Source organism: Eschrichtius robustus, chromosome 3 (assembly GCF_028021215.1).
Source record: "Eschrichtius robustus isolate mEscRob2 chromosome 3, mEscRob2.pri, whole genome shotgun sequence".
Lineage (NCBI taxonomy): Eukaryota > Metazoa > Chordata > Mammalia > Artiodactyla > Eschrichtiidae > Eschrichtius > Eschrichtius robustus.
Genome location: NC_090826.1, coordinates 172459688 through 172603866, shown reverse-complemented (window position 1 = coordinate 172603866; position 144179 = coordinate 172459688). Strand labels below are relative to the sequence as shown.

The window sequence follows — 144179 nt, the reverse complement described above, 5'->3', positions numbered from 1 at the left end:
CGTAAATTTTTTCTGATGCTCTGTCAGATGCTAAGTGAACACGCATATTGTGTAAAAAACCTGGAAAGGTAGTGTTTCAACTTGAGAGATATCAGCCCATAAAATCTTAAACCTCCTTCTTTTTTTCTAATAAATTTATTTTATTTTATTCATTTATTTTTGGCTGCGTTGGGTCTTCGTTGTTGCACGCAGGCTTTTCTCTGGTTGCGGTGAGCGGGGGTTACTCTTCGTTGCGGTGCACAGGCTTCTCATTGTGGTGGCTTCTCTTGTTGTGGATCATGGGCTCTAGACGTGCAGGCTTCAGTAGTTGTGTGGCACGCGGGCTTAGTTGCTCCGTGGCATGTGGGATCTTCCCAGACCAGGGCTCGAACCTGTGTCTCCTCCATTGGCAGGCGGATTCTTAACCACTGCACCACCAGGGAAACCCTTAAACCTCCTTTTGGTTGCATTCAGGTGTGGAAAAAATGTTTTCATAGTTTGCTCCAGCACCTACAATATGCCTTTAAAATAAGCCCAAGATGGCAACAGGTACAAACATCTACAGCTTACTTTGCAATGCATCCAAAAAAGAAAATGAAGGTACAGTAAAATGTTAAATGTAAAATTTAGGTGGTAAATATATGATTTTTTTCACTACACAATTCTTTAAGCTTATCTGTATGTTTGAATACATTCAAATTGTTTTTGTATTGAAAGGTTGGTAAATAAATTCAATAATATATCATTAATTTCTTTCTCTCCTAGGAGACAAAAATCAATGTTGGGAAAAAGCTAAAATCTTTGGCACCTGACCTGTTTTTCCCACTGTTTGGGTTCCCTATAGAAACTGTAATAGTTCAGCCTTAAAGTAATAAGTTCAGGCAACTCAAGATACTCTACATTTCATGGTAATAAACTATTTGAGTAGGCCATTTGAAATCATACGTAAGACTTCATGATATCAGTGGTATCCTGAAGAAAAATTTTTCTATCATTCCATATTTCCAAATCTCATAGAGGACACCTTTCCCTCCAGAGCCCACATATGTTTATATGGGAAAGGTTGTTTTTGAGGGGGTGGGGGTGTCTGCTGGGAAGAGAATTAAAAAACTAAGGTGGTTTTGTGCTACTCTTTGACAACATTTAAATGCATTTTCCATTGGTCATTCATGCAATAAAATCGAATTTTACAAAATTTATCATTATACATTTTTGTTGGGGGAGCTGCTTGGGTGAAGGTGCTATGGTCACAGACTCACTTGATCCAGCAAATGAATCACAGTCACTATTCATACTGGAGTCTGATAACGATGCTTATGATATTATTCTTAGTGTTAGTATTTATATGCCCTTTTTTTTTTTAACTACTCCTTAGCATCCAAAGATCTCTTTTAAGTCATTCATCTCTTTTTATAAACTGTGGATAAAATACGTCATCATTGTTATAATTATCGTTAGCTAACATTTATTGAGAGAATAAGCATGCCAGGCACCATTCTTGGCTCCTTAGATGTTTTACTTCATTTATCCTTTGTAACAACCATGGGATTGGTATTATTGTTCATTATTTTCAGTTGAGGAAATTGAGGCACAGAAAGATGAAGTAGCTTGCCAGAATTATTTACTAAATATTAGAAAATTTTCAAACTGGAGTCCCTATCTGAGTTTTCTGAGAATGTCAAAAATAATAACAATGAGAAATTTGTGGGGAAAGTCAGGGCTTATGCTCCTTGCCTTAACTGCAGCCTCACCTCCTCTGCCACCTTTTTGCCCCATTGTGGGGTGGCCCGCTCTGCAGTTTCCTTTCCTCCTGGCCCCAGGGAGCTGCTTCTCTGGGCTTGGTTCCCTCACTTCCTGATGACTCCATTTTGATACTTGGCTGACTGCTCCAGGGAGGGATCAAGGTTCATCCCGGTACGCTATCTTAAACCCTGGAACTCCACCATTAATTAATCTAGTTGCATTCTGCTGATATCATATGTTCATGCAGAAGTGGATCCAAACATCCTAAGGAGAATTTGTAAGTTGTATAAATATGTCAACCAAATAACATACCTGAACATGTAAGGAGGGGGGATGAGTTTGGGTTTGAAACTATCCAAAGAATGGATATGTTTTCATTTCTTTCATACAGTAACACAGCTGAAAGCAATCTTCCTTTACTGTGAAAGAAGGCAGGAAAGAGTCAGGAGAGTACTACACTATTAAACTCCAAGGAGGGTAAGAATGAAAAGTACCTGAATTCTGCAGAGTTAGATTCACAGCTCTTTGCTGTAACACTCAGGATCCCCTGAGCCCTGATCCTGAGCGCATACTCAACAGTGACCAGAACAAACAATATTTTAATAATCAAGTAGTGTATCATGAAGAATGTAGGTTAGACATAAGGAAGAACAATCTGACATGGAGAATATTTGACCATGACGCTAAAATCCCTAATAAATTTAGATCAAATTTCAGCCAATTGGATTAAGAAGAAAAAAATCCAACCAGGACATATATGTGGCATTATGAGAGCTATAAAGCCTATTAATGATGGGCTGAATTCTTTATTGGCCTGATTAAATTTACCACACAGTTTGCTATCAACATGGGTGTCATTAGGTACTAAAGATAATCTATAATCTCATTTCATGGAGATGTTGAAAAATATAACTGCCTTCTTGTCTCAAAGAAAGAGGCTAACTCTTTCTAAAGAGAAAAGGGGACTTCCCTGGCAGTGCAGTGGTTAGGACCCCGCGCTGCCAATGCAGGGGGCACCAGTTCAATCCCTGGTCGGGGAACTAAGATCCCACATGCTGCGTGGCCAAAAAGATAAAGAAAATTAAAAAGTAAAGAGAAAAGAATAAACAAGCTCATGCATTCAAGAATTTTTCTAGTTCTTCTAATCAGTAACTAAGCATATAGAGATGTAAAAATCATATAAATCATATAAATTTCAGGTTAAGGGAAGCATATATATTGAACATTTTTTCTCCTGTAGTATAACAATTAAAAAATTCAACACACATTTATTGCTATGGGTCTGGTGTTGTAAATAAGCACTTCCATGTCCTCTATCTTATTTAACATTGTTATTAAACAGTCATTTTCATTTTCCTTGTAAAAAAGGAATTCTAATCCCTCTGTAGCCTGAGGGAAACTACTAAACCTTTATTCTTCAATTTTATTTAAAATTGAGATGATAATATTTAGCTCCCTAGGTACTATGAAAACTAATTAATTAGAGTTGGCAAAAGATCTTGAAGACCAAAAAATATGAAAATCCTAAACCTAATATTATTATGTTTTTATTCTTCACAGTGCCTTCAGTATTAGTTTCCTTTTTTTACTCCATTCTGCATCAGTAAATAACATTTAACTTGAAACAATTTGACATGAGCTAAAACCTACCAGCTGTTATCAAGATCTCTTGGCTAAAGATGGTATTTATGCAAATGTTTGTAGTACATACCAAAACATATGTGCTTGTTCACTAAAGATAGGAAAGTTTGAGTGAAAATAATATGATGAAATTCTTTTAACTGGCTCCCATGCGATTTCGGAATGGAATATGATGCTTTGTTTTTCATATTACTGGTGATATGAGATAATCTGAAGCAGCTTCAATGGTAAGTAAACAAATGTAAAGTACAGTCACCTGCCTTTTGACTTTGCTAGTGGACATCACTTTCTTTTAAGGTAGTCCCATATCACTGAATATGTTTTGGAAATACTCAGAATAGTATTCTTCTTAGCCTTCTGAAGCTTATTTCACAATAATTAAGCAGCAATTTTATATTCTTAACCCAAAAGCCAAGCTCTTGGAAAGACTACCATTGAATTATGGTACTTATTAAAATTCTCTGAAAATAAACCTTATAATATTAAGGTTTTCAAATATGACATATTTTATATGGAATTCATTTGAATCAAACCACTGTTTGATTCCTAACACCTGTAGCAATGAAAGGACCTCAGGAATCCTGAAACAAAAAGGAATGAGTTTGCAAGTAAATAGAATGGGCAAATCTGTGAATTCTTAGTGTGCTTTTTTAAGGCACTATTATGTGTTATATTTTAAAAGGAAAAAAAGAAAAAACTCGTTTAATTTCAAGGTCAATGATAATCTCAGTCTCTCCTCTTCCCTTTCTTTTCTATTTCCAGCCCAAATACCTATGAATTGTGAGGTGATTCTGAAAACGAATTATCTTCCAATCTAGGGCAACATATTTGCCTTAATTTCTTCCATATTCTGAAATGTAAAGAATTAAATGGAAAATATTTCATAATCAATAAATGATTGATTAACTCCCTGTCTTATCAGACTCGAAGCAATTCTATCACCACTGTTAATACAACACAATATTTTATGTATAAATTTTTATAAACTGTCCAATGTGCAATATAAAACTAACACAGCAGACAAAATCTGTGAGGAGTTTGCAATCTATCTTAAAGTTATATGGAAAATAAATACTCTTCAAATTCAAATAGGTTGATGCATTGTAGCACAAGATCAAAATTAGGGCAAAAGAGATAGGTTTATGGGACCTTGGACAATTGATTCAGCCATCTTAAATTATGTGTGTAATGATATCATGTAAATGATAGTATATTAGGAATCAAAAATGAGAACAGAAGTGAAATCATTTTAAACTTCTATACAAATGACAGATATTGTAATTATATAAATTAATATGAACACAGAGAAAAACATACGTGTTGAACTACTCCATGTTTTGAAAGGATGGGATATAGGGAAACGATACAACTCTGTTTCAGGTGGACAAGTTTTCACAGGGTGACATTACAATGCTTTAGACCTAGTAAATTACATGCTTAATGTACATGCTTAGGAATATCCCATGCTTTCAAGGCAAGGTCTCCAGAATGAGAATAGAAGGACCAACCACAGAGGAAACTGGGGATCTTGGAAATGAGGGAAGTCCTGTTTATGAATGAGAGGTGGCGGTTTGTTACCCAAGTGTTTGCTGCCTCATCGCTCCAATTTCTGGGGCCACCCTTGCCTATGACTTTAAAACAAACACATTTGGACAATGATATTTAGTCAATTAAGATGTGGAAGAGAATATAGTCAAACTCATAAGAGCAGAGAGTAAGTTGGTGGTTACGAGGGGATAAAGGGAGGGAGAAATAGGGAGGTGATGGTCAAAGGGTATGAAGTTTCAGTTACACAATAAAGGGGTTCTGGAGATGTACTATACAGCATACAGCCTATATAGCTAACAATGCTGCATCCTATATTTAAAATCTGCTAAGGGGGTAAATCTTATGTTAAGTGTTCTTGCAACACACACTACCCCACACCACACACACGAATCATAAAGGGCAGGAGGAAACTTTGGGAGATGATGAATACGTCTGTGGCCTTGATGGTGGTGATGGATTCTTGTGTTTAACCTTCAAGTTTAGACATTGAATATATATAATGTTTTATATGTCAATCATAACTCTATAAAATGGCTTTTTTTAAAGAAATGTATACTTGCGTTGGGTTGTCTGGAATGATGATCACTTAATATAATCTGATTATTATATCTGAGTGGTGAGACATTTTTTAGCAATAATTATTTTTACCTTTGTAACTAGGTTAGGCATGTATTTTTTTTTGAAAAAATCCTTATTCTGCAAAACAATTTGGGAAAATAAGTACATGGTAAAAGAAAGCTTCACTAGTAATAAAATGAGTAAAAACTTTTAAAATGAACTGTCATTCTACACTTATATAATTAAAAATAGTAAAATCTGATAATATTATTAAATGTTAAGGAAGGTTCAATGAGACAGGTATCTTCATACACTGCCAGTAAGAGTGTACTTTGATTTGACTTATCTGAAAAGCAAGTGGGCAATATGAATTTCTAAAAGGGCACAGCCTTTGACCCAACAGTATGACTTCTGGTATCCTATCCTAAAGGAAAAAAAAAAATCAGAGATACATACAAAGATACAAAGACATATTATTCATAACAGCAAAATTTTGGAAACAACTAAAAATTCAACAATAAGGAAATGACTAATGAATAATCGTATATCCATTAAAAATCATATTTAGGAGACTAATGACCTAAAAAAATGATTACTCAATGTGAAATGAAGAAAAGCAGAACTCGATTCTTATACACGATAAGGTTTCAGTTTTACAAACCATGTATGGGGGGAGGGGACTCACATAGGGAAAAGACCATTGGAGTAAACATACTACAATGCTACTAGTGTTTATGTTTCTAGTTTGTAGGATTGTACATAATTATTATTTTCATCTTCATACCTTTCTGTATTTTCAAGATTTTCTGCAACTAGAATGGGTTAAAAATCTCTCTGCTTTATCATTTAGGAAAGAAACACCCTTTCTCAAAATTTATTCTAAGAAATAATATTCAATTTGGGGGGAAAATTATACACAAAGGAATTTATCACAGAATTATTCATAATCTTAAAAACTGAAAAAAAACTGTAATGCCCATTAATAGAAAGGATAACTAACTTCTGCAACATCTCTCCAAAGAGTGTACCACATTAATTTATACCAATGACTAGGATGATTATGTAAAAACAAGGAGAACGCTTAAATGAAAAAACAAAGTCATCAAATGGTATGCAAAGTTTCGTTTAAATTGTTGAATAAAAACATTTATATGTGCACATAAAACACTGAAAGAAAACTTGCAAACTCTCATAGCTGTTATGCTATATCTGGGTTCCCCAGTGAGTGAACATTTTATTTACCTTTCTTTTCAAGCTTTTGTGTATTATGCCTATTTCCTCCTTTATGATAAAACCGATTTATAACACAAACCATAATGTCTGAATCAGAGAAGAACAACTAGTACAGTCATTCATTCCAATTCTATTTATTCTTCTTTCTTAATTTCTAACCATTTGTATGAACTTGAATCTTAAGCATATTAAGCATTAGTATTTGTCAGTGAAGCTTTATGGGCTTTAATACTGAGTTTATAAGGTATTGAGTTAATGTGACTCATTTACTTCACATTTCAGGATGTATACATGAAGAGCATCCTTCTAATGTTTACTTGTCCTTTTGGGTCAAGGATGCAGGTACTCCACATGTCTGTGATGTTTGCCTTTTGTAGGCATCCTCAGAATCAGAGACCACTTTTTTTTTTAATGCCATTTATTAAGTAAACTAAAAATGAGAGGTGGGGTGGGAAGAAAAGCAGGAGTTGAGGACACAAGTTGAGTCTAGGATGACTCTCAGTTTCCTTTTTGACAGTTTAAAAAAACAAACAATTCCTTCTCTACTTTGTATCGCCTGAGAACCACTATGGTTTTGTAAAGTCTGTAACAGTAATGACATCTAATCACCCACGAGTACATTTGTTTTGAGCCTATAAATATTATGTTAGTAATACTAAACTATCTCCATTGGCTTATTTGTAAAAAGAAAAATATATATTTATATTCTTATAAAGTTAACAAGGAGGGCAGAGAAAAGGGAATGGGAAGCAGTGTGTAATCACAGTTTCTCTGGACAGAAAAAACAGACTGGGGTCTTACTCAAGCTAGCTGGTCAAGCAGTATCTGAGGAAGAATCACAGGAGACAGAGATGATGGAATGCCACTTTTAAGGATGACACACATTGGGTTATATAGGATCAGATAAATGTGCTTTAAAAATCTCAGTCTTTTATAACAACACCTCATATATGTTAACATGATGAGACACAGCTTCAATATTTTATGAGATCGTTTTCTACTACTGATAGGTTTCATTTAAGTTATTAAACCACCAGCCTTCACAATAAAGGTAAATATATGTACTAACCATTTTTCTCTGCTATGAAATTCAGGCTCTATAGAATAAGTAAGGTGACTTCTTTTTGGAAAGATTTTGTCTGACACTAAGTTTTATTTCTTCACTTAAGATAATAAAATTGTTTTGATATTGTTTCATCGGTGGAGGGTGGGAGGTTAGGTTGAGAAAGAAAATAAAAGTAAAGAGCGAACACATATTATGGGAATTTTCCTCAGTGAAGTGAACAAAGGCTCCATGGGGTGGGTGAGTTTCCCTAGCATATGGTCTTTGGACTATGCCCTTTCTTTGCCAGTATTGATACATATTCTCCATTTCACTTTACCCAGTGTCAAAAGGTGGGGAAAGGAGATAGTGACAAATTGAAAAAGAAATATACATACATATGTAATCTCATTGGATGAAATATATAAATAGTTGGAAACGTCATTTTAATTACTACCTTGTGAATACAAAAGTATTTGACTCCACACTAATGATCTTGATTCTGGCACTGAACCATAACTAATGCCAAAAATTTGCAGAATTTCAAAGAAGAATATCACCTATAATATCAATGTGTCCTAACATCAAGGTCATTCTCTAATGATGAGGATTTTACTCACTTACATAATTTATGTGTAAATGAAGAATACGGATACTTTATGTTTCTGAAAGAAAAAAAAAAAAAAAAAACTTCTGCCAATTCCAAGTTTCTGATCCCAGGTAGTGCTCTTATTAATATAATTCCAAATGATATCACATTTCCCAAAAAATCTCTTGAGAGGGACTTGAGAGCTGCACCACTGTCTCTAAGAATTACCAATTACTGTCTTTCACACTTCCTCCTGAGCTGGATAAAAAGTATCCATCTCAAATTTATCAGCAAATACAGGATAGTTCTGGGGCCGAGAGTAAAAGAAGCTTTTCCTTAAATTGGCAGCCCTAGGAAGACTGGCCTTTCCTAAAGGTTGGAAGATTGAGACCCCATTACCATGGCCTTTGTCAGTTTGAAGACTTTATCTGAAGAAGCAGTCCATCTTCTGTCCTCTTTACCTTGGGTTACAGGGTCAGTTAACTGTTTTCAATCCAGGGAAAATATGTGTCTTTCAAACTGGTGTCAAGATACCCAAATGGGATAATGGGAGAGTGTTCAGTGGCGTCTCCTAGACTATACACACTGCAGAGCTTCATCTGCCTTCTCAGCGCAGATGGACGATCTTGAGACGAGGCTTGTGAATTTCACAAGCTGGCCTCATCTGCTTCTGCCTTCATTCCGTCTGGTGTTTTAGGATCCACTGCAAAGCTGTCACAGCCCTAACTGACAATAACACCAAGTGCAAGGGGGAAAAGCCCATTTGTTAAATTACTAGGATAAAGGAAGTGTAGTAAGTTCGATGTGCTGAGATGCCTCTTATAGGGTAGGTACACACGGCCTCACTTGTTAATTTCTGCTACCATATCCCAGAATGAAAAATGTGTTTATCCCTATTATGAAGATGAGAAAACTGAAGCTCAGAGAGGTTGACTATCTTACTCCAGGTCACAAAGCCTCTGAGTGGCAGAGACAGGATTAAAACCTGGGTTAATTTTTTACCAGGACCCCTGCTTTTTTTTTTTTTTTTTTTTTTTTAAACCACCTCCCTAAGAAGGAGTGATATCCCAGCATGTGAAATTGTGTGTTCTCCCTGGGAGGTCAGAGAATAAAGAAATCATTGAACCCCAGAATTCAAAAGCTCCAACAGGGTCATTACTGTGAAGAACGGAGGAAGTTATATCCTGCAATGGATAGTTCTGCGCACATTGTGGTTTTCTAATGGAAGGCACACAGGCAGAGCAGAGGTGAGATACAGGCGCTGGGGGTGGGAAAAATGATCAGGCCCAAAGGAAGCAGAAGGTAAGTAATACAGTCATTCAGTGGTGGGAGAGCAGCCTAGAACGTACTATACACAGGTCAGTGCAGACCAGCTCAGCTCCAAACTGTGTTTTCAGTCCTTTTGGAAGCAACCGGTTTCAGGCTGCAGGTAGTAATGGCCAAGTTTTCACCTTCACATTTACACCCAGCTCTTCCCCCAGAAGATCATTCTCTGAGCTGAAAGAAATAGGAGTCAGGAGCCGTGCAGTGGTGCATGCCTGCTCAGCTTATTAAAACATGGGAAGAAGGCAATATTTCACCCCCCAGAAATAAAAAAAGATAGACAAGTGAGAGCAGCTAATCCATCAGAAGAAATTAGCAAGCAGAGTATGTAGCTGTTTGAAATGATGAACGAGGCTGAAATAGCTACACAGGCTAACATCCAGTGGGATAATTACTCCAAGCTCTCAGGCTAAAATCTGTCTTGGAGGAACTGGGAGGCTTTGATGACTCAATTTCAATGGGCATGCTTATGAAATACGTAGTAAAAGCTATTAAAATTGAAATTGTTCTTGGTAAGTATTCTCTGACCAGGCTGCTGACCCTGTCAGGAGGCTTTTAATAAGGTACACACTATTTTTGTTCTCAAAAGTGGCACGTACTTTAGCTGCCCACAGACTCAGCTTTAACGCTATAGTCACTTGCCCTGTGATTTTTCCATAGACGTGTGCTGCGTTTACTGGTATCCTTGTTATGTAAAATGGTGAGTTTCCAAATCAGTGTAGACATTGTTCGTTTTTGCTATAAGAGAAGCTGCTTTCCTTGATTCTGTCAACCAGTTTTCCAGCTTCAGAGACAAGGATTTGTTGACAGGACTGATCGTAATTGATGTCCATGGAGCAAATGTCTTCAAATACATACTTGCTGATCTAAAACAGCCTTGTTTTCCCACTGGTGCTGATTATGTTCAGCCATGACCATCATGACGTTATTCCTGTGGAATACACCCAAGTATAATCTAAAATAATCCCCACATTTTAAAATGATTTAAAACTAAGTAGATCCTCCTCTACATACCTGGGCATACTTGTTTTAAGAAAATCCTCAAAGGTAGGAAAGAAGCTAGAGGATGCTAGGGCCATACTACTCCAAGTGTGGTCTCCAGAGCAACAACATAGGCATCTGGGACCTTTTTAGAGATGCAGTGTCTCAGGCTTCCCCTCAGACCTACAGAATTAGAATCTGCATTTTAACAGTATCCCCCAGGTAATATCCGTACACAGTAAAGTTTGAAAAGCCCTGTTCTCGTACACAACTGGTTTTAGATTTCTATCATCATTCACCAATTAAGCAACTTTGCACTCAGCCAAATCTTTCTCAAAACGTATTTGGAGGGAAAACAGCTACAAAGAATCAGAGGAAATCCACTCAAACTCCCTCTATTTATAAAACCACGCCTTCATTCAAAAGTACTGAGAGTCAAAGCAACTCAAAGATTTGAGGAAATCTAACAGTATAAATAGATGCTAAAGGAAACATGTAATTCAGGGAATAGAAGAGAACATTTACAAATTTCCAATTAGCATCTTCAGAGAGAGCTGAGGCAATGCCGCGAATTATGAAAGAACAAGCTTCTTTGAGAAAGGACCACTGAAAGAAAATGAATGAGCTCCTGTGAATTAAAAATGTGATGACTGAAATCAAAATATAATTAGAAAACTGAAGGTTGAGGTTAAAAAAAAGTCCAGAATGTAGAGCATAGAGAACAAAGGAGGGAAAAATTCTTTCATTCACTCATGCACGGAACAAGTAGTTATCATGCAACTGCTTGGAGTCAAGCAAGGGCTGGGGATGTTGCCGTGAACACAACAAAATATCTGTGCTCTCGGAGCTGATGAGGTGAAAATGATGTAAATAAAAGTTAAGAGCTATGGAACTTCCCTGGTGGTGCAATGGTTGGGACTTCGCCTTCCAATGCAGGGGGTGCAGGTTCCATCCCTGGACAGGGAGCTGGGATCCCACATGCCTCGTGGCCAAAAAAAAACAAAAAACAAAACATAAAACAGAGGCAATATTGTAACAAATTCAATAAAGACTTAAAAAAAAAAGTTAAGAGCTGTGGAAAAGCAACCATGGAAGTCTGCGACTCATTTGAAAGGAGGTTCAAAAAAGAAAACAGAAATTAGGACAGATAGAAAAAACTAAATAACAAATGAATAAGTAAGTAAAATTTTCCAGGAGTTGAAGAAAACATGATTTTCACATTGAAAAAGTCCATCAAATACCTAACGGGGGATAACTATATATATGTATGTACATATATATTGTTTTATATACATATATTTGCACATACATATGAAATTTCATAATACCCGCCAAAAAGTGGATTATCTACAAAGAAACAAGAATTGAATTAGCAACAGAGTTTTTATTAGCAATATTGTATTTAGATAGAAAACATTGGAAAAATACTTCAAATTCTAAGGAGAAGGCTTTTCAGTCTAGAATTCTATTCTCAGCCAAAGTTGACCAAAGGTAAGGACCACCTGAGAGACCTGAAATAGATTTCGCAGGCATACTTCTATAAAATAAACTTGGGCAATATAAAAGTCAGGGTAAACTGGGAGAGGTTGAGAGGTGGGGGTGGGAAAGTGAGGTGAAGGATCATGCAGGAGCAGGATTTCCTTCACCTTCGTTCATAAAAAGTCAAACAATACTATCCAAACCTGACACAATAAAAAAAAAAAGGAGTTTATTATTTAAAGTAGAAAGAGTAACCAATAGAAGTACCAAAAAGTATAGTCTAAAATCAGAAGAGAGGAAAGATGAAAATTACGGAATTATATTTCTTATCTGTCAGGATGGGGCATCAGAAGATGCTCTTGCCAGTTGTTAAATCAAGAATCAAGACCAGAGGGCTTCCCTGGTGGCGCAGTGGTTGAGAGTCTGCCTGCCAATGCAGGGGACGCGGGTTCGAGCCCTGGTCTGGGAGGATCCCGCGTGCCGCGGAGCGGCTGGGCCCGTGAGCCACAATTACTGAGCCTGCGCGTCTGGAGCCCGTGCTCCGCAACGAGAGAGGCCGCGACGGTGAGAGGCCCGCGCACCGCGATGAAGAGTGGACCCCGCTTGCCACAACTAGAGAAAGCCCTCGCACAGAAACGAAGACCCAACACAGCCATAAATAAATAAATAAATAAATAAAAATTAAAAAAAAAAAAAAAAAAAAGAATCAAGACCAGATACTATAAAACTCTTAGAGGAAAACATTGGCAGAATACTCTTTGACATAAATTGCAGCAGTATCTTTTTCAATGTCTCCCAGAGCAATGGAAATAAAAACAAAAATAAACAAATGGGACCTAATTAAACTCAAACCTTTTGCACAACAGAGGAAACCACAAACAAAACAAAAAGACAACCCACAGAATGGGAGAAAATATTCACAAACAATGCAACTGACAGGGATTAGTCTCCAAAATTTACAAACAGCTCATGTGGCTCAATGTCCAAAAAACAAACAACCCAATCAAATAATGGGCAGAAGACTTAAATAGACATTTCTCCCAAGAAGACATACAGATGGCCAAGAGACACATGAAAAAATGCTCAACATTGTTAATTATTAGAGAAATGCAAATCAAAACTACAATGAGGTATCACCTCACACCAGTCAGATTGGCAATCATCAAAAAATCTACAAACAATAAATGCTGGAGAGGGTGTGGAGAAAAGGGAACCCTCTGGCACTGTTGGTGGGAATGTAAATTGATACAGCCACTATGGAGAACAGTATGGAGGTTCCTTAAAAAACTGAAAATAGAGCTACCATATGATCCAGCAACCCCACTCCTGGTCATATATGTGGAGAAAACCATGGTTCAAAAGAATACATACACTCCAATGTTCTTTGCATCACTGTTTACAATAGCCAAGACATGAAAGCAACCTAAAGTCCATCGAAAGATGAATGGATAAAGGAGATGTGATACATATATACAATGGAATATTACTCAGCCATGAAAAAGAATGAAATAATGCCATTTGCAACAACATGGATGGACCTGGAGATTATCATACTAAGTGAAGTAAGTCAGACATGGAAAGACAGATATACGATATCACTCATATGTGAAATCTAAGAAAACAATGATACAAATGAACTAATTTACAAAACAGAAACAGACTCACAGACTTAGAGAATGAATTTATGGTTAGCGTGGGGAAGGGTAGGGGAGAGGAATAGATTGGGAGTTTGGGATTGACATGTACCCACTGCTATATTTAAAATAGGTAACCAACAAGGACCTACTGCAAAAAATAAAAAATAAAATAAAATAAAAAGAATCAAGGCTCATACAGTTAAAAGCCTTTGAAGAATCAGGGTGGGGTGAGGCAAGGCAATTTATACTCCAACGATGATTATATTTACAGCTGAAGATGATGGGGTATCCTGTCAAAGACCATCTCCCAATCCTCTCCTTCCTCCTCACACCCCATTCACTGGCCCCATCCTCTTTCCGGAGTCTCTGTTTCCCCTCACTCTTCTCCTACAGTGACATTTCAGCCCCCATTTCACTAATTTCTTTATTTGTTCTTTCTTCTATTATCTAGCCTGCAGTTTATATTCTGAACAATAAGCCCACTGAGGACACAGACTTCTCCCTCATCAGTGTACCCAGAAGACGGCGTCTTTTTACTCTAAAGGTAAAGACAAAAGCATTAGATTTAGAACCCGGGATTGCTGCATATAAAGGAAGCTTGCTGTTGCTATCCAAGAAATGTCCATTCTTCTGAGTAGTGAGAGGTGGACTTGAGTCAGGTCGTGCACAACAGGAAGCTGCTCTTTTCCAATTAAGAGAGAGTTATATACAAAAAAGAAGTCTGTTGATGGACACTTAGGTTGTTTCCATGTCTTGGCTATTGTGAATAGAGCTGCTATGAACGTTGGGGTCTAATTTTTTCTTGTCCATGGTCAATCTACTCCCATTCCCCTCAACATATTTTCAAACCTTCAACACCACTCTCAAACTCTCTTTTCAACTCCTGCCTCCTTCCAAGCTTCAAGGGATAACTATGCCTCCTATTTTATACATAAAATTAAGGCATTATCTCTCAACTGCTACTCCCTGTTTACTGGTTTCTTTCCACCCACGCTCATTCCTAACTTCCTCTCTTTCAGTTTTCGAGAAAAGATGATCTCCCCCTATTCAAACCCAATCTGTGCCCTTAATTCCTCCTTCTACCAACACCGTGATTTTTCTCTCTCAGTCACCTCCTCTCTTACTCTCTCTTGCATCTTCCTCTCCTCTTCCTCCCTCTCTTCTAGCTTATTGTCCTCAAGTTGTAAGCATAGTCAAGCTTCCCCCAGACAAAAAAGAAAGAACTGACCTTTACCTCAGAGCTCTCTATCTTCAGTCCAACCTTCCTTTCACATCAAAATTCCTCTCCAGTGTAGTTTTAATTTCACATTCTCAATGCATATCAACCAACTGCCTGTAAGACTTCCATCCCCAGGTTGCACTTGCTAAAATGCCAGTCACCTTCTTATTCTCAAAACCAAGTTGCCGTCTTATTATATTTCTCTACGGCGTTTGATACCTACTTCTATTTCCTCAGCATCCAAACTCTTCATTCTGTCGGCTGTCCTCCCATCTCTGGCCATTTCTTCCTCATACTCACCATCTCCTCTTCCTTCTCCTACCTTTAAATACTGGCGTTCCTACATGTACCCCAAGGCGTAACTGACTTGTTATATTTTATCCTGAGCAATCAGAATTACCCACTTGTCATGGTTTCAGTAACTATTTGTACTCAAATGACTAACAGATTCACACTTTTAGACGTGACTCTCTTTAGGGTCCAGATCATTTATTCAAGCCCCCTTTTGGATATTTCATCTAGCTACCACTCAAGCACCTAAAACTCATTATGTCCAATATGGGCCTAATCCTTCCCCAGAACTGCGCCTTCTCCTGTGTTCCCAATTTTCATGGTACCACCATCCAAAAGACACCAAAGTTAGAACTTTGCTTTCTCGCCAAAGAGTTGATTATAAAGGGCCAGTGATATACACTTCCTAAATATTTCTGGGCTCAAATTCTTATTTGTTCTTCCTACTAGTTCAGGCAATTATTGTGTCTGATGAGGATTACTACAACCTCCTGCTTTTAGTCTTTTTTTTTTTTTTAACATTTTTTTAAATATTTATTTATTTATTTAGGCTGCACAGGGTCTTAGTTGCAGCACACGGGATCTTCATTGCGGCATGTTTTAGTTTCTTTATGTAGGATCTTTAGTTGTGGCACTTGGGCTTAGTTGCTCCGCGGCATGTGGGATCTTCCCAGATCAGGGATTGAACCCGTGTCCCCTGCATTGGCAGGTGGATTCTTAACCACTGCGCCACCAGGGAAATCCCCTGCCTTTAGTCTTGATTTCTCAAATTCAACTTCCACACAGACATCAGAGTCCAATATTCATTAATTGGACTAGGTGAGAATGGCAGCAATATATAATTCCATACTATATGGCAGGGGTCAACCGCTTGTTTTTTTGTACAGTCCATGAGCTGGGAACGAATTTTATATTTTTACATGGTTAAAAAAGAAGAAAAGCCTTTCATGACACATGAATATTACATGAAATTCAAATTCAGTATGCCAAAATAAAGTTTTATTGGAACACAGCCATGCTCATTCATTTATGTATTTTCTGTGATTGCTTTCAAGCTAAAAAAGAAGAGTTGATTAGTTGTGATAGAGACTATCTGGCCAGATCATCTGAAAATTCAGATATCTGAAAATATGTACTATCTGGCCCTTTACAGAAAAAGCTTACTGACACCTGCAATATAGTATTTTTAAAAATTTTGTCATATAATGCCAAAAAAATTGGGTGGAAAATGGTTTAGAGGTGCTTATATTTTATAGACTCCAAAAAGCCTATTTAAATTTATGTATCTTCAAGTAATACTTTTGGTTTAATAGACATTATACATAAAAATAACTCCTCTGGTGAGTCCAATAAATATTTGTTGAGTACCTACGCATCAAGCATTTTTCTAGGCACTGGGCATACAAAGGTGATAAATATAGGCCAGTGGGTTAGAAAAATAGAAAATTTTCATAAAATTAATCAGAGCCTTGAAAAGGTTTACAAAGGGTAATAAGTTATAAAAGACAGAAGAGGGACCATCAGCCAAGCAGGGATGTTCAGGAAGGTGTTCCTGGTAGAAAGGACCATTCAGCTAGAACTGAAAACAGCATGTTCTTACCCTCTTCTGTTGATAAAAGTAATCCATCTGTTACATTCATTTTTATTATATTCTAAGTGATAAGAATTGTTCAAGTATTTTTTCAAGTGACAAATAGTTTAAATTGTCTATTAATACTATGTTGCAACCAGATGAATCTAAAAGCTTTCATTCCCACACAACTGCTTGCATACCAGTATCTTCACCAGGTTAATGACCACTGCCATTTGAGCCTACGATCATAATGAACATGGAAAATAACATAAATCTGATGGATGGCGCCTAGTGCAAATATTTTATACTTGTTAGCTGGGTATGTATGTCAGATAATTGTACATTTACTACTCTGGGATCTCAATTAATACATTCAAGATGATTGGATATTCGTGAAAATAAAAAAATGCAAACACCGTTAACATTACCTGAAAGTGTACTTCATTACCTGGAGAATGTAGGAGACATTTCTCTCATTAGTGTCTTCTACTAAATTAGGCTTTTATGTTGTTAGAGTATTTGTGGCTTAGTCAAAGCTCATAAAATAGACAATAGCCAAAAATGGAGAGGAATGATTTATTGGCAAAGAGCCAAGTCTCGAAGTCTTTTTTTTTTTTACAGTCAAGTAGACTGAAACTACTAAGACACATCTTTTCATATTTCTTTCAGGAAAAAAAGGAGAGAAGAGATTTTTTTTAAGTCAGGGACCTTTTAAAAAAGAATAGATGTAAATTTAAAGACCTTCAGCATTTTATACTGGCCACTAAAGTTTCATTTGTACTGACCCAAGTACCAGCTGGAGATACAGAAGTAACTTGATTTTTAAAAGTCATTTTTCAGGTGTTCCTCCTGTTATATTTGCCAGCTCTACCATCTAGATAAGGAAATAATTTAAGATGGGCTGAATTACTGACTTGAGGGCGTATTAGCAAACAAGATCAGAACTGGGAGTTAGTTTTCATAACTCATCCAAGATACTGTGCTATTATCGCCCTATATCCCTAGTGGACAACAGCTGCACGTGTATCTGAGCCTATGAGTATTTTTGTAGGTTTCGTTGACTTCCACCAGCCCTACCAGCCTCAAACACTGAAGTGCTGCCTTTGCAACATGGATGTGTTCTACAAATAGGCGGAGTAACTCCCCTCGAAATCAAAATAATTTGAGTTTGGAATAGATAAAAAGGTTGAGGAGGAGTGAGTGATCGAGAATGAGAGTGAATAATATAGGGAACAAACTAGTGGTTACCGGTGGGGAGAGGGAAGGGGGGAGGGGCAAGATAGGCGCGGGGCGAGGGGAGAAAAGAAAGGGTTATTATGGGATTATATGAAATCATGTGTGTGAAACTTTTGAAAAGTGTAAAGCACTATAGAATTTAAAGAACTTTTTATTCCATATAAAAAAGAATGACTGTGAAAGCCTGAGAGATCATTTACACTCGGTAAACATTTGTTTTATAACTTCTACTACAGTTTTGGAGGATTTGTCTAAAGCCAAAATATTTAATGGATCTTAGGATTGCAAAGCCCTTTTTCTTAGGGCTTTCTTTATTTTTACAGACCAGTTTATTTAAATTTTATTACAAAATTATACTCATTTTAAATATAATATAATTTAAATATAATGAGGTGCAAAAGTATATTGTCATTCAAAAACACATTTTTAAAACAACTTCATGTCTTAGAAATAATATTAAGTAGCATATGCCTTTGGAATAATAGTAGCTAGCATATGTATCATTTAGCAAAGAATTTCATAGAATGAGATAACATTTGTAACAAAATATTTTTAATTAAAGAATTTAGACAATATTGGCCTCAACTCATGTGATTTAAGTTGCAAACTAGATTTTTAATTTTAAAATGTCTAAGATCTTGGAAGTATCCAGTGGAAGTATCATTCTTTGAATCAAAAATGTTTATTCAGTGCCTATTATATATAAAATACTATGCTAGGTAACTGAATATATAGAAGTGTCCTCAAACTACTTATTATCCAGTGTTGGAGACCACAATTCAAATAAGATATATCAGGCCAAATATAACAATAAACTAGGCTTTTCTCTGGTGGAATAACAGAGCTTATTGCATGAGATTTGTTTAATTTTATGTTGTCTTACAATTAATTTCTTATGCAGTCCATTATCAAATATATTTACAATCTAAAAAATACCTGTTCGCTTCATATAAGAATTTGCTAAGTTGATATTTTATGATACTATGATTTTGAAGGTTTAACAAAATATAAAAGCCAAGAAAGTACCTTTGTAAATAAAATTCTGTTACTTCAGCTGATGTAACTCCTATGTGTTTTTTTGTGCTTTAGTGACGAAATGACTTTCTGATGACATCAATAGCAGAAGTCTTCACAACATATAAATCAACTATATTTCAATAAAAATTTAAAAAAATCAGAAGTCTTTTCCAATACCTCCTATGACTTTTTCTATCTATTCCTTTAGCCTGCCTTTCCTTTCTTCATAGCAGCTTTGGCATTCAAAATCTTTCCTGCCTTCTCCTTTTTTCACATAATGAAAGTTTACTCAGTTCTTTGGAACCTACCGGCAGAAATACTATAGCCCTTCTCCTTCTACGTATGTAAATAAAAGATTGCCTGAGTCAACCACCTGCGTACACAATCCAAAATCTTAAAATTTTAGGACTTAGATACTCAGTGGATGCTTCACTGATACCTTATAGTCAAAGTCTACAAGAATAAACATTATTTGTAATTTTTGTTAATGTTCAGTCATAATTTGGCTTAATAAAATCCCCAAGTAAGAAAGTTTTCCAAAGAGAACTCTGTCAGAAATTCCAATTTAGTTTGCTGGCAAAGTAATGTTTAGAATGTCTGTATCAATAATATAGGAAAATGATGTTCGCTTTTTTCTCTTAGCTAATAAAAATGTTATATTTTCAGTTTAAATGAATTTTCCTTTCTACTTATGGATTTTTTTTCAGACTTTTAGGGACCAAATTTAACGTTCCTGCCATTAACCTGTTTCATAACAAATTGTTTCCTAGGTCAGCATTATTTCTTGGTACAAATAAGAGAGTGCCATTAAATGAATCCTGTGTTCAGACTTCAAAGCGATCAAACTTGTCCATAGCTGATCTTACAGTAGTAGGTGATAATGGACACCATTCAATGGACTTTTAATTTCCCTATATTTTAAGAAGTTATAAGGAATAAAACATGGAAGGTAAAGAAGTATAATATTCCAGAATTTAGAAAAACATGTATTATTAAGTGTGAAATATTCAATTATAAGAAAGAGTAGAATTAAATTTTCTACTGAATTTGCTAACTATAAATTGTTTCGTTCAACACTTTAATATAAATTTCTGAAGCTTTTTAGAGTAAGATATTTCTTTGCCTTTATTTTTTAAACCTATATATATCAGAGGAATTTAGCAACATTTAAGGCAACAATTCTATGATAAAACATAATTTCAGATCTTTTTTGAAGAAGTTGTAATGAAAAATCCAGTTGATCATCAGATAAGCTCCACTAAAAGACTATTAGATATAACAAGATAATTCAGAAAGTTGACTAGTTGCAAAATAAATATCAAAATCAGTAACATTTCCAGAGAAGAGCACTAATCAGAAAAACAATGGAAAAATTATTCTTCCATTCACGTTAACAACAAATATATATAAAAGAGTCAGAAATGAATCCAACAAGCAAGATACAAGCTTTTGTGAAGAAAAGCACAAAAATTTCCTATGGGATATGAAAGAAGATTAGAAAATAATTGACTTATTTCTAGCTAGTGAGATCTAATAGTATTTCTTGAATTAATTTGTGGGTTGATACAATTTCTATAAACTTCAACAGGATTTTATTTTGCGTCTTTACAAAATGATTTTACGTTTACCACGAGGAAGAATGAGCTAGCAAAACCTCTGTGTGTGCATGCTCGTGTGTGCACGTGTGTGTGTGTGTGTGTGTGTGTGTATAGAGATAGAGAATGATGGGGGGAGAATTGATCTTTATGTATACAAGATTATGTCTTATAAAGCTAAAGCAATTAACAAAATATACTACTTGGATGTTATAGAGGCTGAACAATGAATGCATTAGAAAACCCCCTATCTATCTACCTTATGTAAGAATTTAATATATAATAAAGATGGTATTTCAAATTAGGAAATGGCAAACTACTCAGTAAATTGTACTAGCACAATTGAAGGAGGTTATCATTACCCTCATTTTACAAATGAGGAAACTGAAGCACAGAGAAGTTAGGTAAGTTGCTTAAAGTCACACAGCTAGCATACAATAGGTTTAGGACTCAAACTCAGGCAAATTTACTCGGGAGCCCAAGCTTTTACTATTACACCATCTCTTCCTAATACTTGATTTTTCCAACAACCTTATTTTACGAATAAGAAAACTGAACAACAGAGAAGTAAAGTAACCTCCTAAGATGACGTATCTGAAGTATTCCAGAAACAGTTCTGGAATTTGAATTCAGGCCATCAGGGTAGTTATTTAATTTTTCAAAATATCTTGTACTTATTAGGACTTCCCTGGCGGTCCAGTGGTTAAGACTCCACGCTTCCACTGCAGGGGGTGCGGGATCTATCCCCGGTAAGGAGCTAAGATCCCACATGCTGCGCAACACGGCCAAAATAAATAAACAAATAAAATATTAAAAAACATGTATATATTTTGTACTTACTAAATCGGAATTTATAAAAATCTAGGTCTTCTAAAGTGGTCAGATCATTTTTCTAAAATACAATTACTGACATACAATTTTAGTAATACCACTAAAATACAATTCACCAATTACTATAAGCTCTCAGATATAGTGTTATTTCTAGTGTCGGTTAAGAAACTGTGAGAAAGAGGAGATGTCTCACATCAACTATGGCCTTCCAAATTTAATAGAGACACAGATCAAGAATTATTTTTATATTGCATAAACTTCTCCAAAATAGGCCCAGTTCAGATTTCACCTTCTCTGAGGATTCTGGGGGGACTTCATCTCACTCTCATCCCAAACTTACGACAAAACTAAATTGTTCCCTCCTCGTTGTGCTGTTTCCCTTCCCCTCCCACCTCTAGTTGAGCACAGACCACACACTGCATTATAGTTATCTGTAAAAATGCTTGTTGTGCCAAGATGTCAATAGGAAAGCAAGAACTATTTGTATTCTCACTGCATGCTACGGTGTCTGGCACATAATAGAAGCTCAGTAAATATTCTGCCTTGTCCTGAATCTGCTCATCTGTACTTACAGAGCATCCTTCTATATGGTACAAAACTGAAGGCTCTTGGGAAACAGACAAGAACTTTTAATCCATGATCTCTGAAGCACTAAGGGAGCAAGTAAAATGCCAGAAATAAGATTTTTAAAATCTGGCTTCAAATCTTGACTCTGCAGCTTTTTGACTATTGACCTGTGAGTTTTTATCTTTCTATAAAATGGGAATTATAATATTTACCTCCCAGGGTTTTTGTGAGCAATAAACGAGAGAAATTTAGTAGAAGGGCCAATTATACCGTCTACTATGTACTACCAGTCAACAATATTTATCCCATTAACATTAATATAGCCATTTTTAAGTTATTGCAACGTCACCTCTTCTGCCAGCCATTTTATATATCATCTAATCCTCATGACAGTGCTTTCATTCAGCAATGATATCTTCACTTTACAGGTAAGGAAAGATTCAGAGAGGTTAAATGGGTTGCCCGTGATCACACAGCTAGGAAGTAGGAAAGCTAGAATACCAACTCAGAAGTTGCTGATTACATTTCCTGCTCTGAGCCACTATAATTTTTTTTTTTTTAATAAAGCAATATCTTAAAGAATTGCAGATCACTCTACACTAAGAAAGCTGTTTTCTAAAACATAGACACTAAATAGATAAAGATTTGGGGGAAAACAATTTAAAAAAATACAGACTTCCTAGATGACTTAAGTTTCACAAAACATTCTGGAGCTGAAGTAGTAGAGTCAGGATTTAGAGAATGCTAGGTGACTTCCAATCTCCCTCTCTATTCCAAATTTTGATTTTAATCTACAAACTACCGAATATTTTTACTTGAATGTCTCAGAGACTTTTTAAAGTCAAAGATCCAAAATTAAATTAATCCATTCTTTTCTTTCTACCACGACTTTTGTACTATTTTCCTCCTTACTAAAAAATTTCTTTCTCTGTGTTACTATATCTGTTGACTACAACTCCATCCCCCTTTTTTTTTTTTTTTAATTTTATTTATTTATTTTTGGCTGTGTTGGGTCTTCGTTTCTGCGCGAGGGCCCTTCCTAGTTGCAGCAAGCGGGGGCCGCTCTTCATCGCGGTGCGCGGCCCTCTCACCGTTGCGGCCTCTCTTGTTGCGGCGCACAGGCTCCAGACGCGCAGGCTCAGTAGTTGTGGCTCACGGGCCTAGTTGCTCCGCGGCATGTGGGATCTTCCCAGACCAGGGCTCGAACCCGTGTCCCCTGCACTGGCAGGCAGACTCTCAACCACTGCGCCACCAGGGAAGCCCCCCATCCCCTCTTAATTGCCCATCTCAGAAATCTGGAAATCCTTCTTGAACCTCTTTCTTTCATAACTACCTTCTCAAATCCCTCCATTTCTTCTGCTTCCCATCTTTACCACCATTTCACCATGAACATACCTGGCAAAATTCTTGCCAAGACTAATGCGCGTATTGAGCATGTTAAGCACGCTAAGAGCTGAGACAGCTTCCCGAAACGTGTGAAGGAAAATGATCAGAAAAAGAAGGAGGCCAAAGAGAAAGGTACTTGGGTTCAGCTGAAGCTCCAGCCTGCTGCACCCAGAGAAGCACACTTCGTGAGAACCAATGCAAAGGAGCCTGAACTGTTGGATGGAGCCCATTCCCTATGAATTCGTAGCATGATGGGTGTAAAGAAAATAAAAGACCGGGACTGTTAAAAAAAAAAAAAAAAAAAAAAAAGGAAAGAAAAAAAAAGCGCAAGTCATCTACTTGACTTGTATTAAAATTATGTTTACAGGGACTTCCCTAGTGGTCTAGTGGTTAAGACTCTGCACTTCCAATGCAGGGGGTGCAGGTTCCATCCCTGGTCAGGGAACTAAAATCCCACATCCCACATGCCACGTGGTGCGGCCGATAAATTAAAAAAAATTATGTTTACTGTCCATTTCCAAATAAAGAAGATTGTGAATGCACTGATGGCAGAAAGTTTGTCTTCCTCAAATTCTACCCTATGCTTTGCAGTAGCTAGCCTAGTGCTTGGCTCCTAATGAAAAAAAAAAAATTCTATTTGTCTGTGTATGTACGTATGCATCTATCTGTCTATACATCTATCTACCTACTTAACTACATACCTATCTTTATCGGTAGATTGTACACAAAACGAATATCTAACCAATTTAAAGAGAATGAATCCTTCAACTATGGGTAAAGTGTTCTGTTTCTCATGATCTAGTTTTAGTTAATATATAGCTCACATCAAATAAATATCCCAACCTTCTACCTAAATGCTGGTTAATTTTTAATACTGAATAACTTTTTAAGTTCAAATAGAATGTTCTGGAAAAACACGCTCCTTTCATTTCAGTCCATTCTCTATTTAAACATAGCATTTACTTCTAAAACACTACAGAATTTTGGTAGGACCACATGGGAAAAAAATTCCATAATGTAACTGTTTTTGCTTTCTCCAAAGGGTTAAATATCTTGAATTCAAATTCTCAGCCGGAAGTTAATTGTGTTTAAAGCTAAGTACATATGTTTATGTCTATCTAACAGAAAGATTTTGAGGACCATATCCCAGGCACGTTGCTAGGTCCTAAGGATAAGCAAAGATTTATGAAGCAAGATCCCTGATCATGAGAAGCCCACAGTGTACAAAGGCTGATGATATTCACAGTCAATGAGAGAGCATGTGAGAATATCTAGTTCAGTGTTTGCTGCATACAAGGTGCTCAATTAATGTGTTAAAAGAAATAATCAGACTATGATACAGTAATGACTATCTTACTGGTTTATACAAAAATTACATTCAGCATCCTCCTTGTAGCTGAAATTATTTTCCAGAACATAGAATTCCAAGAGATTAACCAAAGATGTTTTGATTTCAAAAAATAATATCTCTTTGTCTACATGCATCTGATACGTATATCAATTTTAATAAACCGTAACACATTTAGGGGAAAAAAAAACTATTAATGCCATATTAAATAAAAGGCAGCTGATTGATAGAAGCAAATTCACAACCCAAGTAACTGCAATTATTTTAGCTATTTCATTTTTGTCCTAATGCTAACATGTCCCTGAATTGTTTTCAATGGTTTTAAAGCAGCGAGGTGATTGTTTTGCCACAGATTCAGGAAATCATGGTTTATCGGCCAAGCCACTGACCTTCCAAGATCCTGAGCTCAAATCCCATTAGCACAAGTTGTTTTAATGTGAACTTGATGCAGCAACTCAGAACCTGAGAGAGGGGATCTGAAAGGCACCTCTCTAAAAAACAATTGATTTGCTTCATTTCATTGAAATGGCTAATGCTTTGATGGTTCATATTTACAATGGCTTGTCCTGCTCTTCAATAGAGTTGATATGTTGGAGTCTTTAACACCATAAACTTGATCAGAACTTCCTCAGTAATAAACAGACTGGATGGAAGGGAAGTGCCCCTCCTCACCGGGCGTCTGGAACCTATTTGCTTACCAATTTGTAGCTAAAGACATTGAGAATGGTGTTCTTCATGCTCAACTACTCCAGGTAGTTGAAAAGAGTTCTGGGAAACTCAATATGCAAACTGGTTTGGGAGCCTGAAAGATTTCAAAGGGAAGAACATTTGACCTTCCTTAGGAAGAGCATGTTGCTCAGTTACATTCACTTTTTTAAAATAATTAATTAATTAATTAATTTGTTTTTGGCTCTGTTGGGTCTTCGTTGCGGTGCGCGGCCTTCTCACTGCAGTGGCTTCTTTTGTTGTGGAGCACGGGCTCTAGGAGGGTGGGCTTCAGTAGTTGCGGCAGGCAGGCTCAGTAGTTGTGGCACACGGGCTTAGTTGCTCCGCGGCATGTGGGATCTTCCCGGACCAGGGCTCGAACCCGTGTCCCCTGCATTGGCAGGCGGACTCCCAACCACTGTGCCACCAGGGAAGCCCACATTCACTTTTAAGTATGGAATTTTGGTAGCATTCATAAAACCCACGAAGAAAATCTATTTCCCTTGTAAGTCGCTTCCTAAACAACTCAGAAAACTAACAAGCTGGGATTCTAGTTTGTACATTTTTTTCTAAATGCCAAAGATGTGTCAAACTTCACAGCGACTTACGTTGAATCCCATGATTGTTAAAGACAAGAGACACACACCTCTTCTCCACATTAGGGCACAGAGAAAGCTGAGACTGAAACTTAGCAGCCACTAAAGGGCCTGAGTGTGTTGCTTTGTTTTTTCTTTTCAATTCCACTCTTTTGGAGGTGTCAGGGTCAGTGGAATTTCTTTTCTTTACTTTCGAACAGCAAGTCCAATTTAATTGTGATTGCGTTAAAATCAAGCCATTCAATCAGCACAAAATGCAGGTTTAACCTGCCCTCCCACCTTTTTCTTTTTTTAATATCAGAAGGTTTTCTTTGAATCTCTCCCAGGTTACTTGCTTATCAGTTTGCGAAGTGATTTTGCCATAGCAATACTTGGGTAGGTGTGATGAGGTCAGGGTTAACTTAACAGTCACCAACAAAAATTCCTACCCAAACCCTAAAAGATAAAAGAATTCTGTTGGGGTCATACCTCAGTACCCAGAGATAGGAAATTTACCCTCTGCAGGTCTGTAGAAAATCCTTGACAACTAATCCTATCCCAACCTCTCCACACTCCTGCCAACAAGAAGAATTATATGAATTCCTTATGGAAAATCTCAGGCCAAAAATTAAAACATCTTTTTATGCCTCATAGTTGATTCCTACTCAACTTCTCACCTGCATTTCAACAAAATCCCTCCATGACTCTCAGCACCACTTTTAGTGTATTTCTCTGGCATTTAACCTACTTCTTTTCATGTTGAAGAATAACTGACTCATAAGTTCTTCATAAAAATGATGGTGAGGGACCTCCCTGGCGGTCCAGTGGTTAAGACTGCACGCTTCCACTACAGGGCGCACGGGTTTGATCTCTGGTCAGGGATCCAACTAAGATCCTGCATGCCCCGTGGCCAAGAAAGAAAAAAAAAATGATGGCGATCATAGAAATACCATGATTAATGGTAAAAGTCATTTGTGCAGGAGACAAAAGACAAGATAAAATAATTTTATGTCAGGATTTCTTTACTTTTAATTTAAATAAAAATAAGCAGCTAGAGATTGTTTAAATCATTTGGAAAACAAATTCAAACTTGTAAGATGGATCAGAAAGCTATTGTATGAAGCTGTTCATTACCGAGGGAAATGAAGAGTTACCAAAGAAGAGCTGGATCTATTAAAAAGCAAGATCACAGTTTCAATAAAATTAAACCATGAAATTAGAAATTCATTTTATTATTTCAATGTATATTATGTATGCATACATGCGTGTATGTATATATTTGAGAATAGCATGTGCTGCTTTCCTATGTATCTGATATCTAAACGGTCCAGCAATTTATAGAAGCAAAAAATTAAAAATCTCCTTATTTTTAAATATTTTAATATGTATTGTTATATGTATTGAAGAAAATGTGAAAATAATTTTCCCCTCAGTTTTCTTCTTTGGGAGCTTAGTTGCCAATTAAATGAGAGAATATATAAATAAACAAAAAATTAAAAGTATAATTAATTAAAGCTAAAGTATCTATAGTGATTAAGTAATCCAAGTATTTCAGATTATGTAGTTAAGATAAATAATATCAATAAGGATGAAAAATTAATCTGAGGTCTCCAACTATTTACATATTTGTATGTATATGTGTATTTATCTACTTTGTCTCTCTCAACTTGATAAGTAATAGCCTGGCAGAAAAAATCATGGAAATTCTTTTTCATTTCAACAATGATTCCTCATCTCAGCAAAAATACTCAAGAAAATTCTAAATCCATTCCTATTTCGCTGGCTTGCTAGCTCACACTTCAGAAGTTACTTATTTCTCTTGAGTCTGTCTCAACTAAAAAATTAGGCTAAAATCCGTCCTTCTCCAGAGATAACTTGTATAAAATGCTCAAATTAAAAGTTACCTATCAAGTACAAAAGAATGCCAGTTCTCTTATTTCTTTGAAGAAGAGTCCATATGAAACACAATCTGCAGAGTTGTGAATGAAAGGTGGAAATTAAAAGGGAGTAGTAATAGATAGCTGTGACATCCCAAAGCCTATGAAATCCAATCAGAAAAGGGAAGGGTTAAAATAGGAGAACTCCCCAAAGCTTAGATGACTTTGGAAACACAGATCAAAAACAAAGACAGATAGCATAATTAACTCCATTACTGCTCAGTCAAATGAAAACAGTCATGACATCCTTACTTATTTATGACACCAGCAAATAGCTCAATTCCACCCCTGGATATTGCTGTAAGACAGCACTGGTTCCACAGCAGGTGAAACAGAAACAAGCTGCTAAAATTTATGTCACTAGGTCATGTTATAGATATAAGATTTATGCAGAAGTCCCATAAAAAATAAGTAGCTTTTATACCTTCTTATAACAATTCTTGTTCTCGAGCAAACCAAAGTCTATACACAGAAAGCTGTAATTTTCTCAAGTGTGTTTAGAATTGTGAAAAGCCTATTTACTTAAGTATATATTTTGCCTCAGGTATTGGAATTTACCAACAACAATAATAAAATCTTTGCATGATCAAGCCATCTATTAACATTTATGAAATGTTTTCATTTCTGAGTTGTCTTCCTTAGCAAATTGGAAAATTAAGCAATGTGGTACATAATCTCCACTGTACAGAAGGTTCAGAAGGAGGAAGAATAAAGGGAATATTCAGGTCACTCACAACATTTCTTCCTGAGATGTTGTCTGATTCCTCTCCACCTCTGTTCTTACCTTTCTGACCAAATCTTACTTTCCTGATCCCTTTGGTATTCCTACTGCCTAGGGCAGTACATGGCATGTAGTAGGTATTTGTCTGCAAAGAATTTCACTGTGCATATATATTCTACTCAGACTCTCTTGTATATCTTTGTATCTATCTTCAACGTCTAGGACAAGTACCTTATTTACAATTGATGTATAATATTTAGTTGGTTGACCCATTTCCTGAGTTAGATAAATAGTTTTACAATGGTCTTAAATCTTTTCTTCACTGCTGGTGGGAATATGAATGGTTACAACCATTTGGATGGCAATCTGTTTTTTACACTTTTGGTCAAGAATATTCAATGACAAGCTGCAGAACACAGTTTGTAAGAACAAAGAAAAGTAGAATGGGTAAATAGTGGTATATTCATAGGAGGCAGTATTGTAGACTAGTGAAAAAGTATCAACTATCCCTATACAGGTTACCAAGGAGACTCTCCCAAATAGGATGTAGAGGGGGAAAAAAAAAAAAAAACAAAACTAAATTGTACATCATTTATATAAAGTTTTAAAGCATGAAAGCAATACTGTCTATTTTATTATACACTACACATTGAAATTATGTTTTTAAATGCATGGAAATGAGAAACATTACATTCAGTGGAGTGGTTGCCTTGGGGTAAGAAAAGGATATTGCAGTCAAGAAGAGTACACAGGAACACGGAACACTGGGGAAGCCAAATGTATTGGTAATGTTTTACTTTTTAAGCTGGATGTTGAGAACGTGAGATTTTTTAATTGTTATCATTCTCTTCACCTTTCTGTAAATCTGAAATAGTTTTTAAAGGAATAAGAAAATAACATTAACAAGGTAGTAGTTAATCTACCGTGGGATAAATATCCTAATTAGATTCTTTTTCTCTTTTCCATCTCAAAATTGTTAAGGAAAACAGTGCCCTGAATAGAAATGATACGTTGACATGAGGGGCACCATCTAAATCAAGCATGGCAAAGGGACACGAACCCCAGAGCCCACAAGAATAGATATGCAACTTTAAAAAGCAAAGGAAACATACTCTCTTTAGCCACTCAGTAAAATATGATGACACAGTGGCCAGGAAGCCATCAAACACCTCCTTCTGCCAGCAATCTCAAAAGGCTGCTCAAATTCTTTCTATAAATTGGGCGAACACCTAAGTTATCTTCCAAGTAACATAGTTTTAAAAGCAAACACGGGCACTATTAAAAACTATACTGGAACAAAAAATGTAAACCAGGACTGTCCCACCGAACCAGACTGACTATAGACTACAATTGCTGGATGCGCCACTGCAGTAACAGGTTTATCGAATTTAGTGGATTTTATGGAGGCAAATATGAATACAGAAGTGTACATGTTGCGCTCCATTTGAAATACTATTTTTAGATGAACTGGGAAATCAAAGAACTGGAAAATAAACTGACAAAACTCAGGTAGACATAGGAGAGGAGTGAAATCCTCTTCTTTTATAGTGGTCTATCTGGAGATTTTGTCTAAAATCGACATTTGTGACTGTCAGATGTAGGCATTTAACTCAGTCATAGTGGCAATTTAAAAAGTCTTAAGTGGTTCTCTCTGGGAAGTGGAATAGCAGTTGGAGGAGGAGTGATTATGTCAATATCCTTCCATGTGGTTGGAGACATTCTTTACCATAAGCATGGATTCTTTTTATAATTAAAATATGTTAAAAATTTATCAAAATGATAATAGACAGTACTCACAAGTGCACAGGGTAAATAATGGTAATACCTCATATTTTTATTGAGCGTTTATTATGTGCCATGTACTTTGTTAAATGATGAACATGAGTTATCTCATTTAATCTCTTCACAACAATCCCATAAGTTATTATGCCCACACTCTAGATAAGAAAACTGAGATATTGGGTGGGTGTCACAACTTGTCGAAAGTCAGACACAGTTCACATGTGCGGGACCTGAAACTTGTACCCAGGCAATCTAACTCCAAAGCTGCCCCCTCAAGTCATTCTTCTCTTCTGTCTCCTATTTGAACATGATGCTCCAGGGAGTATACATTGGTACAAGTTTTCATATAGTATTTTGACAACATGTATCAAAACTTTTAGTGTGCATACTCTTTGACTCAGAAATTCTGTTCCTATATATTTATGCTAAGAAATAATGGTAAATACGCCCCAAGGGATATTTTAAAGGAAGTCCATCCTTGCAATGCATATGAAAGCAAAAAAAAAAAAAATCAATATTCATCAATAGAGGATTGATTTTCTTAAATTATGATATATTCATACAATATAATACATTCAGTCTATACTTATTTACATGGAAGATTAACACTGTTATATTGAAAAGGCAAGTTGCAAAACAATATGCATATATGATCTTGTTTTTGTCAAAAATAAAAATGCATAAGCAGAGCCATAGGATACAGTTTGGAAGGCCATACTCTACAATACCGCTTCCCAGGAGAGGTCATTTCTAATAGCTTGACGTAAGTAGTACCCTCCCTGTTGATTTGCCATCATGATTCTCTGCTCTCAGCCGTCATAAAAATAATATACATTCATTTACTTTCTTGCCTATTTTTTGTATCTTTCACCAATTTTATGCTAACTAAGGGCAGGAACCACATCTGTAATAGTTATCCTTATTTACCAAGGCCCAAGTGGTACCGAATATGTGCTTCAGAAATACTTGTTGAACTAATGCCAATCAAATTTGTTTCCAGGTGATTTTACTTTCAACTTTCTACCTTAATCCATTGTTTCAGCTTTTACAAAGAGAAGGGTGGGTATTGCTGGTATAATTATGGAGGAAAAAAAACCCAGTAAAGCTATTTTTATTATGGTAAAGCCAATCAATCAATCAATCTAGCAATGCAGAGGCAGTGCTGATGAAATTAAAAACCACACTAGATTTGCATCCACAAGACTTGAGTCTGCAGCCTGCCTTCCAGCTCAGGCACTTACTAGCTGGGTCATCAGTCTCTTAAACTTCACCCATCTTCTCTTCTTTCCTTCTTACTCTCATTGAAAAAATTTATTCCCATATTTATTTGCAGAGCAAAGAACTGGGCTACCTGCCTCAAGGAGGCTACAGAATCTTCCAGCCCTCAGGGCCGCATGTGGACCAGGAAGAACCCAGGAGCAGAGACTACAGAGGAAGGGCGGCTGAGGATTTGGTTTGGGGGTTTTTTGGTTTGTTTTGATTTTGGAGTGCCATCAGGAGGTGGAGGCCATAACTTAAAGGGCTGCAAAGCCTGCTTTCTCTCTCATTCTTCTCAAAGAGAATAGGCTGACCTAGCCCCAGCCTCACACTGTCAAAGGTATAGTCACTCCATAAATATTTGTTACAAAAAAGAATGAATGAACATGTAGAACATTCTTTTTCATTGGTCTTGCTGTGGCAGTAAAAGCCCTAAAAATCGTAACTGGAAAAATGTAAGATTTGATAAATATTGAGTTTAGGGAAGAAAAAAATGTATGTATAAATTAACTTGTTTTCAGTGTAAGACCTTGTATGTAAGGTTCCAACACAATGAATTTTTACAGTGAAGCTATAAACTCTAAAATGGGGGTTATGAATGTGGACACTATAATTTATAATACTTGCATAGCTTTCAATTATTCAGGTGCTCAAAGCCCAACAAATTGAATAATGAACAGGGGTAATGAATTGAACGCTGAGAAGATGGTAACAGAAAACACTGGGTAGTCACCACGGAGAAATTCACATACAGAAGTAGCCCTGAAAGAAACACACTTGTTTTGAAGGACACATTTTCTTTTCTTTCAAGCCAAACATTTACGGAACAGTAATGCAAGTAGGAATTGCTTTCAAGAAATACCTGTTAAAGGCAGAAAGCTGCTACAATAGTATATTTTAGATGACCAAACAGAGAATTAGAATCGTAAATTGGCCTGTAACATTCTCGGAGAGCGCAGTTCTCTATTCCATTATCTTTAACCACATGGAGAAGGGGGAGATGGGTTCATATAAATTATTAAGCACCATTGCTTTAGATTTAGGCTGGGAAATGTGTTGATATTCCACCGATCCTAAAGCACGGGGTTCTTCACAGTATTTCATACAACACTGCAGATCAGAAATTTAAATAATGAGATGGCTTCTGAACTCGCTGTTCAGACCCGGGTTGGATGATGCACGCTCGTGTCTGCCAGTGAAGGTTCTGGAGGAAGGATGCCTACTTAGCCTGGTACCCACATCTCTGCTGTCAGTGATACTGCAGACCCAGACAGGCACAACATGCAGTTGGCCAAAATCGTTGAAAGGTTCGAATTAAATGCAATTAACTAAAGTCAATAAAAATTAATGATCCGCGCGCCTCTAACCTCCACCACCATCATACACACTACTCAGTCTGCACACCCATCATTTTCCACATAAAGGGTATTTATCAAAGCAACTTAAAAATCATTTGTCTTCTAGACTATTGTAAGCCACGAGGTAATACTGTATAGTGATTAGCGTATTGTCCGTGAGGTCAATGCATCTGGCTTCAGATCTCAGCTTTACTGTTTTCTAGATGTATTTTAGGCAAACTATTTAACCTTCTAATATTCAGTTTCTTTATCTGTATAATGGAGATAATAACAGTACCTCCCTCTTCAGATTATTGGGAGTATTATATAAGATAATATATGCAAAACTTTCAGTATAGTCATAGTTAGCACTCAGTAAGCATCAATATTAGCTATTCTTACTGGCTAAAGCTGCATTGGCAAAGGCTGTTTCGATGTATCTGAAACACTGGGACCTGGCACCCATAAGCACGAGTTGTGCCATTCACAAGAACCATTTAAATGATCATCTGGGGCTCGAGGCTTTCAGGGGCAGCTATTGCTATTATACCCTTAGAAACGGTTTTCCAGCATCAACATGGAAAAGTTCACATGGAAAATGAGTGCCTATTTACCTCTGACAATTATTTTGATGGGTAGACCAAAGGGACTCATCAGTTTGATATGAATTATAAAATATGTGTAACATTTGTTAAGCTGTTGTACCTGTATAATTTGAGTTTGATTGTTCTGATCCTAAAATATTGTTCTATCCAGTGGAAATCACGATAATTATCCCAAATCTGCGCTGGAACTACAAGATCGACAGTGCAGAACTCTAAAACCAGTTATTTTACTGGGAGAATTTCATAGAAAATTTTCAGTGATATTTCACCACTCAAAAAATAATTTAAAACTATTGAGGTACTTCAGGACTTCTCTCAGATGCAAATGTAAACCTACTAGAACATCTGGACTATTTTGCCTTTTGTTTTTAGTCACTCCCTAATCAAGGAAAGTGGAAATTTGTAGGAACCTTAAAGATCATCTAATCTGACCACTTTATACTAGAAATGAGGCAATAAGGATGAAGAGAGGAAGCTATGTTTCAAAGAGCCAAGATTCAAATGGAATTTTTTCGTGGGCCATAAACATATTTTCAGTGATGTTGGTGGCTGCTGAAACGCCCAGGAAACTTTATACATGGACATTATAGAACACAAAATATAAATTGCTATTTATCACTTTTACTTTATAATCCCAATAGTAAATTAATGGCTCTCTAAATATTAATACAAACACGTGGTCTTTAGTTTCTTTAAGATAAAGCATAGGACACCTACTCCGTAGAATTCTCTTTATGCACAGCATTTACACGCATACATCAAGGATTTCATTTTTTTTTTTTACCTACCTAAGAATTTCATTTTTCCTCTTGCTATTTATATTTCTTAAGTCTCCAATTCAATTGTAAGATATTAGGTGCAGAAACCTCTTTCCCCTTTTTTAATCACCTATAACATGTGGGGCATGTTCATGATAGGTTCCCATGATTCACCGCCGATGAATGAGTTCTAAAGGGAAGCATTTAAACTATTAAAGCTGATGGACTATGAACTCTGAACTCTTAGAAACCTTGGGAAAAAATTTTTTGTTTAAGGGTGACCTGAACAACCAAAGGACAATAATTCACACTATGACCTTGGATGAGTCAATTAACCTCTTTGGTCCTGGGTTTCTTCACCTGTAAAGCAAAGGGGTTGGCCAGAATGATGTCTGAAGAGCCTTCCAGATCTCCACATTCTACGATGCTGTGTTACTTCATTACCTTGGTCTTTCTGTACAGTGTTAGGTTATAGCCGTCACCCCTTCTAATAGCCATTCAATCTTACTTCTAAAAGCCAGGTCCCGCCGGTGTCGCTGGTAGCGGAGGCTGCATTGCTTGTTTCTAACGCGCAGTGGAGAATTCAGTGGTGGGGAACAGATGAGGATCGATGTCGCTGTTGTGGCCACAGCTGGGACGCAATCTCAACCTTTGTGCAGAGGGGCCCTTTGCTTTGGGGTTGGGAGTATTCGAGAAGGCAGGAAGGAAAACGACCACTGGCAGGACAATCCCAGCAGGACAGCTTCATGTTTGGGGATGTCTTTGGTCAGCATATCACTCCCCTCCAGTGAGCATTTGGTCTGGAAAAAACAAAAAAAACAAAAAAAAAGTGTATCTGTTGATCTGATAGCATTGGGAGGCTTCCTTCCTGTTCAGCAAAGTACAGAAATGGGTCCTGTGAAATCACAGACAAGTAGACTATCTCCCCTTTGCCCCCCATCCTTAGCTTTTCACTCCAACTGAGATACACGGCCAGTATCAGCAGTCTTTGCTCTACCCTCTGGAGACCTTCAGAGAGTAAAAGAGACTTAAAAAGAAAAACTCCCCCCCCCCCAAATCATAAAACTGGCATGAATAGAACATCTCCACAGCAGGAAAGCAAAAAGGAGGGAAGAAAGTTGGTTTAGGTGAGAGTAATATGAATATTCAACTCAAATAAATCTTATTAGGTGAGGATATAGCAAAAGAAACAGCCAGAGGCAAGAATAACAGAGAGACCCTACAGCTGTATTAAAGAAGGAAAATCTGCCCACTTTTTCAGTTGAAGGTAAGTTCATTGACAAAGTAGGGTTACAGGGACTTCCCTGGCGATCCAGTGGTTAAGATTCCATGCTCCCAATACAGGGGGCATGGGTTCGATCCCTGGTTGGGAAATTAAGATCCTGCATGCTGCATGGCCAAAAAAAAAAAAAGAAAGAAAAAAAAAAGGCCTAGTTAAAAAAAAAAATATATATATATATATATATATATATGTGTATATATATATATATATGTACATGTATATAAAATAGAATAAAAAATAAAAAACAGCATTTAAAAAAAAATGTAGGGTTACAAAGAGCAGTCGTCTCCTTTGACAAAGCTAATGACTCATCTAAAAGCCTGGAGAAAGAATACAAGTAGAAAATTACCAAAAATTACAATCTCTTCCTCACCACCATAACCCCCTTTATCGTGTCATTTCCTAAACTGCCCAAAACTTCCCCATTAAGACATTAGTAATGCTGACCAATAAGCTGTAAGAATAAGCAAGCCCTGTCAGACAGGCCTCCTGGCTCGTCTGTCTTAGCGTTTGCTACTCCCCTGCCCCCAGCCTTTTTTCCTGGGTATTCCCATGACTCTGTCTTTCCCAGCCTCAATGTCATCAACTCAGAAAAGCTTTCCCTGGCCACACAATTAAAGTAGCCTTTGCGCCCCACCATCTATCGCCCAGTTACTTTCTATTTCCTCATCTGCTTTTTTTCTCCAATAAAATTTATCAAAAATTTGAAATTAAAAAAAAAAAGAATAAGCAATCCCTTAGAAAAGTATGCCTATTTGAGAGAAAAGGATAAAAAAATCTCTTAGTGATGGCAATTTCAAAATTGAACAATTCCAAATTATTCCACCTGTTTCTTCCGAAGACCACCAATTTTGCTTGGAAAGGTTTCTTTTTGTGTGTGTTTTTTAATTTAATAATAGGTTAGAAATCTTGTTGCTCATATCCTAAACATTTTCTACCCCATTATCTTCATGATTTTTCATTCACTTTCTCATTCTCACAATAAAAACTTGAGGAGACAAAAATAATAATTAACATAGGATTCCTATCTTTAGATTTATCAAGTCCATATCTGACTCAGATAGCAGAAGGTTAGAATACTGGCTCTTCTTATAAGCCAGTTATGGGCAAGCAAACTCTTCAAGCTTCAGTTCCTTCATCTGTAAATTAAAAATACGAACAGATTTCTAATAGAGTGTTGTACATAAAATACCTGGAAGAGTCCTTGGAACATAGTGGGAGCTCAGTCAATAACAAGAATTATCTTTACCATCATTATTTTCTTGTGTGTTGTTAGCTACCTTCCAATTATGTACAGAGAGCTCTACTTCAATGAAGTTTCAAGCACAAGGCAATAGATTATATTACATACATAATAAATCATAGTGCTTTTCTTATCAATTTCAAATCTGCAAAATCATAGGAACAGGAGGTGTCATACTCAGCCAAAACTATTCAAGTAGTATGTCACCAACAGGAACACTAAAGGCAAATTGTCAGTGACGGTGATAATTGTTACCATTTATTGAGCTCTTACTATATATAAGGCCCATGATAAGGAATTTATATGGATTGTTTCCTTTCATCCTTTATAAAACCTTATAAATCCTCTTATGGAATTGGTATTTTTATCCCCATTTTCCAGATGAAGAACAGGGATGTTGTAGGGAGTTGCTTGGAAAGAATGCATTACTTGTCCAAATTTACGCAGCTAGTAGGCAAATAAACCAAGACATGAAACCAGGTCCCTCTTATGACAAAGTTTTATGCTTTTACACAGTATCGAGGGTCTAGTATTCTTCTGAAGAATTATAGCATTTTAGAAATTTAAAGGAGGAAGAAATTTGGGGGTTTTTAGCACAAGACCATCTTTTGAGAAAAAGCGTTCTCCCTTCTTAGTAAAATCCCTGTGTATGGAGCCTAAGACATATATACTTCAAAGTTCCCCAGAGTGATTTTGATGATTTTTTTGAAAACCATTGCCTATCCCAAATCCATCATTTATAGTTCTAACATAAATAAATTTGTTTACATTCTTTCTTGGTCAGTTTTTATTTTATGCCAGTACTTCCTTATAAACTACTGAATCCCAAACATTAATTATGAGATAAGTGAAGTTCTAAATCATAGTTTTAAAAAAGTTTCTTGAAATGTATTTAGATTTAAAATTAATAACCATTTAAAATTAATAATCATTAATACTTTGGTGCCTAGACATTTTGATATATTTCTGAAATCCTGGGACTATGTTGTAAATACAGTTTTGCAATTTACCTTTTTTTCACTTAAGAACATACTGTGAACGTCTTTACATGGCTATAAACATATTCCCAAGACTGTTGTATTAGTGGCTGTAGCATATTCCATTGTATGGATGTATTATAATTTATTTAATCAATACCAATATTCACATTAAAAAGTAGCTGCGATTTTATTTGGGACTCTAAACCATATATACAAATCAAATCAATCATCAGACTTTAACAGAAAAACTGTCATATTAAATTTAATAAACATCTTCAATTTATAGATGTCATACTGAAAACTAAAAGTATAGACCTAGGAGGACCTTCAAGATGGCGGAGGATTAAGACGTGGAGATCACCTTCCTCCACACAGATACATCAGAAATACATCTACATGTGGAACAACTCCTGCAGAACACGTACTGAACGCTGGCAGAAGACCTCAGACTTCCCAAAAGGCAAGAAACTCCCCACATACTTGGGTAGGGAAAAGAAAAAAGAAAACACAGAGACAAAAGAATAGGGATGGGACCCACACCAGTGGGAGGGAGCTGTGAAGGAGGAAAGGTTTCCACACACTAGGGAGCCCCTTCGCGGGCGGAGACTGCGGGTGGCGGAGGGGGGAAGCTTCAGAGCCACGGAGGAGAGCGCAGCCACAGGGGTGCGGAGGGCAAAGCGGAGAGATTCCCGCATGGAGGATCAGTGCCGACCAGCACTCACCAGCCCTAGAGGCTTGTCTGCTCACCCGCCGGGGCGGGCGGGGGCTGGGAGCTGAGGCTCCGGCTTCGGAGGTCGGATCCCAGGGAGAGGACTGGGGTTGGCTGCGTGAACACAGCCTGAAGGGGCTAGTGTGCCATGGCTAGCCGGGAGGGACTCTGGGAAAAAGTGTGGAACTGCCTAAGAGTCAAGAGACCAGTGTTTCGGGGTGCACGAGGAGAGGGGATTCAGAGCACTGCCGAAATGAGCTTCAGAGTCGGGCGCGAGCCGCGGCTATCAGCGCGGACCCCAGAGACGGGCATGAAACGCTAACGCTGCTGCTGCTGCGGCCACCAAGAAGCCTGTGTGCAATCACAGGTCACTATCCACACCTCCCCTCCTGGGAGCCTGTGCAGCACACCACTGTCAGGGTCCCGTGATCCAGGGACAACTTCCCCGGGAGAACACACGGCGCGCCTCAGGCTGGTGCAACGTCACTCCGGCCTCTGCAGCTGCAGGCTTGCCCTGCATTCCGTACCCTCCCTGCCCCCGGCCTGAGTGAGCCAGAGCCCCCTAATCAGAGCTCCTTTAACCCTGTCCTGTCTGGGCAAAGAACAGACACCCTCAGGCGACCTACACGCAGAGGCGGGGCCAAATCGAAAGCTGAACCCCAGGAGCTGGGCGAACAAAGAAGAGAAAGGGAAATCTCTCCCAGCAGCCTCAGGAGCAGCAGATTAAATCTCCACAGTCAACTTGATGTGCCCTGCATCTGTGGAATACCTGAATAGACAATGAACATCCCAAAATTGAGGCGGTGGACTTTGGGAGCAACTGTAGACTTGGGGTTTGCTGTATGCAAATGACTAGTTTCTGATTTTTATGTTTATCTTAGTATAGTTTTTAGCGCTTGTTATCATTGGTGGATTTGTTTATTGGTTTGGTTGCTGTCTTCTTTTATTTATTTTTTTAATTTTATTTATTTTTTCTTTCTTTTTTTTTCTCCCTTTTCTTCTGAGCCATGTGGCTGACAGGGTCTTGGTGCTCCGGCTGGGTGTCAGGCCTGAGCCTCTGAGGTGGAAGAGCCGAGTTCAGAACATTGGACCACCAGAGACCTCCTGGTCCCACATAATCAACTGACGAGAGCTCTCCCAGAGATCTCCATCTCAACGCTAAGACCCAGCTCCACTCAATGACCAGCAAGTTCCAGTGCTGGACACCCCATGCAAAACAGCTAGCAAGACAAGAACACAACCCCACGCATTAGCAGAGAGGCTGCCTAAAATCATAATAAGTTCACAGACACCCCGAAACACACCACCGGACGTGGTTCTGCCCACAAGAAAAACAAGATCCAGCCTCATCCACCAGAACACAGGCACCAGTCCCCTCCACCAGGAAGCCTACACAACCCACTGAACCAACCTTACTGACTGGGGGCAGACAACAAAAACAAAGGGAACTACGAATATGCAGCCTGCGAAAAGGAGAACCCAAACACAGTAAGCTAAGCAAAATGAGAAGACACAGAAACACACAGCAGATGAAGTAGCAAAGTAAAAACCCACCAGACCTAACAAATGAAGAGGAAATACTCAGTCTACCTGAAAAGGAATTCAGAGTAATGATAGTAAAGATGATCCAAAATCTTGGAAATAGAATGGAGAAAATACAAGAAACGTTTAACAAGGACCTAGAACAACTAAAGAGCAAACAAATAATGATGAACAGCACAATAAATGAAATTAACAATTCTCTAGAAGGAATCAATAGCAGAATAACTGAGGCAGAAGAACGGATAAGTGACCTGGAAGATAAAATAGTGGAAATAACTACCACAGAGCAGAATAAAGAAAAAAGAATGAAGAGAATTGAGGACAGTCTCAGAGAGCTCTGGGACAACATTAAATGCACTAACATTCTAATTATAGGGGTTCCAGAAGAAGAAGAGAAAAAGAAAGGGATTGAGAAAATATTTGAAGAGATTATAGTTTAGAAAGGAAATAATCAATCAAGTTCAGGAAGCACAGACAGTCCCATACAGGATAAATCCAAGGAGAAACATGCCAAGACACATATTAATTAAACTATCAAAAATTAAATACAAAGAAAAAATATTAAAGCAGGAAGGGAAAAGCAACAAATAATATACAAGGGAATCCCCATAAGGTTAACAGCTGATCTTTCACAAAAAACTCTGCAAGACAGAAGGGAGTGGCAGGACATATTAAAAGTGATGAAAGGGAAAAACCTACAACCAAGATTACTCTAACCAGCAAGGATCTCATTCAGAATCGATGGAGAAATTAAAAACTTTACAGACAAGGAAAAGCTAAGAGAATTCAGCACCAACAAACCAGCTCTACAACAAATGCTAAAGGAACTTCTCTAGGTAGGAAACACAAGAGAAGGAAAAGACCTACAAAAACAAACCCAAAACAATTAAGAAAATGGTCATAGGAACATACGTATCAATAATAACCATAAATGTAAATGGATTAAATGCTCCCACCAAAAGACATAGACTGGCTAAATGGATACAAAAACACGACCCGTATATATGCTGTCTACAAGAGACCCACTTCAGACCCAGGGACACATACAGACTGAAAGTGAGGGGATGGGAAAAGATATTCCATGCAAATGGAAATCAAAAGAAAGCTGGGGTAGCAATTCTCATATCAGACAAAATAGATTTTAAAATAAAAACGATTAGAAGAGACAAAGAAGGACACTACATAATGATCAAGGGATCAATCCAAGAAGAAGACATAACAATTATACATATATATGCACCCAACATAGGAGCACCTTGATACATAAGGCAAATGCTAAGAGCCATAAAAGGGGAACTCGACAGTAACACAATCATAGTAGGGGACTTTAACACCCCACTTTCACCAATGGACAGATCATCCAAATTGAAAATAAGTAAGGAAACACAAGCTTTAAATGACACATTAAACAAGATGGACTTAATTGATATTTATAGGACATTCCATCCAAAAACAACAGAATACACTTTCTTCTCAAGTGCTCATGGAACATACTCCAGGATAGATCACATTTTGGGTCACAAATCAAGCCTTGGTAAATTTAAGAAAATTGAAATCGTATCAAGTATCTTTTCTGACCACAACACTATGAGACTAGATATCAATTACAGGAAAAAACTGTAAGAAATACAAACACATGGAGGCTAAACAATACACTACTAAATAAGCAAGAGATCACTGAAGAAATCAAAGAGGAAATAAAAAAATTACCTAGAGACAAATGACAATGAAAACACATTGACCCAAAACCTATGGGATGCAACAAAAGCAGTTATCAGAGGGAAGTTTATAGCAATACCATCCTACCTCAAGAAACAAGAAAAATCTCAAATAAACAACCTAAACTTACACCTAAAGCACTTAGAGATCGAAGAACAAAAGAACCCCAAAGTTAGCAGAAGGAAAGAAATCATAAAGCTCAGATCAGAAATAAATGAAAAAGAAATGAAGAAACTGATAGCAAAGATCAATAAAACTAAAAGATGGTTCTTTGAGAAGATAAAATTGATGAACCATTAGCCAGATTCATCAAGAAAAAAAGGGAGAAGACTCAAATCAACAGAATTAGAAATGAAAAAGGAGAAGTAACAATTGACACTGCAGAAATACAAAGGACCATGAGAGATTACTACAAGCAACTATATGCCAATAAAATGGACAACCTAGAAGAAATGGACAAATTCTTAGAAAAGCACAACCTTCCAAGACTGAACCAGGAAGAAATAGGAAATATGAACAGACCAATCACAAGCACTGAAATTGAAACTGTGATTAAAAATCTTCCAACAAACAAAAGCCCAGGACTAGACGGCTTCACAGGTGAATTCTATCAAACATTTAGAGAAGAGCTAACACCTATCCTTCTCGAACTCTTTCAAAATATAGCAGAGGGAGGAACACTCCCAAACTCATTCAATGAGGCTACCATCACTCTGATACCAAAACCAGACAAAGGTGTCACAAGGAAAGAAAACTACAGGTCAATATCACTGATGAACATAGATGCAAAAATCCTCAACAAAATACTAGCAAACAGAATCCAACAGCACATTAAAAGGATCATACAGCATGATCAAGTGGGGTTTATCCCAGGAATGCAAGGATTCTCCAACATACGCAAATCAATTAATGTGATACACCATATTAACAAATTGAAGGATAAAAACCATATGATCATCTCAATAGATGCAGAAAAAGCTTTTGACAAAATTCAACACCCATTTATGATAAAAACCTGCCAGAAAGTAGGCATAGAGGGAACCAACCTCAACATAATAAAGACCATATATGACAAACCCACAGCCAACATCGTTCGCAATGGTGAAAAATTGAAACCATTTCCTCTAAGATTAGGAACAAGACAAGGTTGCCCACTCTCGCTACTGTTATTCAACATAGTTTTGGAAGTTTTAGTCACAGCAATCACAGAAGAAAAAGAAATTAAAGGAATCCAAATCGGAAAAGAAGAAGTAAAACTCACTGTTTGCAGATGACATGATACTATACATAGAGAATCCTAAAGATGCTACCAGAAAACTACTAGAGCTAATCAATGAATCTGGTAGAGGAGCAGGATACAAAATTAATGCACAGAAATCTCTTGCATTCCTATACACTAATGATGAAAAATCTGAAAGAGAAATTAAAGAAACAGTCCCATTTACCATTGCAACAAAAAGAATAAAATACCTAGGAATAAACCTACCTAAAGAGACAGAAGACCTGTATGCAGAAAACTATAAGACACTGCTGAAAGAAATTAAAGATGATAAAAAGCGATGGGGAGATATACCATGTTCTTGGATCGGAAGAATCAACATTGTGAAAATGATGATACTACCCAAAGTACTCTACAGATTCAATGCAATCCTTATCAAACTACCACTGGCATTTTTCACAGAACTAGAACAAAAAATTTCACAATTTGTATGGGAACACAAAAGACCCTGAATAGCCAAAGCAATCTTGAGGAAGAAAAACAGAGCTGGAGGAATCAGGCTCCCTGACTTCAGACTATAGTACAAAGCTAGAGTAATCAAGACAGTATGGTACTGGCACAAAAACAGAGACATAGATCAATGGAACAGGATAGAAAGCCCAGAGATAAACCCATGCACATATGGTCACCTTATCTTTAATAAGGGTGGCAAGAATATACAATGGAGAAAAGACAGCCTCTTCAATAAGTGGTGCTGGGAAAACTGGACAGCTACATGTTAAAGAATGAAATTAGAACACTCCCTAACACCATACACAAAAATAAACTCAAAATGGATTAAAGACCTAAATGTAAGGCCAGACACTATAAAAGTCTTAGACGAAAACATAGGCAGAACACTCTGTGACGTAAATCACAGCAAGATCCTTTTTGACCCACCTCCTACAGAAATGGAAATAAAAACAAAAATAAACAAATGGGACCTAATGAAACTTAAAAGCTTTTGCACACTAAGGAAACCATAAACAGGACGAAAAGACAACCCTCAGAATGGGAGAAAATATTTGCAAACAAAGCAACTGACAAAGGATTAATCTCCAAAATTTACAAGCAGCTCATGCAGCTCAATATCAAGAAAACAAACAACCCAATCCAAAAATGGGCAGAAGACCTAAATAGACATTTCTCCAAAGAAGATATACAGATTGTCAGCAAACACATGAAAGGATGCTCAACATCACTAATCATTAGAGAAATCCAAATCAAAACTACAATGAGGTATCATCTCACACCAGTCATAATGGGCATCATCAAAAAATCTACAAGCAATAAATGCTGGAGAGGGTGTGGAGAAAAGGGAACCCTCTTGCACTGTTGGTGGGAATGTAAATTGATACAGCCACTATGGAGAACAGTTTGGAGGTTCCTTAAAAAACTAAAAATAGAACTACCATACGACCCAGCAATCCCAGTACTGGGCATATACCCCGAGAAAACCATAATTCGAAAAGAGTCATGTACCACAATGTTCATTGCAGCACTATTTACAATAGCCAGGACATGGAAGCAACCTAAGTGTCCATCGACAGATGAACGGATAAAGAAGATGTGGCACATAGATGCAATGGAATATTACTCAGCCAAAGAAAGAAACAAAATTGAGTTATCTGTAGTGAAGTGGATGGACCTAGAGTCTATCATACAGAATGAAGTAAGTCAGAAAGAGAAAAACAAATATCGTATGCTAACACATATATATGGAATCTAAAAAAAAAGTGGTTCTGAAGAACCTAGGGGCAGGACAGGAATAAAGACACAGACGTAGACAATGGACTTGAGGACACGGGGAGGGGGAAGGGTAAGCTGGGACGAAGTGAGAGAGTGGCATGGACATATATACACTACCAAATGTAAAATAGATAGCTAGTGGGAAGCAGCCGCATAGCACAAAGAGATCAGCTCGGTGCTTTGTGACCACCTAGAGGGGTGGGATAGGGAGGGTGGGAGGGAGGGAGACGCAAGAGGGAGGAGATATGGGGATATATGTTTACGTATAGCTGATTCACTTTGTTATACAGCAGAAACTAACACAACATTGTAAAGCAATTATACTCCAATAAAGATGTTAAATAAATAAATAAATAAATAAATAAAAATAAAAATACAGACCTAATGATTAAATACACATTTGGCTTGTATCTTAGCAGTGCCCAAGTCCCTGGCTGAGAATGTTTGTTGACAAAAGAAGTTTATTGATACAGTTGCACTAATGGCACTCATGTTGCTCTGGAAAAAACAAATCAACCTGGCTTTGTCTCAGAGGGAGGCGCTGCAGGCACTATGAGGAAATCAGGTCTATTTTTTTACGTCTGGACTTGTACAAAAACATGTTTTCCAAAGCTGATTTATAGCTTGTAGGCAAGTAGATTTGGATTGAAAGAGAGATGCTGGTCTGTTGAAGCAACTTGATCCAAGCCAAGAGAAAGCTGGAGAAAAGTCTCCCTGCTCTGAGAAAGAAACCCATGACCGACAAAGCCAGCCTGATCAGGAGTATCTGTGTTTTTAGTAAGCCTCTTCTTCAAGCCTGACTAAATCACAAGGGCACCCTAACAATTCTCCAGAGAGAAAACCAGAAGCAAGAGGCCAAAACAACTCAACAAAAAGCTCTCAGGAGTTTACAGAGATGAGATTTAGAGCCCCGGCACTGACAACACACCAGACACTTATTGAGGACTCGCTGTGGGTCAGGCACTGTATTCCTTGCTTTGCACACATCTAATTCATTCAGTTCTCACAACAACCCCAAGAGGTAGGGATTAATATTATCCCCATTTTTCAGAGGAAGAAACTGAAGTTGAAAGCTGTTAGGTCACGTGCCTTCGGTATCTTAGGTGTAAGAGGTCCCTGGAAGCCTGGAGCCTGAATTGATGCATGTAATGTCTACTATCCTAACTCTCTAGATCATGAGCCATTCTCCAAGGTAACGCTTCCATTTCCCTGCCCCTTGGTCCCTGGACTGAATTACCATGTACTTCATGTTCACCCTTTCCTGGAGACGTGGTGAATGTTGTTCAAAACTGCCTATATGTGTTGAACCCATACTTTATGCATATTTGTTCTATCATATCTCAGTACTGTTTCAACTTTTTCCTCCAGGGAAATTTTTGCTCTTTATTTGAACGAAACATTAACAATAAAATTGTGATGGAAAATCGTGTCCTGAGTGTGCATTGATTCATTCATTTAGGAGATATTTATTGCAGTATAATGTAGTGGTCGAAAGTGCAGGCTCTACACCAGACTGCTCGTGTCTTAATATCAGTGTGACCATTCTCTAGCTGGGTGATCTTAGGTATATAACCTCTTTGTGCCTTGGTATCCATCTTCAACATAGGGGTAATAAGATAATGATAGTCTACATTTCATGGAATTATGAGGATTAAAAATTAATATATATAGAATGTTTAGAACAGTGTCTGGCAAGAATAAATGCTTAACAAATGTTAGCTGTTGTCATAGTCAGTTTGGGCTACTATAACAAAATACCATAGACAGAGTGGCTTAAACAACAAACATTTATTTCTCACAGTTCTGGAGGCTGCGGAGTCCAAGGTCAAGGGCAGATTTGGTGTTTGGTAAGTGCTTTCTTCCTGGTTTGCAGACTTCTTGCTATACCCTCACATGGTGAGGAGAGGGCTTTGTTCTCTTCCTCTTCTTATAAGCGCACTAATCCCATCACGAGCTTCCCACCTTCATGACCTCATCAAAAGCTAATTATCTCCCAAAGGCCCCACCTCCAAATTCCATCAATTGGGGATTAGAGCTTCAATATATGAATTTGGGGGAAGACAAGCATTCAGTCCATAGCAACTGTGGATGTGATTATGATTATTTATTGGGTGTCTTAGCTCTGTGCCAAAGATTGTGCTAAAAGCTTGGGTTGCAGAAATGGATGCCAGTGGATGGCTAGCTTGCACAGTTTTTTACGTAACTATCTCACGTAAAAGAAAAATGTGTAGTTGGTAAGTAGAAAGGGCTCCATTGCCTCTAGGTCCCTGTTTCAAAATGCTTTCCCATGGAGAAGAGATAGAACTCATCTTTAGCAGTTTGTTGAAAGGCTGTAGGAAATCAGCTTCAGTTCTTTGTGACTAAGTCCACCCAAGGCCATAGAACCTTAGGTGACATCTTCCTAAACTGATGCATCCGTAACTTCCATTGAACTAGTGAGACTTCCTCAGTTGCAATATAAAATATGTAATAATTAACAGCTTAGATATGTCAAGCACTTTTCAAGTCCTTTTAAAATTATTAATTCATTAATTTTCAGAATAACTCCATGAATTAAGTGCTATTATTATTCCATTTTAAAGATGAAGAAACAGGCACAGAATGGTGAGTACCTAGGGACATACAGCTTGTAGGTAGCAGAGCCCAGTTTGGCTCCAGCATCTTTGCTCTTAAATGCTGTATCATAGTGCCTTTTTATACTTAAAGAAGACTGCCTACGTCTCTGATAATTCAATGGTTATTCATATAAACTATGATTGATGAGGATATACAAAGAGCTCTGGATAGCATAGTTCAGCAATTCGGTGTCACATTCATGAGCATTTCTTCAATAAGAAATAACAGTTCCTGGATCTCTGTCTCACCAAGGACTAGAAACTTCATGGCACCAAACAGCTGCACCTCCAGTCTAATTACTCAAATACCTCAGCTCACTGGGTTTACACAGAACAAGCAACTTGCCGATTTACTGGTCTTTTCACACATCAGTGAATCGTTTGGTGTTATGAAAACATAACATGATTCAAATGCATTGATAGAGCTTGTTTGGGGAGGCACAGATAGCTTCTATTTGGTGGGTAAAATATGTATAGGTAGTCTAAGTCTCAATTTGACATTTCAGCAAGCATTACATTTATAGAAGGAAGTCTAAGCAAGCAGAGGTCTTTCTAAACAGAGTAACTTAGAGGGGTGGCAGGTAGATTTCCATTTGATGTAGCATCCTATACACAGGTGAGCAAATTAAGGTTGTAGTCCTTTTGTCAATAGGGTGAAATTGTTTTCTTTCTTTTTTCATAACTCTTTCAATTATACCCTCTATAGACTCACTTTTAGAAGTTATCAATGAGAACCATGCCCCAAGTACTCCTGAGGTAGATGGGAATTTTCCCAGAAGCCAGAGAAACTTCCTTGGTCTTTTCCCCAAACATTCATGTTTCCATTACCCCATACAGCCTGCCTTTTGGTAGCATCCAAACACACAAGGGGGAATTCTATGAATGCCTCAAATCAAATGCCTAATTTGGGTCATTCAGTCAATTGTCTACAAATTTTTTTTTGTTTATTCTTTTTTAGGGATGGATCTATGCTTCAATTCTCTACTGCATTCTTAAGTTATGCACAGAACATGAACAAAAATTCAGTGGAGTTTTACTTTCAAACTTTAAGTCTCTAGTTGCCTCAGGGTAGGTTAGTTCTTCACTTGAGTTCATCCTTGTCTTCTGTGTTGAGACTGCATGAGGATAAATGCAAATGATGCATAGGCAGAATGGTGATCATCAAGGTTTGAAATGAGAATAGAGGATCCAGGATGGAATGTATTCACTTTATCCATTCACCCTCAATTCATCCTCGTAAAAACTGGTATAAATGCCTTTCAACAATCTGGAACTTCAGCAGGGGGAAGGTCTATCAAGTTGCTGGGGAGAATTGGTCTTCTGCCATCTACAGAGCTTATGTACTTCGGGCGAGCTAAGATTTCTCCTCCTAGTCATTCTCTTACTCATCAGAGCTCCATTTTAGGGGACTTTGTGATCAGTTACCTATTGAAACCACTCTCAGTTCATATCCATGAAAACAGATAATTAGCATGTAGCGATACTTGCTCTATATTTTCTATAGCAGGAGAATATACATCTTGATGAACTCTGTCCAATAGAAATAAAATGGGAGCCACATATGTAACTTAAAATTTTCCGATAGCCATGTTGAAAAGAACAAAGAGAAGCAGGTGAAATTCATTTTAATATCATATTTTATTTAACCCACATATCCCAAGTATTAACATTTCAATACGTAATCAATATACCAATTATTAATGAGATTTTTTGTCTTTGGTACTAAGTCTCCATCCTGATTAGCCACACTTCAAGTGCCCAATAAACACATGTAGCCAGTGGCTACCTTACTGGGCAGTGAAGCTCTAGATCATCAAAAAGAGGTGGCAAATCATTAAGCAAAGTTAAAATAAAGTGCCTCCAGACCATTTTATTTGACTCAAAATTGTTAGTTTCTACCGAGACACCGTAATTATATACGATTGTATACAATTAGCTTAAAGATAAAGGCTCTATGTAAACAGGAATGTATTCTCAGCTGATAGAATCAAACTGTAATAAATTTCTTTTCACAAGATCAAAGGTCAAGGATATTTCTATAGTTCACAGATGTTCTCAAAATTTTGTACTATAATTAACAAAATGCTCCATAAAAAGTTAAAAGTGAGTAACGTGGATTAAGCTTATTTGTTGCTGACTACAGATCTTAATGACCAAAATTATTGCCATCTACATAGCTTGATTACATAGAAGTTTCATTAATGTAAAAAGAGATATACATTTGACAAAATAACAGGTAGCCTCTTCTATATGATTCATCTTAATTTGATTAATCATTTGTGTTTATGTTTTTTCCCTTATTTTCTCTAACAACCAAAATCCCAAAAAACAAGTCCACATTTACCTAAACCCGCAATAAAAGCAGTAATCTGTTGATATGGAATGAGAGGGGGACCATTCTGTCAAACCACCAAAGAGAAAATTTCTACATCTACAGACAGAAGAAAATCACAATTAAAATTCTAAACAACCTCACATTATACTTTGCATTGAATAGTATTCATTATATCCTTTTATCTTTTTATGCTGAAGGGAGCAGATGCAGGTCCATTGACAACTACATCAAAAGTGAAGATATTGGCAGTTTCTCCTCAAGTTAAAGATACAAGTATTATAATGACCCAGCAGTGCTACTCTTGGATATTTAGTCAATAGTAATAAAAACGTGCTCAAAAAATTATTTTAAAATGTTCATGGCTTACTTAATAATAGTAAACAGCTAGAAACAACCCAAACATCCATCAACAGGTCAATGGATAAACAGTCGTGATGTACTCACACAATGGAGTGTGAACACGGCCATAAGGAGGAACAGGCTAGTGATAGGAGCAAAATCTTGAATACTGTGTAGCTCAAAAATAATGTGACAAGCAAAAGAAGTATGTCCCCCATATAATTACATCTACATGATGCTCTAAAACAAGCAAAACTAAGTTATGGTGACAGAGTTCAAAACAGTTGGGCAGCTGAATAGAAAGAGGCATGAGGAAGTGAGTGATAATTGAATTGTTCCATAGCTTGACTGAGGTGGTGGTCATATTGCTGTATACTTTTGTCAAATGTCATTGGACTGAGCACTTAAAACCTATGCATATATAAATAATAAAATAAATTTGAAATTAAATAAAAAACTTTAAAAATGAATAAAAGGACAATGGTCGCTTTTATTCAGACTTTACTTACACCATGTTCTTGCGTGATAGCTTTCGGTCTCTTCAACCTATTTTACAGATATTTTAACTCCCCCTTCTCCCTCCCAATTCGCACTAAGAATGAACAATGAAGAGTCTCCTGATGACCGTTTTCACTGAAGAAAGAGCTAATATTAAGTGAAAATATGGATGGGGATTTGCAGTCTACTCACACTTCTCCATCATTTCTACAATAGTTGTATTATTTTTTGGCAGATATTCAATGGTGACAAGTGATTTTTCGAAATGTAAACAATTCGTATATAAGATTCAGCACATTAAGCAGATTTCATGGTCTCTTTATTCATCTTGAACTTGATAATTTCTGGAAATTTTGAATCAAGGGGTTTCTGGTTACTTTCCAATGACGTTTAACAGTTAGACTTAAAAATACAGAAAAAAGCATTATAAGTTTTATCCAAAATGATTATGGCCATCATTTGAATAAAATACAGATTTTGCAAGCTGTAAAGCATATCATTACTACATATGGGACTAAGTAAGGTTTGGTTCACAAACTACAGAGCTCTAACCAAGTCATTAAATCTATCGAAAAGGGCCTCATTTGAGAAGCAATAAAATTTTTAATCATTTTATTATTAAAAAAGTGTTTAATATGTAGCTAATTAAATGCCAAAGGCAGGTTATCTGAGTTTAACCTTCAAAAAGAAAATGATGTATCAAAGTCTGCCGTTGGCATCATGGGATAGAAATGTCATCCTCATAATCATTGCGTGACAACTAGCTGGTGGCCTTTTCTAGAGCTATAGTTAAATTACCTGATTAAATTAATAGCCATTTAGATGTTTTAGGAACTGCACAGACCTATACTAAATGAAAATTAGGTCCATTACATTTTCTGAGTGGGCTAGATAGACCCTAAAATAAAACACGTATGCCATTGCCCACATTACTTAGATTAAACAATTAAAAGCTCTTTCTAAAAAGCGACTAATTCCCTGTAAAGTACAGACAACTGGATTTCCACTAATGACCAGAGGTAAGTTTTTTTTTTTTTTTTTCTGCTTATTTTTCCCTATCCTCAAATTCTGTTTGTTTATTTTAAAATAAAATATTAAAATTTGAACACACCTAAATATGTAGATAGCTATTTGTAAGTATATTTCTGTAAGACAATGAACAGTGATTATGTGTAAGTAAAACCTATATTAAAAAGTAAAATTAAAAAATCATCCTAATTGGGAATTCACCAAACCATTATTGAAGCATTCTAGGTAACAGCTTTTAAACTATTCAGTCTCGAATGTTTGGAAAGAATACAAAAATAATTCATGCCTTTTTTCCTTACTATGTTGATTCTTTCATATGAAATCCAGATCATCATGTAATTAAATATGTCAGAAAATGCAAACAGCATATTTATTAACTTAATTAAGAAGCAAACTACTATTCTCTCCATATACCTCCAGTTGCAAATGAATACAGATTGCACGTGTAAGTTTTAAGGACAAAAGGTATGGTCACTGCTATATGCCTAGTACCTAGAATAGCATCTAACACATAATAGGTATTCCATAAATATTTGTTGGATTGAAGGCAAGGCTGAAATGTTTTCTCAGTTTCAATTAATAATATTTATTTAAAAGTCATATTGACATATCAAATTCCCTTGATTTGACAGCATCTTATAAAACTAAATATTCAGCAAGGAAGTTTTAGTCCAGTGCCATTTGATAGGTAACTAATAAAAAATGAACTGCATCAGTGTGGGGACTTTATTTATAATTAAGATTTTGCCTAACTTCATTTCATTTCATACTTATCAAGGATACAATGTTGTATCCTATTCAGGGACTTTAAGGGGTTCAAAATAGATACAAACTCTTAACAAAATTTCTTAGAATCCTTCTTGTGGCTATAAAGCTTAGATCTACTATAACATCTGGTACTATTTACAGATAAATTTCACCTGTGACATGTTCATGATGTTTTAAACATAAAGCAGAAAGAACCATGGCAGCATTGATAAGACTGTGTAAACAAATCACTCTCTGGGAATCAACAGTGCTTACATCATAACTTGGTTGCATGTGAGTAGGTCTTTATTTGTTGAATCCTCATTTATTGGGAGGCTTATGGTGTGCCTGCATTGCATTAGACACTTTGTAGAAATACAAAGAGTAATAAAACAGCCGATGTTTTAACTCTTGTGTAAATGAATAACCAACACTGAATATGAAAGAGTAATCAAAAATGTGCATGAGCCAAATTAGAAAAGTGGAAAAGTACAATCGCCATAGTGAGAGAGAAGTCATGAACTGTCTCGTGGATGGTGAAGGCAAGCTGGGAAAGAAGTTAAAAAAAAGAGTGTTCAGGATTGTTACATGACAAAATGAAGATGGAAACTTGTACATGAGGATGTCAAATCCAAAAAAAATCCTAAAAACCATGTGTGAGAAACTAGATTTAATTGAATACAGATCCTTCTTAGAAAATGTCAGAATCTGATATAATGGATTGCATTTTTTAGGTTGTTTTATTGGTATGTCAAAAAAAATCTCTAAGTACTTTGTGATTTTTTTCAAAGTTACCATGGAAAAAATTCCTACAGAGGAACATCATAGGATAGTTCCGTAATAGAGGAGATAGAGGAATGTTGTTATATTTACAGGAAAGCACAGAAATAAAAATTTAAGACTTTCATGGACCATGGGCTTTAGAATGTATTCTGTAGATAGCATGCTATGTCGCACTGACCCAAAGCCTAATTGTCCTGGTAAGGGAGTTGTGAGGAGAACACCCAAATTCAGCTCATGGTAAGGGAGGAAAGAGTGGGAAGAAATAACCAGGTAATCATAACAGAGATGGATCTAAGACAGAACATATTGGAAAATCAACCTTGACAAACAATTTTAAATTATATTTCCAGCCTATGCCTGTCTTAAGTTTTAGTTGTTTTGCCTGTCAAGAGGCTGGCTATTTGACAAACAGTGACATTGACAGGAAATTCCTTTATACATTCATAGAAGCCTGTCTCAACCTAGATCCATCTTGGATGTCACTAGAGCTAATTGAGAATAGTATTCAAGCTGTACAATGGATTATGTACATCTCCAGGGAGATCCTGGAGTTCATTCAAAAGGGCTAGAAAAATATTTAGTCTATTCACCCCACATACACACTGCTTCTTTTTTATGTAAGATCTAGTATTGAAGTACTGTAGGTAATGGTAATAACCATGATTTCCTACCCACCTGCTGTGCTCTGTACTTACTAGGATTTTTCAACCTTCACACTATGGATACTTGGGCCAGGTAATTCTTTGTCGTGGGGCCTGTCTTGTGCTTTATAGGGTGCCCAGCAATATCCTTGGCCTCTGAACACTAGATACCAGTAATACCTCTTCTCTAGTTGTGATAACCAAAAATGTCGCTAGACTTTGCCAAATGTCCCCTGGGGTGGGAGAGAGGAAAGAGGGCACAAAATCATCTCCTATTGAAAACCACTATTATAAATGACCATTTACTTGTTGCCTATTTCCTTTTATAACAATCCTGCATGGTAGGAATTATTATGCCTATTTTAAAAATGAGAAAACTAAGATTTATAGGAGGATTTAAACCTGGGTCTTTTAACCACAATCTTTATTCTGCACACCATGCTGTATTATCTCCACCTTTAAAGATTTTTTACTCTGAATTTTCTAAAAGATTTAACATTAACCCCAGAAACATCCTTGTGATACACGTCTAGAATTGACTGTCCTTAACATACTCAATCACATTGAGTATGTGGTTCAGGGTTTTCTTTTAGGGTTGCTTTGTCTTATCTGCAAAGCCTACTTCTAATCTACTGTTCTATCTTGTTACAGCCTCACGGTCATTTTTGGATGGCAAGCAAGGAAATCAAAACCTTTGGGTGACTTTGATTGTTTGCTGATTTTCAGAAATGTTTTGTATGTGTTTTATGGGGAAAAGAGAAGGAACTCTTAAATAAATCTCTGTAGTTCATAAAAATATTGTTTGATGTTCATACCGAACAGTAAAACTTTCTCCCTCATCTTATCATTGTGACTCTGCATATTTGTGAATCTGTCAAAAGATTTAGGGATTCCTAGTGGTTTTACAAGTTGAATTGATTAGGGCAATGATGAAGGAATTGCGTTATCTCTTTTTCCTGCTACCAACTTCCATAATTACTCCATATCGTGCTCTAAGTTGCTTTGAAAAGTTCTGCCTAATGGAAGAGTTTCCTCCCTCAGTTCAACAAAAGCAACTGTTTGGTGTTACATCATATATTTTTTTACCTGATTACCCAGCACAGAAGTCGAGGTTGAAAAATGTCTGCTGAATGAATAATAAATAACGAACTAATGTCAGATCCATAAATAATCGGCAGATTCTTGAATTCGGCTACACATAAAAGATGTTTTATGGCTATTAGCTGCAGTGAGTCACCTGCAGAACTGGAAGAGAATATTAGAGATGATCATTTCTTTAATTTCTAAAACTCACTCCTCCCCTCTCCTCCACCACTACCAATTTATGTGGTGGGAAGTCAGGGAAAAGGTAGTGTCGGTTCTTTTTAAAGGAAGAATTAGGTACTTGCGAAGTTTGGGCTTTCACACTTAAAACATTCATTAATATGGAGGAAAAAAATGTAGAGTATGAAGAAAGAAGAAACTATTATCTTTTCCAGTTCTTCTGAAATAATAGTCTAAAGTTTTCCTTTGAATGTTATAGTATGGCTCTTTAGACTGTAGAAATCACCCATATCTATGATAATTCAATTTTTTTTAAAAAAAGAGCTGTGTATACAGATTATCAGACAAAATAGAACAAGGCAAGCAAAATCTTCACTTTACAATTGATTGTATTGATCAAGAATTTCGAATCTTTCTATAATTTTGAAATGTTAGCATGAGTGTTATTATTTGATTTACTGGCATTCTCATCCTTCCTTACACAAGTGTATTATGATTTTTAAGAATTACAGAATGCCACATTTTGAAGCTAAAAGTGACCTAATGTTATCTGTTCCAATCCACATTCCCCTCTTAAAACAAACAAAAAAACCAAAAAAACAGCTGAAGAAAAAAAAAACAATGAAACTTAAGAAATTACCTTATACCAGACCATGCCTTCCTTTTTCAATTAAGTAAAAATGTAATTGAAATTTTTAAGTTTTAATTTGAAATTGTGAAATAGGTCATTATTTTGACACTTTAAGCTCCAGGGAGCATTCCCAGCATTATCAGAACTTATAGTAAAGAGTCTTTCTCTAAATCTGTTGTTCAGATGACATGGGTTGAGATTTCTGCCAGTTTTAAGCAGGAGGCCTTGTGTTAGCTTCTTAACCGTTCTTTGCCTCAGTCTCCTCTCATAGGAAATAAGCGCTTCAGCTTTGATCTCTGAAGTTCCTGCTAGCATTTCTTCTCTGACTATAGCTCTTATTGGATTTTCCTTCTACAAAAAGCAGACTTCTTTTCTTAGCCTTAAGAGGGGTGAGGGTTAAAACCATTTTCAGTATTTACTTTGGAAGTGTTCCATCCACTGAGCTGCCATTTGATTAATCAAAATTTCTAGGAATATCTCTCTTTAAAGTAATTTTTGAAGTGGAGAGTTAGAATCCGTAATGGACACCAGGAATGAGCAAGTTTCATAACCTCAAAGGGTCAGGTCATGACAACCTAAAAGGATCATGACACACATACTAGTAGTAAATTTCCCAGTAAAATGCCACAAACAGCAAACACTTACTGGGAACCTACTCTGTGCTCAAATCTCATTTCCCTTTACTTAATCTCTGCAGTGATCTCATCTACATCTGGACTTTAAATTACCATGTGTATCCTTAATTCATCACACAACATCTTCCTTCTGAGCCCTGGACCCATGTATATTGGAAATAATTTCCACATGTTTGTCCCACAGGCACCTCAAATACATTAAGTGCAAACAGTCCTTTCTATCCACCTTCTAATCTCTTCCAACACTTCTCACCCATGTGAATAGGGCTACTACGCCCTTCGTTTTCTAATGCAATAAATGTGAGGGACCCTGAGGGCAAATAAGAAAAATGCGATTAGTAAAGAGGAGGTGAACTCTGAAGATGGAGAAACAGAAGGCGGGAAGACAGGCAAAAGATTGTTATGATTGACCAACCAGACATGGTAGGATAAAAAGGTTTGGAATGAGAAATAGGCATGACCACTTCATAAATGAATGAATGAATGGCTGTGTGCATGTAATTTGTGTGTGTGTGGTTTATTAAGAAAAATAATAAGACAAAGAAGAGTTGCTGAAGGGAACCACATTGATGCACTAACTCTTAAGTCATCTAAAAGGCATGTTATCATTAGTTCTTACTTCTTTGTTGACAAGTTCATAGAAAGGGCAGGCTCACTTTTATTGAAAGTGTGAGGAGAAGGCAAAATCTGAAAATTGCAACCATTTTCAAACTAACTGTGGCTTGGCTCAATGTGTTTTGAAGCAAGGCATGACAATGAAACATCCTTCATTCAGTGGGGACTTTCACTCTGAGTTCTTCCTTGGAGAAGGTGAGCAACGTCTTCCTCACTTATGGAGTTCGTGATAACTTTATCAAAAGGCTTGGCACATTGTACTCAGTCCTTTTTCCTGTCTCAAAAGTGTGCTATGTCCAAAAATGTGATGTCAGCAGGCTGATCATTTTCTAGAGAATCCAATATATTTTCACGCCAGTTGATCTTTAGACACGAACTTTAAGTTGCATTTTGTACTGTTATCAAACATTACCACTTAGATTTTTAATTTACAAAGATATATTAAAGCTTGTCCAGCAAAAGTGAGCAGCTCATTTGTGCCCTTGTGGATGGGGAAAAGCAGGGCATCAAATATGTGTCTGTCACTCCCACACTCATGATTCTCCAAATGATGAGTAGAGAGAAACCCATCTCTTTCACACATTGAGGGTTGCTAGTTTTATGTTCCTTACTTGATTATAATCTCCAGGAAAGCAAAGGCTGTGCCTCACTCATAATCGATGAGCTAAAGTTAGAGCAAAACCAATACGTTCCTGCTCCAAGAAGTTTATCATAGAATACATGGAGGAACATAGGTATAAATGAACCATAATGCAAGTATTATGTCAGTGGGTCTCAAACTTGGCCATGCGTGAGAATCACCTGGAAGGTGTGTTAATCCACATATTACTGGACCCCACCACCAGAGTCATTAATACAGTAGATGTTAGGTTGTAATAGGGAAGAACTTTTGTATTCTGTTAAGCTAACTTTTGTATTCAAGTTAAGCACTAAAGGGATGTTTCCTATAAGCTTAAATTATACATAATGGCCCACCTCCGGGAACCCTGCCTCCCAGGTAACGAGTGTTAAGTTAAAATACCTTGTTTAGCTCACAGGAAACATCCTGCCCAGGCCCACCGTGAATGGCTGCAGGAAAAAACGAAATTAACACATCTCCGGAATCTGGCTAAAACAAGGACTGCATCCCCCTCCCCTTTTAGTATAAAAGAAGCCTGAATTCTAACGAGGGGAGGATGGCTCTTTGGGACACTAGTCCACCATCTTCTCAGTCTGCTGGTTTTCCAAATAAAGTCACTATGCCTTACCCCAACAACTCTTCTCTTGATTTTTTGGCCTGTCATGTGGTGAGCACTACGAGCTTGGACTTGGTAACAGGGTGATGCTAAGCCTTTGTATTTTTAATGAGTGATGCTGATTCTGCTGGTCTGGGGACCACACTTTGAGAAGACTAAAATATGGTGTCAGTGGTGATCATATAATCATTATTATATGATCCCAAATAATCATAAGATGGCGGGGCTGACTTAAAATTTTAGACTTGAAAGGGAATTCTGAGATCTTCCAATTTAATCTCCCAAATATTATGTAACACGAGTGAATAGTGGTGGGTCCATATTCCTGACCCAACTTTTCTCCACCTTCTTTTCTGCTTCCCAAATGAGGTTTCCCAGATCTAGTAAAATCCCCGAAAGCCATCCTGTATTTGTGCCTCCCATATAAAATAGCTGTGGAAATCAATAACAGTTCCGTGTGTATAGCAATCTCAGAGGTTGCTTATGGGTTTTATTCCACCAGTAGAAATAACAGAAAAAATACACATGCATTAGATTGATTTTGGTCCCTTTGCTCTACTTTTAGAGGAAAAAAATGAATATGAAAATATGTGTTACTTCTGTGATTTTTCTCCCAGGAATTTCCCTTTTTATTTCTCAGGCAAAGTTGGCTGCCATCTGAATAGGAATATAAGGCTCCCTGGTCCTTTTCACCCACCATTATGCAGAGTCAGTTTTCCACCATTTAGAATTTAGTGCATCTTTGGTGAAGCCTGACAGGTACATGGAGGGTTGGTGGAGAGAGGTTGGAGGAAGGTAAGAGGGCTAAGAAAGCAGCCATATAATTTATAATCTTCATGACCATAAAAGCACAGCAAGCAGGTAAGGTCGAGCACACTGTCACGGGGGCACTAGCCAGGCCTCCACAAGCTACAGGGTCTTATTTCATTGTCCTGTGACCTGTATCACAGTGCACAAAAGTCCCACTCTAGGGCCATAGCTAATCTACTCTGACAGAATAGGAAAACAACTGCATAAGTCTGCAGCTTCCCTTTCCCATAACCAGGAGGCCAAATGCAAGCGACAGAACTACTTTCCTTTGGAGAACCATCGTGACAAGTTAGAGCATCCAGAACTTATGATCAGGCTTTGACTCTGTGCTTTCATAGCTGTTACTGCAATGCTGCCTAGATGGTAAGTGCGTGGGTCTGGAGTTCACATTTTGGTTCTGCCATTTGTGAGCTGGATAACCTTAGCTTCTACTTCAATAAGTTGCATCTTCCTTAACTATAAGATGGTGATCAGAATAAAGCCAAACACCGAGGGTTGTTAAGAGAAATGAAAAAACTAATCCATGTAAGATGCAGAGTACAGGACACGTCCCATAGGAAGCATTTTTTTTTTTTAACTTTGGGTTTATTTATTTATTTATTTATTTATGGCTGTGTTGGGTCTTCGTTTCTGTGCGAGGGCTTTTTCTAGTTGCGGCAAGCGGGGGCCGCTCTTCATCGCGGTGCGCGGCCCTCTCACCGTTGCGGCCTCTCTTGTTGCGGCGTGCAGGCTCAGCAATTGTGGCTCACGGGCCTAGTTGCTCCGCGGCATGTGGGATCCTCCCAGACCAGGGCTCGAACCTGTGTCCCCTGCATCGGCAGGCAGATTCTCAACCACTGCGCCACCAGGGAAGCCCCCATAGGAAGCATTTTTTATTATGACAGATACCTCATCAGTCTATGTGTGATATGTCAGGCTAATTTATTTAGAGCTGCTTATACATTTCTTGGCTCTTTGTCTTTATCTATTAAAGAGACTGTCCTCAATTTCTACAGGCTAGGCTGATCAACTAGGCAAGTCACAACAATGAAAAACTCACACCTTGACCACATCGTGACAATTACCTGAATAACCAAGGAAACAGTTACAAATGTGCTCTGCAAAGGAGAGCTTCACAAAATGTTAAGCCTGCATGGTTTTCTTATAATCAGTTCTTTTTTTTTTATTATTATTTTAGTATAGTTGATTTACAATGTTGTGCTAATTTCTGCTGTACAGCAAAGTGACTCAATTATACACATATATACATCCTTATTTTATATTCTTTTCCATTATGGTTTATCCCAGGAGATTGGATATAGTTCCCTGTGCTCTACAGTAGGACCTTGTTTTTTATCCATTCTAAATGTAATAGCTTGCATCTACTAACCCCAAACTCCCCCAAACCCCAAACTCTTTTTTTTTTTAAATTAATTAATTAATTTTATTTATTTTTGGCTGTGTTGGGTCTTCGTTTCTGTGCGAAGGCTTTCTCTAGTTGCGGCAAGCGGGGGCCGCTCTTCATCGCGGTGCGCGGGCCTCTCACTGTCGCGGCCTCTCTTTGTTGCGGAGCACAGGCTCCAGACGCACAGGCTCAGTAGTTGTGGCTCACGGGCCCAGTTGCTCCGCGGCATGTGGGATCTTCCCAGACCCGGGCTCGAACCCGTGTCCCCTGCATCGGCAGGCAGATTCTCAACCGCTGCGCCACCAGGGAAGCCCCAAACCCCAAACTCTTATAATCAGTTCTTATCCTTCCCTTGACACAGTTCACCTCAGAATAATGTAATAATCACAATAAAGATACAACTAAAGCAAAGTAATTAATTTCATGTGCTGTTTTGCAATCGATGAAACATGACAACGCCTCCAGCAGGTCACAAATAATATCTTACAATAAGAAGCTCCACTAACGTTAAAGAAATGCTGTACGTGGACTCTGAAAACTGAACTCCTTCAGATTAGCCTCTGTATCAATGAGTCCTTTTGTTAGTGGACAAGGAAATAAAGGAGGTAGCAGTCAGCATGCAAGCTTTACTGTTTAGATTTGAAAAGAAGATGATCCATGGGGATGTTTCTGATCTACAGTGAAACATAATATTCTGCTCAGGAGTTAACATTAGTATCACCATATTGGCGGAGGTGCGGCAGGGGGACAGAGGAGACGCTGCATATGTTTTGCTTGTTTCCTCTCTCATCAACTGGAAACATGACAGTGTTAGTAGCAAGTGTTCTACCCGGTGTACAAAAACCGAGCACTTAGGCATTTTTGAGTGATAATTCAATAGGATTAAATTACACTCATGTGACAGCTCAACTTCACTAATGAGGTACATTTCAGTAAACTGTTGACAGAACTGTCTGGAGGGTTTCTTTAATTTGCCAACACGTAACAACATGGAAAAAGCATTAGTCAACTAGATGAAGATGAATAAGCAGTGAGGTCTAGGGGTATTTTACATTAATACCTGACAACCTGAAAGGGTTTTTTTCACCTGTTGTATTTAGCCCACGGCAGGCACAGAATCACTGGTACCTGTTAGTGTGATTGACTTACCAAAGCAATGAAGGGAATTACCTAGAAGAAGGCTGAGTGGAAACTGTGCCAGAGAAATTTCTTTTCCTTCCAGTTAACAGGAAGCATGTTCCTTGCAAAGTGGGGCGTGGTTGCCCTAAAGTTGAAAGAATGTTTCAAAGCTTTTCAGATGGCTACACCAACATGTTCATTTTCAAATTCTTTGAGTTTGTCCTTACAGATGAAAAAATCTGTCTGTATAGATTTCTAGCCAGATGTTGATTGGGGATAGTGTAACGTGCTCAACTAAATAATCTATTCCAAGCCAAGAAAAGAAAGAAAATGTAGGAAACATGGAAGAACAGTAAATAGGAGACAAGGAAATATGCTTATGAAGGCATCAAATGCTTATTGAAAAGATGCTCTAGCTAAGATTATACTAGCCAATAAGAAGGCCATGAAATCATTTGCATCCTTTGAAAAATGTCCCCAAACTACTGTTCTTCTAGTGTCTGGCAAGTAGTATGTTTTGAAGAGAAAAAGCCGACTCTAAGTGGATAAACATGGCAACCATTAGGGGGCGCTACAGATTCCAAAATAGATATTTATGTACCAAAGTCTACTTGTTTCACTAGACTCACATAGAACACAAACTTATGGTTACCAAAGGGGAAAGGGTGGGGGGGATAAATTAGGAATTTGGGATTAAAATATACACACTACTGTACATAAAATTGATAACCGACAAGGACCTACTTACTATATAGCACAGGGAACCATACTGAATATCTTGTAATAACCTATAATGGAAAAGAATCTAAAAAAGAATAGATATATAGGTATATGTATAACTGAATCACTTTGCTGTACACCTGAAACTAACACAACATTGTAAATCAACTATATTTCAATGAAAATTTAAAAAACAAAATATAATATAGTAAAAAAATAGTTATTCTCCATACCTAATCATCCTAAAAATGTTAATGTATTGATATATTCTCAAGGGAAGGTGTGCCACAAAGAAGAGGCAGAAGCAAAGATGGAAATACTTTCTTACTACATCTGTTGGCCAGAAATTACTCGAAACCACTGAGTATTTTAGAAGAATTAGGAGAAAAAAAGAATCAGTGACACCTTTAACTCTTGAGTATCAAACACATTAGAGAGGATTGTCGGTTTAACTAACCCAAACTATCAGCTAATCCATAAACCACATCTGTTTAGCTCTGAGAGAATAAAGTTTATAGGGTTTCTTTGCAGCAAGTTACCTTTCTCATTTCATCTTGATATGGCGATTATTCCAGTGGTTTTGCATATCCAGAACACACGGTGATTTGTCGGAGGCCCTTGGGAGACAGGCTAGGAGGGAGATGATGGAAAAATCTAAAAGACAAGAAACCGACTTTTCATAGTTTCAGCTGTGTCAGCTAAAAGTATACTACCTGAGTGGTAACAAAGGTGAGAAAACCATTCAGCAGTATTGTCAATACACACACATACATATAAATGTCAAGCTGGATCTTGGAGCAAGACAGAAGTTCTGCCAATAGAAAAGCTCTAGTAGGTCTGAAAATACTGATGAAGGGTAATGCTGAACAGAATGGAAAGTATTACAAAAGGGCCAGCTAATTCCAGAAATGACTCCTTTTGCTGGCCTCAGACACTATCTCTGACTCTCTGAACATTATTTCCAGTCTCAATGATAATCATAATAACAATAATTGCTAAAATTTTCCCCATGTTCTGTTATTCACAAAAACTTCCATCGCCTCATTTGCTCCTGTGAGGTAGGTAGGGTCAGTATTTTTATAAAACTTGACAGACGAAGAAGCTGACTTCAGCAACTGCCCACTCAGGCTGCAAAAGCAGCCAAATAAGACACAAACTCAGGTCCTCTGACTTCAAATCCAAGTACTTCATTTTCACTGTGCTGAAATGTCATGGAATGTCTAGAGGCAAACTTGCAGATTTTGAGCAGGGCTCGTACATTCCAAGTGGAAATTAAATATCTTGGCAGGTTTTTGATCAGAGTGATCCTCATAGAGAATTCGAGAGGAAGGATTCCATCTTTCCACAGTCAGGCTAGGCATCTGGAAGACCAGCAACTTGATTCTATCTTTCCTTTACTTTTCTCTAACTATATAAAAAACACGGACCTGGCAGTTTCCAAAGTAGTGAAGGCCAAGCCTTCTTTCTGAGTTCTTTTTTTTTTCTTACTCTATTACTTTTTTATTAGTGGAAGCAATAGAACACAAATATGAGGAACAGTATTTGTAGATTTTTCCAAATATCTCTGTTACATAAATTTCTAGAAGTAGAATCACTGGGTTCAAAAATATGCACGTGTAATATTTGATTTATATAGCTAAACTGCTTTCCATTGAATTCTACTTTTTTTTAGTTGAAGTATAGTTGATTTCCAATATTGTGTTAGTTTCGGGGTACAGCAAAGTGATTCGGTTCTATACACACACACACACACATATGTATACACATATACAAACACACCCATATATATATATTCTTTTTTCTATTCTTTTCCATTATAGATTATTACAAGGTATTGAATATAGTTCCTTTGCTATACAGTAAATCCTTGTTGTTAATCTATTTTATATATGTTAGTATGTATCTGTTAACCCCGTACTTGAGTCCTTTCACATTACAGAACAATATAAAATTAATAATAAAAGCGAACTAGCAACAGAGAAGGAAAATAAGACATCGTGCCTATAAAATATTTTAGTATAAGGTCTCAGCTGAAAACACTTATCTGCACAGTAATGCTTTTCTCAGCCAACAGTGTGCATATAGTAGTTGCTAAAGCTTGGACCATATCTACTTATAAGACAGTTCTAAACAATGTTAGGTCAAAAGAATTGTCTGGCTGTATTCTGACCAAGTAAAAATTGTCAAGTAATAGCTTGATGTAAACAGTTTTAAATTAAAAATTAACAATCAAATTTTGTCTGGGATTGACTTAGCTATCTAGTCGATTATTTTGTAAAGTTTAAACAATATTCATAGCCCACGATAGTTAAGATTTTTTGACTGCTTACTGTGAGCCAGAAACCGTGCATTTACAAGCATTATGTAATTTCATACTGCTACAGTTATATGAATGTCGGTGCTGTTATTAGCCACGTAGAGAAGAATGCAAAAAACAGACTTAGAGCCTAGGTAACTTGCCCACATTATACAGCTAGTAATCAGTCGAGCTACCACTTGAATCCAGGTCTGTGTTATTTCAGAGTCTAAACCCTTTACTATGTCCACTTGACTCTACCTTGGCCAGATACTCTCAATTAACTTCCCAATGTTCTGCTATATTCCTAATTCTGGTTATCAAACCCAGAGAGAGCTTACTTTAGAAAGATGGAATGAAGTTAAATCAACTGAGTGCAAAATAGAACACACTTTAATAGGAAAGCCTGCTTTCTGTAATGGGGTAGTTTGGCGCCAAGCTGAGTAACCAGTGCATGGCCAGGAATAGTATCAGAAATGATTCTTTTCAAATAAGAAATTAATCTTCCAGATATACTTGAATTCAAATATAAAAATGTATTACAAAGATTTTAAAATTGTGTGTAATAGGAAAAGACACAACATTTAGATGGAACCAGAAGAATAAATAAATTATGACAAATACATACAATAGAGTACTGTGCAACCTTAAAAGAAATTAAATAGATTAATGTGTGCTAATACAGATCAGTCACCAAGACATACTGTTACATGAAAAATCAAGGCTCTGACTAGTATGACCAGTAAGTTACCAAACAGATCTTAAAAGATAGACATACAAATTCATGCAAAATAGAGTATCACTGGAGAGATCTACAAGATCCTGGTATTGTCTCTGGAGAGGGTTAACTGTGATTCAGAGAAAAGAGAAAGTCTACTTTTTACTACATAATTATTTGTATTGTTCTATCTTTTATCATGTACATAAATTACTTAAAAGTATTCTAACATTAATAAATAATAATAGGTGTGCAATCTATGTTTGTGGATCTGAACGATGATTGGAACACATGGGTCATGCCAACCTAGAAGCATTGGACTTGGAAACAGACAAAAAAAAATTTTAATTTGGCTCTGCCACCAACTAGCAGGGCAGGGTTTGTGTAAGGGACTTAAATCTTTTAGCTACAATTTCATGTATGGGAAATTGGTATAACAGTATCTCATAGATTCTCAAGGATGAGATGAGATAATATACAGTAAAGCATTCTCTGAAGTGTAAAAATGCAAGGAATTATTATTGTTTGTTGTTGCTGAAGCAGGCTCTGGTTCAGATTAGGAAGCCATGTCTTCAGAAAGGGAGGACTTACCACGTATAGCCTGACTTGCCACGCCAAGCAGATCAACCAAATATCTGCCAAATACCCACTTCACTTTGTACCATATTCCCATTCTTTTGCAACTAGATGTGAAAATATTTATGATTTCTCCTTTAGAAAGGGGAAAATGTTTGTTTGCAGAAATGGTGGTTTCTTTGGGGTAGAAGGTAAACGTGAGAGGGACCTCGGCAAGATGGAGAGAAACAATCTTGTTCCTTTAAAGAAGAAAGTGAAGAGGAGAGAGGAATGGATAAAGGCTGAGACCAGCGAAAGATAGGGCGCTCAGCAATGTGACCTCACCAGACCGCTTGTCATTAGAATCACAGAATGGCGGACATGAGTAGCGTTTAGAAGAAGCTACTTAAAAAGCTGAGGACAACACACACAGGGTCTCTCAAGACAATAGAGACAGGGAGAATGAGAGTGAGGTTAAGAGAGAGATGCACAGGAAGTAAAAACCCAGGACCTCTCCGAAATATAAGGAAGAATCTTGGACTGTCACAGACATGGATTGGGATCCAGGTTTACCCTAGAAGTCCGAGGGGCAGGGGCCCCAGCTGACCGCAGGGTAACGTACTGTTTCCCCAAATACATGCTTGGCCAGCAGTACGCCCGAGTATTAGACTGAGTTTACAGAATGCAACTCCTGGACAGCCAGCCCAGCGGATTGATTGTCCACAATCAGCAGGAACATTCCTGGGTGAAGCGCAAATTGCTTTCCCCGGTGCTTGACCCTTCCAAAGCATAATGATAATTGCTGCTGTGTGGCAAGCTGGGCTTATGCACAACACAGGGGTTAGTGCCCTCCCCTCAGGAAGGCTACCAAGGAGTAGGGACTACACACATCACATCTGATTGTGACAAATGCCTAGTTTACCTGCTAATCAGTGCACAGTAGTAGGTATTTTGTAATCTCACCAAAGCAGAAAACCCCACACATCTCAGCTCAAAACAATCAAATCAAATCTACTGCTTTTATATATTTCTGGTAAGAAATGAAACACATTCAGTCTTAATCACATGAGCAGTCAATCAAATATCAAATTGAAAACAATGAACTACAAAGAGCCACCTCGAAGTCACTTTGCATTGATAAATTAGTAATGTATGATTAAATTATTCATATCTTTTTTTCTTCCTTCGGACTATAATGATATACTGTACACAGCACCGATCATTTACTTGGGCTGAGTCCATTCATTTAATTATGCTGCTAAACTTGGTAGGCCAATTGGTCATCATGAGAGTTTCCAGGCAAGCTTATCACAAATATATAGAACATGTTCCTCATTGTCCCCAGTGGCTAAGTGCTAAAATGCTATTTAGTGCTCAGAAGGTTAATGTCCTGCTTATGTAAATTGTCCAGTTTAACATTCAGCAGCGGTATCATAAATTCTGGCTCCAGGATTTCATTAAACGTGTGTTCAAACTAGTTGACCTTAAAGGTTAACAAGCACAAGTTAAACAGGACAATTATTTAACTCACTTCTTATCAAGAGACTGGAGTGTACTAGCCATTTAACAGCTCCGCAGACTTCACAATTAGACTTCTTAGAAGGTCTCTGATAAAACGGCAGGTCGTGAATTTTCATAAGGATGTCAGATAATAACTATTTATCTGCACTTGTTTTTCCTTTCTTATAAACTTGAACTTTGATCTTAACATTCAATTAGACATGAGTCCACAGAGAAGGACTAGGTAACTCAGGTTGCTAGGGTTCACCTTCACTTGGGTCTGCACGGGGATTTAAAACATCATTCATGCATCGTCATTCGTGAAAATTAACATGAAAGTCAGGGACTCACCATTAAGTGTGCAGAGCTCAAATGAAGCATGGGGCCCAACACTGAGTTACGACATCTCTTTTACTGGTTTGGGACGTTAGACTAAACATTGGATTCTTTTCTTAAAAGACCCCCAAATGCCTATTAACCTCCTGGAAAAAAAAAAATGCATTCTCCTTTGCTTTTATATTATGATGCGTTTTAATATAACAGAAAGTTAGATGATTCAAGACATCCTTTTCCTCGCCAGTCTGGTTTCTTCTCCTGCTCTCCTTGGGCATTTTTTGTGAAACGGGAGCGAATCTCTGGAAGTGATCGGCTAAGGCCGTGTTACCTACGCTGGGGGAAGCCTGGAGCGAAGCCCGTGGGCTGACGTTTGCACGTGCTTCTCTCTGCGGGAGGATCAGGCAGTGGCTTCGGGGATGCATTAAATTGGTGACCACACACCAGCAATCTCAACAGTTGGTGGCCACTGTCCACCAGGAAAAGGTACAGAAACCTTCTTTCCTTGCAGGTTGAACTGTTTAGACTGCAGGCTCTTTGGAAAATAAAGCAGCACATAAGAGCAAATAGGACTTCATTAATAAATCATGAACTGAATTTCTGTTAGGAGCTGAAATGAAGCAAAATGGGTCCAGTTTGCCTGTAGGTACATTGGGGGTGTGATAAGTAATTTTTAAAATTTGGTAATGTGCGTTAAAGGTAATTAAATGTAACGATAGAAAAGGGAGAGATGGATAGATACATGGATAGATGGATAAATAGGTGTTAAATATATCTATGCTTGGCCCAGTTCCTCTTTCTGCCTTCCTCATTCCCCCAGAGGTTACTTATTTTTAGGAGCTGTTAAAAAAAATAATAATATAAGGAAGAAATATTTTCTAGCATGAAAAGATGTGACAGTGTTTTATACCCTCCTGTGTTGCTCTTCATCCAAACTTCATCTTTTGAATATTGGCTTCAAATCCTGCCTGAAAGGGGACATAAATAAAGTGAAATGGCTAATGGACTAAAAACACTTATGATCAGCTTTTCATAACTAACATTATTGATAGCTTCTACCGCGCAGGCACCTGCACACAGTGCAATATCCATTTCTAAAGTAAGATTTAGAGCCCTATTTGCAATAGAAAGGCTAGCACATGCAAATAAAGAATTCGAGAGTGAGGCCGGCAATGGCCTCCCCCAAGAGAGGGAGGAAAGACCTCTTTCCATAGCAGAACTGACCACAGGGGACACAGAACACTTTTTCAGATTTCAGACATGGCTGTGCATTTCACAGCGTCCTGGGAGGGTCTTCAGGGCCAGAAAATTGTTAAGTCCTTAATTTGGAAACAACCACTTCTTTCTACTCAATGGCTTAGTATTTGCACTTGGTCAGGCAAATGAATTTGCATTTCTGTATATTGAAACAATAACAAAATCGTTTTGCAGGAAATGTAGCACAATACAAATAAGGAAGCAGGCAAGACGGGAATATTTTCATGGAGTCTGGTGCTTTCCATGTCCATTTTAAGGTGATTTTCCTGTTGTTGTTGTTTTTTTTTTCCTGTAAAGATTTCTATTTTAGCAGACAGTTGAAGAAAAGCCTTTGTGATGACTAGAAATTTATTTTGTGTTCAAAAATTTTCTTATCAATAACCCTCTCTTTAAAAATATTTTAGCTGTAGTAACAATAAGAAGATGTTAGCAAAACAGAAAGCCTTTTATCTGCTTCTTGTTATTGAGATAGCGTTTGGAAGGCATAATTCTCTTCTCTTTTAGTTCTTACTATTCCCATCTCAGCAAAAAAATTTTTTTTTTCCTTCAAACTCTGGACTTTATTATTCTAAAAAAATTAAGTTCGGATTACATAGGAAACTGGAAATTATGGTTTTATTAAATTAAATTAATTCAAAAGAGCATTGGATTTGTGGGACTTGTATAGTTACTCATAGCTACAGCTTCTATTACGGTAGGATCCCCTCCTTCAATTATATTGAAAATATGAAAATATGAATCCCAGTATACAGTCCCCCTTGGAACTGTGCATTAATGTTAGAGATTGTCACCTCTGTACTCTAAAGAATAGTGATAGTTCCCAAGTTATATAGCAATCAACAGCAAAACATTTCTCCCTCCCTTCAGAATCTCATGGTACTGCAAAGTATTACTGAGAGAGAAAAATGTTTTATACGGGAAGTTGCAACAAAGATTTCACACATAACAGTATCAGTGTTTAGCTGTGAGTCCCTATTTTTGTCCTTTCTTTTGTCCGAATTTGAGTGTAACAGAGAACAAAGAAAGACATGAAAAGGAGGATGCAAAATGACTGCAAACTCTTCATAAGTGGCAAACTCATTGCTCAGAGACAAGCTGAGGCCTCATTGCTGATGACAGACACAGCCCAGATGCCCGGATGCAAGCAATGCTACCTGGGAGGGAGCTGGGAACGATGAGACAAGTGTGTCGCTGCTCCCCCCATCCCCCCACCCCACCCACTCCCACCTCCAGAGCAAAGAAAGGGCCAGCAGTCCAAATCACAAATCCAGCCTGCTGCAGGCGAACACCGACCCAGACAGTGTCCACTATGTGAGAGACAGCTCAAAGGGATGCTCAAGTCTTGTGACAGCTAGGGTTGTGACATATCAAGAATGAGTGGCAGCTGGGTGAAGACAAGTGGAAGACACCCTAGCATAAGAGAGGGAAGGAGGTTGCCATGAGTTGAATTGTCTCCCCCAGAAAGATATGCTGAAGTCCTCATCTTTGGTCCCTGTAATATGAGCTTATTTGGCAGATGCAATCAAGTTAAGATGAGGTTGTACTGTATCAGAGTGCATCCTAAATCTAATAACTGGTGTCCTTATAGAGAGAGAGAGATTCAGAGACAGAGAGAGAATGCCATATAATGATGCAGGCAGAGACTGGAGTGATGTATATTCAAGTCAGGGAACTCCAAGGATAGTGGGCAACCACCACAAGCTAGGAGAGGGGCATGGAACAGCTGTCTCCCTCAGAGTAGACAGAAGGAACCAACCCTGCTAAAACCTTGATTTCAAATTTCTAGTCTCCAGTATGATGAAAGAATAAATTTCTGCTATTTTAAGCCAACTGGTATGTGGTACTTTGTGGCAGCCCTAGGAAACTAATACAGAGGTGAATAGGAACTTTACCTACTTCCTTCTTCCCATTTTCTCCTAGCAGTTCCTGAACCAGAATCTGTTCTGGTATCTTTCATACTCTCCTGAACAGACTCTCAGACTGACTGGCACTGATTACACTAAATGCAGAGAATCACCATGCAGAAGTCTTGAGGTCCTATCTCAAATTGGACCTGCCTCTTGGTCAATGATGTCAGTAGCCAGTAAGTGCGTCTTGATTATGCTCTAGTTCCTCAGAATTGATTTTGAACTTCTATTAACTCCTCCTTACATCCTCAAATTAAAAAAAAAAAAAAAAAAGGTCCTCGGCTCTCTTCTTCCATATTTTCCTCTAAAAACCATCATGGCTTGGGCCTAGCTCCCTTTCACCTTCTAAAAGTTTACCAAGTATCACACTTACATGGTCATGCGCTTTATGGCAGGCAGGAACAGGCAAACGTAACTGCTAGGTTGCATTTAGAGCTTAGGTTTGGGGCTTAAACTCCTTTGATGGAGGGAGAATAATTCTGGCAGCCTCTGAAAGCCTATCCTCAGATACTATGTCATGGTCTTCCTGCAGTGTTGATGCCTAAGAGCTTTTCAGACAAGACTGCCTGGCAGTAGTTCTCAGTTTAAGGTTAGATAATCATAACGATGTCAAGTTTGGCCACATGTACAATCGCCACCATCTGTAACATAACATCCACAACTCACAACCGTGACTCCAAAAAAGAAAGGTTTGGAGTTATGAATGGCAGACCATTTTGTATCAGGTTTCCAATGCTCATGACCTGTCCAGGGTTGGATTAATATGACACAAATGCCAGGACTAATTTTCACCCTCAGTATATAATTATTCAAAATGAGTTACTAATGACACAGCACGTATATGTGTGTATGTGTGTGTGTATATCTTCTTGACACCATTACAATTACTCATATACTCTATACAAAGCTCCCATAAGATCTTCCCCAAAAGAACTCTTTAAAAATTTAAAAAAAGTTTTTTTACACAATTTTAAAAGTTACTTTCCATGTACAGTTATTACAAAATATTGGCTATATTCCCCATGTTGTACAATACATCCTGCAGCCTATCTTACACCCAGTAGTTTATACTTCCCCCTCCACTGCCCCCCCCAACTGGTAACCACTAGTTTGTTCTTTATATCTGTGAGTCTGCTTCTTTTTTGTTTTATTCACTAGTTTGTTGTATTTTTTAGATTCCATATATAAGTGATATCATACAGTATTTGTCTTTCTCTGTCTGACTTACTTCAGTTAGTATAATGCCCTCTAAGTCCATCCATGTTGCTGTAAATGGCAAAATGTTGTGCTTTTTTATGGCTGAGTAATATTCCAGTGTGTGTGTGTGTGTGTGTGTGTGTGTGTGTGTGTGTGTGTGTGTGTACCACATCTTCTTTATCCATTCATCTAATAATGGACACTTAGGTTGCTACCATATCTTGGCAATTGTAAATAATGCTGCTATGAACATTGGGGTGCATATATCTTTTTGAATTAGTGTTTTTTTCCAAAAGAACATGTATTCAACAATTTAAGGGAAAAAAACCCACCTTGTTGTATAATTTCCCCTTCACTAACTTTCCTGACCCTACTTCCAAAAGTCAACTATAGTTAACACCCAAGGCATATCATGGGATTTATGAAACCATCAAAACCTTCACAACTAACAGGAGAGATTTCATTTACTTAAATTTATGTCTATAGTTGTGAAAATGAAACATAATTTTAAAGGACTCCTTCTGCTGTGGAAGTTTTCCTCTGTTATAACTTCCGTGTAAAATTGAATACTCTTTGCCATTAACAGGGGTGCCAAAGGGATTCATTAAAGCACTAGCCTGTTATTCCAGGGGCTTCTAACTAGCTGAAGGGAGAGAGAGAAACAATGAACCATGAGCATCCCTTTTGCTTTGCCTGCATGTCTCTTTCCCCTTTCCTCTTATATGTCTCCTTCTTATACCTCAAGGATTAAACACCTAGTAGACAAACGGACATTAAGTAAGGGCAGACATGAAACCATTTCAAGGATCTGATGTGGAAGAATGAGTATGAATTTGGAAGGCAGGGAATCCTAGTGCATCACTTACTAAGCTGTGACCTTTGGCAAGGAAGTTCACTCATTCACTCAACAAATACATAATGACCACCCACTCTGAGCTGGCCACTTGAGTTACAACAATAAACAAGGCAGATATGGGCCCTTCACTCAAAAATATTTCATTCTATTTAACTGTCTTCTCCAAAGCTCAGCTTCCTCCTCTGTTAATTTGGCATAATTATAACATCAAATTCATGCGGAAAGTGTGAGGGAAGGAATGAGATACAATACATGTGAAGGAATTGTGAAGCCCAGTAAAATTAGCTATTATTTCCACTGGATAGGAAATACCTTAAGAGTAAAAACGGTTTGCTATTTGCCTTTAGCATGCCCTGCACCTTGCACAATGCTCGGCGTTTAGTAGATACTCAGTGAAAATTTATTGTATGATTACGAACACCAGTAGAGATCAGATTAGTCACTTCCTCATCTGCTCTTCACAATTGGTACAGCACTTTGAACAATACACGATGTGAGAGCATGTTATGTTCATCTTGGTATTCTTCGCGCCCTTCTTTACCTGACACAATCGCTGGAGCATAGATGGTGCTTGGAATTTATTTGAGTAAAATGTCTGTCAGTTAATAATGATTTCAAAAAGAAAACTGAAGCGGGGAAGGATCAGCACTCAGCCGTGTCTGCTCCATGCCCTGCAGAACCGGTGTCCATCACAGCCCTCTCTCACCGGCCAGCTGCCAATACTGAGGATTTCATGATCAGCTCCACCCAGGTTTGGAAACGACCCTGAATATGCTTGTTAGTGTATAAGAGACTGGGTGGATGTTGGACAAGGTTTCCCTGTGGAAGGGACTCAAAATAACGTTTAGGTCATGAGAGGGTAGAGTTGTAGGAGAGGGACTATATCCTTCAGCGAAAATAACATACACGAGGGACTGAAAATGGGAGATAAGATGGAAATTTTGTGAAACAAAGAAATCCACCATGCCTGAAGCATAAGTCAGGAGGAGAGTGGTCCAAGATGAGGGGTGGGCAGGGGCTAGGGCTGGGCTGGCAACCTCCGCACTATTGACATTTGGGGCCAGAAAATTCTTTGATGTGGAGTTCTGTCCTGTGCCTTGTGGATGGCTGGCAGCACAATCACCATATGCCAACAATACGCCCCAGTGGGATGCCCAAAAATGTCTCCAGATACTGCCAAAGGCCCCTTGGGGGAAATACTTCTGAGATTGAGAACCACTAGGCTGCTAGGCCATTGCAGGGTCTTGCAGGTCACATAAAGAAGTATAGGAGATCACTGTGACCTGACTTGCAGTTTGAAGAAATCATTTCCTGCTGAATCCATGCAGGGAGACCAACTGGGAGGCCATGGCGAGAAGTCCATTGGAGGGAAAATGGAGGTTTTGACCAAGATAGTGGCAGTAGGATGGACAGAACTTGGTAGAGTCAAGAGATATTAGGAAGTAGAATGCGAGTGGTATTCATAATCTTGCCAGGCATCTTTTTTCTGACCTTTTTCACTGTTCTATTTGACCCTACTCAAGGCCTGGGGAAGAACCAGCAGAGCAGGTCTTCTTGTTAATACCCATCTGATTTCAACTGGTTACATCTTTTTTTCTGATTCAGGAGAACTCTTTGCTTATTACGTATTGCTTATCAATATAATTTCTAACTCTTTACTTTTTTTTAAAAAATTATTTTAATTAATTAATTAATTAATTAATTAATTAATTAATTTATGGCTGTGTTGGGTCTCCGTTTCTGTGCGAGGGCTTTCTCCAGTTGCGGCAAGCGGGGACCACTTTTCATCGCGGTGCGTGGGCCTCTCATTATCACGGCCTCTCTTATTGCGGAGCACAGGCTCCAGACACGCAGGCTCAGTAGCTGTGGCTCACGGGCCCAGTTGCTCCACGGCATGTGGGATCTTCCCAGACCAGGGCTCGAACCCGTGTCCCCTGCATTGGCAGGCGGACTCTCAACCACTGTGCCACCAGGGAAGCCCAAACTCTTTACTTTTTATGAAGGTTGACATTGGAACTGTCTGTGAAGGACATTGTTTGCATTTCCTTTGGAAGAGAAGCTCAGGCCACACAGGCCCATTTTGATTATCTACCTGTTTTTCCTGGAGGCAGGAAATTACTAGAAGCTTGTCAAAGCAGTTCCCATCCTTCCACTGATCCCCATTTTACAAGGAAACTCAGGGAGGAATCCCAAGTATAAAGGACAAAAAAAATAGCATTGATGAGTCTACCACAATCCGAGCACTTGCTGAAGTCAGCAAAATGGTCTTCTGGTTTATCTCACAGAAAAATCAACAGTAGTCAGAATATATTTATTACTCTACTTAGTGGATTTCAGGAACCATCTCATCATGACCCCCCTCGCACAGTATAAGGCCTTTTCCCTTAGTAAAAGGAGGAACCAAAGGTCATAGCTTCCCTGCAACTTCTGTCCACTAATTAGAGAGATCCTTTACTAGGTGAGGCTGAACATAATTGGACCATTACCTAATCCCATTACAAAATAAAAAATATACGATTTCATTTTTGTTGGTTTTCCTGTGAGTGAGACACAGATCATCAATGGATAGTCAAAGTGTAACAAGAATATTACTGATGGGTTTTCTAAATGTGAGATTCCAGCTCCAGGGATTCTATTAATATTCCTCACATTAAAGAACCTGAATGGACAGGCAGCCATTTGGGCCCTACTTCTGATCCAAAGCCATTCTAAATATCTAGTTTTACCATTGTGAGCTGTATTCAATGGCAAGCTCAGGAAATAATATTGACACTGAGAGGAAAACTCTCTTCTTCAGTAAAGACACCAAGGTTTCCTTAAAGCCAACAATATTCCAGGAGCAATTTATTAAAAATCTTCCCCAAAAGATCTGTGGGTAAATATACATAGAGGCAAAGCCATGGTACGCACTTCAACCTAGAGCCGTATGCACACATCTGGATTAGGACCTCGAAATCTGGTCTCAGGTCACTGGAGGACCTCTAGCTTCATGGAGACACCTTCTCTGGAGGTGAAGCTAGCTACAAATTCTATTTCAAACCTCCACATTCTCCACCCATTTCTCTTGTCTCCTGTGCAAAGACAAGGTCCTAGTGCGCTGAGTTTGATGCTGTTGTTGTTGCCAAATGTTGTCCAGTTTCCATCTTAAGAAAATTAATTTCATGTTTTCTACTTTCATATGAATGAGTCCATTGGAAATGACAAAATGAAAAAAGCTTGAAAGAAAATTAGAAAAGCAAGTAGGCAATGTGCTCTAGCTTACCTTGAAAGTGCTTGTGGTAATAATGGTCATTTTTCATTTGTTGTGATAGTGGCTAAAATTAGGCTTCATCAAACACATGACTATCCCCAATTTTTTTTAAAAGGAAAGTTCTGTGTATTTAATACCACAACAACTCCCCAAGGTAGTGGAGTCCAAAATGCTGGAAAGTTAATATTTCAATAGAGCCTGAACAGGACAACCTCATTTTCCATGGAGAGGCAACGTGATGCCGAAGAAAGAACACAGAGCTGGGAGTCAGGCCAGTGAGTGTTGGACAGTTCCTCCTCCTGTGTGGCCTTGGGCATATCGGTCTCAACCCACCTGCTCTCATACATCTAAGGCCTTATCAGGCATTAAAATTCTATGATTAAAGAAAAAGGGGCACATATCCAGAGAAAACTATAATTCAAAAAGATTCATGCCATGTTCATAGCAGCACTATTCACAATAGCCAAGACATGGAAACACCCTAAATGTCCACCGACAGATGAATGGATAAAGAAGATGTGGTATGTATATACAATGGAATATTACTCAGCCATAAAAATGATGAAATAATGCCATCTGCAGCAACATGGATGCAACTAGAGATTATCATACCAAGTGAAGTAAGTCAGAAAGAGAAAGACAAATACCATATGATATCACTTGTATGTGGAATCTAAAATATGACACAAATGAACCTATCTATGAAACAGAAACAGAATCATGGACATAGAGAACAGATTCGTGGTTGCCAAGGGGGAGGGGGTTGGGGGAGGGATGGAGTGGGAGGTTGGGGTTAGCAGATGTAAGCTTTTATATACAGAATGGATAAACAAGGTCCTACTGTATAGCACAGAGAACTACATTCAATATCCTATGATAAACCATAATGGAAAAGAATACAAAAAAAAGAATGTATATATATGTATAACTGAATCACACTGCTGTACAGCACTAATTAACACAACATTGTAAATCAACTATACTTCAATAAAAAAAAAAACAGAAAAAAAATAAAAAGAATCCACAAGATCACATGCTTTCTTTTAATCCTCCATGACTTCATATGACCATGAGATGCAACAGAAAAACAAATTTCCTTGCTAAGAAAGAGGAGGTTGTCTTTTGGCGATTCATCCCTAATCTCTTTCTCAACTTGAGAGCTCACTCTCCAGATTCACTGCATATTGGGATCCTTTACTGCCCAGGTCCAGGATCATTCTGAAAATAGAAATGTTTTTCTCACACAGCTGGGCAGCAAGTGTTCAGAACAAGAGTGAAAGGCTAGACAAATCTCTCCATTGTCTAAATGTCAAGATTCTTGTTATCACCCATCTGTGAATCAGAGATTCAGAAAACAGAATCCCTGCTTTCTAAGACAAAGAAGCCTGAGGTCTGAGTGGTGCATTGTGCCACATGCGGAGCCCATGTTTTGAACCCAGCAAGTGTAACCAATACCCCTAAATTCAATAAGAAATAAACACTGAAAAACTGTAGGGTAACAGCATCAGTCCTCTGTGCTTAGCATCCCTTCCAGGCACTGAGAGGAAAGCATATTCAGTGCTGGTGGTAGTTAGTGCAGTGAAACAGCAGAGAATCTGGTGACAAAAATCCTTATGGCATAATATTTAGTGGAAAAGTTGTATATACAACTCTGATCCAAATCATATTTAAACATAAATGTAATTTTTTTTCTTTGTATGCATCTTTTCCAAAATTCTTACAGTAAAATTTGATTAATTTTGTTGTAAAAAATACAACCAATTCCACTTTGAAACCATAGAAATATTTAGCAAATCTATGTGAGTTGAGAAGTCACCCCAGTTTTAACTTGTATTTTTCTCAAAATTTTATCCACGTATTGATGACTTTGGCTTGTTATGCCAAAAATTTACATGCTTTTTGCTAAGCACAGGAGAGGTGGATATTATATTACAGTATTCAAATGCTCTCTTATTCTTTTGTGTGTGTGACCCTGCAGGGCAAGTTGGAAGATTAGGAGTAGCAACCATAAAATTCCTACCATCAATCTCATAGCACTTGGCATTATATGAATATTTGCCTGCAGTGCTTTATTGTGCAATAACAAAAATGGGGGGTGGTGGCTTTAAAATAGCTAGTTTACAAACATTATATCTTTACAGATAAAGCTGAATATGGTCATCTTTCCTGAATCAGTGGGGTGGTGCTAATGAAATTACAATTAGAGGATCAATAAAAATAGACAGAACTTAACTACAAAAGACTAGGCACTGTACAATTCTATTTATATGAAACTGTAGAAAAGGCAAAACTAGAGTGTCAGAAAGGAGCTCAATTGTTGTTAGGGGGCTGGTGGTAGATTGAAGGGGTCTAATACAAAGGGACACGAGAGCACTTTAGGGTGAGGAGATGATGCCGTATCTTAATTATTGTGGTGACGTGATTCTGTACAAGCACTCGTCAAACTACACTTTTAAAATTGGTCAATTTTAGTGCATGTACATAATACCTTAATAGGCATAAAAGAGGAGGAAATGGGCAAGATTTGCCTAGACCTATTCATTTGAGGCAACACCTAAAGTTCTAGAAAGGGGACAAATTGCAGCATTTACCATACATGGTAAGAGTTCCATCAAAGATCCACAAGAGGATCTTTAGCTGACATTTTCCTTGTTTATTTCTTGACTGGTTGATGGGATTTTTGTTCACTCAGTCCCATAAGAATATAATCTCCATAAGAAGAAATGTCCTAGTTTGTCTTGTTCTTAGCTGTATCTTAAGCACCTACGATAGTGTCTAGCATATAAATATTTTTTGACTGAATAAAATAAACAAATACATAAGAAAATTTCAGATCCCAGTAGGTGCTATGAGGATGCCTTATAGTAAGGAAGGTTCCCAATTAAATTTGCCTGAACGAAATATTTTCTGTATGGTGAGTCCGGATAATAATTTTGAGACATTAAGTTTTTCTCTCTAGACTCCTCCCTTCTTTTTAGTTGCAAGCAGATAACCAGGCCTTTGTAATTTATTGAACCTGAGACTTGTAGGGTGATAAACAAGCTGTTTGAAATCTGTTACTCTTCAAGTCTTTGTAAAATCATGAATTCAGTCTAAGAGATTATATATCCCAGGGCTGTTGGGAAGGGAGGGAACACCTTTAAGTAACAAAGGAGAGAAGGGAAAAATCCTGTGGACTGGGAACGGGGAGTTACTCCAGCAACAAAGGAATGCCATGACTGTGAAAAAGGGTCACCTTCAAGCCAGCGGACCACTTTTCCCAGGTGAGATCACCCCTTGCCTAGATTGCTACAGGATTTCATAGTTGCTCAGCGAGCCCACAGACAGATACCAAAGAAAGACTCTGAGCTGTATCTGAATTTTGCTCCTTTCACTGGCTGACAATCAGATGAACTCCATCATTACTGCATTTCCCTTTTTCCCCCAATTCACCATCTGAAACCTCTGGATCATCCATTTTCACCCAGACACTTGTCCTGTGCTGCTTGGAAAATCTCCTATCCGATCCACCCCCTCTCCTCTCAAACCCTTCTACTCCGCCCTACATCAACCAAAACCTGTCATCAGCAAATTCCCTACATCTTCAACCTCTTCCCTCAGGATTCCTTTCATATCCTGTTCAACTGAAACTTGACTGACCTTAGAAATCTCTCATAGGGAGGCTGCTTTTTTTTTTTTTCCTGTTGCACATGAAGTAGCCAAAGTATTCTTCCTGTTCCTCTTTGCCAATCTTGCTTCTCCTTTTTTTTTTTTTTTTAATTATTAGCACTTTTAATTATTATTTATTTATTTATTTTTTGGGCTGTGTTGGGTCTTCGTTTCTGTGCGAGGGCTTTCTCTAGTTGCGGCAAGTGGGGGCCACTCTTCATCGCGATGCACGGGCCTCTCACTATCGCGGCCTCTCTTGTTGCGGAGCACAGGTTCCAGACGCGCAGGCTCAGCAGTTGTGGCTCACGGGCCCAGTTGCTCCGCGGCATGTGGGATCTTCCCAGACCAGGGCTCGAACCCGTGTCCCCTGCATTGGCAGGCAGATTCTCAACCACTGCGCCACCAGGGAGGCCCCTTGCTTCTCCTTTTTTAAAACCACATCTTCCTGAAACGTCTGCTCCCACTCAACTTGTTTTTTCATCCTCCAATCTCAGCACCTTATTCATTATGGATTTTAGCACCTGTTATCACCCTTGGTGACCTCAGCAGCCACGTAGACTCACGGCTCTCACCTTCACTGTGTATCAGAATGAACTGGAATGCTTGTTGAAAATACCAGGGCTGATGTCCTATCCCCAGAGATTTGGATTTAGTTATTCTGGAATAGGACTTATCTCTCAGTAGGAAGTGGATCTCCCACCTCCGTCCACTCCTATCTGCCCCACGGAAGGAGGCAATAGTGCACCAGTCTTCCTGCCCAGTGGTGTCCAAAGAACAGGGAGCTGATTTTCTTCCCACTGCCTGATGGAAGTAGGCAGGGCTTTGATGCTTGCCAAGCGGTGTCAGAGTCTGAGTGAGGAACTGCCTTTCGTCTTCCACTCTGCCAAGTGGTGCTCTGGTTCCCTCACCAGGATAGTGTCAGCAGAGCCCAGCAGACAGCTGCACCTCCACCCCCATCTGGCAGCAAAGAGGCAGAACAAGGCATAATGAGGTGGGAGGAGGTGGAGCGTAGTGTCAGTAGGGCCCCGCAGCCACAAAGCTCATGTCAGATCTCCACTCCTCCCTTCCCTGGTATCAGCAGTGCCCAAGAGAGAGGTGAGCTGACACCTGCATTTGGAAACTACTAAGCAACATGAATGAGTTCTACTTTTCTTGGTTGTTACTATATTTTTTTAAATACAATCACTTGTTATAGTAACAACCAGGAAAATTTGCACCTTAAATGCGACAAGACAATCAACAGACTCTGAGACCATGATGAATCAGATGTTAAAACTATGACAAAGATTTTAAAAAGAGTCATCTTAAAATGCCTCAACAGTAACTATGAATTTCTTGAAACAAATGAAAAACTAGAAAATCTCAGGAAACAACTGTAAGTTATTTTTTAAAAGGACAGAATGGTATTTATAAAACTGGAAAATACAATTGCCAAAATAAAAACCTGGCTGGATAGGTTCAATAGTAGAGTGGATATGATGGAAGATATGACAGAAGAAGAAGAAAGACTGTATTAATATCAGATAAAGTGGACTTCAGAGCAAAGAAAATCACTAGAGGCAAACAGACATTATGTAATGATAAGAGGATTAATCCACCAGGAAGACATTAACAATCCTGCATGTGTACATACCAAGTAACAGAGACTCAAAATACGTAATAACTGATAGAGCTGAAATCTTGATTCTGGGCATTTCACATGATCTTTTTGAGCCACAATGTCCTCATCTGTAAAATGGGGCTCTTAAACACCTGTTACGTTGCCTGGTACATAACAAGTGCTCAGTAAACAGAGCACTGGAAATCTTAGCCTCCCATGGCCATGTGAGAAACCTGACCAAATGGTCCAGGCCACCTGACCTGTTTTACTCAAAGGAAGCCTCTCTTCTCACCACAAAGCAGCTCAGGATTCAGGCTGCAGCTCACCAGAAAACTCAGGGCTGCTCGAGCCGAGGGCTGCATGGGGCTCCGCAAAGCTGGGTTTCAAGCTCCTGGCACAGCCAAGCAAAGAGAGCGCTCTTTATAAGCCAAAGGAGATATGGGTGCCCAGGTGGCTGCTGGCTTTGGTGGCAAAGCCTCTGGTCATGTCAGTGTAGACTTCAAAGACTGTCACGTCTGCCAAATAGGACCAGTAGGGGAGCCTCAGTCTGCGAATAGGAAGGATGACAGACCACTAGTGCTGACCAGACTCAGGACAGGTGCCCTACCCTGTGTCCTCTGGGAGTAAGCAGGTCTTAGTAAGCGCTGGGGAATCCCAGGGAAGAGGAGGTGTGGCGGGGGGAGGGGTGTGAGGACCGTGGTTTGTATTTGGCTGAGCCTCCCTGAACCTCAGCATTGGCTCTCCTCTGTGGAAGGGTCACCATCCCTCCCTCTCAGCCTGAATGAGTTGATGAAAATGTTCCCCTGTGCGGTGTTCCCACCGTGACCACTCACAAACTTCTAAGATAGATGAGATCAGAGTGGAGATTTCTACTTTGAAAACACCCTATGAATACAATCTTATCTGCACCTATCTTGACCTCACAATAGTATTTAACAAAGATGATGCTTGCCTCCTTTTTGAAACACTTCTCTCTCTTGCTTTCTTAATTTCCTAATTCTTTCTACTTTCTGGCTATCCATTTTCATGCATTGTCTACTCAGCTCTAAATATTGGAGTTCCTGCCACCTGGACTGTAGCCTCCTTTTTCTCTTCTGCCTGGAAAACCTGCTCCAGGTTTTAATACCTGGGTGTTAAAACCCACCAAAATGATGTCATATGCTATCAAATTTTATACCTTGTATCTCTACCCCCTGGCTTCTCTCTTGAGATCCAACTACTTATTCAACATCTTGATTTAGATGTTAAGATCTTAAACCTAATAAGTCAAAGTAGAAACAATAGATTTTTCCCACTAAGCTGTTCTTTCCAGCCTTCCCCATATCAGCAAATGGCACCATGATCCACCTAGCCATTAAATCAAAAATCTAGGCATAATTTCTAATTCTTTTTCTCTCACCTCCAATATCCAAACCATTAACAACTCTTTCCATGTCTAACATATACCCTTAATATGTCAATTTTTATTTATCTCCACCGCAGTCTGAGCCACCATGATCTCTCACATAGAATTTTACAGTAGCCTCCTAACTGGTCTGTGCATTGACACTCTGACCCACATGTTCTCCTACAGAACTAAAAGGGTCTTTGAGAAATGAGTTCTGATCCTGTTATTACTCTGTTTAAAATAGTACCATGGCTCCCCATTTCTCTTGGCACAAAGTTGAATGTCCTTGCCATGACCTACAAGGACATATTTAACCTGGCCCTTCTTAACCCTCTTATCTCAGCAGGTCCTACACCTCCCCTGCTTACTATGCTTTATTCATGCTGGCTTTTGTTCTTCAAAGGAACCTGTCTTCTCCTGAAAAATTTCCTCCCAGATTGTCACATGGCCATCTCAGTCGCACCATTCATATCTCAGCTCAAATGTCATTCTTTGGAGTTTCTCTGACCTCTATCTAAGGTACCCCACTCCAGCCATCACCCTATTCCAAATCATTCTCTATTACATAACCCTGTTTTATTACCTTTCTAACACTATTATCTGCAGCTATTCATTTTATTTTTATTTACTTATTTATTGTTGTCTCACTCACATAGAATGTAAGCCTCAATAAGAACAAGGACCTTGTCTGTTTTGTTAGGAATCCCTAGTGCCTAAAACAGTACCTGGCACATAGTAAGGGCTCATTAAATATTCGATGAATGAATGAGTAAATGAATGAATGGATGGCATGTCTAGGAAGGCTGGACCCTGGGACCTTACCACTGGACAAATAATCTCTTGCCTTGGATGATGAAGACATTCAATTTCAGAAGGATGAAATAAGAAGGCCGAGCTCTTAAGGCCTCTTCCATCTGTATAGCTGGTCTATTAAGGACACACAGATTGGGTTCAACTGTCACCATGGGAAGGAAGTGGCAGTTCCTTGTATACAATTCGGGATGCACTTTATACTAGTAGAAATGAGAATCTGAAAGTCTGGAAGGATCGAAGTAGCCCACTTTTCTCTTTTGGTTGCTTGATCATTCAAAAATCCAGGGCAAATCTTGCCATGGCTGATGAATACTGCCTAAGAGACGGTTAACTCCCATAGGGAGGTGAGTGTTTAATGGAAAGGCATTATGCAAGGTGGAATATGTCTTCTTGATGCATGATAGTACCCGTGTCACTAATGAAGGCTCTGAGACCAGGAGTCCAAGAGTAATTTGTTCAAATGAAATAAAGCCTGTTAGTCTTGCCAGTATTCTCCTGCTTCGTTGCTTAACACCAACCGGATGATGTAATCTGTCCCTTTCTTGTTTACAGGGATGTTTCTAAAGAGGCAGTCAAACATTGCCTCAGTCTGGTTAGGAATAATGAGGCCACTGCCTGGGTCTTAATTATATCACCGAGACAAGTCCAGTGCTAGAGGAGAGTAAAGATAAAGAGGAAAGCTATCCTCTTTTTAGGGATGTTCTGAAGGATTCAGAAACATGTGTCCTTAAAATAAAGATGAGGAGATTCAGAAACAGCCATATGAACAGGAGTCTGAAATGCTGGGGTTTTGATGGTAGTTCCACTTTTCCTTTAGAGAGCAAAGTTACCTGGTTGGAGAGGGAATGGAGTTCTAGTTAGCTGCTCCTTAACGGACTTCAAAAGCCTTAAGGTGACTCACATGAAAGATCATTCCTAGGAATTTCTAGTCAATCTCCAGAGGAGACACAGAGCCATACACTCATTGGCATCTAAATTCTGCGAGTCCTCTTTTCCTACGAAGGAAGTTTCTCTACTTTGCTGTGTTCAGAGCCTTTCTACACAGGAGAATTTATGTTCATCTTTATATTCTTTCCACTCTGTTACTACTTTAAAAAAACACAGAGTTCAGAGCCAAACATTATCACCGTCATCATCAACATCATCATCACCATCATCATTATTCTTGTTACTATTAATTTTAGATTACTGCTATTAAATAACTTAGGAAAAGTTTGCATATCAGTCTTGAATCTTAGATTTTGAACGAAGGGGGGATGGTTTGGGAAAACAATGTCTACCTGGAAATGTATTCTATAATGGCATAGAAATGTAAGCTGAAAAGATTTTTAGAGTTTATGTAGTCCAGCTCTCTTATTTTTAATATGAGGAAACGGAAACACCTTTATCTTTTTGAAGGTAAAGCAACTTGACCAAGGTCATGTAGTGTATCCAGTGCAATGTTTTTTGTATGTAAAGAACAGAAAACCCGACTTATTATGAACTGACCTAAACAATGATCCAATTTATCTTACTAAAAGGAAGGACATGTATAGGGCAGGAGTATTAGTTTTCTAGGGCTGGTGTAGCAAAATACCACAGACTGGGTGGCTTAAATAACATATGCTTATCTTCTCATAGTTCTAGAGGCTTCAAGGTGCCAGCAGGGGTGGTTTCTCCTGAGGCTTCTCTCTTTGGCTTATAAGTGGCCACCTTTTCTGTGTATATGCATCATTGGTATCTTTTCCTCTTCTTTTAATGACACCAGTCCTATTGGATTGAGGCCCACCCATAGGCCCTGATTTAACTTCAGTTATCTCTTTGAAGACTCTATCTCCAAATATAATCACATTGGCAGTTAGAGTTTCAACTTATGAACTTTGGGGACACAATTCAGTCCCTAACAGTGAATGCAGTTGGGTCTGGTGTTTTCTGTTTGGGGTGGTTATTAATTATTTATTCCATTTATTTAAGAGATACAGGCCTATTCAGATTGTCTATCTTTTCTTGTGTGAATCTGGGGAAAATGTATCTTTTAAGAAATTGGTCCATTTAATCTAGGTTATCAAATTTGTGGGCATAGAGTTGTTCATAGTACTCCTTTATTATACTTTTTACATCCATAGGATCTGTAGTGATGTCCTCTCTTTTGTTTCTAATATTTGTAATTTTTGAACTTCTTGAAGTTCTTTTATTCTTAGCCTGGCTAGAGGCTTATCCATTTTATTGATCTTTTCAAAGAAGCAGCTTTTGGTTTCATCGATTTTCTCTATTGAGATCCTCCTTTCAATTTTATTGATTTCTGCTCTAATGCTTATTATTTCTTTTCTTCTGCTTACTTTGATTTAATTTGCTTTTCTCCTTCTAGTTTCCTAAAGTAGAAACTTAGATTATTGATTTTAGATCTTTCTTCTTTATACATATATCAGTATATATATATATATATAATCAGTATATATATATAGAAATCAGTATATATATACATATATATATAGAATCAGTATATAAATAAGTATATATATATATGTGTGTGTGTGTGTTTTTATTTCCTGACTTTCTATTTTGTTCAGTTGATCTACTTGTCTACTTGATGGCCATACTATACCGTTTTAATAACTGTAGGCTTATAATGTCTTGAAATTATGTAGTGCTAACTCTTCAACTTTGTCCTTCTTTTTCATTTGTTTTTTAGCTATTCTGGGTTTTTTGAATTTTCATATGAATTTTAGAATCGGATTTTCAATTTCTACAAAAAATGTCTGTTGGAATTTTGATTGGGATTTCATTGAATCTATAGATCAATTTGGGAAGAATTGATAATAATGTTGCATCTTCTGATCCATGAACATGGTAGATCTCTCCATTTATTTGGATCTTCTTTAATTTTGGCTCAGCAATGCTTTGTAGTCTTCAGCATATAGGCCTTTCACATCTTTTACCCCTAAGTATTTTGTGGTTTTTGATGCTATTGTAAATAGCTCAAGCCCCTCTCCTGTAAGTCAACCCATTGCATGTGCAAATGTTATCTAGCTCTTTTTTAGTCACTCTGTGGTGGGGCTCGGAGAATTGTCTAAAAAATTGCTGATACTCTTGCTACTGCTATTGCTTTGAATAATAAATAAACTGTCCTTCCTCTCTTACCCAGAAGTCTTGTGTCTTCTACCAGCATTCATGAAATTTTGGAAGGCTTCTTGTTACCTTGCAAATAAGATAAAATCTCATACCTTTAAGTTTTTGACAGACACTCTAACCAATACCCTGTGAGTTGTGAGATTTTGCCAGTCTGGCTGGTGGGAATAGGCACTATTCCCATTCCCAGGGGTGCATAAGTAGCTGTTGACTCTAATTCTTTTGGGTAGTTCTTGGGTAGTTTCTCACATGTATGTGTTGATCAGTACTGACCTAAATCCCTGAGGGAGCCTCTTCACAGATCTCCTGAGTTGTCTTCTCTCTGGTACTCTATCCTGCTAACTCTAGTTGCCTTGGTCTTCCCTGACTCTCAGCTGTATCTTTCCAACTTGAAAAGTCTTCCAGGCTCAGCTTCGATCCCCTCTCTCTGTGCCCAGGTCTGGAAACTTTCTCCAAGCAGTATGCTGAGGAGATCATGGGATCACCTAGTTTGTTTCCCATCTCTCATTGGTCATTATCCTTCATTATCTAATGTCTGGTTCTTGAAAACTGTTGCTCTATTTATTTTGTCTATTTTTTGTTTCAGGTGGGAGGATAAATTTGCTCCCTGTTACTCCACCTTGACCAGATGTGAAAGTCATATGAATTCCTTACGTAGTCATCTCAAACTCGATTTTCTGTCTTATTCACATTCTATTTACCTTTATATTTTGGTCATTTTCTTAGATACACAGTTTTTGGTTTTTATATAATTAGTTCTATTGTTCTCTTTTTCAGAATTACTTCCATCGATTTTAAACTTGGAAAGTTGTTCCTACAATCCAATAAATCAGACATTCACTTCTTTTTTTTTTTCCTTACATTTATTTCATATTCAATTCTGGAATTAGTTTTAGGGTAAGATGTGAGCCTCTAATTTCTTTTCTCACTAAACAGTTAACTTTACTAAAATAAGTTTTGCAGAATTTTTCTCTTCTCTCTTTTCCTCGTGATAGTTCCTGCATAATATTTTAAGTTTTTACATATTCTAGAATTTGTTTCATTATCACTTATTTTTTCTTTTGATCTGTACATTTTAATTATTGTAGCTTTATGTATAGTATATTCTAATATCTGAACAGGCAAGCTTTGTCTCAGGACTCCTCTTTTAAAAAAATATTATCATTTACTTATTTTGAACCTTAGAATTATTTTATTAAGACTTTGCTCTTTTCTTTTCTCCTCCCCAAACTTTCCAATGGCACTTTTGTTGGAATAAATAAATAGCTTTAGAAAATTTGATCTGTCTTTCGGGAATATAGTACATCATTTCCTTTTTTTTTTTTTCTTATTTTAAGTTTTCCTTTACATCTCTTGTTAAAGTGACAAATCAATTAAATATTTATGATTTCTTTTCCTGTGAGTCCACATTTGATGACAATCACTTCTTTTGGGGAATGTGTCCCACTAGTGTTTAGAGACCTAGCACTGCTCTTCTCATAACTCTCTATCGTGATCCCTCTTTCTTGTGCCTTCCCACATAGCAACCCTGATGATATTCCCTATGATCCTGAGATATCTTCTTTCTCTTTACACTCTCCTTTTATAGATTCCTTTCTCTGTAGAGAACCCAAGAATTATTACTTAACCCAGAATATCTTTCCAGAGCATGCAGACCTTGCAGACCCAGCACCCCCCTGCTCTGGATACACTGTGCAATTACCTCTTCCTCTTATCTGTTCCATGTCCAGTAGTTCAAAGCTCTTCAGTGCACTCACATCAGCCAAGCTGCAACAAATCATCCAGAAGAAATTATTTTATCTGTTATCATCCTATAAATATTTGCATTTTAACAAGCAACTCTACTCTGAATACCCCCACCCTTCTAAAAATGACTAAACCTTAACGGAACGGTTTAACGGTGCTGCAGGCTGGTAGGGACAGTATTTGGGTACTGATAATATTTCCATCACAACACTGATCTTTGTATCAGTTAAGGCCAATCAGGAGATGGAAACCACTTAGTAATTTGATTCGGAAAGTTTAATATACAGAATTGTTAACTTTAACAGAGTATTGGAATAACAAGGGATTGGCTAGTAAGACGTGAAGAGAACTCTAAAGAAGATAGTAATAGCAGATAAAAGGAGCAGAGAGAGAACAGCGCCCAAAGAAGTGTGCCCCCTCCCCCTTTAGAAATTTTGGGTATTAAAGAAAAACAAGAAATGCTCTTCCAGGAAAATGCTAAGCTTAGGGAAAGCCTTTAGAATACGCCTGGCCGATGGAACACGATATAAGAGTTTGCTACATTATCTGTTTGACTCATTAACTTTGTGAATGGTTGTATTCTGTCATTCATTCATTCATTCATTCATTTCTTCCAAAAATATGTTTGGGTTCCTACCACGGTCCAGGCTCCGTTGCTGGCCTCGGGGGTAGGGTAGTGAATGATATATGGTCCTTATTTTCCAGGAGCCGACAAGTTAGGGAAAGGAAATAGGGGCAGCTTGTGGGAGCAGCTTCGAGGGAAAGCGGGGCTGGGAAAGCTGGTGGCAAAGGCTGACCTCAGGGAGAAGCTGGCCCCGGGAGGGAGGCAGGAGCAGCTCGCGCAGTGCAAAGCTGCTGTTTTCCCGGTCTACACCGCGCGGTCGGGCGCCTTGAGCGGGCGGGGCGGAGCTAGGTGGGAGGGAGGGGTGGGGGCCGGAACCCTTCACACCCGCGACCCAAGGGAAGAAAGCGAGATTCTATTCGGTTTGCAATTGGAAGCCACTCAGGGGTTAATCAGAGGGAGATTATCGGATCAAAGTTTTAAGAAAGATCTGGAGTTGCTGGCGGTGATCAGAGGAGAGGGGAGGACATTCTCATATTCTAACTATCGACCCCTCACGCGGTTGTCCTCGCTTCCTCCCTTCTAGTGCGTTTAGTAGGCATGTTCGGGACGTTAGTCCAACACCATAAACCAACATGAAATAAGGCAGCAGATACGGAAACAGCCGTGGGGAGGAAATGAAAGTGGACCGGGTCGGGTTGGAGTCAGAGTGGGGCGGCGGACCAGGACAAGGGCGAGCTGGCAGAGGAGTCGGCTGAGAACGTATATTCACTGATTTTTATTATTATTATTATTGTTTTTTACTGGAGCAGATAGCACGTAAAGACAACCAATCAGTCCTCTTTCCGATCCATATTCTGAGCCTCCAGCACGAGAACTCCCGGCTAAACGGCACCGCCCCGGAACCTTGTATCACTGGAACTAGATGCCGAAATCCCTTGTGTTACCGCCGGACGCAACGCTCACGGGACGCTTCCGGTTAGGAATCATGGCCGCGGCCGTTCGAGAGTCACGTGTGAGTGCGGGGAAAAAGCTGAAAAATTCACTAAAGAAGAAGGGGAAGATGAAAATGGTATCCCCGGCTGCAGCATCGGAGCTGGAAGATAAGGACAAAGATGCTTCCGATAGTGAAGGTAACGTACTAGGGCTGAGTTTGGCTGCTCAGAGGAAAGGCCGGCCTGAGTTTGCGGGAAGCAGGGGATGCGAATGCATTTGCCGCTAGCCGCCCGAATTTCGTCTCCTCAGCACGGCGAAGGGGCGACTTTGGCTCCTTGAGAAGGCTTGGGAAAGTGGTGTTCAGGGAAGGGTCCCTGTTGCGTGTTAAAGCTTCCATGTTCTTTTATTGGACATTTTTATCGTCACTGTAATTAATTAAAACAGATGAAACTGCTGCTGCTTATAGCAGCAAAAAGAAGCTTACAGTAGCGAGGGACGAAAGGAAGGGGGATATTTGAAATTACAAGAATGAGTTAGTTCTCATATGGAGCAAAGAGCAAAAGGCCGAAAGAGGAAGACGGATGGTATACTTGAATATTCTTGTGCGGTAGGTGCGTGCATCTGTTGGGGAGTTAGAGATGAGATAGTAAAAGAAGAGTGGGTGGTTGAAGTAGAATAAATAAAAGTAGCAGTTGATAACTCTCTCTCTCAGAGACGTTTGCTATTGAAAGGAAGGAAATATATTTTAAGGCTTTCAACCATGATGTGTCCATGCTCCTACTCTACCATCGTTCTTGGCACTAGCTTCTTAGGTTAAAGGGGTCGCAGACGACCCCTGACTTACTACTGCCCAGTGATTGATCCTTTGTACTACCTAGAACTTTGTAACAGCCAGACCTATTCTTTTATAATGTACCTCAGATCATGTCAGTTATCTGCTCAAGATGATCCAGTGGCTACCCATCTCAGAATAACATCCTTAGCCTGTGTATGATCTAGTTCAGGCATCTCTCTCATCATCTGCCACTCTGCTCTGCCCCTTACTAGCCACATTGATATCCTGTGGTTTGTTTTACATGTTAAACATAACTCTCACACCCTGGGTTCTGCACTTGCTGGTTTCACTGCCTAGAATACTTCTCAGATGCTTGCATGGCTCTCTCTCGCTCACTCCTTCAGTCTCTGATTCAATGCCTTGTCTGCGAGACTTGTCCCTGACCGCCCTATCTAATGTACACCACGACTCTTCTCCGTGTCTCCCTGCCTTCACTTTTTGACTTATTACCCTGCTTTATTTTTCTCAGCATTTCTCAAACCCTCTGACATATTGTATTTGCTGTGTGTCTCTCCCAGCTGGAATGTAAGTTCCATAAGAGGAGAGACTGCTCTGTCCCCAGTGCCTAAGACAGTGCCTGCTGTGTTGTGGATCCTTCGCAGATATTTAAGTAAATGAGTGAATAAACCTCGACTTCCAGGACTAAGAAGAAGAAACTGTCATATACTACTGCAGTCCCTAGGTAATTGGAATCCTTATCTCCTGCCAAAGGAGTTAAGGAAAACAGACTATTCGTTGAGCAGGGATTGGAACACCTCCCAATATTTTTTGAACTCAATAGACTAGTTCCTGTGAGGTTGTCAGAGAAAGAAATACTACTACATTTGGAGCAGAATATCAGTATTGCTTACAGATTTAGGTGGAAAGTAGATTTCTCTATTCAAGTACTGGATAATTTCAAGTTAGAGCTGTCCTGACTTCTCAGTGCATTATTGTAAATATGATTAGGGTCTAGGGTTCTCTTGCTATTATAGTTCAATTACATTTTGGGTTAAGAAGGCTTTTGGCTAATATAGAGACCTTATTATTCAATTCAGTTCAATGAACAATTGTGTTCTTCTGTATTCTGGTCACCCTCTGGGTGTTGAGGATACAAAGGATGAGTAAATTCCTGCCCTAGAATTACAGTCTCAGGGAAGATAGATATTAAACACAAGACTGTAATACAATGTATTGAGTATTATTAAGAGGTCGTTATAAAGGTTATAGTTACCATGATCCTGGTCCAGTTAAAAATGGTAAAGATGGAGACAGAGAAATCCATATCCTATAGAACCCAGCCTAGGCATTGCTTCCTTCTGTCTTATACATATTACTCATAATATACTGTATTAGCTTCCTTCTATCTTATACATATTACTCATAATATACTGTATTATTATTTTATTTTAACGTGTCTCTCTCCTTTTGGATATAAGTTCAAGTGCTGGAACGATGTCTTACATATCTTTATTTTCATAGGGCCTTCCTTACACATTTTGGTACTAAGTACGTTTTCCTGCTGAATAAATATTGATAAGTAAGGTGTCATTTCATCGAAGCCTTAGTTTTCTAAGTCTGGGGGTGGAGAGGACAGTTTTCTCAGACATAGGAAAAGCACATACAGTGGCATGCAGCTTCTTAAAACGCATGGCTGGTTAGGTTGAGATGAATTGTTGGCTATGGCTCTAGCTCTTCAGAGGAGTCACTGAGACTAGGAACAGAGGATAAAGCCAGATTGTAAAGGACCTTGTTTGCCATATGAAGGAAATAGGATTCTCTATTTGTAGGCAGTATGGAGCGCTTGAGACCTTTTAAGCAAGAGGGTGACACATCTTTATAAACATCACTGCTAACTGTATGGTGACTGCCATAGAGAGCCAGAACAATCAGGCAATTGCAAAACTCTTTTAGGGATTGTACTAGGAAAGTACAGGGAAGACAGAGAGAAGGTCCCCACTTGAAATGTGTTTCAGAAGGAAAGCATTCAATTTTCCAGATAACCAACTTCCAACTAAACTTGTAGCACCATAAATTTTGGGTGTACTATACTGTTAGAGGAATTAGGTTAATAATAACAATAATATTAGCTTAGGTACTGTTCTAAGCTCCCTACGTATCACTTTAATTCTGACAACAACCCTGTGAGACAGGGTTATTATCCTCATTTTACTTATAAGATACTGAGACACAGAGAGGTTTTATCTTGCTCTGCCAATGCATAAGCTGATAAACAAGTTGGTAAATGACACAACCAATATTGAAGTTTGCTCTAGAGCCTTTACTCTGACCCCTGACTCCCCTGATATGATTGAGGAACCAGGAGGATAGAGATGATCAAAAAAAAAAAAAAAAAGCTCCCCGGAAAGTAAAAGAGCAGGGGCATAGAATCCTAAGAAAGATTGGGTATGAGGAAACCTTGGTGTTGAGACAGATTTTTCTTCCACTCAAGAAGGTTCCATCACTAAGGGGTGTTATTGTGGTCAGATTTCTGTAGCATTCCTTCCGCTGTTTACAACTGTGTAGTCTTCGTTCCTTCCTCACTTCTTCCAACCTTCCTTCTTTTCTCCTAATATCCATGTATTATCTCTAGAAATGAATGATCACTTTTACTCAGTTGTATGAGGCACCTTTGTTTGTACTGCTTATTTACTATGACCTGCCTCAGTTTCCTGATCCCTAAAATGGAGGTGATAAGTGTCTCCTCAGGATTGTTGCAAAGATTCAGTGAGCTCATATATGTAAAGCATTTAATGTTTGGCACAAGGCACCTACTCATAAATACTTGGATTAATGATCATGACATTTTTTCTGATCTAACAAAACTGCTAGTCCCATCTCTTGACCACCCAATAAGCCTTCCAGCCCTTGATAACCGTGATGTTTATAAGCTGGAGCTGTCTCCAGAAAGAAGGTTAGAATTTCCTCTGGTAACCCTGCAAGGTAGCTGATGGCGTTTCTGTTTTACAGATGAGGAGACAGAGGCTTGGAGATGCTGTTTCCATTATGCCTCCCAGTGGAAAAGTGTTCAGTCCATAGTTGCAGGATGTTGTCTCTTAATTCTGTCCTTCTTACTCCATAATCTAATCATTTAGTCATGTATTTGTGGTAAAATTCAGGATTAATAATAGTGATTTTGACAACTATGGGTTGTCTATGCTTAGTTGTTCCATAGATACCTCACACTTAATATTTGCAAGGCTGAATTCATAATTTCATTTTCCCAAATACAGAATCCAGTGAATAAGGAGGATGGACTGTATCATTGTGAACTGGTGATAGTCTGCATACCCAGCTTCCACAATCTGACGGCTGCTTACTCCTCAAGGCTCACACCTTGTCGCCACCCCCCCTCCCCCGGCTCGCTAGTGTCACAGTTTCTGAACTCCTTGTTCCGTGAACACATTTGCTCTCCTCCCTCCTAGCCATGCTTATGCTATCCTACTAGCTGCTCTTTTTTCTTCACTTTCTCGTAACCAGCTTCTCTGTGTCCTTTAGATTTCTACTTAGTTGTCTCCCTCTGCTGTTTCTTTCAGGATTTAGAATGTGTCTCTTCAATAGACATAAATAATAAAGGGCCTTTTATTTAATAAATTCAGTAATGTAGGTCGTTTGGATGGGACATTTTCCTTTGGTTTAACTCAGAATTTGCTATTTAATATAAGAAATTGATTTTTTTCCTCTTGTGAAATCAGATATTTCTGGAAAAAGTGACCCATGGAAACAGCTTTTCTAGTTCAGATATTTGTGTACATGTGGCCTTGGCAGAACTATTAAGTTATCAAAAATTTACAGAGAATGGATTCTGAGAGATTATAAAGGCAGACGATTGAAGCTGACTTCAGACACATGAGGAATCAGCAAATTATAGGCTTATTATTAAAGTGTACCAGCTCATTTTATCAGGAAATTGAATTAGAGACTTATCTTTGAATTTTAATTGGTTCATAAAAATTGATAGGGATGTGCCTTATATCAACATTTGAAAACAACTTCCTTTAGCAAGATGCTACTTAAATTCCATAGGAAACACACAGGTATAACCCATGTGTTGTTTTAACTTTATTTTTTATCTTCTGGCTTTAACTTCTTTCGACACATTGTATAAGAAAGGTAGAAAATTGTGCTTTTATGAGTGTAAAACTCTTAAGTATTATTTGTCAGACTTTGCAGAAGTTTCCTAGTTCTGTGGGGAGAGACCTTGAAAGCTTTGGTTACAGCTGTGTCTCAGAACTTGGCATAAATCCTGAAACATGGTGTAGTACTCAATATCCATTTATTATAAATTGGAAACCTCTCTTAATGTGATTTTTACACTCTTTTCTGATGTACCAGGTATTTTTAACTGAAGTTAAAAATTAACAGAAGTTGTATGTAATATAAGCTTGAATGACAGCAAAATGATTCAGGGTGAAGTTTTGGTAAATTGTAATACTCTTCAGTAGGGTTTGAAATTTGGTCATAGTAAAATTGCAGACGATCGCGAATCAGAGGTATGTGAAAGGTAAAATGCTATAGTCAGCGTTCGAGTAACACATAAATGTCAAGCATTATAAAGGAGAGGATGCCACCCCTAAGTGAGTTAACCTGGAACTACTCAAATTTATTGAATTGATACCTTGTTGGAGGTTTAGATACAATGTATACTTGGCTCTTAAGTTTGTAGTCTAAATAAAAAACACAGGCACACCCAGCCTTCCCAGTCAGTAAATCAACTCAGGTGAAAAAAATGAGAACACTGGTGATGATATCAAGTATTATAAAGAGGAGTATGATAACCTCTACCTCTGAGTTATCATTGACCTACTCAGATTTATGGAATTTATGCACTGTTGGAGGTTTAGACACAATACCTACTTGCTTTTTTTTTAATTTTTTTTTTTTTAAACTTTGGGTTTATTTATTTATTTGTTTATTTACGGCTGTGTTGGGTCTTCGTCTCTGTGCGAGGGCTTTCTCTAGTTGCGGCAAGTGGGGGCCACTCTTCATCGCGGTGCGCAGGCCTCTCACACGGCCTCTCCTGTTGCGGAGCACAGGCTCTAGACGCGCGGGCTCAGTAGTTGTGGCTCACGGGCCTAGTTGCTCCGCGGCATGTGGGATCTTCCCAGACCAGGGCTCGAACCCGTGTCCCCTGCATCAGCAGGCAGATTCTCAACCACTGCGCCACTAGGGAAGCCCCCCTACTTGCTTCTTAAACTAATAGTCTTTATTAAAAAAAAAAAAAAAAAAAAAAAAAAAAAAGCTCTGTAGTCAGTGAATCAACCCAAATGAAAAAAGCCTTGGTCCAGTGCCATGAAGTGATTGACCCCTCCCTCATAGAATGTGTCCATATGCCTATAAACTAGTAGGGAGGAATGGTAATTTCATTTTTTTCTGAATTGTCTGGTTACATACTTGAAAAATGGCCATATACTTCTAACACAAGACTTGATAACAATCAGTTTAGAAGGTCCTAGGAGCTATCCCTTTATTTATTTATTTATTTTTTTGCTATTTAAATTTATATATTTATTTATTTTATATATATTTTTTTATTTTTTGGCTGTGTTGGGTCTTCGTTCCTGTGCGAGGGCTTTCTCTAGTTGCGGCAAGCGGGGGCCACTCTTCATCGCGGTGCGCGGGCCTCTCACTATCGCGGCCTCTCTTGTTGCGGAGCACAGGCTCCAGACGCGCAGGCTCAGTAGTTGTGGCTCACGGGCCTAGTCGCTCCGCGGCATGTGGGATCCCCCCAGACCAGGGCTCGAACCCATGTCCCCTGCATTGGCAGGCAAACTCTCAACCACTGCGCCACCGGGGAATCCCGCCTTCATTTTTGATAAACTACAAAACAGTATTCAAGATGTAATAACCTAGCAGATAAATGGGCTTTTCATCAAACTGTAGCTTATAGCCTCCTTCATCATTTAAGTTACTTAAATAGCAAAGGAACATGCCTAAGAAATGAAGTATATCATAGTCCTACTTGAGTGGTTTAGCAATTTATAGGACAGACTCAGGAAACAGACTACTTCCAGGCTCTGTCTGCTCTGGCTTGCCCAGATAGCACACAGTAATCACATCCAATAGTTTGTCCTGTGGTAGAACTTTCATTTTATTTTTGGTTATTTTTATGGAAACCTGGGGTAACTTCATTTTTTTTTTTTTAAGGGGTAAATGCTTTTTAAAAAAGTTTTCAAGTATCAATTTTGAATATTCTAAATTAAGTACTAATTGGCAGGAAAGATCACGTGACATGATCGGAACAGATGATTTACACCTGGAGTGGGGGGCAGTGGTTTTGTAGAGCTCTGCATAACTAGGGGCGAAATGAGAATGGGTGCGAGCAATGGCTCTTCTGTTAACTGTGGCCTAGAGAGAAATTCCTTTTTAATTCAAGCTTTATTAAGCTATTTTGTGAATACTTTCTGCATTAGTTCAGTATACATTAGTCTGAGCTGAATCTTTGATTCAAAGCTTTGTAGTGCCTTAGAAATCAACAGCCCTATCATCCTACCTTATTAACTTTGTGACTTTGGACATTTTTTTTTTAATTTAGGGAAGGCTCTTTTATTTATTTATTTTTATATTTGTTTTTGGCTGTGTTGGGTCTTCGCTTCTGTGCGAGGGCTTCCTCCAGTCGCGGCAAGCGGGGGCCACTCTTCATCGCGGTGCGCGGGCCTTTTCACTATCGCGGCCTCTCTCGTTGCGGAGCACAGGCTCCAGACGCGCAGGCTCAGTAGTTGTGGCTCACGGGCCTAGTTGCTCCACGGCACGTGGGATCCTCCCAGACCAGGGCTCGAACCCGTGTCCCCTGCATTAGCAGGCAGATTCTCAACCACTGCGCCACCAGGGAAGCCCTGGACATTTTTTTAAACTTTTCTAAGCTTGAGAACCGTTCCCTTTGGAAATAGAATAATAATAGCAACTCAAAGAGTATTGTGAGGATTAAATGATAACGCATAAAAAGTGTTTTAAATAGCACCTAGCCCTAAACACCTGTTTTAGAGTGCTCGGAAAGCTGTAGGATGGAGACATCGACCACTTCGGAAATAGAGTCAGAGGTGGCTTCTCACCATGAACGCCTGGTGCAGGGGTTATAGGCGATAGCCAAGACTGGGGGTAGAATTACAGTGGAAGGACAATTTATTCCCCCTTCCCCCCCTGTTTTTTGGCATCCTTTTGAAAGCTTTTGGGATTCCCCCCTGCTCTGGCTCCCAGGTTCTTAGTATCTTTGTCTGTCTTCTGGTTACTATCATCTGTTTAGTGCCTGCTATGTGCCAGGGCTGTGCTAAGTGCTTTTCCTGTGTTATTTAATCATCATAACAACCCACTGAGGTAGGTACTGTTTTTATTCCCGTTTTACAGAGACACAGGGATTAGGTAACCTGCCCAAGATTACGCTGGTAGGAAGTAACGGAAACAGGACATAGCGCCATGTCTGCCTAATTTTATAATCTGAGCTCTTAACCCCTGTGCTGTAACTGATCATCTAAAGCTTCCCATTCAGCACCTCACATGTCCTGTAGATTCCAGCCACCAGCGTTATTTCTTCTTTGTTCCTCTCTTCTCCACAGCCACATTGTTTGTGTCGTGTGTGTTGTGTAATTGACATGTAAACATTTACTATGGGCTAGGCACTCTTTAAGAACTTTGTATATATTAACTCATTTAATTATCACAAAACCCGATGAAGTAGATACTATTTTATTGCCATTTGTACAGACAAGGAAATTAAGGTTGAGAACATAAAAACCTTCAGAAAAGTCACATAGATTTGTGTCTGGAGTTAAGATTGAATCAGGCAGCCTGAGTTCTGTGTCTTTACTCTTTAACCACCATTGCTAGCTGATCTCAGTCAAATTTTTATGAGAGTTCTATTTGATTTAGAGTAAATTCTAACGGTGTGAAGTAATATCAAGGTTAACCAATAGCCTTAATGCTTCCAGATGATATTTGTATTTTAAAAGAACCTTCTTAATCCAATAGAGAAACTTTTTTAGAAGTAAGAATTTGAGGTAGGTGGTAAGAGAAAAAAGCACTAGCAGTTTGGCCACTTAGTGGAAGTACACACCTATAGTGCAGAACTTGGGGCTTGATGTATATTTTATTTCTTGGATGGTAAATCAGACCAGCTTATTTATGTAAACCAGCCAGCTTTTCATACCCAGTTCTTACCGTCCAATCCCCAAATCTCCAGTTTCAGCCAGTGTGAACTTCTTGTTATTTTATAAATATCTTACCTTCTTCAACATTCCCATGCTTTTGGACATGCTGGTTTCTTCTGCCTGGAATGTCAATAATAATGATGATTACAATAATAGTTTTAATTTTAATACAGAGCATTGACTCAAATCTAGGATGTTTTTGGTTCTAGATTCAGTGATCTTGCCCCCTGCCTCTTTCAGTTGCCCTCATTGTAGAAACTTATTTCTTTGGCCTTTTTCCTTCTCTTGTCATTCAAACTCTTGCTTTACTTTTAAGAAACAACTTGAAATCATCTTTGTAAAAGATACCCCTAAACAATCACCCTTTTCTTCGTTGTTTTTCTTTTAGAAGAACACTTACAAATTTTACAGATTGTAAAACCAAATTTTACAATTGGTTTTAACTGATTTACATATCCTACTAAACATTTGGCTTCTTCAAGGAGAATTTGATTTTTCATTTTCCCCTTCCTTCGTCTTCATCCACAATTACTTGGTAAATATTGAAGGACTGCGAGTCTTCTTTAAAAACTTTATCCCAAAAAAAAAAAAAAAAAACAAAAACTTTATCCCAGTTCCAAAGGCTAAGGTAAATAGCTCACTTTTCTGCCAGCAGCTAACCATATATCTGGGATCAGGGACAGATGGCAAGTTTGAAAGGCTGGTGGAAGTTTGGGGAAAAGGCAGCAAGAGATGGAGAAATGCCTGTGTCTACCTCATTATCTCAGAGGTCTAACCCTGCCCTGTCCAATATGATAGCCACTAGTCACTTTAAATTTAAAGTAACTAAAATTAAATAAAGTTAAAAATTCAGTGACTCAGCTGTACTAGCCACATTTGAAGTACTCAGTAGGCTCTTGTGGCTGGTGACTAGTGGGCAGCTCTGATAATAGAACATGTCCACGAATGCAGAAAGTTCTGTTGGAACCTCGAGTTATTACTTCCAGTAAGCATTCTCTGTAGCCCTTCCTTAATTTCCAGATTTTTAAAATAGAATGCAGAATTAGAGTTAATGTTTAAAATAACACACATGACTGAAAAGGAATTTTTGCTTATCTACATCCACTTAACTTCTTCTAGATATCAGTTCATGGTCAATTCAAAGAATCTCGTCCTCATAGGCTATAGTAAGTTTTTAAGGACCAGTTCTATTTTCTGATTTGCATAGTGATTATCTTTGGTATCCTAGAAGTAAATCCTGTTTTTTAGTATGCTGGAAGACCGCATTACATTGGCATTTTAAATTTATATAAAATATCATCATTTCCATTGGCAGTGAATGCGTGACTAAAAACTTCTGAGATAGAGCTTCTTAAAAAAAATAATAAAATAAAAACTATGACTTCAGTAAATTATTCTGGGTTTTTTTTTTTTTTTTTTAATTGGTGGGGTAAGTGCAGGTTGTATGAAATGGTGTTATAAAACGTCATGGATTTATTGTGTCCATAACATGCATGTTGTGGTAGTCAGGCTGGGTAAGAAACACACCAAAGAAAAATAGCCAGGGTTTAGAAATGGAGAATTGGAGTGGCTTACACAACCATAAAGACTTTGGCTACATTTACAGTGTAGGTGAAACTGTGAAATTCGCTGCAATTTGTGTGTGAATTCATCAGGACAAAACACTAGATGTCAGTGTTGTAGTTTTGACATTTTACCAGGAGCTAGTAAAGACTTCTGCTTTTAATCACTCAGAGATTCTTCATTGACACAAACTTTTAAGCTGTTGTGCCTCTTTACATTTGGATAAATGCTTACTTAGAAGAAGTAATTTTCAAAGAATTATTTATTTTGTTATTAGTACCTGTCTAGTGCTGCTGACTGAGGAATAAACATATGCAATATTAACATGTTTTTCAGCTAACTACAATCTCCAAACTTTGTTTCTCAACCTACTTTCCAGGGAACACTGATCCTAGGAGATGCTTCTGGGGGAAAAATAATGTGACTCTGGAATCTGGTATATAGCAGAAACTCAGATTTTCATTGAATGATAGTGCTTTCAGCTTTTGTTTGGCAAAATTTAGATACTTTTTCTTATATTGCAGGCAGTAAGATTTCTTATATCACCTTAGATTTGCATGTCAAATCCTAGTCATGTTCTCAGATTTCTTAAACTTGCCCAGCGTACAGGATACAGAGGAGGCTTCAAATTAAATACATGGCAAATTAATTTCTCTTTAAAAAAATTCTTTCTCTTTATTAAGAAATATGCAGCACATTAGGGCAGTAGAATTATTAGTGATTCTTGCTTCTTTATCGTTTCCTTTAATATTTTTTGATACCATTAACATACTTTATGTTTTAAGATCATGCTTTTTAAAAATGTAAAGTATTATTTTGCTCTCTGTGTTCAACTCTAGTTTATGTATTGTTCTGTTAATTTTTTGAAGATACTTCATTTTTTATTCCTATGCTTGAGGCTCATTTTTATATGTGTATAAAATGTTTTGTTTTATATATTTTTATTTGCTTTTTTCTAATATGTTACAAGTTTAGTTTCAATATGTTAAATGTTTAGTTTTCCATCCTTTTATTTCATGAATTCTCAACAATTAAAAAATAAAGGTATTATGCAAAAGTAATACCAAAAAGCAAATATAATGACGACTAGCTAAAAGTCAGGTCTTTTCAGCAGTCCTCTTAATTCATGGCTTAAAGTCAAGAGTTTAGGGAGGATCACTCAGAATTGAAGAGCTGACTACACATTCAGTTCCTTTCACTTTGATCGTAGCCATAAGCTGATATAAAACTACTTTTGAAATATTTCCTAATAGTTCCATAGGTTTCTGAAGAACAAAGCAGAAGCTTTTCAGAAGGCTCTGGATCATATAGTTACCCACACACCGTGCAGGCGCTTGTGTTCTTGTTGTTAAAGTACAGTGAGCTTCAGAATTTGAGATAGGCTGCAAAACTTAAAAGTACCCGGAGCTTCTTGGCAAGTTGATTTTCGAGTAAGGTCACCAACTGGATTGTTGTTTAGGCCACTCCTCTGATCCCAGCCATTTGAATCTTACATGATGACATAGTTTGCTGGTAACCTGCATATGCTTGTTTTGGTGGTTCTGCATGAGAAAATTCAACAGTATACGAATTTGTATCCTCAACCCAGAACTTAATATTTTCACTCAGTCACCCAGCAGTGCAGTCAAACCCTGGGCACATATCACTTCATTAGATTATTTTTAAAAAATGTTGAAACACCCCCAATTGATTAATGTCATATGCAGATTCTATAAAAGGAAGTTGGTTTTTAGATTTTTCTGCACACAAATTCAGAATTTTAAACATCTGGGCCAAAGCCCTCAGAGAACTTAATCTGACTTCTCTGTGCCATGGGAGCACTATACCATTTTCTTGACAGATTAAAGTTTTTGTTGTTATTTGTTTTTAAAGTAACCTTCATTAGTCTCTACAAGTAGTTTAATGACACAAAGCCTGGGGATTTGAACACACTCTGCACTGGCACCATGTCAGCGTCTGTCACCACCTTGATGACAAGACGTAGTAGGGCTGTTGGATTTTTTTCTATTCCCTGGGTCCTGGGTGCTGAAGCCACTGTGGGCTCCCCGTCGATATGGCTGGGCCAGGTCTTTGGGGGAGGATGGCAGTAGGATGGAGGGTCCTGCCATTCTCTGCTATTACTGCAGCTGTGGGACTCGGAAGAGTCTCCTCTTGCAAGAATGGAGACTGATGGAGAACCGTTAGCCTTAGGAAGGGCCCCCGGGTCTTACCATGGCCTTGCCAAGGTCTGCCTCTGGTTTTAAAGTTTAATTTGTTTCTACTCTTAGGTTCTGTAGGAAGCTGTGGATCGGAAAAGGATCACTTTTCCTCTGGTGAAGAAGCAATAGAAGCTGACAATGAGGATGAAGCTGAGCCCTGTGGCGATGGCAGTGAAGATGCCATAGAAGCTAATGTTGGAACTAACGTGGGCTGGGCAGATGCCATGGCTAAAATCCTTAGCAAGAAGACTCCTAAAAGTAAACCCACCATTCTGGTCAAAAACAAAGAGCTGGAGAAGGAAAAAGAGAAGTTGAAGCAAGAGAGACTAGAGAAAAGAAAACAGGTGTGTCCTACCAGTTGTTCTGTAGATTAGCTTGTCTAGTCTACTTCTTATCTGCACCAGATTGTTCCCTGCAGTGTTTGTCCAGTTAACATTACAGTTTGTAACTTGCGTTTTATGTGAGGGTGCATAACCAAGGTTGTGTTCAGAGGTCTAGTCTGAATCATTCTGTTGAGCAAGCTCACTTGTTGTTCATCTAAGCAAAGCGATAGAAATGTAAACGCCAAGGAAATGTATCCTTTTAAAATCAAGCAGTTATACATGTGACAGTGACTCCTGGGTTTGAATATCTTATTCAACTTAGCCGTCCAGATACTAACTTTATTAATTCTGAACTAATAGAATCATGTTAGTTACTTTTTGCTCAGAATCTGTTTTATGGTATAAATCTTTGATGATGTCATTGTCAGGGGTTGGTTGCAGTTCTGAAAACAAACTATTTCACTGTTGGATAAACTTGAATTCCTGGTACCTTTTGTTAAACCACTGGTGGAAGAAGTTAGACTAGTGCCGCCTACTAATGAAAGGGAAAGGCCAAAAGTTGGACTTAAGTTTGCTGTTGTGTATTACAGAGATAGAGAAACAATAATAAGCTTTTATATCCCCTGATGAGGTATTTCTATGTCTAAAAATATTTGGTTACTGAAATAGGTATTATTTTTTAATGAGAGAAAAATAACTTTCTACAATCGTACTGACAATATAAAAGTACTCATTTCCAAGAGTTATGTTATAGGTAAAAATGAAAGAAAAATAGATTTCAATGGCATTTATTTCCTTTTAAGTTCACCATCCCCTTATCTTGTTTCAAGATGAATGTTTTCTTTGTTCCTAATACTGGCTGGCTCTGTAAGAGGCTGTATAAAGATGGAGCTTTTCAAGTGCTGCTCTTAGAAACCACGTGCTCTTTTATTAATTCGATATTCTCATTGTACTTTATTTAAGATCAGTTTTATCTCTAAATCTTACTGGTAGCTTTTCAACTGAAAATTTGAATCTTTGTTTTTTATCTGGCAAAAGCTAGAAGAGGCTTTAATCCTTAATTACCTGTGGTCCTAGTGTTCCAGTGAGAGGACAGCCTTTTGAAGCCAACAGAAACGAGTCTGTAACTCTGCTCTAGGCCAGAGCTTTGAGTGCTAGAGACGGTACTGTCCACATAATGCATGAAAGCACGCGTGTGGATACCAGAAACACAACACAGCAGCCACAAGCACTCTGAGTGTATATTTCTGGGTAGAGTCTATGTAAATTATCATCGTTTTTTAATGTTATATATTACTGGTTTCCAGAATATTGGCTACTTATTTCTAATCATAAATATAAAAGTACACATTTCAAAGTTAAAAAATATTTTGGGATCCTGCATGCCTGTTATCCCCTGGGTACAGTAGAAAATTAAGAATCAACTGTTTTAAAAGTAAGATTTTTTTATTTCTGGCATAGTCTGATAATGAATTTCATGATAGTTAAATTACATGATTTGGGGAAGATTCTACTCCTTTAAAAAGGAATCAGAGTAATCTTGATAGCAAGAGCAAAGATTTGGTTTTAACCGTGATCAGATGTTTTTATTAATACAAAATGAGAGATTAAATGAATGGAGAAAAGGAAAAGATAAAAGGAGACTTTTTTCCACTGGTTCTTACTGGTTTTGATGTTCATCAGCTTCTTGGTGATTAATTCATCATATTCAGTATATTTGATACTGGTGATAGGTTGGCCCGAGGAGGGGACCTGGAGAAGCCGTGTATCAAATCAGGTACCTGAGACCAGGATACCCCCGGAAAACGGTTTTGAATTAGATTATGTTGTCTTTGGGATTTCCTTATCTCCTGATCCCTTTCTATTTCTGCATTATAGCAAAGAATCAATTTGCTGTAGTTTGTGACCGATGTGCCATATATGGCAAGGATATTGGTCAGATGTGCCATAAGAGAAAAGAAAAATAGTCACTGTATAAACAGGGTATATCTGGATATGACGCTCTTCTTTTCAAAGCTGATACAAATTCTTAATAATTCTGACTGCTGAGGAAGTCAGTTTCTAAAAATAAAGAGAAACGGTATTTAAACTTGTGGTTACGGAAGAGGGTGGTTTGGAGCCCTGCTGATGCTCCCCTCTGAGGATCTGGTGATAGCAGGCGGGAACGCGGCTCCTCTCCCCCCGCCTCGTCCTGCCTGGCGCTTCGCGCTGGCGGCTCTCCAGGCCCCTGCTGTCGGAGAGCCTGCCGTCAGCGCACTTGGTGCCTCTCACGTGACACTCGGAGTGCTAACCACAGGCTCCCTGAGCCGGACCCCTGAAAGTGTGGGCTTTTGAAAGTCCCCGTGACAAACTAAGCCAGAATGATTTATTACCTTTGTCCTTTCACAGAGTATCATATCAAAGTATGCTGCACTTTCAAAAATGCCTAATATTCTTTCACATAACAATATTTATAACACAGCTTGATAAGAAGCGGGAATGGGAAATGATGTGCAGAGTAAAGCCAGATGTTGTCAAAGACAAAGAAACAGAGAGAAATCTTCAGAGAATCGCAACGAGGTAAGACAGTGTTCTTGCCCTTTAAAAAATAAGTACTCTAAAGCTGTGTAGTGATCCATTTCTGACTAGGTTTGATTCTTAAGGTCTGCCTTCTCAGAGCCGAGTGATTTATATCTCAGCCTGCCTATTTAATACTGGATTCAACCACAGATTTTGGAGGTCTCATGAGGCAAGAATATAACGTGCTAAGTGGATATTTGGTATGAACCTGTTTCATATCATCTTGTATTTTATAGTCACAAGAACGGTATAATCAGACCTCTTACTGCATTTCTCTTAGGATGCTTGTCTTAAATTATGGCGCTAGATGATTATTTTTATTATTTTGCACTATATGACGTAACAAATTACACATGATAGCAGCTTCGTGCTGTCCTTTCACTCAGCATTTTGTTTATCATTGGCACCAAACATTCCTTTGTTGCCCTCTGTGTTCAAAGATAAATAGAATCTGGTGGCTGCTGCGTGGCCTTTGCCCGCTTATGTATGGGCGTTCTAGTCTCCTTGTAAATAAAGGTGCGTCTCATGTGTTGGGAACATGCGACGGGAGACTGTAGCGGAGTTGCGGCAGGCTCCACGGTGGAGGTAACAGTTGGCTTGCTACTTAGAGAATATAGCAGTTACATTTAGTGGAATTCCCTTAAATGTCCTGTTTGCCTACAACAATCCGTCTGGCTGTTGTACAGTAAGACAGTGAGGCTGGATGGGTCAGAGAGTGAGCGGTAGAGCCAGACTACTGACCTGTGCCAGCACACTGACTGACTAGCTGGGTGTCCCTGGGCATTTACTTACTTTCTCTCTGTCTCAGTTTATTTTTCCTTAGAAAAAGGAGAGAATATTATACCTACCCTATAGGATTTCTCTGAGAATTAAATAATTAATACCCATGCAGAGCTTAGAAGAGTGCAGGATTAGTGCCAGAGAATAAGTGCCTCCTTAAATTTTATACCCTGGGCATCTCACTCTCCTCACTTTGGTCCCAGCCCTGCTGTGAAGGGTATGGAATTTTACCCTCCTCATAAACAAATAAGCCAGCTTGGTAAAGTTTCTTCGATGCTGGCAGGAGACAAGAGGCTTGTGGGCCAGAGACAAAGGACTTTGTTACTCACGGCAAAAGCAGTAGCCAGAGCTTCACATTCCCACTGGTTCCCTGTGTCCCACGGGGCCAGCGCAGGTGCCCTAGATGCATGCCTGTGCCTGTGGTGGGTTGTGTTACAGGAGAGGAACTCTGTACCTGGGAATCTATTGCTTTTATGGTAAGTGGTAACAAGCCTGCTCTTTGTCCGGGGGGAGACATTACCTCATCTTTCAAGGTTGCGTACTGCAAACACAACCCTGAGAAATGGCCTGGGTAAAGAGCAGTCGGGGCCTTGCGTTCTCGAAGAACCCAGCAAGAACGTGCAGGGATGCTCAGGGCCTGTGGCGGATTGCCTCTGCCAGTGATGATTAGAGCAGGAAGATTAATAGGTTATAGAATTTTAGAGCTGGAAGGGATGTTAATGGTCTAAATCAATGCTGTCCAGTAGAAATATGTGATCCACGTGTGTAATTTAAAATTTTCTTATAGCCACATTGAAAAAAGTAAAAAGAAAGAGGTGACATTAATTTAAATAATAAATTTTATTTAACTCAATATATTCAAATTATTATTTCAGCATGTAATCAATATAAAACAATTATTAAAGAGATTTTAAAATTCTCTTCTTCATACTGAGTCTTCAAAATCCAGTGTGTATTTTAAACTTGGAGCACATTGCAGTTCATACTGGCCATATTTTGTGTGTTCGCTAGCTACATGTGGCTCGTGGCTACTGTAATGGACACGACAGTTCTTAATCTTCAGGGTTTATCTTTCGGTGAGTTTAACTATAGCACAAAGTACTTCAAAAAAAATTGTTTTAAATTAGTCTTATAAGAGTTGCAGATAACATAGCTGAATACTTTTTAAGCTTCTTGAGTATTGTTTTTCCCATTTACAGATGAAATTGAGATCCAGAAAATCTTTCCTAGCATCAAATGATTAGACAGCTAACTGTAAAGGCTGTGCTCATTCCATTTACACTGTAAAGCCTTTATATTTTGAGGAGTAGATGTTTGTGTTAAAACATCTTAGTTCTGATTCTTAGTTCTAGTTGTACAAAAGTTGATTTAGAAAGACTAAAGCTGAAAAAAAATCACAGATCAATCCACATATATTTATTCTCTACTCAGAAATTTGTATTCATTCATTGAAATGTATGTTCACTTTTCAGATTTATTCAATGCTTTTCACTTGAGTGCCTGTTAAATTAGTGCCTCTTTTCTGAGCAGTGAAAATACATTGTTTCTGTCCTCAGAGTTTGTGTTCTAGTGTAATTGTTATTTAACTACATTGCTCTGGTCATTTATGTTCTACAGGGGTGTGGTGCAATTATTTAATGCTGTTCAAAAGCATCAAAAGAACGTTGATGAAAAGGTTAAAGAAGCTGGAGGATCTATTAGAAAGCGTGCTAAGCTGATATCAACTGTTTCCAAGAAAGATTTCATCAGTGTTCTCAGAGGGATGGATGGAAGCACAAATGAGAAAAGTTTGACTGGGAAGAACTCGAAAGCCAAACAGGTAAGACCGTTAGGTAGGATTCAGTGCATCAGATGTCAGCTCTTAGAGTTTTGAGGTGAAAAAGCATACTATAGAATTATAGGGTTGTTTTTTTTTTTTTCAGATTTTATTAAAATTTCTACATGCCCACAGCCTAATTTAAAAGCTTGTATTCTTAAATTTCATGATGACTTACTCAGTATGGAAGTTGCCAGTTATAGATGTTGTTAGAACTCAGGAACCAGTAGATTCAGGTAAGGTTTTTAGAGACAGAGCAGTCTCTCTCCTATCTGAAATCCTGCGTTTTGTGCATTTTGTAGAAGACTAAGTGAGGGATACAGCTTCAGTTGAGACTCTTACCCACAGCAGTAATTGTGATGGTGTGTAACTTCTATAATGAAGAATTGGAGCTTTGGGAAATATGGTGAGAATTCATCCTTGTGCTGAGGCAGCTTTGATGATACTTGGCTGTTTGGGAGATGAAGAACATAAATACTTTTCATGATCTTTGGCATGAATCTCTGCTTCTCCAGCCCTTTGACCTATGAACCCCCCCTAGCTTTCTTTTTACTGTACCAGGTGAAAGGTTCTGAAATGTGCTTTACTCTCAGAAGGGCTGTGGTTTTTTTTTTTTAATTAAAGCAAAGTACATAGTTGCATTTGATGGCTTGGTTTCTATCACCAACAAAGAGTACTTCAATCAGGAAACTAGAGTTTGTTTCATAAGTTTTTTGTTTGTATTTTGGGCAGACAATAGGAACTCTGGCAAGAAGAGCATTTAGGAATTTCATGCTAGCCTAGTGTTGAAGTATTTTTCAAGTTTCTTGATTAAGTTGCCATTTTACCTAATTTTTACAAAAGTTTTCTAAGCTGTTTATACTTTGCTGATCTCTTGAATATCAAAGCACTCAAATTTTGTATATTTATGTAAATGTGGTGCTCACTAGTGCTGCCTTTTTAAAGTGTTTGTCAGAAGTAATTATGAACACATGAATACTGTGTTTGGGGATTTGCACTTCTTAGTTAAAAAGTCTAACAGGCTGTGTTCTCACTTGTGATGTAATGATATTTTACTGTAAGAACTGGAGAAAGATCCAGCAGCATTGGATGAGAAAGAGCTAACGGGGCAATGGAAAAGGAAAGACTTTTTTCCCTTTTCCTCGTTGGTTTCAAAGTAAGTTTTAACAGAAGCATTTGTTTTTGCTTTGGGATTAGTTTTTTCATGAGTTATGAAAATACATGAAGGGTTCTTTTCAGTGGAATTGTTGCATTTTCTTTGTTACCATTTGCTCTTTTGCCCTTGACCTTCTTTTTTTCTACTTCAGTGATCACAGGCATGGTATTAATCTGAGACACGGTCAAAAATTCCTTGAGATTTAAACCAAAATGGCTTTGCTTTAAAAGTAATTTGTTTCTAGAACTACCTATCCCACACCAGTGCTACCCTGGCACATTTTTTTCTTTTAAAAATGTTTGTTTTCATTTTGATTTTATACTTATGGAAAAACGTAAAGTACCTATTTGTACCAGGTGCCATCCTTGTATCTTTTAAAGGCTTACAATTCAGACAGACACATGATCTCAAGTAAATAAGTAAACGAGATTAACATGACAACATACAAATTCTCAATTAGTATGTCTAGACTATTATCATCAATTACACTAGGTACAATAGACTATAAATTAAGTGGCTATTCCCATTTGTGGGGAGAATTTCAAAGTAACCTACATTATTCATTTAGGACATAGATCAGTTAAGTCTATGTAGGTTACTTGAAATAGGTGGACTTTTAAGGCAATTGAAGAGAAGGCGGGAAGGCCAAGGTGGGAATAGGTTTGGTGTGCCAAAACACTATTCGGAAATGAGTCATATATTAATGGACTGGATAAAGGAGGACATTAATTAAGTAGAGAATAAGATTTCCCCCTTTTCTCTTATTTCACCTTATCCTAGCACCACTGCTGCTACATTTGCCTAATAAATGCCCCTTCTCTCCTCATACAGTCTGACAGAAGAGATTTTACGGAAGTTGCTCATTGTCGTCTCTTTTCTGAGCATAACAGTATTCAGAACACAGGCTTTTAATCTCTTATTTCTAATATTGTGAAATCTTTAGAGTCCGTCCACATATAAACTGGATTCACTGGCAGCTATCTGTCAGGATATCAATCTGGAAAGACCTTCATGTCTTCAGCCCCTTTACCCGGTGGTTGTGACATTAAAGTTCAAAACAAACAAGAGCCAGTCGTGTTATATTAAGCAAAGCTGGGTAGAGTGGTAATAAACTAACATAGAGGTCAGGTCCATTACTGTCAGTATACCTCAGGAGTGCTCTTGGTGTTGTGTGTGGTTGGTTGGTTTATTTGTTTGTCTGTTTGTCTGTTTTTGAATCCTTAGGAAGACTTGTGACTTGGGAATTTAAGAACCCTGTTTCAAGAATTTCCATACTCCTGCAAGATATTAGAAACGTTGAGACATTGTGACAAATGTTTCTTAGCTATGTTACGGCCCTGAACAAGTTACTTTTCTCAGAACCTTTTCTTTCTCGCTGCATTAAATTTTTTTTTTTTTAATTTTATTTTCAACGCAAGAGGAACACCGCTCCAAAAGGGAACTATGACCAAATAAAATAGCCAGTACCCTTCCCCATCCCCCTCTACCCCTTGTCTTGTCCCTTCGCCCCAAGGTAATAGATCTTTCTTCTAGTGTTTACCTCCATATATTAAATAATATTTATACTGTTTCGTTATCAATATTAGATATTATCTTTTATGGAAGATAAAGAATTGGCATTCTTAACATTCCTTCGACCCCATACATCTCATACTCGGTCCTTCCAATATAGCATATTCATGTTTTTGGCTAAATCAGTATTCAATGTAAACATTGTTCACTGCTAGGCCAAGTAATATATGATAATATTATTTTCTTTATTTATTTCCTTACAGTTTTTGTTTTCCTGGAATTAACATTTGCTTCGTTTTATGCACCAAAGGCTTGCTACACTCTTCAAAAGAACTCTTAAACCCTTCTCAGTACTATTTTCTTCATGGTCACCCTGCTACAATCCAGACTGATGGTTTTTTACCTGCTATATGCACTGTCTATTTTTGACTTTGCTTTATCACTGTCCTGGGAATTCCCTTTGCCTCTTCCCTGTGCAGTAGTCTCTGTTTCTTGGACTAAATGTCTTACTTTCTCTTGGCTTTCTCTCTCATTTTGATGAGGTTACATTTACCAGTAGCTTTCTGGGAACAGATTTGGGTATCCTCATTTTTAATTGATGTATTGGCTAGATATATGTAGTGGGTTGAATGGTGGCCCCCAAAATAAGTCCACGTCCTGATGCCTGGAACCTGTGATGTACCTTATTTGGAAAAAGGGTCTTTGCAGATGTAATTAAGTTAAGGACATTGAGATGAAGAGATCATACTGAATTATCTGCATGGGCCCTAAGTCCAGTGACAGGTGTCCTCGTAAGAGACACATGGGAGATCTGACAGGCAGAAGCGGAAGGGGCAGTGTCACAACAGAGGCAGAGGCTGGAGTGATTGCCACGAGGCAGAGTGCCGACAGCCCACAGGAGCTGGAGGAGGCACAGAAGCGATTCTCTCCCACAGCCCTCAGGAAGGGGGTCCTGGCCACATTCTGAACTGTGGCATGCTAAATGGCTGTTGTTTTAAGCCACCCAGTTGGTGGTAGTAATATTATGGCAGACATGGGAAACTAATATAGTATAGATGTGTGTGTTAGAAATAATCTTCCCTCAGAAATTTGAAGTTATTGTTTCTTTTTTTTTTTTTTTTTTTTTTTTTTTTTGCCAGTGAGAGGCCCCAGTGCTGTTTTGATTTCTGGTTCTTTACTCCTTGGAACCTTTGGGGTCGTCTCTTTATCTCTGCTGTTCTGAAACTTTGCAGTGAAATGCCCTGGGCGGCTTGCTCACTCCTTGTGCTGAACCCGTGGTGGCTCTCTCATCCCAGTGAGAAGCTCATGTTCCTCCCTTCTAGACACGTTGTTCGGTTCCTTTGATTTAATATCTGATTATTTGTGTGCCTTTTTTTTTTTCTGTGTTCTCTTTCTGGAATTTCTGCTAATTGGTTGTTAGATCTTCTGGATTGATCCTCTTATTTTCATAAGTTTTTTGCCTCTTATTTTCTTTCTCTCTGGCACCTTACTGAGGGAAGTTCTTTGATTTCTAGCCCTTAAATTGAGTTTTAAAAATATATGACTTCATATTTTTTAATTCTGAAGAACACTTTTTGTTCTTTTGTTTTATTCTTGGGATCCTATTATTGTTTCACGAATGCACTATCTGTTCTCTTTGGGGAATTAATCATAGGCATCTTAAATTTTTCTTCTACTCTGCGTTGTTTTAGTCTCTTCTGAGCTCATTTTTGCTGTTTGTTTTGGCCTCGGTCTTTCCAGTTGGAGGCCTTCCTTAGTACATGGTGATCCTTACTGTCCATTCATATTTAAGAGTAAAGTACTAGAGAACGGATTGAACATCCCCGTGTGAGCCCAGAGCTTACTGGTTGGTGAGCTCAGCTATAGAGGAATCAAGAGAGTTGGTGCTTTTGTTGGGGAATGTCCAACTGTCAGTTTCTATAGGACTTTCTTCTGGAACTTTATATCTTTTCTAGAGAAGACTCTTAATAATCCTCTGCCTATGTATGGGGTAAGAACTTGCTGCCAATATTCTTGGAGCAGAATGTAGGAGTAGTCTTTGGGGCTCCAGCATTCAGTGTGTACACTTATCCAGTACAAGCTCTTTGTGTTAGCCAGTGTTCCAGAGTCCAGGACCTCTCTGGTTTAATATTTTCAGGGAGTAAACTACTGTCCATGTTAGTGTCAGTCACCTGCCTCCATAAGCTGGCAAGGGGACCCAGAGGTCTAGTAACTGCTTCTTACACGGACTATCAGCCATTCTTCTGTTTTTATCACACCCATTACCCCTACCTCCACCCACTGCCCCCAGTTCCTGAGCATGGATCCACTGTTTGTCACTTGAACATCAGCTTATTTTTCTCTGTTAATTGGTTGCTACTACTCTATCTAGTTTTCATCCCCCAAAATTTGTTGGCATATTGTGTCTCCTCTTGTTTTCCCTTCTGTATTGTTTCCTTGTATGTTTATAACTTTTATACCTTTATTTTAATTTTTGTAGGCTTTCTGTAAGAATTGGAGATAAATGCATGTCTGGGGTTTAATTGGAAGACCTTTTTATTTTAAAAGCAAAAAGGTTCATCTATCGTAGCTTCCTATTGCTTTAATGGAATTACTGGAGTCTTAAGTTGATTATAAAGTATTTCACCAACAATAAACTTTTAAATTTTGACATTTTTAATGTTTTGAAGTGAATTGTTTGAAAAATACATTATAGGCATACTTCCTAAAATTTTAGCCATATAAAGAGGCTAAATGAAGCAGATATATTCACCTCTATTTCTATGGGTTTGCATATTCTTTGGAAACAATCGTTGTGATTATCTCTCTTCCTTTGAGAGTCTTTAGATATTTAGATTCATGCTCTGGCACATGTGTGTTTAGCATTGTTTTTTAGAAAATAAAGAAGAAAAGAGAGTATATGCTTTTTAAAAAATTTGACTAGTCTGTTAATTTTTGTTATGTAATCTGATAGATAACGAGAATTACTAATTCATTTCTTTACAAGTCACATATCTATGATTTATAAGTCTGTTTTAAGGATAATATGTATTTGTGCACTATACATCTACATTTGACTTCATTTTATGTTTTTATATTTACTGTTTTTGTGAGCTACAACTTCAGCTGTTTAAAGTCTGCTTATTTCATTTAAAACCATGATCTTCTTCAAGGCTTTTGGTTCCTAGATTGGAGTACTTTTTGATATGTTCCAAAGACTGCCTTTCATATCATTCGCTGTTTATCAAGACATTTTTCCTCCTCTGATCCTGCTGACTTGGATAATGCTGTTGCCCTTAGAAGTTTTTAAATCTTTTTCTTTCCTAATTTTGTTGTAGGTAGTCATTATTTCTAGAGCAAAGTACTTGGGAACTCATATGTTAGAAAGCCCTCCTTAGGGCAAAAAAGGTGTAATTGCTTTTTAAAGATCGTTTTTAGGGAAAGAGATTTTGAAATGACTTACAAGTATTTTAAAAGATGTCACACTGATATATTAAATTACATTTGAGTCACCAATTACTGTACTTTACTCCTTGGAGCTGAGCTTGGGTACTGTGAAGTAAGACAAAAAGGTACTTGATGGGCTTGTTTCAGAAGAAATAACAGCTAATATTTGTAAATCAAAAAAAGCCTTCACTCTAGTGCCTAGGGCAGTTATTATTCTGAGTATTTTTCATCTCTAAAAAAATGAGCTGTTTCTTCAGTTACATATGTATGGTTTAATTTTTTTTTTTCTTAATAAATAATTGTGTATCTCTTTCATCATGTTAAGCCAGGTCATTTGTACAGAGGATATACATCACGTTAATAAATGTAAACACATTACACCTTGGCATTCACAAATTTAACACTCTGTGTTTTTTTTGTTATTTCCTTTTTTAAAAAGTTCCTCATATTGTAAAGCTTATATGCAGAAGAAGTATGTCACTTACTGGTGAGTTCACTACCCAGTATCCACTTTTATGCCCATTGTTTTCTCTATTCCCTATCATATCATGTCACAGTAAATCTTGCTAAATCAATACAGGGGACTTAGTTTATTTTTATTTTTTATTTTATTTGTATTTTGTGAGATAGGGCTATGAAAGGGAACATTGTTAGTAGAAGTGAGAAAGCCTAAGAAAAGAGTGATTCTTAGCCAAAAAATAAAAATTTGGGGTAAAGTATTGAATGTCAAATTCAGTGGAGGTTGGTTCTTTGAATGAATCAGTCCATCAAATATTTCATATAGAAACGAGAAGAGAAACCATTTGAAAAATTGTTTTAGTATGTGTTCCAGGTGGTACAGATGTTAGCTCATGAAATTAGAAAGTTTTAAAGTTGGAAAAATTATGATGTGAGAATGTTCATAGAAAATGTGACTCTCAAGAGGAATGTGCTTTGGAAGAATATAAGAACCTTAGCTTTGGTTTTAAAATGTCATGAAGCAAACGTAGTGGTGGCACTAGTTCATCCATTGGACCAACCTAGCCTGTAGGTAAAGGTGCTTTGAGTAACTGAAGAAGCTGTTTAATGGTGAATTGTTTAATGGTGAATTCAGATGATAACAGGGAAGGAGGCAGCAGTGAGTGATACTTCTGATGAAGTGTTTACCTTCAAGCTAAAGAATTTCATAAAGAAAGTCACAAATTGGAACAAGTGTTCAGTGTTGCTGAAACCAGCCTATACTGAGACAGTTTTTTTTTTTTTTTTAATATGTTGCTATTGTTTTTTGGGTTTATTTATTTATTTATTTATTTTTGGATGTGTTGGGTCTTCGTTTCTGTGCGAGGGCTTTCTCCAGTTGTGGCAAGCGGGGGCCACTCTTCATCGTGGTGCGCGGGCCTCTCACTATCACAGCCGCTCTTGTTGCGGGGCACAGGCTCCAGATGCGCAGGCTCAGTAGTTGTGGCTCACGGGCCTAGCCGCTCCGCGGCATGTGGGATCTTCCCGGACCGGGGCACGAACCCGTGTCGCCTGCATTGGCAGGCGGATTCTTAACCACTGCGCCACCAGGGAAGCCCCCTGAGACAGTCTTTGAAAACACTTAAATGAAATAAGCATCAGAGAATGAAGCCATAATCAGTAGACATTTTCATTAGTAATAATTCAAGGAAAAAGAGACAGTGCATCTCATTTTTACTTTTCAAGGTACACTTAAGCAGTTGGTTAGGAGGAAACTGCCAATCTTTGTACTACTATAAGGGAAAAAAGCCTAACAGTTTTCCAGTTTTTCACATTCTTTATAACTTTCTTTCTTTTCTCTTTTCTTCTTCCATAGGGGTTGGAATATAGGGTGTTTGCTGATGGGTGGGGAGTTAGAAAAGGGGATTCTGAGTAAGTTGGGATCAGATTTTTTAGTCTCCTACCTTCAGTTAAGGAATTTGGACTTTATCCTTTAGGCATTTGGGAACCAGTTGTAATTTTTCGTCAGGTAAGTGATGTGATCAGGTTTGATTATTTTTAAGAAAAAGAAGCCTGGAGGATGTAAAGCCTGTGTCAGAAGACCAACCAGTGAGAGGCTATTGTGGTAATCAGAGCAGGAGGGGAGAACTAAAAGGGGGTGAGCTAAGGTTGCATGGGGGTGAGAAGAAAAGAGGAGCCAGATTTGAGAGGCAGTTTTGAGGTTGACTGGGTCTGGGACTCACCTGATTCAGAGGGATGAAGGAGAGGGAGGGACTGTGGATGACCATGAGGTTGACAGCTTGGGAGATTCAGAAATGGTGACAGCTTTCACCAAGTCAAGACTGTAAAAGGTGGAACATGTCTGAGAGGTAAAGACTTTTGGAGGCAATGTCTGCTCCAGGTTGTAATGAGAAATGAGACAGATGACAGTAAATCAGGTCAAAAACGTCAAGCGCGGGGCAGAGGCCCTGGGTTAGTGTGGGAAGCCTGACACAAAGGAACGGGCGGCCCGAAGAGCAGTGTGTGTGTGGAGACCGCTTACTGCAGGAGCTCACGAGTCTGTCTCTGCAGCGTCCCGGACACGCGGAGGACAGTTAGTCTGTTTACCCAGTCGGGGAAGGTGAATAGTGTACTTTAGAAACGTAAACGTTTCTAGGTTTAAAGAATTAATTGTCACCTATTTGGAGGGAATTCTCTAATCCAGAATCTGTAAATCCCTCCCTGTGACCAAATAAATGCAGCCCTGAATGTACCAGCCACATACCAACATGTGGCAGGGCACATTGGCTGCTTTCTTGATGTTGACCCTGAGTGAATTTTTTTTTTTTTAAGATAAAATTGTATTTAGGACACTCTGTTTAAGGAAGCAAAAAAAACTTACATTTTGTATAAGAAAAGTGTTCATTAGAGATTAGTTCTAATCCTTAAGGGAATAGTACCTTCCTTCCCCCATTCAGAACACATAGCAGTCTAGAGTGATGCTTTCCCAATATGTTGAATAATCAAGATTTTAATAGTTAGAGCTGCTAATTTTTTCCCTTACCTTTCAAAGTTGTGATTATTCCTTTTGCTCTTTTCTTGAAAAGTTGACTAAAATTCAGTCAGATTTCTTGGAACTTAAGCACTTGTTTCCTTAAAGGTGGCACAGAAGCAAAGGTGATGCAATTTAAATCTGTTAAGTCTCTAAGGAGAGTATATTGGCTGCTGTTAGGAGATCACTGACCGTATGTTACTTAACACTCTTGAATTACAGACTTTCTGCAATGTTTTCATTTATTTGAAATTGTCAATATATCAATTTGGGCTTTTGTTATAATGAAACCGCAATAATAATTTTGTAGTAAGAGAAAGTGCTAGCTAGTTTCTGTTAGAAAGTAATTTCCTTACTGATTGCAGGACAACAAATTTCAGTCAAAATCAAGGGGAAAAGTTACTGGAAGAGACTAGGTATTTACTTTTTTCTGATTTTCTGATATGAGTGCTTTAAGTGTCAAACATAGAGATAAGTTAGGGGGCTCTGTTTCTCATACATTTCTCATAAATGACAACCATGTGATTTCTTCACAGCTAGGTATTTAGTGGTGGGGATACTTTTGCAATACCTGGCTTCTTTGGTATCTTGGTAACTTAGACCTAGACTCTGAATTGCTGTGTACTTTTAAAACTGTGCATTCCTGCTGATTCATAGACCTACTGAATTCTCCTCCCAAAGGAGAAAGCCTAGGAATGGAGGGACTCCTCACACAGGTCCCTAGGTGGTCCCCTGGCCATTTTCAGGCCTCAGTTTTTAAAAGGAGTTGGGGGTGTGGAAGGCAGGCAAGGGGGTGGAGAAAGATGCTGTCCTTAAGTTGCCCCTACATTGCAGGGCAACACTGTTTTGCTCTCACATAAAAGCGGCTCTAACAGGAATGTGTGGAATGCTCACTTTGTAAATAATTCAGCTTAATGTTTGTTTACTGAAAATGCCTAAATAGATTAGAGTTTAGACAAAAGAGAGACTCCAAGTTTGAAATAAGAATGAGCATGATTGTACACTTTGCTGTTGATGGGAACAGTCTAAAGCCAGTTTCTCTTTGTACTCACTTTTAAAATATGCTGTTTAATTTTAACATAGGGTGGTTTCTGATTTGAATGGCAGTTTTAATCAAAGTGAACTTATGTTTGGCAGTGTGGTAACATGCAGCATTTGACATGGGGGAAATATGGGTATAAGTGAAAAATATAATTATGGAGCTGCTGTGGAAATCTTTAGTTACTGTTAAAATAAAAATTAATAATGGTGCCATACATCTTCTGGCCTGCTTTGAAGAAATGTTCTATTTGAAATGGCTGAAGTGGCTGCCTGCATAGGATTTTCATCAGTGAGGTTGAGGCTTTTTCTTTCTTTCTTTTCTTTTTTTTTTTTTTTTTAATTTAAATGTCCTGCACAAGGTGTGTCTTACACCCATGTGTTTGCACTTACGGTGCATTTTTAAAAATCAAAAGAATTATCTTACCCACAGACTAGAGAACCAGACTGCCTGGGTTCAGAATACTTGGTCTGCCACTTACTGCAGATGGGTTGCTTCCCCACACCAAACCTAGGATACTTCTCTGTTTAAGACAGTCATTCTAGGAGGTATAACGATCTCACAGAGATACTGTGAGAGTCAAGTGATTTAGTATATGTAAAGTGCTTAGAATTAGAAAGCTTGGCATGTAGTAAGCACTATATAAATGTTTGCAATAGCATGTCATTAGAATGAGTTTCTTATAGTCAGTTCTTATTTTTTCCTAACAGATAATAGTTAAAGATGAATCTGAAGTTGGAAGCTAGTTTGAAAGGAAACTGTTGTTACTACTGCTGAATTACTGGATCGTCCAAAAATTATCTAATAATTGAATAAAAATTGTGTTTAGATTTGAAAGGTTCTCTCTCATTTTAGGTGTGTCTGGCCTAGTAATGCATACTTCTTACAAAATAATAAAACTAGATTTTGAGGACTAGAAATGTGTCCACTTTCTGTTACCCCACACTTCAAGCTGTGGTTGAACTGTGTAACTTAACAAGATTTTCCTTAGCAAGGGGGATTTGGTTTCTAAGTGGGTGCTTTCCTACTATTTGAATGTTCTCAACTTTGTGAATAGTGCGCAGAACATTAGAAGATCACATATGTCCTCAATTGGGGGTTCTGTGTGTACATGATGACTCAGGGCATTAGTGGTAGGGACAGGGTAAATGGGCTAGGAGGGGCCTTATTATTGTTCGCTTTGCGCCAGGTACTATGGAACGTGTTTTTATATAATTATCATTTTAAGAAATGCTAGAACTCTCATTTAAAGATGAGAAACCCAAAGTCAGATTCAATGACTTGCCTCAGGACACACTGATAATAATTGACAGACTCTGGATGAAAACCTAGTCTGTATTGCTCCAGAACTGTCTTTCAGCCATTAGTGCCTGTGTGCTTAAAATAGTGAGGTACTCTTTTAGAAGCAGAACAGAAAACTGTCTCCATGCTGTCACCTAGATGAGCTGGAAAGAAGGGGGGCTGTCTGGCGAGCCCCAGTGTTGCCTGCCCAGACTAGAGAGGTAAGCAAGGCAGCTTGCTGAGTTCTGGGTCTCACCTCCCCTTCACAGGTTATGTAGTAGCACTTGGGGAATGACCCCCTTTAAAATCTCATTCCTTAAAACTGGTTAAGGAGGAAGTAAGATAAAATATTATAGTAAAACACTTCAGAATTATGAAACTCATTAGCCTTATTTAGAAAATTCTTTGGGGAATTCTCTGGTGGTCCAGTGGTTAGGACTCGGCGCTTTCACTGCTGTGGGCCCAGGTTCAATCCCTGGTCGGGGAACTAAGATCCCGGAAGCCACGCAGTGTGGCCCAAAAAAAAAAAAAAAAAAGAAAGAAAAGAAAATTCTTTATAAGTTTACTGTTAGAATTGACTTTCTATTCATTTATCAAGGAATTTAAAGTTATTGGATATCATTTAATCATTGTTTGCCTAATAGAAATTTTAGAATCCTTTTTTTTTTCAGTTATTTTATAGAAAATTTTCAAACAGGAAAAACATGTGAAAGACCAGTATTTCTGTCACCTAGTTTCTAAAATTGTTAGCACTTGTCCGTGTGTTTATTTTATAGCTGTCTGCCTATCCTCTCTCCATCTAGTTTTTGTTTGTTTGGGGTGATTATTTGAAGGTAGTCCCTATACTGTCCCAGAGGTTCTTTTTTAAAAATTAGGTTTATTGTCATGTGATTCACATACCACAGAATTCAAAGGATTCTTTTATAACTTCGAGAACTGGAATCCAGTTGAGGTTCACACCGTACATGTGGTTGTATCCTGGTCTCTTTTCTTCTTGACCAGTCCCTTGTCCTCTCCCACCCCACCCCACCTTTTTTTAAGAAGAATATATAAAGAGACAAACTAGTTGTCTTGAAGAATGAATCCAGATTCCGAACTTGCCTGATGGTTTTGTCATGATATCTTTTAACTTGTTCCTCTGTGCCCCTTTTTTAGTAGGCTGGAAGTTAGGACTAAAGGTTAGGATTTAGGTTAAACTCTTTTGGCCTATTTCATAGGTGTGATACTTAGATGCTGTGTACTTACTATTGCATCACATCCCATATTAATGATGGTAGTTTTTCATTTGGTTAAAGTGGTAATAAATAGTCCCTTATTAAAAGTGCATTTTCCCCCTACAGTTATAAAGTAATTTCTGGGATGAATAACTTTGGAAGGAGCAAGTATACCTTTCTCCATCTTTCCTTTGCCTTTTAGCATCAACTGATGATCCTTGTCTAAAACAGTTATGTCATTGGAGTTTACAGAATGGTGATTTTCTCATTTATTTTTTATTTATTTATTTTTCTAGGGATGAATTTAATTTCCTAAAGATGGGGGCTAATGTCCCCTTCCCTTTAATTACTGCTTTCTGGAGTGGGGAGTTGGGTTAGCAGTCATCTCCAGTGCTGGCAAGAGAGCCTTCTCTCCCCCCCGCCTTTTGTTGTTGTTTTTTGTTTAGTATCATGGACATAAGAATTTTTATTTGTTCAATATTTTACAAACATTATGCTTTCTGATGCTTAAATTCACAAATGAGGTAATGGGAACCAGTGCAAACTGGCTCTTGTGCCCTTTTGACATGACCCCATTTTTCTTTGAGTACTTCTTGCTTTCTGGGATAACAAGATGTCCCAGACCAAACCTTGAACTTCCTGTGTCCCAGACTTGGAATCACCCATTTGTACAAGGAACTCTAGTGAGACAATCCATTTATTTTTAAATCTTTTGTTGACTTCAGTAGATTGATTGATAGTATGCATATTATCTACCAGATATAACTTAGTTTTGTTTGTATAGCTTTTCATGGTTTTACAAAGAACTTTTCGATATTTTTAAAATTTTTTTTTCCTTGTTGATACCCCGTCTCATAAACTAACTGCAGTGTTGGACTAGCAAGAAGTCTGTACGTTTCATTGCTGCAAGGACCTTGGTGGTTGGGTACTTCAAGAAATTAAGGAGAAGAATGGAGGGATAATAATCACGTATTACATTTAAAAGAATGACAAGGAGTTTTCTGTTGGCAAAAGCAGCCATTTATTTATATCAATGACCTTTATGGCTATGTGTGTATGTGATATGTGAGGGAGAGAGTATTTACTATTATCATCCCTCATATTTCAGAAGAGGAAATAGTCAGGTAACATGCTGTCTTAGCCCATTCTCGTTGCTATAATAGATTATCACAGACTAGGTGGCCTAAACAACAGACATTAATTTCTCAAAGTTCTGGAGGCTAGGAGTCCAAGATCAGGGCACTGGCAGATTTGGTGTCTGGTGAGGACCCGCTTCCTGGTTCATAGACATGTCTTCTTGCTGTGTCCTCACGTGGAGGAGGGGCTTATGTATGTTTTTTTTCATTTAAGCTTTTAACAAAGTTTTGATAGTAAAACATTGGTGTCTATTTTCTAGATAAATTCATAACTCTGCTAATTTGTTTATAAATCTGAATTCTCATTAATGTACTATGTAATGTAGTGGATATAAGAATAAGGATGTGCTTTAAGAGACTGACTGGCAGAGTGTATTCTAAATATTTCATGATCCTAATTGAGTATGAAAATGTATAGAGCACTTGTGTCAAAAGGCTCCTTGAGATGTTCTATTTGTCTTTTTAGGCAGTATAGTCAGCTTTTAACAATTCTTAAGAGAATATAAACAATGAAGAAAATCAGGGATGCAGGAATGTTTCCTAAGACTTAATTTTGTGGAGCTAGATGTATGTAGATAGCAAGTTAGAACAGAAGAAACCAAATAGAACCACTTTGAACAAGGACATAAGTGTTAAGTGCATAGTAAAATGAAGGGCAGCAAATGAAATAAAAACAAAAAACAATATAATGGATGAAAAAAATATGCATCAAAAAAGCTTGTTTTCCGGGAATATTAGACCTGAATTCTTGGAAAGCCAGGCAGAATTAGGTTTTCTTAGAGAGTTCTGTACATTTAGTATGTGCTTGGGCTGTAATGAAAGGTGACATGATTTCAGCATCTTGATCTTTTTTCCTGGGATCCCTTATTAAATGCTTTTCTAGTTTGCTTGGATCTTAGAAATTACCCGTCTGAATTTGTAAACTATACAAGAATGTGGAAACTAAACAAAAAGTTAACAAAAATGAAGCCCAGTGGGCTTGTTGCCTGGAATACCATCCTAGTAAAAGAGTTAAACAAGCTTGTGAAGGAATAGAGAAGGCAAAAATTGATAAAGACAAGTAGGAATTGCTTATTAAGAAATCTTTGAGAATCAGAGAAAAGTTTGAGTTTGTTTAGATATGGGATCTTTCACATAAACTTGAATCAGTAGGTTCTTCATTGGAATTCTCGTATATTCTAGATTGAAAATTTTCAATCCTTTATGATTGAATTTTCAATTCTTTAGAGGGATGTTACAGTGTCTTGCACAATTAGAAAATCATTTGTGCTCTTATTTAAATTCTAAAGATTTGGGGCTATATTTTACTCCTCTTGATTTCTACCAGAATACATTTTTTTATATAAAGGGATTTCTCATATACCCTTCATTTCACAGGCAGAACTTCTAGATAGGATTTAATATGTCAACCAAAAAAAAAAAAAAAAAAAGAAGAAGCAGGAGTCTGCAAATAAGAAAAGAGTTTATTTGGGGTCTTAAGAGATGCAGAAGATTTGGGTGATCCCAGAAGAGTGTTCCAGGGAAGAGAAAGTTTCATCATAAAGATGAAAAGCCATGAGGTTGTTAAAAGTCACCCAACGAGAATTGTGATTGACTCTGACTGAAGTCAGAAAATATTTTTGTCCTTAAGAAATCATGAGTTGTTTTAGGGTAGGGTCCAGTAAGTAGATAGGCTATGCTGTCACGAATTTCTGGTAGATGTTCTGGATGGCTTCATCAGGTCAAAAGGTCAGATTCCATCCAGGCTGAGATGTGCATAAGTCACACTTCTTTAATGGTCCCTTGGCTGTGTTTTAGAGGGCTCTCTTAGCAATACTAACTCCATTTTGATTTTCCTTTCACAAATGTAGGGGAGATTACTAACTACAGTTGTAAATAGCTTACAAAAATTTGCAACAACAAAGGTATTAAGATGAATTTAACCAGTATGAACCTTTTTTAGTTTAGGTGAAAATAAATTAAAATGAAAACAGAACGTTCTTCTTAGGGAAAGCAATGAAATCAGCTATTGCTGATTGCTAAATTTAGATATGATTATAATGTTTATTTTTTTAGGATTTGACTTTAATTTTCCCCCTTCAAAACTGAAATGAGGTTAAGCTCTTAATTATTTGGTATTAGACTAATGAATAATTCCAAACCTCTGTTTTCAGTTTTCTTTTCAATAGCTGCCAGTGTATGTTTGAACCTTGAAATGGAAGCTGATTAACATTTTTAAGGGTTGTCTTCATCTTCAAAATCAACACAGACTGCTTCTGTATGATCTTGATTAAATATTTGTGTAAAACCAGGCCAGTGAGGGTGGGGACTATTTTGTTTCCTTGCGTCATATGGTTTTCATTAAGTTTTTTGCATTTAAGTCAGTTTTATTTTTCAGTTGATGTAGGCACAGAGAGTTGTCTTGTAGGTTGCTTTAGGTCATTGAGTCATTGCTGCCTTGCAGTAACCCTGACAGACTTCATAAGCTGCTAAATTTTTATCAATCCAGTCTTAGATGTCAAGACATCCAGACTTAGAAGTCAACACAACTTCCATCTGATGGTGGTAAATATCTGTGCCTCACATGTACAGTATGATTAACTGTCTCTTACATTACATTTATACCAAGGTTAAGAAAGGGAAGTACATTTAATTTCTTTCAAATCTCGGACCTCTATCTAAACTTTCTCATTTGTAGTGTTGTAGTCAGTGGTTAACAATGATTCAAATCCAGAACTCTCTTGGTTTTTTATTCCTGTTGTAAACATAATACATCATATTGCCACTACTTCTATTTTACAAATAAAACAAAAACCTTTAATTCTCATGATGTCTTAACATTTAATGAAATCTGTCTAGGGATCACCCTAGGCAAATTTTACCAACAAATGACACATTTGGAATTTGCTTCAAGCTTTCTCCTTTTCTTATATTAATCTCTGATCTACCTTTTCTTTGTGGGTGCTCCAAGCATTTAGGAAGTTTTCTACTTAATGGTTAAGTCATCTTTATGGAAAAGATCCAGTAAGTTGAAATTATGTAAATCTGTTGTGTGAGATAATTTGCCCAAGTTTTGACTTTCATAGAAACTATCTGAAAGTGTATTCAGTTGTTTTCAGTGTACTTTAGTACTCATTCTACTGTGTAATTTTTAGGTTATAACAGATGACTTAGTAATATATTTTGTTCATACTGATTAAGTTGTAGAGCAGTGTAGTATTATGGAAAGAACTTGGGCTTTGGAATCAAATGGATCTGGATTTAAGTATTGACTCAGCCGTTTATTAACTCTGACTTAAATAAGTTGCTTCACTTCTTTGAGCCTTAGTTTCCTTATTAAAGATGAGAAGGACGATGGCAATCTGGCTAGGAAACTTAAGAGAATGAGAAGCAAGGGAATATTATATAAAGTGTCTGGCACATAATAGCTTCATAGTATAATTCTTTTTTTCATTGAATAAGTTAGAAAGGAAAGCAGAATCATTATGGTTAATAAAACCAGAAAGGTTTCTTGGGAGAGATTTTTTTAGGAAGATGTTGGAGGAGGCTTGTAAAACTTGGGATTTGTGGAAATGATTGAAGAATAGTTGGTTTTCTCCTTGTTGTCCTGTTTTTTCCTTTTTAAATTAATTTTTACTTAGGCATGTAGTTTAAAAGACCACATTTTGCCAAAAAGTTCATTATCAAATAAAGCAGTTTTCTGCCCCATTCTGTCTGCTCTGCACGGCTCTGACCCCAGGGCAACCTGGGCAACCAGGACAGCTGGCTCCTGTGGCTAGTTCTGCTGGCACTTACACATCTCATATTCCCGACTATCACACAGCCAGATCTTTTGATTTGTCAATTTGAGGTGTTACCTATTGGCTTTCTCTTATTGTAGGCAAAGATTTCATTCCTCTCACACAGTCTGTTTCCTCCCGGCTGTCCTTTCAATATAGTTAGTTTATAATTTTTTGCTAATTCAGTGTTCAACATATATTATTATGCCTGTACAAGTATTATTTACAGCTAAAGATTGTAATATTCCTTACTTATGTTTCCTTTCTATTTGTTTTCCCTGACATGAATAATCGCCTTGATTTTCATATTTAACTTCCACAATTTATTTAGTTTTTCAAAATCAAATTACCTCAGGTAATGTATCTATTATAAAAACTTTCTTGGAGACATTCTCTCCTAGAATCCTCTGTTTTCCTTTTTCTGGGTTGATTGCTGTCTTGGGCCGCTTCACAGTTGTCATCCTGGGACGTAAATTTCTTCTGATCCTTGGAATGTCTGCTGGATTGGATTCCCTGTTTCCTGGAACTCGTATCTTCTTCTTTCTTGGTTTATTCCCACTGTTTCGGTAAAGCATACCCTCTAGGGGTTTTGTCCAGTTAAAATGATGGGACTGTGGCAGTTGGCTGGTGATGACAGCTCTCGGCAGCCTTTCCCGAGGTCACTGCTGCAAGCTTTCCTCCCTGCCTGACTGTAGTCACCGTGCTGGAGTCTCCATTCAGTCTCATCCTGGACATGCCCTTCTCTTTCCTGCGTTGGATGTCCTGATTTTTTTCTTTCCTGTGTCTTTCTCTTCTTGATTTACTCCAGCTTTTTGTGGAGGACATTCTCAGTAGTTTCTCGAGAAAGGCTTAATTGGAAGTAAAGTTTTGGGTACCTCATGTGTCTGAAAGTGCCTCTATTCTGTCCTCACACTTGAATAACAGTGCATCTGGGTATTAAATGTTCAATTGGAAATTCTTTTCTTTTAGCATTTGGAAAGCATTCATCTATTGCTTTTTTGCTTACAGTGGTGCTGTAGGAAAATCTGAATCTTATTCTGATTCCTGATCATCTGTATGTATGTGATTTATTTGTTTGCTTTCTGGCAGCTTATAGCACGTTCTTTTAGCACCGCTTTGTTCTGAAATTTTACATGGTGTCCTTGATGTGGCTCAATTTTTCTTTAGTGTTTTGGACATTCAGGAGGGCTCCTTTAACTCTGGAAATGTGTGTGCTTCACTTTCGGGAAATTTTCTGGAAGTATTTCATCGATTTTCCTCCTCTCCATTTTTGCATATCTCTGTCTGTAGACCTGTTATTTGTATGTTAAACCTCTTGGACTGGTTCTCCGATTATCTTACTTTTTCTTCTGTTTTCCATCACGTTTTTCTTTTTACTCTTTTCTGCATGATTTCCTTAACTTTATCTTCTCACCCTTATAATTTTTTTATTTCTGCCATCGCGTTTTAAATTTCAAGCTCTTTGTTATTCTCTTAATGTTTATTTTAAAATAGTAACTGTTCTCGCTTTGTGGATGCAATATAATCTTCTAACTCTTCAAGGATATTAATGGTATTTTCCCCTAAATTTTCTTTATTTGAATAGTTCCTTTTTTTTTTTCTTTTAAGAAATAAGTGAAAAAGCTCAATTCCCACTCTTCTCCAGTGATCATATCAGGAGGATTATGAGAAATACTATTAATATGGACTATGCCCCAGGCACTAAAAACCAAACCACACCCAGGCAGTATTGTCCTGTCATGCATTTTGTCCTAGCAGAATCATCTTGTTTTCCCCAGAGCTTCTTGTTTTTGTAAAAGACACTAAAAGCAACTGACTAAAGTTTATCCAGTATATTCTTTTTTTAATTTAATTTTATTTATTTTTTTAAACAGCAGATTCTTATTAATTATCTGTTTTATACATATTAGTGTGTATATGTCAATCGCAATCTCCCAGTTCATCCCACCACCACCCCTCCCCCTCCCCCGCCACTTTCCCCACTTGGTGTCCATACATTTGTTCTCTACATCTGTGTCTCAATTTCTGCCCTGCAGACCAGTTCATCTGTACCATTTTTCTAGGTTCCACATATATGCGTTAATATACGATATTTGTTTTTCTCTTTCTGACTTACTTCACTCTATATGACAGACTGTAGATCCATCCACGTCTCTACAAATGACTCAATTTCGTTCCTTTTAATGGCTGAGTAATATTCCATTGTATATATGTACCACCTCTTCTTTATCCATTCGTCTGTCGATGGGCATTTAGGTTGCTTCCATGACTTGGCTATTGTAAATAGTGCTGCAGTGAACATTGGGGTGCATGTGTCTTTTTGAATTATGGTTTTCTCAGGGTATATGCCCAGTAGTGGGATTACTGGGTCATATGGTAGTTCTATTTTTAGCTTTTTAAGGAACCTCCATACTGTTCTCCATAGTGGCTGTATCAATTTACATTCCCACCAACAGTGCAAGAGGGTTCCCTTTTCTCCACACCCTCTCCAGCATTTGTTGTTTGTAGATTTTCTGTGGATGCCCGTTCTAACTGGTGTGAGGTGATACCTCATGGTAGTTTTGATTTGCATTTCTCTAATAATTAGTGATGTTGAGCAGCTTTTCATGTGCTTCTTGGCCATCTGTATGTCTTCTTTGGAGAAATGTCTATTTAGGTCCTTTTTTGGATTGGGTTGTTTGTTTTTTTAATATTGAGCTGCATGAGCTGTTTATATATTTTGGAGATTAATCCTTTGTCCGTTGATTCATTTGCAAATGTTTTCTCCCATTCTGAGGGTTGTCTTTGCATCTTGTTTGTAGTTTCCTTTGCTTTGCAAAAGCTTTTAAGTTTCATTAGGTCCCATTTGTTTATTTTTGTTTTTATTTCCATTACTCTAGGAGATGGATCAAAAAAGATCTTGCTGTGATTTATATCAAAGAGTGTTCTTCCTATGTTTTCCTCTAAGAGTTTGATAGTGTCCGGTCTTACATTTAGGTCTCTAATCCATTTTGAGTTTATTTTTTGAGTGTGGTGTTAGGGAGTGTTCTAATTTCATTCTTTTACATGTAGCTGTCCAGTTTTCCCAGCACCACTTATTGAAGAGGCTGTCTTTTCTCCATTGTATATCCTTGCCTCCTTTGTCATAGATTAGTTGACCATAGGTGCGTGGGTTTATCTCTGGGCTTTCTGTCCTGTTCCATTGATCTATATTTCTGTTTTTGTGCCAGTACCATACTGTCTTGATTACTGTAGCTTTGTAGTATAGTCTGAAGTCAGGGAGTCTGATTCCTCCAGCTCCGTTTTTTTCCCTCAAGATGCTTTGGCTATTCAGGATCTTTTGTGTCTCCATACAAATTTTAAGATTTTTTTGTTCTAGTTCTGTAAAAAATGCCATTGGTAATTTGATAGGGATTACATTGAATCTGTAGATTGCTTTGGATAATATAGTCATTTTCACAGTATTGATTCTTCCAATCCAAGAACATGGTATATATCTCTCCATCTGTTTGTATCATCTTTAATTTCTTTCAGCAGTGTCTTATAGTTTTCTGAGTACAGGTCTTTTACCTCCTTAGATAGGTTTATTCCTAGGTATTTTATTCTTTATGTTGCAATGGTAAATGGGATTGTTTCCTTAATTTCTGTTTCGGATCTTTTGTTGTTAGTGTACAGGAATGCAGGAGATTTCTGTGCATTAATTTTGTATCCTGCAACTTTACCAAACTCATTGATTAGCTCTAGTAGTTTTCTGGTGGCCTCTTTAGGATTCTCTATGTATAGTATCATGTCATCTGCAAACAGTGACAGTTTTACTACTTCTTTTCCAATTTGTATTCCTTTTATTTCTCTTTCTTCTCTGATTGCCATGGCTAGGACTTCCAAAACTATGTTGAATAATAGTGGTGAGAGTGGACATCCTTGTCTTGTTCCTGATCTTAGAGGAAATGCTTTCAGTTTTTGAGAATGAGAATGATGAGAATGATCTTGAGAATTGAGAATGATGTTTGCTATGGGTTTGTCGTATATGGCCTTTATTATGTTGAGGTAGGTTCCCTCTATGCCCACTTTCTGGAGAGTTTTTATCATAAATGGGTGTTGAATTTTGTCAAAAGCTTTTTCTGCATCTATTGAGATGATCATATGGGTTTTCTTCTTCAGTTTCTTAATATGGTTATCACATTGATTGATTTGCATATATTGAAGAATCCTTGCATCCCTGGGATAAATCCCACTTGATCATGGTGTATGATCCTTTTAATGTGTTGCTGGATTCTGTTTGCTATTATTTTGTTGAGGATTTTTGTATCCATATTCACCAGTGATATTGGTCTGTAATTTTCTCTTTTTGTAGTATCTTTGTCTAGTTTTGGTATCAGGGTGATGGTGGCCTCATAGAATGAGTTTGGGAGTGTTCCTTCCTGTGCAAATTTTTGGAAGAGTTTGAGAAGGATGGGTGTTAGCTCTTCTCTAAATATTTGATAGAATTCACCTGTGAAGCCATCTGGTCCTGGACTTTTGTTTGTTGGAAGTTTTTAATCACAGTTTCAATTTCACTACTTGTGATTGGTCTGTTCATATTTTCTATTTCTTCCTGGTTCAGTTTTGGAAGGTTATACCTTTCTAAAAGTTTGTCCGTTTCTTCCAGGTTGTCCATTTTATTGGCATAGAGTTGCTTGTAGTAGTCTCTTAGGATGCTTTGCATTTCTGCGGTATCTGTTGTAACTTCTCCTTTTTCATTTCTAATTTTATTGATTTGAGTCCTCTCCCTCTTTTTCTTGATGAGTCTGGCTAATGGTTTATCGATTTTGTTTATCTTCTCAAAGAACCAGCTTTTAGTTTTATTGATTTTTGCTATTGTCTTCTTTGTTTCTGTTTCATTTATTTCTGCTCTGATCTTTATGATTTCTTTCCTTCTACTAACTTTGGGTTTTGTTTGTTCTTCTTTCTCTAGTTCCTCTAGATGTAAAGTTAGGTTGTTTATTTGAGATGTTTGTTGTTTCTTGAGGTAGGATTGTGTAGCTATAAACTTCCCTCTTAGAACTTCCTTTGCTGCATCCCATAGGTTTTGGTTCGTCATGTTGTTTTTTTTTTTTTTAAAGAAATTCACGTTCTTTTATTTATTTATTTATTTATTTATTTATGACTGTGTTGAGTCTTCGTTTCTGTGCAAGGGCTTTCTCTAGTTGCGGCAAGTGGGGACCACTCTTCATCGCGGTGCGCTGGCCTCTCACCATCGCGGCCTCTCTTGTTGTGGAGCACAGGCTCCAGACGCGCAGGCTCAGTAATTGTGGCTCACGGGCCCAGTTGCTCCGTGGCATGTGGGATCTTCCCAGACCAGGGCTCGAACCCGTGTCCCCTGCATTGGCAGGCAGATTCTCAACCACTGCGCCACCAGGGAAGCCCCGTCATGTTTTCATTGTCATTTGTCTCTAGGTATTTTTTGATTTCCTCTTTGATTTCTTCAATGATCTCTTGGTTATTTAGTAACGTATTGTTTAGCCTCCATGTGTTTGTGTTTTTTACATTTTTTTCCCTGTAATTGATTTCTAATCTCATAGCGTTTTGGTCAGAAAAGATGCTTGATATGATATCAATCTTCTTAAATTTACTGAGGCTTGATTTGTGACCCAAGATGTGATCTATCCTGGAGAATATTCCGTGTGTACTTGAGAAGAAAGTGTAATCTGCTGTTTTTGGATGGAATGTCCTATAAATATTAATTAAATCTATCTGGTCTATTGTGTCATTTAAAGCTTGTGTTTCCTTATTAATTTTCTGTTTGGATGATCTGTCCATTGGTGTAAGTGAGGTGTTAAAGTCCCCCACTAATACTGTGTTACTGTCGATTTCCTCTTTTATCACTGTTAGCAGTTGCCTTATGTATTGAGGTGCTCCTATGTTGGGTGCATATATATGTATAATTGTTATGTCTTCTTCTTGGATTGATCCCTTGATCATTATGTAGTGTCCTTCCTTGTCTCTTGTAACATTCTTTATTTTAAAGTCTATTTTATCTGATATGAGTATTGCTACTCCAGCTTTCTTTTGATTTCCTTTTGCATGGAATACCTTTTTCCATCCCCTCACTTTCAGTCTGTATGTGTCCCTAGGTCTGAAGTGGGTCTGTCATAGACAGCATATATATGGGTCTTGTTTTTGTATCCATTCAGCAAGCCTGTGTCTTTTGGTTGGAGCATTTAATCCATTCACGCTTAAGGTAATTATCGATATGTATGCTCCTATTACCGTTTTCTTAATTGTTTTGGGTTTGTTTTTGTAGGTCCTTTTCTTCTCTTGTGTTTCCCACTTAGAGAAGTTCCTTTAGCATTTGTTGTAGAGCTGGTTTGGTGGTGCTGAATTCTCTTAGCTTTTGCTTGTCTGTAAAGCTTTTGACTTCTCCATCGAATCTGAATGAGATGCTTGCCGGGTAGAGTAATCTTGGTTGTAGGTTCTTCCCTTTCATCACTTTAAATATGTCATGCCACTCCCTTCTGGCTTGTAGAGTTTCTGCTGAGAAATCAGCTGTTAACCTTATGGGAGTTCCCTTGTATGTTATTTGTCGTTTTTCCCTTGCTGCTTTCAATAATTTTTCTTTGTCTTTAATTTTTGCCAATTTGATTACTGTGTGTCTCGGCATGTTTCTCCTTGGGTTTATCTTGTGTGGGACTCTCTGTGCTTCTTGGACTTGGGTGGCTATTTCCTTTCCCATGTTAGGGAAGTTTTCGACTATAATCTCTTCAGATATTTTCTCTTGTCCTTTCTCTCTCTCTTCTCCTTCGGGGACCCCTATAATGCGAATGTTGTTGCGTTTAATGTTGTCCCAGAGGTCTCTTAGGCTGTCTTCAATTCTTTTCATTCTTTTTTCTTTATTCTGTTCCACAGCAGTGAATTCCACCACTCTGTCTTCCAGGTCACTTATCTGTTCTTCTGCCTCAGTTATTCTGCTGTTGATTCCTTCTAGTGTATTTTTCATTTCAGTTATTGTACTGTTCATCTCTGTTTGTTTGTTCTTTAATTCTTCTAGGTCTTTGTTAAACATTTCTTGCATCTTCTCGATCTTTGCCTCCATTCTTTTTCTGAGGTCCTGGATCATCTTCACTATCATTATTCTGAATTCTTTTTCTGGAAGGTTGCCTATCTGCGCTTCATTTAGTTGTTTTTCTGGGGTTTTATCTTGTTCCTTCATCTGGTACATAGCCCTCTGCCTTTTCATCTTGTCTGTCTTTCTGTGAATATGGTTTTTGTGCCACAGGCTGCAGGATTGTAGTTCTTGCTTCTGCTATCTGCCTGAATAGTTTCTTTTTCCTGCAAGTTGCTTTTTATTATTTTATTTTTTATTTATTTATTTATTTATTGAATTTTATTTTATTTATTTATTATACAGGAGGTTCTTATTAGTTATCTATTTTATACATATTAGTGTATATATGTCAATCCAATCTCCCAAGCAAGTTGCTTTTTAAATGTTTGTGTTTGTTTATGTTATTCTCTGTCTTCTTTCTGATAAGCCTTAGTTGTCTGTTCATGACTAGAACAAATAATCCTAAAGAAGGTTACTGGAAACTCTGAGTATGTGTATATTGTCCACATGACATGTGAGCTTTAATGTAGGCTTCTCTTGGTGGGTTACTTATTATTAACTGGTCAGATTTCCTAGAGTATTCCTGATCTCCTGCCTGGAGTAAAAAGATCTGCTGACCAGCATTTTGGGAGCCCAATGTGAGAAGAAGCCTGGGACTCATTGTTGGGGGTGGAGTGTGTGTGTTTGTGTGTGTGTGTGTGTAACTTAATCCCCTGGTTTTGGTACTGCACCTTTGCCTTCATCTGTGCTAGCTCATAACCTCTCCAGGGGTTAAACCTCAAGTGTTCTGCCAGGGGAGTGTGGAGTGGGGAGCGGATCTAGAGACCTGATTGTTTCTTAAGATAACTTTCACCCAATTCTCTTTATTTTGGTTCCTCTGTTCCTACCCTCACTTCCAGAAGTACCCAGAACTGCCCGTGTCTAGGTTTTTGTTTTTTCCCCTGAGCATTCTGCAGCGTGAGTTGGGTTAGCTGTCAGCCTGACGGTTGCAGGCGTAGGATTCACCTTCCTTGGCTTTGCCAAGACACCCTCCTCCAGTCCATCTGCTTCCACCTTCTACAATTTTGTTGCTGTTTTTTCTCTTTGGATCTTGTCCTTGTGGATTATGTCTTTAAAACAACAGTCACTGTTCCATGGTTGCTTAAGCTGTGCCGTTGAGCAGGACTCGTTTATGTTCAAACAGCCACCTCAACACGGATCCCCTGCCTTTTTTCTTGCTGCATATTTCTTCAGCATGTGGAGGCATTCGAAGTTAAAGGGTCATCTTGAGAGATATTTTTTTTCTTGAGCTGCCATCTTGAGAGATACTATAGAAAATACCTGTTTTTAAACTATGTTAACCTACACTTGTTAGTACTAAATTTTATGTTGTCTGTTTTTTTCTCCATATTGTTGCTTTGTGGTATAAAAATGCCACTGTAATGTAGCTTGAATGATGGCAGTCTGTCAAGTGTCCAGTGCTGTATCTGACATTGGATTCCAAAATCTGAAATCTTTTCTCTCTCAGCCGTAAAGTGTACTTAGTCTTACAGCAGTGAAAGAAGACTGTCACTAAGACATACGTGTCCTTTTATTTGGTGGTTCTCAGGCTTTAGTGAGCCTCAGAAGCACTGGCGGGCTTGTTAAAACAGATTAAACCAGAGTTTCCGATTCAGTAGGTCCGGAGCAGGGCCCAAGTTTTGGGGGTTGTTTTTTTTTTAATGTTTCTGTATTTATGGGCCTGAGATTGTGAATTCCTGGCAAGTGATGCTGATGCCGGTGTGAGGGCCACACTTTGAGACGGACTGAAGCAGGCTCTATGAGTGCGTGGAAACCAGAACGCCACCACCAAGACCCCCAGTAAAGCTTTACTTCATTATCTTCAAGTTGGACAGTTGAGAAGAGCTTTGAATTTATGCTATGATCGCTCTCTTTGCCTAAAACATACGTTTACTTGATCGTCTTGATCGAGACAGTAGGTCTCAGCATTTTAATTAATGAATCCTTTCCTTCGGTCCACTGTTACTCCTTTCTTTCTTTCTGAACTGCCTGTTTAAGATTTTGTCTTCGTCTCCCCTTCTTCCTTCCCTCCTTTCTTGTGGCGCCTGCGACTCTGTGATGCGGCAGCAGTTGGCTGTCAGGGTGAGCTCTCATGTAGAAGCAAGTCTGCATTGAGGTCGGTCACATGGGGTCTGCCTGCTCCGGGTCGGTAACGTGTTCATAGCATGTTGGGTGTAGTTATTTAAACATGGAGCCTTACCATTAAGGTTGTGCATACTCGCATGTAAACACAAACATTAATGTCAGGCTGTCTTTACTAGTTAGTAATTTGTGTATGCCTATACCAGGAAGCATACACTTTTTAGAATTTAATTGAAAACTTTGAATAGTTAATTTGGCAGGAGAAGTGTTACAGTTATTGGTTCTAAGTGGATCTCTGTTCATTGGGAGCAACTCTCTCTTACTTAAGTAAGGTGAGGAGATTGGCAAAGAAAACTTCAGTTGAATCAGGGAAAATGGCCTTTTATCCAGTTAGGTAATTTAATCTGACAGAAGCAGAAATCGTTTTTAGGAATGTGGGTTTGACACTGTAGAGATGAGGGATGGGGAGGTGTTAGCATCCTCCGTGAGCAGCGTTATCAGTTGCCTTTCTACTTCATTACTCTCTATCAGTGCGGCGTGAAAAGCATTGGAACTGTCTTACTATTGGGTTTAACCTAGCACAGATGTTTTTGTTTCTTTATGCTGGTTAAATTATAGTATAAAGTGCACTGTTTGATTCACTAAGTCATTTCTGAAATCTTTGCTCACATTTATATGCTGTCCTGTCTTTGGGTTCTACTGAGGGACAAGCCCTGAGGAGATTTTTCCTGTTTGTAATAGTGTCCTTTTTTTTTTTTTTTTTTAAATGGTATGACTGTTTCAGGGCTATATTTTTTAAAATAAAAGATAGCTTCAGCAGAATTAGATAAGTAATCTCTTAACCCAGTAAATGTCTTTAACATCTTTTCCCTTAATAATTGCTTTTTATATGATTAATGGCTCCCATAAGGTAACAGTATTTTCTAACCAAATGGGTTCTCGTATATTTAGAGAGATTTTTCCCACATTGTGTATTTCTGTGAATGGCATAAGTAGAAAAGCACAGACTGTTAGCTCCATGAAGACAGGGACTTTGTTTTGTTCATCACTCTGTTTCTAACACTAAGAAAGGTATTTGATATGCAGTTCTCAGTAAATATTTGTGGAATGAAGGAAAGAAACCAGTTGAGAGTTCAGCATCCTGCATTACTTAATTAATGCCACAAGGTGGGACTGTTGTAGCATGAAATAAGAGGCTGTAATTCTTAGACTCTCTTACATAGTTTTATATAAATCCTATGAATAAACAAAATGAATTGACTACCTATTATGTTTATTGCCTGTTTCAGATATTTATGGTTTTAGCATGTGATTAGTCTTTTGAGTCCATGATTTGGGCAGGCAGTGAGATCATAACCTAAATAAAGAACATTTGGTTCAAATTTTTATCAAATGTTAAATGAGATAGCATCTATTAAAATCTAGCACAGTATCAGGTTAGTTTCATTTTCTCGCCTTTATTTTGGATTAAAAACCTTTGTTAAATTTCTCTTTGTGTTAAAATAATTTGCCAAACATTTTCTAATAAGTTATCACTGAATGTTAAACGATATTTTGTAAGTCTGTTTTGATTGTCAGAAGATTTTAAAAATTGATACCAAACCTAGATTTTACTGTATTACACCTCCCACTGCAAAAAAAAAAAAAAAAAGTTTAATTCTGCTTCCATGGTTCTTTTATAAGGCTGAAATATTTTAACATAGTACTACATATTTGTGCATATATGATCATAGTGTATAAATAAAGTCAGTCTATAATTTGTCTTGATTTCACTCCTATTATAAAAGTGTTGACAGGTTTGTTTTATAGCTTGGAATTTTAAAATTTCCTTATGATGAAATTGACTTCTGAATATTTTGATTGTGTAATTTTCCACAGACTGAAGCAAAATCAGAAGAGGGCCCAGGATGGACTATCCTACGTGATAATTTCATGATGGGAGCATCCATGAAAGACTGGGACAAAGAAAGTGATGGACCAGATGACAACAGGCCGGGGTCTGGAAGTGACTCTGACACATAAAGCTATATAAGAAACACAGTTTCCATTTTATTTTTCCTAGAAAAATGCTCATGCTCTGAAAGTTGGGGAATTATAAAGATACCATTTGTAAGAGAGCCAAAAGACTTTCACTATTATCAACTTCGGTGTTTCTCTTTTTCATGTAAACTTGGTTAAAATGATATTTCAAACCTTGTATAATTTTAAGCATTGTTCTTTAGAACATTTGTAGAAAGAAATATTTCTACTTGAGATATGCATTTTGCCAAGTTCATTATAGGTTTACCTATTGCTTTTGGATATTGGTGTTTTATTTAAGTATCACCAAGGGTTGTAGAAATGCAATATCAATTCATAATTAAAATGAACTCCTTGAAGTTAATGTTTTTCAGCCTCTAACTTACAGACCTATATATGTATTATTTTTTGTGGGGAAGGGTTGGTGTTTTTTTTTTGGTGAGCTATTGAGAAAACCTATGTAGCAAAATTTTTAAATTACAGCATTTCTGATTTGGGGTGATGATTTTATTTTTAGACACTCTGGCAATTATGATTTAAGAAACATCAAATTTCTACTTTTATATTATTTCCTTTTATATGCTAAGTAATATATATAAATAATGGCTTAGATTTATTTTAAGTGTTAGGTTATTTTTGTATGAGAGGTTTACTGAGGTGGAAATTCTCATATTTAACTTATGCAATGAGGCATAATTTCTTAGGAAGCATATTTGACATGTTCTAGTTTCTCTTATTTTCCCTAAGTATTTGAGTTAGCTTAAATTCTTTTTTCATGGACTGGCTGACCAGTGAAATGGTGGGTAGACAACAGATAGTCTGCGTCAGATGCTGCGTCTGATTTGAGACTTGATTCCTTATAGTTGTCTTCAAGATTATTAAATTGGATGACTTTCAGAATCTAGGTGTTAAACAAAAAGAGAAGAGAAAGCAGGGCTATTTAATATCATTCCAAAATTTCTGTCAAACTGGGCCTAAGATGCAAACTTTGTAGGGGAATTATTTAATAAAAGTGATCTGTTCTTTTTTAAAAGGGTCCATTCCTTACTCCATCTTTCCATAGTAAAAATAGTTCCCTCCTACTACCAAATTGCACATGCTTGCATCTGTTATATATCGAAGGATAATCCTCCCCTCGAAACTATGCTAGAGCAGAGACGTTTATATTTGCAAACCCATTTGAGTGTTACAAGTATTATGTAACCAAAGTTAAATTAGTCCATGGCCTGGTATTTGTTATCCTAAAGGAAGGTATACATCTAAGATATCAAATGATTAAACCAGCAGAGCTCAAAGTACATTTTTGTATGTATCCAAACTTTTGAAATTTAGTGTCTTCTTAAATTATAGAACTGCTATTTTGTCAGTGTAATATAAGTAAATGTGAACAACTAGTCCTCAGTAGTAACGTGAGCATGCTAAACATCTCAATATAACTTAACACAGATAAATATTTCAATACAACCTCACACGTAGATAATTTTGAAAAACAAATTTGCAGCACCTAAAAACTTTTATCTTCTCAGAATTAAAGCTTTTACTTTTTTTTTTTTTTGCTATTAATCTGTTTCTGAATCATATTAAAGCTTTGGAAAAATTCTTCTGCATAGGACATCAGGTGATAGAAATGGGTAAATAACTTCTTGTTTAGTAAAAAAAAGTTGTTTTTTAACATAAACTCATCGTATAGTCCTTAGTTTAGTTTAGAAAAATTGAGCAAGATTTTCAAACTGAAAGGAAGGAAGAGAATATTGGCAGATTTTCTTCTTTCAGAAATCATTTTATTCCAAAATAAAATTGAGTTGCTGCTATAAGAAAAAATAAATGTATCACTTATGTTAGAAGGTGTAAAGCATATGTAAATCACATGAAATAGTTTTTATCATAAAGATAGGATGTTTTATATGTATTAATATTTCTGCATATTGGCGATCAAATATTTAAGCAAAATACCACCATATATGAATCTAAGGATGAGCATATTATTTTAAAAACTCTGTATCTTTAGATGGATGTTTTAAATAATCTAGCTGTGTCATCTCTACCCTAAATATTTTACCTACAACATTTATTTATTTATTTATTTATTTATGGCTGCGTTGGGTCTTCGTTGCTGCGTGCGGGCTTTCTCTAGTTGTGGCGTGTGGGGGCTACTCTTTGTTGTGGTGCGCGGGCTTCTCATTGCGGTGGCTTCTCTTCTTGCGGAGCACGGGCTGTAGGCGTGCAGGCTTCAGTAGTTGCGGCTCGTGGGCTCAGTAGTTGTGGCTCATGGGCTCTAGAGCGCAGGCTCAATAGTTGTGGCACACGGGCTTAGTTGTTCTGCGGCATGTGGGATCTTCCCGGACCAGGGCTTGAACCTGTGTCCCCTGCATTGGCAGGCAGATTCTTAACCACTGTACCACCTGGGAAGTCCCCCTACAACATTTAAATTCTGACATCAATCAGATAAATAATTCTGCACCTAACTTCTGATATTGTCTTTGAGTTCTTTACGGAGGGAAAAGAGAAAGAACAGCATTACTATACCTCTCCCCGCTGTAGTTATCTAAATATAACAATATTTGGATTTTACTTTTGGTAACTATTTAGGGTAATAGAGTAATAAAAAGATTTTATTTTTTTTTGTTTAAAAAGAACAATGGAAAATAGTAACCAGGTAACCAGTACCTAGGTATTATCTTATTCCCTTATCTGGATATTCAGATGGCTAGGGTGAATGTTCTCAGTATTAGCATAGTTTAGTATTGCTTATGTTTTGCTTTTAGGCGTTGAAATCTCACAAAATTAATACCTGTTATAGACTGACAATAACTTAGAATCATTACAGTAGTTTAGTACTTTAACTTAGAATACTGAATTTATTTTCAAGTTACCTAGACTTCTATGTAGATTAAGTATTATTCTACTCATTGAAAAATATATCCTGGAAACGCTTTGGATGGACTAATTCAAAGGCTCGCTTTCAGTACTTAGAACCTGAAATGACTCCATAGGAAGTTCTGGAAGATTTATTTGAGGGTAAGTCCAATCCTTTAAAATATTTTGTCTTTTATAATATGAATAAGTGGGTGAAAGGGAAAGTTTAAATTTTGGAAAACCTCTTAAGGCTTTTCAGTCACTGTGTTTTGCACATATGAACATACTTAATATTCAGTGGCTGCCAACTAAACTAATCCTCCCTCCCGTGCTGGTCTTCAGGACGTGTAAATGCAGTCCTTAACCATAAAGCCGTTTAATTGAGCTTCTAGACACCTAAAGATGTCCCAGTTAACATGTAACAGCAGAGAAGTTCTAAGGCTGAAGTGTGAACAGAAACGTGGACAAACTGAGGACCTTGTAAGGAATTGTAAGGCCTGAGGGAATGCCTATAAGGGACTCATCATAGAGCATAAATATTTAGAAGAGATAGGAGGAGGTCAAATAAGTAAGTTGATATTACATCTTTTGGATAACTTGTTTCTTCCCTATACGGATTTACTTATTTTATGTTATTTTATTATAGATGTTTATTAATATAAAATTATATTAACTATATTAATTTTAATATATATAAAAACTATATTAATATAAAATTATATAATATAAAAGAGTCATAAGTGAAATGGGATGGAAGTTTTATTTTTTCAGTTTTTTTAAATGATCACAGAGTACCATTATTGCACTTAGTATAGTGATATATTTGTGCCACGTGAATTGCACTTTTAAAACATACATTTGAAAAATCAGTAGATACTTTTTAACATTTGTAATTTCTTAAGGAAGTGCGCACGTGTGTGTGTGTGTGTGTGTGTGTGTGTGTCTTAGTCCAGGACACTATACCAGATACCATAGACTGGGTGGGAAAAACAGCAAACATTTATTCTCATGGTTCTGGAGGCTGGGAAGTCCAAGATCAAGGTGCTGGCAGATTTGATGTCTGATGAGCACCCTCTTCCTGGTGTGTAGACAACTGACTTCTTGCTGTGTCTGCTTGAGGGAGAGAGAGAGATCGTCTTTCTCAGTGTCTCTTTTATAAGGGCCTCATGACCTGATTACCTCCTAAAGGGCTCCACCTCCAATATTATCATATTAGGAATAGAGCTTCTACCTCTGAATTGTGGAAGGCGGGGGATCAAAAATTCAGTCCACAGCAATGCATAAAATAGCAAATGGTACATTTTTAACTTAGATGTGAAATAACTTTAGCTACTATTGATTCTTTTTTTTAATATATTATTTATTTGTTTTTTTATTTTTGGCTGCGTTGGGTCTTTGTTGCTGTGCGCTGGCTCTCTAGTTGTGGCGAGCGGGGGCTACTCATTGTTGTGGTGCGCGGGCTTCTCATTGTCATGGCTTCTCTTGTTGCGGAGCACAGGCTCTAGGCGCGCAGGCTTCAGTAGTTGTGGCACGTGGGCTCAGTAGTTGTGGCTTGCGGGCTCTAGAGCGCAGGCTCAGTAGTTGTGATGCACAGGCTTAGTTGCTCCACAGCATACGGGATCTTCCCAGACCAGGGCTTGAACCCGTGTCCCCTGCATTGGCAGGCAGATTCTTAACTACTGCACCACCAGGGAAGCCCTACCATTGATTCTTGACTTAAATTTCGTACTAGAATTAGAAAGTTAAGTGAAGTATTTATCTGGCATTAATTGAGCACCTGTTCCAGGAACTGTACTAGAATCATTGGAGTGATATTGTTTATGGCAAAATAAGGGGTAATCTTACTCCTGTAAAAATCAAAAAGTCAAATCTCCTGTTCCTTTTTAAAGTTGACTTCCTGCAGTACGTGCCCACTGTATGATTTGGATTGTGTGGCAACTTGGATTAACAGTGATAACTTGAAATAAATCAGTTATCTGCCATGACTTTAAAAATGTTTGTTAAAAGATAACCTTTTAAAAAACTATTATAGTGGAATCTAAGTTGTACATTAAAAAAACTATTGTAACAGAATTGTACAGTAATTGTACAGTAACAGGAGTCCTAGAATAATGAAGCTTGTCTAGGGGTGTGAAGAGGTTAATTTGTCGGTGCTCTATCGATGTTAAGTTCATTTTTACTTGGAAACGGTTTTCAGTTGAAGGAAGCAGAGTTCATACTACTCTTTCCTTAAATTTATCTATTAGGATCAATATGACTGATGTTTGTCTCCACTCGGTATATCTGTGATAGGTAGTGAGTCTGTTGAGCCCTGCAGATATTATGAGTACGAAGACTATTTGAGGTGAATTGGCAGTTAGAACAAATTTTGGAAAAAGGAGAGAGAACTCCTCCATGCCTACAAAAAGCTCTCTCATTCCTTCCCCAAGAAAGCAGGAGTCTGAATACTGGCCAGCTGGATAGATGAATCTTACTGTCTATTGCAGCAAAGGTGGGCCTCCTGGTAATTTTTTTCTCTGTGTGAGCTTTTCTGAACTTGATTAAATATATCAATCAGGAGGACCAATGAACAGATTTGGAAGTAAAATGGTGTCTGAGATAGGTGACAGGACATTTAGAGTAGTGATTGGTGGTTAGCAAAATACTAAGAGTTGTAATAAATCTAATCAGAATTTCGTAGTTTGAAGATATAGTCCAACAATTCTTAAACAATTTTAGATTCTCCAAAGGATGTTTTCTAGCTTAGAACCACATAAGTATTTTTCATCTGGTCTGCTGAGCATACTTTCAGGGAGTTATGATTTAGGGCTATTTATCTAGGTGTGTGATGAAACTTTTGTGTTCAGAAGAGTTGTCCTCAGAGTCACAAAATATGTTTCATTTTGCTTTGTTAGCAACATCTGGTCCAACATTGCTCACCTTATTCACCCACCCCTCCGCCATAGCAGGAGTATATATTTAGCTTTCTGGCAAATGCTCTTTGGTTTTCATTCGAGTAGTTAAACAAGGGTATATGTTGGAGAAGTGGGCCTGATTCCTTATACTTTTGGTCTCTACATCACTACTGTCTGGTAGGACTTCCTGTGATGATGGAAATACATCTCCACTGTCCAATATGGTAGCACAAGTGGCTACGGATCATCTGCAGTGTGGCTAGGGATACAGAGAAGCTGGAGTTTTCATTTTACTTGATTACTTCAAGTTTTAAAAGCTGCACATGGCTAGTGGTGGTCTGTCTACCGATGAAGAGAATAAAGTCACAGAGCGTATATTTAGTCTAATAAAATATCAGTAAATTTTGGGATCATAAGTCTATCTTGAATTGTTCCGTAAACATTTACTGATACAATTTAAGTATATACAAATACTGGTGTGATGTTTATTGACTAAATTATGGTTGATGTCTTTTTCACTATTTGTATTTTTAAAAAGCTATATTACGTTGCTTTATAATTATTTCCTGAGGTATAACTATTGTCCTTACATGTTAGGCCACTGTGTATGACACATAGCATTTGCTTTTTTAGTAGTATCACCTGCAGCTTTCAGAATGAACACACTATAAACTTTAAGTCTCAGTGCTGTACTGTGAAACAATAGGTTTGTGATGCACGAAAGGGACATACTGAGAACTGTCAGAGCAGCAGACAGCAGGTGCCATCTAAGCCAGTGAATTCCAGCGCTGGGGACTTCTGTCGGGAGTCTCCTTGTTTAGGAGGTTTCCTGAGGAAGCGCCTTGAGTGGGAGTGGCAGGGCTCCCGAGGTATCCAGGGGCTCCGATCTGTCCCAGCACACGCTCGACATCCTGCCAGAGCAAATGGAGGTTGCAGATTTGGGCAAAAACACCCGGAAAACAAAGCGCACCATGAGCATTATTAGTCCAGCCAGTTTAAAGCGATGAGGTGTCAAACCACATTTGTATAAAGGACAGTTTCTCTAACCCCAGAATCATTGCCCTGCATCTTTAATGCAATCGGTGCATAAACATCAGAGCAGCAACACCAAATTTGTGTGGGGTCAAGACCAACTTGGGCTCTGAGTGGAGAGACAGCTGAGAGCCGTGTCCTTTGCGTGGGTGGCCTCGCAGCTGTTGATTCACCCTGAGGCTTCTAGACAGTTGCCTCTGCATGCTCGCAGAGCCAGACTTCAGTCTTCGGTAAAAATGGATCCCCTCCCATGGGATGGACATAAATAAGAGATTGACATCAGCTCTCCAAACATCAGCCAGGCGGCCAGACACAGCAGTTATCCTGAAATACTGAGTAGTACCAAGCACAGCATCAGGGCTGTTTCTACATAATATTTGTCTTTGTACAATAACACTGGGATCTCTTAAGTGTATTATAAATAGTAAAAGCTCAGAGTCCGAAAGGTTCAAGGTGACATTATC

At 37.9% G+C, this 144179-nt stretch overlaps 1 protein-coding gene and 1 long non-coding RNA gene across 3 annotated transcripts; one reads left to right on the top strand and one right to left on the bottom strand.

The window, feature by feature from the left end:
- Window positions 1–59740: 59740 nt before the first annotated feature.
- LOC137761626 (uncharacterized) lies at window positions 59741–89396 on the bottom strand. Its single transcript, XR_011073438.1, has 4 exons — window positions 89183–89396; window positions 88502–88566; window positions 62914–63028; window positions 59741–59960 (listed from the first exon to the last, which is right to left on the bottom strand). It is a non-coding gene; the product is annotated as an uncharacterized lncRNA (long non-coding RNA).
- A 95-nt stretch (window positions 89397–89491) lies between these two features.
- On the top strand, window positions 89492–137966 carry RRP15 (ribosomal RNA processing 15 homolog). 2 transcript variants are annotated; one of them, XM_068541814.1, is made up of 6 exons: window positions 89492–89692; window positions 89920–90240; window positions 102832–103106; window positions 105547–105644; window positions 108042–108243; window positions 136793–137966. In XM_068541814.1, exons 2-6 carry the CDS (start codon window positions 90033–90035, stop codon window positions 136934–136936), a joined length of 927 nt encoding a protein of 308 aa, XP_068397915.1. In that variant the 5' UTR covers window positions 89492–89692; window positions 89920–90032; the 3' UTR covers window positions 136937–137966. The 2 variants fall into 2 exon arrangements, with proteins under 2 accessions (XP_068397915.1, XP_068397914.1); XM_068541813.1 differs by having other exon boundaries at window positions 89492–90240.
- Window positions 137967–144179: the final 6213 nt, after the last annotated feature.

Bases quoted from the DNA above. Each gene is read 5' to 3' on its own strand.
- RRP15 (XM_068541814.1), top strand. From the start codon at position 90,033: ATGCCGAAATCCCTTGTGTTACCGCCGGACGCAACGCTCACGGGACGC. The intron at 103,107-105,546 runs GTGTGTCCTACC...TTTATAACACAG, and splicing joins GACTAGAGAAAAGAAAACAG to CTTGATAAGAAGCGGGAATG. The intron at 105,645-108,041 runs GTAAGACAGTGT...TATGTTCTACAG, and splicing joins CTTCAGAGAATCGCAACGAG to GGGTGTGGTGCAATTATTTA.